A 121,896-nucleotide genomic window follows, 5' to 3' on the forward strand; every position below is an offset into this window, starting at 1 on the left:
CAAAAAGGTTGACTATCCCTGACTTGCTTCATTGGGTAAGGATCTGACAGAATCAGCTACAGTATCTTTAATCAGTTGCTTGGCAAAATGCTAAACAGTTGGTACCTTGTTCACCAGAAGGCTAAAAACATTTGCCTTAACAAATAGCTTTGCTCTCTCTGTACTTGAGAATTTGCCACCTTTCTTTATTGTCAGAAGAAGAGCTCTGTGCAGCTTGGAAGTCTGCATTAGCCCTACATCAATAGACGTTGCACTAGCGTAAGATATCCCCTTTAGTGCGGCTCTGATGCATCTTGTTCATTCAAAGTTCTTCTCACCACTTGCCGCCACAACTCCCACCGTGTGTGTGTGTGTGTGTGTGTGTGTGTGAGAGAGAGAGAGAGAGAGAGAGAGAGAGAGAGAGAGAGAGAGAGAGAGCCCTAGCTGAAGAGAGAGGCTCCAGCCCTATCACACACCCCTACCTTTGTTAGCCTGGATGGTTCTCCTGCCTGATTGTGAACATGCTGGTTGTGGGTGTGTGGAAACCCAGGGTCAGAGATTGAAAAGGGGACTCATGCTGATACTGCAGACATTTCCCCAGCCTGGAGAACAAAGCCTCTCTCACACAGTCTCCCTCCCCCTCCACACTGCTCAGCAATTCACCTGGAGCTGCTGACAAAATAGCAGGCACAGGCTTTAACCCAGGGACAAAAGCTGACCCAGGTCTCCCTCCACCCCACGTGTTTAGACTTTTTCGGATGACACATGGGGAGATGAGGGTTAGGTTTGCACTTGATTCTCCTGCTCCCAGCCTCTGCCACAAATATTTGACCATCTGTACAGGGCCTGTACAGGGCAAAGACAAACCTTGACAGCATCTTAAAAAGCAGAGACATCACCTTGCCGTACAGTTAAAGCTATATTTTCCCCAGTTGTGATGTATGGAAGTGAAAGCTGGACCATTAAGAAGGCTGATCGCCAAAGAATTGATGCTTTTGAATTATGGTGCTGAGGGAGACTCTTGAGAGTCCCATGGACTGCAAGAAGATCCAACCTCTCCATTCTGAAGGAAATCAGCCCTGAGTGCTCACTGGAAGGACAGATAGTGAAACTGAGGCTCCAATACATTGGCCACCTCATGAGAAGAGAAGACTCCCTGGAAAAGACCCTGATGTTGGGAAAGATGGAGGGCACAAGGAGAAGGGGACGACAGAGGACGAGATGGTGGGACAGTGTTCTCGAAGCTACCAGCTTGAGTTTGACCAAACTGCGGGAGGCAGTGGAAGACAGGAGTGCTTGGCGTGCTCTGGTCCATGGGGCCACAAAGAGTCAGACACGACTAAACGACTGAACAACAACAATAGGGCCTGTGACACCTGCCCTACATATGGTTATGATTTGGAGGGGGGGGGCTAGGGTGTGTGCTGAGATCCTTCCAACCCCTGGATCCAGCAGGTGTTAAAAGAGAAGCCAGGCTAGCTTCCTGGTGAGTTGATAGTTAGGTAATGTGTGAGAAGTCTCTGTGAAGAGGAAAGTGTGCCTGGCTTGGAGGAAAGCAACTTTGGGGAGGCATGAGGGAGAACAAAATAACAACTGTGTGCATGGGGGGGGGGACAACTGCAGGTTAGGGACAGAGGGTTTGTTTCCTCTTACCTGCACGACCCTCTTACATTTAAATGACAACCATTACCCCTGGCTTTACACGCGATTTGGATAGGTGCGATTTTTGATTATATGAGTTTTTGATCCACGGTTTATGTCTAATCTTGGACTAATACAACATTGCCTCTTTAGTACAAGCTTATTTTAATATTGTTTCTTTTTACCTTCTGAGTCTGCTCCACTGCCTGCCTCTTGAGCTGCAGCCACGCACTGAGTCAGAGGCGTACCCAGCAGGAGGCAGGCAGAGACTGGGCACCAGTAAGGACAGCAGAAGGGGAGACCGACCAAGCTGATCCACTGAGAAGTTCTCCTGCACAAGTCCCATCGTCACTGTGCAGCAACATGTCTAGGAATTTTGTCAACCTCTGGTGGATTCTGCCCCACCAGTTAATTAAGCAGAAGTGATGGTGCAATTTGGATTTTTCACCTAAATGTCTTGGAGCAGTAAGCTACACCAAGTGTCAGCTTTAAATGCACATTTTTATTTGCTTTGTTTGTATGCCGCATTTTGTCCAAAGAAACCCCCCAGGAAGGCAGCTCACAAAGGTTAACACCAAAAGAAATGGTAGAAAGCAGCTTGCAACAACAATATCTCCATATTAACATATTTAAAACCACAAACCAAAAAGCAATCATATATTTGCTCCTGTCTGTCTCAAAGCAAAAATGAAATCCCTAAATCCAAAAAGAAAAAGAGAAAGGAAGGAACCCCCAAAGAAATCAGACAAAATGGAGGATAAAGCTATCCATGGCTACTTGTTACGACTGCTACATAGAAACTGCAGGATCAGCTGCAGTGTGCCTATGAAGACCACTGGCCAGGGCACCTGAGGCAAACCACAAAATGGCTCCTCCCCACCTTGCTCTATATCAGGAACCGGTGGGAATAAAGATCTACAGATGATGCATTCCTTGGAGGCTGGATCTGCTGCTGCTGTGGATCCTGCTACCCAAAGTGGTCGCCTCACCTTCCCTCATGAGTGGGCCGGCCCTGCCACTTGCTGGGAATCACAAGTCAGGGGAAAGACACTCATGGGCTTCCAAGAAGCACCTGGTTGGTCACTGAGAGAAGAGAATGATGCCCTAGGTGGGCGTTTGCAGTGCTTTTTTTCTTTAAAAAAATGTTTAGGGGTACTCATTTTGACTCAATAAAATCACCATTTTATAGTTCAAATCAGGAAAAATAAACACAGTAAATGGACAAAAGTACGATGATTCAGAAAATGTTTAGGGATATGTGTCCCCCTGTGTCCCCCCAGAAACAAAGCACTGGGCCTTTGAATTGGTCCTTTTTCTTATGTAAAGTCCCACATCATTGATGTTATTAATTAATAATGCTGGAATAGCCCAACAGTCCATGATCAATGGGTTTGATAGTTACTTTTTAAATGACAGCTGAAGCCCATTAACTTAAGGTTCAAGCTCCTTGGCCTTTGTCTCAGAGCCAGTCTCTACAGTTGCAAGTTCCATATTTGTGAACAGATTTTTACACTAGCATTATCCAGTTGTTTCTTCTAATATATAGAAGCAACTCCTGCAGCCAAGCTGCTGCCAAACGTCTTGCTCTGCTTTCCTTTGGACCACCTCCATAAGGCCAAGAGGGGGTCTTGTCTTCTGAGCAGCCCAGGGAGGGCCTCCAGGGAGGGCCTCCTGTCCAGGCTTGTGCCCCAGAGAGTCACTTTGGTGCTGCTAACACAGCAGTTTGACTTCCCCCACAGAGGAGCACTCCAGTGTCTCTTGAGACAGATGGATAACAACAACAAATATATAGATGTACCCTACATAAAGGGACACGGGTTGCACTACGGGTTAAACCACAGAGCCTAGGGTTTGCCAATCAGAAGGTTGGTGGTTTGAATCCCCATGACGGGGTGAGCTCCCATTGTTCAGTCCCTGCTCCTGCCAACCTAGCAGTTTGAAAGCACATCAAAGTGCAAGTAGATAAATAGGTACTGCTCTGGCGGGAAAGTAAACAGTGTTTTCGTGCGCTGTTCTGGTTCGCCAGAAGCAGCTTAGTCATGCTGGCCACATGACCCGGAAGCTGTACGCCGGCTCCCTCGGCCTATAGAGCAAGATGAGCACACAACTCCAGAGTCGGCCACGACTGGACATAATGGTCAGGGGTCCCTTTACCCTTTACCTTTTTTACCCTACATATTTGACCAATGGCACTGCTGGTTTTTAAAAACCTAACAGGAAGAGCCAAGTGAAGCCAAAACACATCTGTTTTTACAGAATGCATATACAACTCTTGTTAACAGTGATGATTTCTTCTTAATCTCCTTTATTTTCTTTTTAAAATAAGTTTATTCAACATTACTACTTTCTACTTTTATTATGCCTGCCTTGATTGGGGATTTGATTTTCACACTGTTTAATTCATTTGGCATATGTATTAAAAAGCATACTGTAAGAAAATGTGTACATAAATTGGGTGCAGTAATCTTCTTAATGCATTCATCCAATGATTCACTCAGAATCAATGAGAAAATGTTTTCCACTCCTCCAATATATTATTCCCAATAAAGAACAAGTGATGTCAGATGAACTTCAGATGAAAATTATCCATCAATTGATTTTCCTGTCTTGTGTGAATGTATTATATTAAGCTAATCATTTTAGAAACTTTCCACACATATTTTGCAGTTATTCATTAACTGAGTGATCTGTTTAAAGCTATTGCCACTTTTTCCAGCTGTGAGGGCACTTGTGGCGTTAATTCTTTTGACATTTGATATTTAAAGCATTGTATCTAAACCACAGAGCCTAGGGTTTGCCGTTCAGAAGGTCAGCAGTTCAAATCCCCACAATGGTGTGAGCTCCCGTTGTTTGGTCCCAGCTCCTGCCCACCTAGCAGTTCGAAAGCATGTCAAAGTGCAAGTAGATAAATAGGTACCGCTCTGGCGGGAAGGTAAACAGCATTTCCATGCGCTGCTCTGGTTCACCAGAAACGGCTTAGTCATGCTGGCCACATGACCCGGAAGCTGTCTGCAGACAAACGCCGGCTCCCTCGGCCTATAGAGCAAGATGAGCGTCGCAACCCCAGAGTTGTCCACAACTGGACCTAATGGTCAGGGGTACATCTACCTTTATAAGGATCATTTGCCATCAGTGTAGATATGTTGATTACACCTTCATGGGGTCTTTGTCTTGAAAATGGCCACCACAGGTGGAGGAAGGTGCCATTCTTTCTTCAACAAATGGAACACAAACCGCCCTATATCCTAGGGAGTTTTACTGGCATGGGATACCATCCACAAATCAACACCCAAAGTTCTTCCTTAAAAGCTATACAAGTAACACTTTCCAGATGTTTTTCAAACTTTCCTCTCTAAGTCCCAAGTTTCCTAATGATATTATGTTCATCCAATGCCATAAATATTTATAGATGATAAGATATTGTTCCTTTAGTTGCAGCTTTTATTGATCACACGTAGCACTTGCACTTCTGATTTCCAACAAGAAGATTAATGTTGGTATTAAGGAAAATAATTATTTTATAGCATCTGCTGTGTGTCTTTTTCATGGTGGGTACAGGGACTGAGAAGCCAACTATATGTGTACTATGTGTCAAAATGATACTTGTGACTCCACACAAATATCACAAACTGTAAAGTAACAGAGCAATCCTAGGCTTGTCTAATCAAAAGATTAACCACACTGAATTCAATAGGACAACCAGCAAAGTGAGTACAGGGCTGCAGCTGTGAATCCTGATTCTGTACATGTTTACTAGGAACTTAGGACTCAGCTATACAGCTGCAAATAAAACGTTTTAAGTGTGTTGTAAAGTGCAATATACAAATGTGATACTAGATGGCAATGGTGAGCTATGGCAAATTCAATATAGTTTTCAAAACTTTTTTTAAAAAAGCATTTTCACAGCGTTTTTTATATGTGTGTAGATTCTACCTAAGTCCCACCTGATTTCAATGGAGATTAATCCTGAATAAGTATGCAAAGAATTGCAGTCTTAAACCTGGTTTGCACATCACACTAACAAAGCCAAACTATGGCTTAGCAGCAGTGTGTTCAAGCATTCAGAGTCACAGATGAGCTCACAGCTGCTTTGCTCCTCTTTGGTTTAGCATAGTGTGTGATCTGAACCAGGGGTAGTGATTCTGCTTACTCCTCAGTAACTACAAGCTGTAACTAAGAACAAACCTTGGTCACATAATCTGGCTTAGTGTGATGTGTGAACCAGGCTATGGCTGCATACACGTGACATTTGATTTTAGAATCAGTGGAGGCTGAGTACTACCCCCCCCATCTGTTCCACTCACATTCTAGAGCTACTGCGTATTTTTTGTTCCTGGAAAGCACTTCTTGAGAAGCTGGTTCCAAATGAAAATGGATGTGGGAAGTCCTGGCATTGGAGGGGTGTATCCATACCTGCTCAATGAAATTGTGGGTGGGTGCATACCAAGAACGCAATCACTACTTCATTCACCTGGGATATGGGCATGGAGGCAAAGGTGGGAATAACCTCATCAAGGGGAAGGTTTTCAAATGTGTATCAAGTAGCCAGGTCTAGAATCAATCTAGGCTGAAAGCAACACACTGAGGATGAGCATGAATGATTCCAAACTGAGAAAACTAAATTTTGGCTTTACCAACTGGTTGGTGCGTATGCATCCAATGTCTCTTAATTTCCATTTCAGAGAAAGAAAACAGAAAAAGAAACAGGTGTCAGTACCCTCAGAGTAAGGGCCAAATGAGATAAGATTCAGGAGGACAGAGTTGTGCTTTTTTAAAACTTCAAAGCAGCATTGGAGTGTTGCAAGATTTTTGGAGGGAGGAGGGTTAAACCTTCCACAATTGCACCATTTTCCCCTCCTCCCCAAAGCTACTATAATCTCTACTGGGGAGAAAGAAAATGCAGGCAAGACCCAAGGACATGTCTGACTCCACTCAACTGGAAGTTAAGAGCACAGGGGTTCAATCTAGCTTAAAGCTCTGCAGTTCCTTTTATTGGGAGATGTTGTGCAGGCACAGAACTATCAGGGGAAGCCGTGGTTCCTGCACTGCTAAGGGTTTGAATCCTAATATCACATAACACCATCTCCCCCTGGTTTTTTTTACAGCTTTTGAAGCTGAAAAATATGCTGTTGGAAGCGGATCCTGGCTAACGACGCTCCAGCTGCTGAGACAGCAGTTTGGGCATCTCTGGGGTGTCAACTGTTTACTGTGCTGCTGCTGTTTAGCCCAGGGAGCTGTGATCTATGGGACTTGATGGTGTTTGCCTTTTTAATTCATTCTCTCTGTGAGTAGGAGGGATGTTAATGGAATTTCTAGCTATGGCTGCCTCTGCAGTTGATCCCTTCCCTGCCACATGCCCTGCTGACCCTGTTGAGAGTTTGGATTTCTTTGCATGGCAACTGATATTATATCGGCTGGACCCAAGCATTTCCCCTTTCCCAGACAGCTATGGCCCTGAACTTTTAGCAGTTCTTAACCAACTTTCCAGCATCAGCAGCACACACTGCATGCACTAGCAGAAGGAAGGAGTCTATGATTCTATGAACCATCTTTGCAATTGTGGTTGGAAGATTCCAGGACAATCAGAGAAACATTTAAGCATTTCAGTGTAAACACCCTTCCATTTGAAGGGTGTTTTTGAATGTCAAATGTGCACCTGTAACATCTTCGTCAGCACCTTTGGTGGGGTGTGTTTTTTGGGGGGTGGCATTGTTTTAAATTGTTCTTAAGTGTTATATGTTAATTTGTAATTTGTACTAGTACTTGTATTTTTTTTGTTTTATACGGCGGATTAATATTCTATAGCCATTCATATAATAAATAATAAAAATAATATATTTAGTATTTATACCCCGCCCATCTGGCTGGGTTTCCCCAGCCACTCTGGGCAGCTTCCAACACAATATTAAAATACAACGTATTTGTGGGAGAGGGTTATTGTTTTGTTGTTTTTGTTTTAAGTATTTACTGGTGTTTTTGCCTTGCATTTTAATCCTGTAAGCTGCCCTGAGATCTTGTGATGAAGGGCAGTACATAAATCTAATAAAATAAATAAATAAATACATTGCTACAGTATACAGTGGTACCTCTGGATACGAACGGGATCCGTTCCGAAGCCGCTTTCACATCCTGAAGCAAACGCACCCCGTGTCTGCATGTGCGTGGGTTGCGATTCGCCACTTCTGCGCATGCACGTGACGTCATTTTGACTGTCTGCGCGTGCGTGAGCAGTGAAACCCAGAAGTAACACGTTCCGTTACTTCTGGGTCACCACAAAGCGCAACTCAAAAGCACTCAACCTGAAGCAACTTCAACCCAAGGTATGATTGTAGTATCAACATTTTACACACACACAACCAGAATTAGTATCCACACCTCTCTTCAAGAGCACTGGCTATTCTTCTACAGTTCTCCATGACATATTGCTGCAGACAGGGATTTTCAATGAATGATCAGAAAAGAGCAGAGCTTCTTTGTGTTGATGAGGAGATGAGAATTCGTTTGTCTCAAATTAGACCTAATATAAATGAGATTATCTGGCAAAAGCAAGCTCATATCTCTCACTGATTCTTAAGAGGTTTGTTTATGATTATATTTTGGGAATGATTCATGTTGTTGTTATTAAATTTATATGCCACCCTTCACGCAAGGATCATCAAAGCAATCAGTCTACTTGTCCCACCCCGGCTCAAAAGAGAGACAAATAAACTACTGGTAGGCAGAAAATGTCCATTAGTTTTAAAAGCTGTTGAATGGGAAGCTCACTGAGGAAGCAAGAGAAGTACAGAAGGGGCAGTTCCCAGACTGACAGCCCTTGTACCAAACAGTTATTAATTCCCAGTGCTGTTTGGGAGACTGGAGCAAGCCTTAAAATGCTGCATTGTTTTATATTTTCTGGATGTCCCATGATCATATTATAAAGCAGTTGTGTTCTGTGTTACAAATCAAGCACTGCCAGGAGTTATTTCATTTTCTTTTCCAAAGTATTTCTTATCAATTACAATTTTTTATTGGGAAAGTGTGGCCCAGAGAAGATGTTTGAGAACCACTGGTTTAAGGGCACATTCAGGGGAAAACACCCAGGGAAGGTGCAAAGCAGGGCTTGTAGGCGTTGTGACTGGAGAGAGCCCTGAGGGCTAGAGAGGCTTGGAAGGCCACATTCTGCCCCCTGACCTGAGGTTCTCCACCCCTGATATCAAGGACAGATAATTTACAGAGTTCCATGCGGAGGTAATGTTACAGTTAATGTGGAATTGATGGTTTCATGTTGCATTTGTGTGGAATTCTTTTGGTGAAAGCATTATGGGTACCTGCTGGCTGAGGATTCTGGTTCTTCAGTCTGCTTGACACCTTTGCATCTTTCTTGGCACTGCAAGAGATGCTGGTACAGTGGTACCTCAGGTTAAGAACGTTGCTTCAGGATGAGAACAGAAATCGCGCAGCGGTAGCAGGAGGCCCCATTAGCTAAAGTGGTGCTTCAGGTTAAGAACAGTTTCAGGTTAAGAACGGACCTCCGGGATGAATTAAGTACTTAACCTGAGGTACCACTGTATATTCACCTCTTGGGCAGCATACTATTGCTCAGTGGTGCCTTTGAAAATACTTCCCAGAGGCTTTGCCATTTTCATTTTTTGCAACATTAACAACAAAGAGGTTTGTGGCACCTCAAGCACTGCATAAAGGTAAAGGGTAAAGGGACCCCTGATCATTAGGTCCAGTCGTGGACGACTCTGGGGTTGCGGCACTCATCTCGCTTTATTGGCTGAGGGAGCTGGTGTACAGCTTCCAGGTCATGTGGCCAGCATGACTAAGCTGCTTCTGGCAAACCAGAGCAGCGCATGGAAATGCCGTTTACCTTCCCACCGGAGCGGTACCTATTTATCTACTTGCACTTTGATGTGCTTTCGAACTGCTAGGTTAGCAGGAGCTGGGACCGAGGTTGGCAGGAGCTGGGACTGTATAGAAAGGAGAATTTGCATAGAAAGGAGAATTTCACTAGCTGCAGCCTTTGCAATGGTGTATGGCTAGGTATGCAGTAGCAGCTGAAAACACAGAGGTAATTTCCGCCCCTGCTGCATTTCAAGTCGCATTTGCATGGTGCTGTATGCATCAGAGAGGGGGCAGGCATGCCTTCACCCACGTTTGGTCTTCCTGCCCCTGCAGCCCCTGGCACTCCTGTTAATGAAGTTATCATCTCTGCACGCGTAATGGCAGACGCAAACCACTCTGAGGTAGGAAGTGAACGCAGCTTAGGTTTTCTAGTTTGATTGAAGCTGGCTTGAGAAGAAGAAGAAGAAGAAGAAGAAGAAGAAGAAGAAGAAGAAGAAGAAGAAGAAGAAGAAGACAACACATCAAACTGGAGTGTCTCTCAAGAAGCTGCAGGATTGATATGGACTGTGGCTAACATTGTGGGGAGGCTTCAAACATCAGCAGAAAGATAGCAGTGGATGCAGAGAAAGCGGGAATGTGCAGACAGCCAAAGAAGAAGAAAAATCTTTTGCAGGTACTGAATGAGGTCAGTCAAGTTCCTGCATGGGTTGGTCAGCTGCATGATATTCCTTGTAGACGAAACTGGTTCTGTTAATTACCAGCTGAAGAAAGTTGTGCACAGGGCTGGTTAGCTGGTCTTTCCACTATCATGAAGTCATTTCCACACCCCACCCTCCCTGTCTTCCCCCTGTGCCTGGATTTTCAAAATACTGTAGACAAATCAATCCCTTGGACATAGCTCAGTATGGTGCTGATAACACCAAGGTTGCAGGTTCATTCCCCGTGTGGAACAGCTGCACATTCCTGTCTTGCAGGGGCTTGGACTAGATGATCCTCAGGGTCTTTTCCAACTCTACAATTCTATTATAAGGTGCCAAATTAACTTGCCAAACACTTGAAAACTCTGAATGAGAAAGCATGGGCATGGCAGGAGTACTGGATTTGGAGGCAAGTACATGTACCTAAGGGATGCAGGTGGCGCTGTGGGTTAAAGCCTCAGCGCCTAGGACTTGCCAATCGAAAGGTCGGCGGTTCGAATCCCTGCGGCGGGGTGCGCTCCCGCTGCTCAGTCCCAGCGCCTGCCAACCTAGCAGTTCGAAAGCACCTCCGGGTGCAAGTAGATAAATAGGGACCGCTTACCAGCGGGAAGGTAAACGGCGTTTCCGTGTGCGGCTCTGGCTGGCCAGAGCAGCGATGTCACGCTGGCCACGTGACCCAGAAGTGTCTCCGGACAGCGCTGGCCCCTGGCCTCTTAAGTGAGATGGGCGCACAACCCCAGAGTCTGTCAAGACTGGCCCGTACGGGCAGGGGTACCTTTACCTTTACCTTTACCTTTACCTTTACCTTTACCTTTACCTTTACCTTTACCTTTACCTTTACCTTTACCTTTACCTTTACCTTTACCTTTACATGTACCTAAGTGCAAGTAGATAAATAGGTACCGCTTTATAGTGGGAAGGTAAACGGCATTCCGTGTGCGGCACTGGTGCTGGCTCGCCAATGCAGCTTCGTCACGCTGGCCACGTGACCCGGAAGTGTCTTTGGACGGTGCTGGCTCCCGGCCTCTTGAGTGAGATGAGCGCACAACCCTAGAGTCGGTCACGACTGGCCCATACGGGCAGGGGTACCTTTACCTTTAGCTTTTTACATGTACCATTTGAGAAGGAAATGGAGGGGGAGCCAAGCAGGGTGGGGGAATGTGGCCCTTATTCTTTCTCCTTCAAGCAAAGGTCGAAGTGGGAGTGGTGAAGTAATCAATGATAGTTCATATGTATTTTTGTTTGTATAATAGTAACGCCTCTGAGCATGTAAAGGGACCCCTGACCATTAGGTCCAGTTGTGGCCGACTCTGGGTTTGTGGCGCTCATCTCACTTTATTGGCTGAGGGAGCCGGCATACAGCTTCCGGGTCATGTGGCCAGCATGACTAAGCCGCTTCTGGCGAACCAGAGCAGCGCATGGAAACGCCATTTACCTTCCTGCTGGAGCAGTACCTATTTATCTACTTGCACTTTGACGTGCTTTCGAACTGCTAGGTTGGCAGGAGCAGGGACCGAGCAATGGGAGCTCACCTTGTCACAGGGATTCGAACCGCTGACCTTCTGATCAGCAAGTCCTAGGCTCTGTGGTTTAACCCACAGCGCCACCCGCATCCTTTTCCTCTGAGCATGTATAGGCTACCTATTTCTTCACCAGTGGGCAAGAAATCCTGCTCCCGCATATCTAGCACTAAGCAGCAGGGCACCCACACAGGCCTGCCCCCCCCCAGTTCCTGTTTTAGGAAATAAGCAATGCCTGCTTCCCCCACAACAATAGCCTTCTGAGATCAGTCCTAGTTTACAGTGGTCTTTAGCTCCACCAAACCTCGTGCAGTTTCCACTACTCTCTCATTGACTGCACCTCCATCCTTTCCCCACTGGGTGCCAGTGCCAGCGTTTGAGGGAGTTGTACGCTGTACCTGGTATGATTCTCCATCCCATGAACCTCTTAAAATTCCAGGGGCTCTCATGGTGCATAGTGCTGCAAACAAGAGACTTCAGCAGAAAAGCAGTCAGCACAATAGCACAGAGGGAAATAAATAAAGGACCCCAGTGCCACCTGCAGGCCACTAGTACTACTGCATTTTGCTACCCGTTCTGATTATCTTTTGTCTTTCTTTTAGGGCCTGAGGCTGGGCGGGGGGGGGGGGGGGATGCCACTTGAGCCCTTGCATCTGTCAGTGCAAGGTGCAGTATTATTCCTCGGGACATTGGGACAATATATGTTGGAAAGCTTAAGAAAGTGGGTTGTGTCCTTTTTGTTTGCTTAGGTCTGAGCCACAACGTTAAGGCTGCCACAAGATGATGCACCACATAAGTCTGCTTGAGAATTGTGCCCCAGGATGTCTCTCAGAGGATGCTGAGGTGCAACTCTTTGATCATCTGTAGCATGCACAACCTGGGAATTGTATGCCAACATCCTCTGTAACACTGCAACAGACCTGGGGGTGGAGTGTTGCAACATATCACTGATACAATAGAGCGCATCATTTATACTGGGCTGTCCACAGGTGATTCTGATTTATTAGTTGTTCTGTGATGCTTGCTTCAATGTTACTGCATTATTTCTGTCTGGAGGGACCCTCTTGCGCAACAAATGTGATATATGCAGCCCTTCACCAAAAAGTTATGGGACAGCACTGACTGAAAATGAAGTGGAAGGTGCAAATGGTATTGAAAGCAGGGACTACAGCAAAGCACCCTGATACCACCACGAGCACAAATCACCATGAATGCACAATAAAAAGGAAGGCTGGAGTCTCTACTCTTGAGAGCCAGTGTGGTGTAGTGGTGAAGAGCGGTAGTCTCGTAATCTGGGGATCCGGGTTCGCGTCTCCGCTCCTCCACCTGCAGCTGCTGGGTGACCTTGGGCCAGTCACACTTCTCTGAAGTCTCTCAGCCCCACTCACCTCACAGAGTGTTTGTTGTGGGGGAGGAAGGGAAAGGAGAATGTTAGCCGCTTTGAGACTCCTGAAGGGGAGTGAAAGGCGGGATATCAAATCCAAACTCCTCCTCCTCCTCCACTGCCAAGAGAACCAGTTTAGATTGGCTATTGAGCTGGCCCTCTCAGAAAATACTCCACCTCCGCTACTTGGGTTACATGTCCCTGTTTATAAGGGGAATACAGTGGTACCTCGGGTTACATACACTTCAGGTTACAGACTCCGCTAACCCAGAAATATTACCTCGGGTTAAGAACTTTGCTTCAGGATGAGAACAGAAATTGTGCTCCGGTGGTGCAGCGGCAGCAGGAGGCCCCATAAGCTAAAGTGGTGCTTCAGTTTAAGAACAGTTTCAGGTTAAAAACAGACCTCCGGAACGAATTAAGTACTTAACCTGAGGTGCCACTGTATCTGAGCCTTAAATCGATTGTTCTTTGGGAGGAAGAAATTCACAATACCCATGTTCAGGGGTGACCTGTCCCACTTCACCACCCGAGGCCGAAAGGGAAGGGGCACCTCATTTACTGGGGATGCTCAGGGCTTCTGGCAAGATCTCACAATAAGCTCCTGCCATTGCTTCTTGTCACTGCCTCCGCCTTGTGGGATTCCGCCACCCGAGGCAGCTGCTTCCATTTGACTCATAGGTGGGCTGGCCCTGGCCCTGGTGAAAATGTGATTTCTCTGGTGCAGCAGTTGTCAGGCTTTCCCATTATTTCATAGGTCATAGGAGCCAACTCCTAGGGGCCCTGAGGTCTTCGGCCCCCACAATAAAATATTTGCCATTCAGATAGCGTGTGTGCACAGTTATGTGATCAGTTATGTGGGGCGGGGCTTACCTGGTGGCTGTGAGTTTAAAATGGCAGGCTGTGACCTGCAAACTAGAGTACAGTGGTACCTTGGGTTAAGTACTTAATTCATTCCGGAGGTCCGTTCTTAACCTGAAACTGTTCTTAACCTGAAGCACCTCCTGCTGCCGCCGTGCTGCCAGAGCACGATTTCTGTTCTCATCCTGAAGCAAAGTTCTTAACCTGAGGTACTATTTCTGGGTTAGCGGAGTCTGTAACCTGAAGCGTATGTAACCTGAAGCGTATGTAACCCAAGGTACCACTGTATAGCAAAGTAAATGTCAGGAAAGCTAAGCATTATTTTATTTTATTATTACCAGTGTGAAAAAACAAAACCCAGAGACTGCACATGAAAATTATGGGATTAGATTCATATATCTGAAACCCACTAATGACTCTGGTCCCTTGCTCATGTTGTGGCTCCTTTGTTAAAACAACAACTTTATGTGGTTTAAGCTCTCGGGTGTAAAGAGATGGTGGCCTGGTGTGACAGGACTGTTGGGAGGCAGGAGAGCGGTGCAGCTGGAGGAGGAATTTAGTCATTCTCCAAGACCTCCAAGTGACTGATGCCATCTTCTGTCATCTGAGTGGAACTGGAAGTTGACCCATCCTGGCATTCCTGCACTAGGAAAGGTGCAAGGAGCCCAATGCAGTGTATTCATATAACTGGGTTGGAGCCATCATTCCTTTGCCTCACACAACAACTTGGTTGGCTAACATCTGATATGGCCTGAGTTAATGATATTTTGTAGGAAAATAGGCTTTGCATTTTGTCTGCTTTCCTAGAAATCCTTATGAGGGGAGTCTCCCACCAGAAACCTCCTCTTGTCAAGCCGCAGAGGCTGCTATTCTATTCCTCTTCAAACCTGTGAAGTTTCTCCTCCTGCCACTCCTTTCCACGCACCTGCCCTGCAATTGCCAGGGTGGAGTGAGGGGTCTGGATCATGTAGCACCACCTTCAGATGCCACAGGGTGGTTCAAAATCTTGAGCAGGGTCTTAGGCATGTTTACCCAGAAGCAGGACCCACTGCGTTTGATAGGATTGCAATGTCCTCCTTCTGTTCTCTGCTTAGAAAGGATACATGAGGTCTGATAAGTGGTAGAAGCAGATATGAGTGATCACTGGCTTTTATTGTTTTGGTGGCCCATGTGAAATGGCTGAGCCGGATGGCAAATTGGATCCTCTTCAATCGGTGCTGAACAGCCATCATGTTTTTCTTTCACACCACACTTGATCAAACACCTGTCATTTCAGTAATTATGTGTATTTAATCCAAATACTTTCTTCCCAAACTTCAGTGTAGGGACCTTTCCCCCTAAATACACAGGTGAAACTAGTGTGTCTCTTAGATGGGATAGAACTGTCAAATGCTATTATTTACTGTGAGAAAAGTTTCAGGGGGTTGGATGTAGACTTTAGTCATGCTTAGGGGAGACACGCTGAAATCAATAGGACTTAAGTTAGTGATTTAAATGGACCGCCCCTGAGCATGATTGACTCTAGATCCAGCCCTAAGCATTTGCTTCAGGAATATGGAATACAGAATATTCCCAATTAAGTTAACACACCGAAGTCAAAATAGCTCCCCCATACAAACTAGGCCAAATTCCACAGCATGGGTTTCAGCAGTGTGCCATCAGCCTCAGCTGCCCACAGCTCTTCTTGCTTTAGCCATTTCCTCAAAGGAAGGCTTATTGGCTGCTACTGCACGCAAATCACAAGGAAAACCCACTTTTAAAAGTTTGGCTTTCATCAAAACTAGTACGAGGAGGAGGAGGGAGCCATTGCGGCTGTGTGGCTCTAGACACACAGCTGTGTGCCCTTCAATCTCAGATCCGCCAGTTAATCAAGGGCAAGCTTTAATCACAGATTACTCTGCCAATTAAACTGATTAAAGTTTGCCGCCCAAGTCCTCGTGTCCTTAATGTACAAAGCAGTCATCAGAGCGGCAGGCTGGCCTTCCTAAGGAGGCATAAGCAGCTGTTAGGAGAGGCAACAGCAACGCCCTGCCAGCTTTGAGGCGCATCTTGATTGATCCAGCAGGCAGAGTGGCAGTGTGCTTGACCCAATCTGTGTTTTACAATACTGGCTGACTGAGGGTTGATAACAGAGAAACAGCTAAGGGCTCTCGGAGGTCTACGAAGGTCCTTGATCGCAGGGAGGGTTCTACTGACTGAACCTTTCCCAGGTTTTGTTCCTCTATTATCAGGGTCAAACTAGATGTTACGGCCAGTGTCTGGCTACATCGAGTTCTAGGCTTATCTCCTCCCTGACAAGCTTGCTTTCCATGTGCAGGGAAGGTTACTGGTATAGAGAAGCAATCAGGTAATGAGAAGCCCCCACTTGCAGCATGAAGAGGTATGACTCAGATATGGGTTCACCCCTTCCGTGAGAACCGGGCCGGAAGCTGCTGGAACTGGCCAACTGGAAAAACCAACAGGGGCATCTTCCCAAACTCCCTGCTGATGATGTCAAACGCTGCATTTGCACTTTATCTGGCTCGAGATGTCCACCGATTGGGGAAGTTGATTTACACCTGGGGTCAAATGTGGTCCCACAGGCTTCTCTGTGTGGCCCTTGGGACTCTCTCTTTTCAGCCGCACACCCGCTCACCACAGGCCACACCAGCTCTACTTCCTCCCTTCGCGAGTGTGTAGGCTTCCTTGAACTCAAATAATGCCTCATTGACCAGCCTGGAGGAGAGAGAGGGCTGGTGTGTGAGAGTGCATAGAAAATAGCCTCATGGACCAAGGTAAAATTTGCAGTAGTTAGTTGTGCCCACTTTTGCCTCTAATTCTGCCCCCTGTGGGCACATGCCTCCAATTCCCCATCCCTGGTCTACACTGGCTGGCAGCAGCTCCCAGATTCTCGGGGGAAAGTCCTTCCCCATCACCTGCTCCCAGGCCCCTTTTTAATTGGCAATGCCAGAGGGTGAACCTGGGATCTTAGGCATGAAAGGCATGTGGCCCACCACTCAGCTATGGCCCCTCCCACAGCACGATGCCACCTCAGTTCTGGGCAACTGTCACTGAGAGAGGTGAAGAGTGTGCTTCGGACTGGCAAGAGGAAAACCGGTTTGGCTTTAGGGACCCCAAGAGAACACGCCTGCCGTGAGCCACGTTTCCCCATCATCACTCCAAGCAAGCTCCAATTCCAGCATTTATTTACCATTTTATAATTCTGTTTATATATACATATATATATATATATTAAAAAAGCCATTGAGAGAGAAAGGTAGATAGCAACAGACCTGACAAAAGAGAAGGATACACAGGGCAGGGAGGCTTGGAGCTGGGCGGGGGAAGGAATCACAGAGTAGGAGGAAGGGGACTTTTCAAATGTTTTTTCCTTTTTTGTTTTTTAAATTCCAAGCCACCTAAATAGACCAACTAGAAGACTTCAAAACACCAGTCCTAAGATACCTAAAACAAACTCGAGCACAAGGGTTTGAAATATTTACAGACCAGGGAAAAGATGGGGTTTATTTTGCGTAGGGTTGCTCAAAACATCAGAGTACTTTTGTTATTATTTTTTATTATTATTTTAAAAAACGTTTTATGCAAAAAAGCAAGGGTTTGCTTCATCCCCAACAAGCAAGAGGGAAAAAAATTACATCAGACAGAGGCTGGAGATGGGGGTGGGGGTTGATTCGGTGAAGAGGCCACTTTCAAAGGACAGAACGTGTCGCAAGGCAGCTGCGTGAGATGCATTCAAGAAGCACAGAGGTTCTTGGGGTTTTTTCTTTCCTCTATTGTTTGTGGGGAGGCTGGGAGTGGGGGACAGAGAAAGAGGAGGGGGGTGTCTGTGAAATGGTAAGATATTTGGCCCAGTGGAAGAAACCATGGGTTTTGGTCATCAGAAAAAAGAGGGACATGAATTAATGTGGCACCCAAAGAGGAAGAAAAAGGAACAAGAGAGATGCACGCACACACACACACCCTAAGTGGGAAATTCAGCACCAGAAGGGGACTAAGTTCTGGCAATGGGTTTCAAACTTTGTTCCCAGGGGTGTAAGCTGGGGCCTCTTGGAAACTAATATGGGGATTCCTCAGTGAGTCATGGCAGCTAAGTTTCTCCTGAAGAACCCCTTGTTTATGACCACCAATCTTCCACTGCGATGCTTAGTGTGGACCCTGGACCATGTCCCAGAATGCTTGGCAACGCAGACCTCCACGGCAGATGTGCAAGAATGCCTCAGCAGACCAGCCTCGAGACAGAAAGTTTGAAAGCCACTGGTCAAAGGGAACTGCCCCCTGAACAAGGCATGGGTTGGGAAATCAAGCAAGCAAGGAGGGAAGGACTGACAGATCTATGCAGTGGGGTTTGGGGGTGCAGCTGGGGCACACCTCCCCTTGCTAGGTGCAAATTTAGGAAACTTCAGTTGGCTTAATCCATGAAAAGAAGGGGGTGCATAGCAGAATCAAGAGACCCACAGCTTTTGAACTTTCCAGCCCACTGATACTCATTCCTTTCCCACAGCCATCTTTTCAGCTATCCCACAAGCCTTCCTTCCTTCCTTCCACAGGGGCAGGCAGAAGATCCCCATGGACTCCCGGCCCCTATTATTCCACCAGCTGTTCTGTTTGCTTCCCATGTCTTGGGGGGCGGAGTGGAGATGGGACTTTGCAGTACCAGTTAGCACCTGCTTCCTAAACACCTATGAAGAACGAACATTTCTGAGGCTTGGGAAGGGGGTCATCCGTTCTTTTGGCAATTTTGAACCTTTGAGCCCCACTAAGCCCCTCTGAGCTTGTCACTGCCTGGCCCTCCCCACCACAAACACACACACACACACCCAATTTGGCTGAAGGATAACTGGGTTTTGGGAGAGGGGTGCAGAAAAGAGAGATATGACTTTGCTCAGGGCTGGTGAATAATTATGGGAATCCACTGATTTTCTAACCCTCCCTGATGGGGTGGGGGGGTCAGCTAGTAAACAAAGGGGTGAATTCCCCCAATTACCACTTCTGCTTGAGCAATTATTATTTCTTTGTTTCTTTCCCTTGGTGAGGAGGGGGTTATCCCTGTGTCCTCAACCCAATAATCCACAGGGAAATCCTCTTCCCCCGGGGTTGGGGGGTATCCTTTGGGAAAGTGCCCCCTCTTTTATTCCAGGGCAGTGACCACATTGGTGGGGCTCGTAGCCCCTGAGCTGTCGTTTCCCCCTCCTTCTTTGCCCTTTTGACCGCTGTACTGGCCGATGAAGGAGCCGTCCTCATTGAACTGGACATCCACGCTGCCCCCATAGTCAGCCAAGCTGTCGTCGCTTCCCAGGGCCTTAATTTCTCCGTTCAGGGAGGGCTGGCTGCTTGTGAAGGGTTTCTCCTCATTATCACTGCAGGGAGGAAAGGAGAGGGATGAGAAAGGGCAAGAGCAGCAACTGGTGTGCTCTACATTCTGCTAGGCAAGGCAGGCCTCAAAGGGAAGCATACAAATCATGGGTGCAGGAACCTGTGGCCCTCGAGGTGCCATTGAACTCCAACTCCCATCATCCCCGACCATTTCTTACGTTGGCTGGGGCTGATGGGAGTTGGAGTCCCAACACCTGAAGGGCCACAGGTTCCCCACTCCACTATAAGGCAGCATGCAAAACTGCAAGACTTGAATATTTGGGGGTGGGGAGAAGTGAAGTGCATGCCAGAGGACCAGTCCACACATTACAAATATGGCTTGACACACTGTGGGAACGGCTGTGAGAGAAACTGCATCTGCAGCGTGCTTGTAGCCCTGCCCCCATCATTCAGCCCAGACACTGAGGTCCAGCTCCAAGGTTCCCTCATTGCAAGAAGGGAAGTTACAGGGAACCTTTCTTAGAAGTGGTGTCCTCCCTGTGGAACGCCCTCCAAGGGAATAAACAACTACCTGACTTTTAGAAGACATCCAAAGGCAGCCCTGTTTAGGGAAGTTTTTAATGTTTGATGTTTTCTGTGGTTTTATAATGTGTTGGAAGCCACCCAGAGTGGCTGGGCAACCCAGACAGATGGGCGGGGTATAACAACAACAACAACAACAACAACAACAACAACAACAACAACGAGGAGGAGGAGGAGGAGGAGGAATAAGTCATCTTAGGGCTTGTCCACACTTAACCTTTCCTCTGGAGAGTTCCCCACAAAAACCCGCTCTTTACCACTGAATTGGAGCATTGCTCTTCGTTGTGCTTCAACTTTAAAGAGTGGGTTTTCACGGGGAAAGCTCTGGGGCAAAAGATGGAGCTTTAAAGCATGGGAAGAGCAGGGCAAAAGGTAAGCATGGAGAAGCCCTCAGGCAACAGGTTTGGGCTGTCATTTAAGTGCAGCAGAGTGGAAGACAGACAGACAGACCTGTCCCCTGGGGCTTAAGTCACTGAGAAGTAGTCCTGTTTGTTTCGATGGGTCTTGTGCAAGAGAAGCTCTTGGTGGATGGTGCCCCATCTCAGTGGGTAGAAGGAGAATGCACTTTTGATTATGCACTTCAGGCACTAACATGCTCAGCCACAGTAATCCACAGGATCACTCTCTGGCTCTGTACACACTATACCCTTCCCCCAAAGAATCCTGGGAATTATAGCTCTGCAAAGGGTAAACTACAGTTCCCAGTATTCTTCAGGGAAAGCAATGTGTTTTAAATGTGAAGTGTGTACAAAGCCCTCACAAACATGTCCCTCAGAGCCTCTTTGGAATGTGTGAAGTGCCATAAGGTGGATGAGAATGCCCAAAATAAAGGACTATTTAAAGCACCAGAGCTCAGTGAGGTAAGGTGGGGAGGGAGTTAGTTTCACACACACCCTGCTTTGTATGCAAACAGGCAAACATGTGCTTAAGATGCCTGTAAGTGTCTAGGTTGGCCCTTACAAATGTCATCATAAAAGTCCTGTGCTCCTAAGAGCATCGAATGCTGGTTGTGAGCTTGCAACAAAGGAAAGTGCAAAAGAAAATGCAAATTGGGAAGCCCAAGGTAGAGTGCTCTCCTGTGGGACAGGGAGAGGACCTGCTGAAGTCTGTGCTTCCAGGATTACACCCTTGAGGATCGCTGCACGTAAGAGAAAGTGAATGTTTGAAACTGGCCCAAAGGGACACATTTTAACATTTGAAGAGGAGACTGTGGGCAGGCGGTCAACATATGCCTGAGAGATGCAATTGGCTTAGGATCTCAGGGATATGTTTGCAGACATCATCATCATCATCATCATTTATTAGTTATACCCCGCCCATCTGGCTGGGTTTCCCCAGCCACTCTGGGCAGCTTCCAACAGGAGATTAAAAATACATTAAAACACCAGTCATCAAAAAACTTCCCTAAACATGCACAATCTCTCCCCTGCCTCCCCCCCCCCCATGTCCCACATCTTCAGGTAGATCAACACCACACACCTAAAATACATCCAATGTACATTTAGAGCAAACACCTTCCACCAAAGAATTCTGGGAGCTGCAGTTTAGGGGAAGTCATGAGCTTTAAATGTATGGTGTGGGTCTGTCTTTCCTCTTATTGTGAGAAGTGATCCCAATTTGCAATACAAAGCATGGCGAGAGAGAGACAGATACAGACAGACAGACAGACAGACAGACAGTGTCGGCAATAAACACACCAAAAAGGGGCAGGCCAAGGATATGCCCCAAAGGGCAATGTGTAAGCGTGCAAAGATAAAACAGGAAACACTTTTCAGGAATGCATGCATGACTAAAACCCAAGCAGAGGAGTGGATGTGGAAAGTGGCAGGAGCAAAAATGCACATAAAGGACATGTAAGAAGTTTGTTTTATGGCTGTGAAACATGGGCTGTAAGTGAGCCAGAGATGGCAATGTTAAGACTCCTGCTCCGTGATTGAAGTCATGGGATTGTTGTCTTTCACATGACGGTGTATGTTTTGACTCCACAGAGTGGGAAGTGACGGAGACAGGATGTTTGTGTTACTGTGTTCTGCGAAGTGGGACTATTGTCCTTTGTTTTTTCTCTTTGCTGTCTGATGAGAAACAGGAAGGAGCTAAGTCAAAATGCTGCGAGTGTATTATATGTAAATAAAGTAGATTAGCCAAAATGCCGAGCTACTGAGTTCTGTTACACAAGCTGCGAAAACTCTGTGGATCCATAAGTGTGCTGATGTCTGTTGGCATCAGTCGCTGTGATGTTTGGGTAGAAGAAAGCTTTTGAAGCTCCCAAACGATTGACCAGGAGGGAGAGAACATGCCAGTAGGACAGCTCCTGAGAGGCATGACTGGGAAGAAAGTGTGGGTGTGTAATGGAGATAAGGCTATGTGTGCTTTAATAATGCAGCAAGGAACCCCAAACGTCATATCAGGAAATGCCAGATCCTGCAACCTGTATGCATCATGCAAACTAAGCAAATCTGCATCTATTTCCTTAGCTCATATTATTTATTCTGACTTTGTTTGCTGTAGGAAGGGGCAATGAGCACCATGGATCACTGAAGGCCTCACTTTCTGGTCTCATTAAATCCTGTCAATACTCCTTTGGGGTTTGACAATTTCACTAAATGGCTGCTCTATCTTCACAACCATAAGGCCCAGAAACAAGCTCCCCAACCCCATTTAAATAGAAGCTGAGATTCTCAAGACACTATGTAGCTAGTACCAAGTTCTGCAGTTTTTCTGAACTTGTACAGAATTGCAGATTGCTGCCCAGAGAGGGAAATCAGGTTCAAAGGGAAGTCCAATTGTACTACAGGGGTGACATCTGTTAGAAAGAAGCAGGCGTACTCAGTCAAGTGAACCCTAGAGGGGCTGAGCAAAGCCCTGGCTATAGAAGTGTGCAAACATGCCCATGAACTAATGAGGCAGGGACCAAAGTGAATCTCTGTTGTCATCAGTTCTGACAAAGCTACGAAGGCCCATGCCCACCGCAAAGAGGAAAGCATGCAGGCTGCAGCACTAGGAAAAAGCATCTATTCAGTATCTCTCAAAGGGAGGAAGCAGGGAACCCCAGGGCGCCTTCTGCAAGGCTTAGATGGCAGGTAGCTGAGACGATGCTGCTTTGGTGCTCCAGGAAAGCAGATCAGGACAAAAGTGCAAGGGCTGGAGGGCAAGGGCGAGATCGTTACCTAATTCTAAGCATTGATGAACTTCAAGGAAGGAAGACAATAAGAGAGAAAGAGGTCAAATCATGCACAATTAGCTCTTGGGTCACTTTTATCCTGATGGCATTATATATACGCACACACTTCCTCTCTCCCCTGTACAACTGTGTCAGTTCCTGTTCATTAAAACCAAGTTTTGCCATTGGTTTCAATAAGAGATGGACTGCATTTGTCCACAGGTAACTGTTTCCTTTAGGACACTGGTCTTCAACTTGTGGGTCGCAACTGGAGCACTACCACCATGCAAATATATGGTAAAAGATTAAAAAATGGGTCTCCAAAATTCATGTTTTGGTTACAAGTGGGTTCTGAGTATGAAAAGACTGAAGGTTCTTGCTTTTGGACACAGTGGTACCTCCAGATACGAATGGGATCTGTTCCGGAGCCCTCTTTGCATCTAGAAGTAAACGTCAGTAGCGATGGCACGTCTGTGCGCGCGTTGCTTTTCGCCGCTTCTGTGACGTCATTTTGAGCATCTGCACATGCACAAGTGGCGAAACCCGGAAGTAACGCGCTCCGTTACTTCCGGGTTGCCAAGGAGCGCAACTCGAAGCGTATTCAACCCGAGGTATGACTGTATAGCTAAATTCTATGATCCACTTTTTCCATGTGCACAGTATCTGGAATCCCAACATTGTTCAAAAATTATTTTAAAGAAAAGGGCTTTGGAAGAAGGGACTGCCAAACACTCTAAAATCAATTCTCCAAATTCATAAAAACACCATCAGTAAAATAATAATTAAAGCAAAGCACCCTTTGTAAAATGGGAGTTCAAAGTTGCATTGTTTATAATTAGCTAAATATGGGTAACAAATTGTCCAAACTTTGCCTTTTACAACAAGCTTTAAATTGTACTTCTAACGGGACCTCTTGGAATGCTTGGTTTTATTCATTCATACAGTTTCTCTTATGAGCAGTTTTGTAGTACTGAGGCAGCAGTAGCAAAAGTCAAAATTAACAAATGCAATGAAGAATGTTTTTATACAATCTGAGATGTTAATGTTGAATTGTGTGAACGTTGCACTGCTCCAGTAGCACACACCTGCTCTTTCCTAAATATATACCGGTAATTAGGAGAGCTGTATCTTTAGTAGTTTCACTGACTGCCCATTGCAGTTCATTATGGAAGAGTACTGCACGCTTCAACTGATTGACTGAATTTATTTATAAGCTGTGCCCAAAGAGGCTAACAATAAATATTCACTTATTGTCAAAACAGAAAACATTGGAGGGTGGGGGAGTTTTGAGACGGGCATATGGGCTCGTTGAACATCTGCTGCATTTCCTATGTTCAAGGCTCTAGGAACTTCAGTGGCTTGTTAGCTGAAAAGGATTATTGGCTGAATTTGGAAAATGTTGAATTGCTGCTTGGCAACAAAGAAAAAAAATGAATGAAAAATGTGCAGCTGAAAATATATGGGATTTTGTGCTCCACCCCCGCACATGTGGTCATCAGTTTTGATGATTACTGAATAGTGATTTTATATTCTTGAGTGTTTTCTTTTTTTGGTGATCAAAACCCTATCTGTCTGTCTAAAAACAATCGGAATTCCAGACATTTATCGCATAATCTGCATATATATATCCTCAGGGTGGAAAGATCAGGCATGTAGCATTTCAGGGGAGATCTACCAAGAAATTAAAAGCCATTTTCATAAGCTAACATTAATAAGACTGCCTGTTAGTCTGGAACTCATCACTGGAATGCTAATACAAGGCAGACAGTAGAAGAGAACAGCATTTAAAATGTAATCTGTCTTGACACCTATTTTTCATTTGGATTTGCAAAAGATAAGGAAAGCACAAAGCTATTTAAGGGTCATTTGTGGATAAAGACAGTGAAAAAGGGAGGCAGGAAGCAAGGGGGTGAGTGTCCTTGTCCAGCCCCACCTTCCTCAGGCAATATGCAGTCCCCGGATATCCCTCTTACCTCTCCAGGGACCTCCATTAATGAAGCAAGAGATGGGGGAGAAAAGAGAGAAAACCAGCGTCATATTTCGAGAGTTTCCTGCAGGGGACTAAGGGCAGAAATGCATATACTAAGGCTGTGTTGTACTGTGTAATTTGGGTCTATGGACTGCAATAAAGTGTAAATATACTAAGGGCTTATCCACACTTCCTCTTGTTCCGTTGTCACCCCACCCCACCCCACCCCAAGGGGAAACTGCTCTTCAGAGCTCAATTGAAGCAAATGGCAATCTGCTTTTCCATAGATTGCTCTTCGTTCCAATTAAGAACTAAAGTTGAGGTGGATTTAGGGCAGCACGGCCAGTTCCTCAGCACTGAGTGCTGAACTCGGGGGAGGGGGGGAAGACCACAGGGTGTTGCAACTATGGCATAGAGCATGCGCAGAACGGAAGGTGAAGGTGGGGGGGGGTGCTAAATTTTGGGCTTGCACAGGGTGCTGCGGAAAGTTGAAAGCCCAAAGTCCTCCCCTGGCTAAAGAGCAGGTTTTCCCTGGGAAAAGTGGGGCAAGGGGATAACTGCTCAGATCTGTGCCCACAAAGTGTGGGTCAAGGGGAAACTGCTTGGACCCACGCTTTCTAGGCATGGGATAAGCGGAAGTGTGGGCAAGCCCTAAGAGGAGTGAGAGCATGCTAAACATCAGGAATCCTATTTATGAACCCTCACTTCTGCTGACCTCTCACTCCCTAACTTACCCAGGGACTCCCTTCTTCAGTCATGCCTTTCAAGAAGCCTCACCAACCTTTTATTGCATCCTTCCCCAACCTAGTGCCCTCCAGATGCTGTTGAGCCCCCATCATCTCTGATTATTGGCTGAGGATGATGATGGTTACAGTCCAACAACCTCTGGGGACACAAGGCTGGGAAAGGCTGCTCAACTGATTCCTCCGTTGACCTCCCCCTCCCTCTCCTCACTGCTCCCTGTCAGTCCTTGACTGCTTCCCTATCTTGTCTATTGTAGATTACCAACCCTATGCAGAAACAGCACAACTTTGTCAGTCTGTAAAAACCCCCAGCATCCCACTAACGCTATATCAATGGAAATACTTGGTGTAGTAACTCAGGTGCCAACTCACAAGATCTCCTGGCTGCCCTGATGTGTAGCACTATCAGAATCTCAATCTCACACTTACTAAACTGGATTATTGCAGCAACCATCATTTGGCAGATGATGGTGTTTTGTACAAGACTCTGCAGAAGATCACTCATCGGCCACCACCGTCACCCTTACTCTCTCCTCCTGCTTGGTCACTCCCTGAACCTACCACCAAGGAAGAGGGACTCATACTCAAGACTGGGTGTCCAAATAAAAATCCCAGCAATTGATTTACATGAAGGTAATCCAAATCCTCTGCCAAGATAAGTGGGATTTCTACAACCTGCATACATTATGCAAATTTGCATGACATCTTACTTAGTTTATTTTTCTTTTGATAGTCATGGAGAGGGAGAAGGAGCTATTCAGGGCACTGAAGTGAGGCACAACCCACAGAAGTATATACCATATTTTTCGCCCTATAAGATGCACCTAGTTTTCAGAGGAGGAAAACAAGAAACAAGAAAGCAATGCAAAGCCTCTTGAGCGAAGAGGCAGGAGCGCTCCCGCTGTGCTCAAGAGGCTTTGCGTGGCTATCCCCGAAGCCGGAAGAGCAAGAGGGATCAGTGCGCACCGATCCCTCTCGCTGTTCTGGCTTCTGGGATAGCTGCGCACCCTGCATTCGCTCCGTAAGAAGCACACACATTTCCCCTTACTTTTTAGGAGGGAAAAAGTGTGTCTTATAGAGCGAAAAATACGGTGTTTGCAACAATAAGGGCTAGAAACTTGCTTCCTTTAAAAAAAGGAAAAAAGAAAGCTTGAGATTCTTAAGGAAGCTGAGTTCTGTGGCCAATATCACATTCTACTGCTTTTCCACATCTCTGCAAAACTACACAGCTAATATCTCATAAGGTTTGGTCACTGGGATTCCAAGCACAGGCTGGATTGGTCATCGTGTGGTGGTGTAGACTAGGTGCGTGGCAGCATCAGAAGCAGGCTCACTTCAGTAAATATCTTGAAGTGTTGAGAATGGGCAATACCTATCCAAACACCCAGGCTTGTTTACATCTCAGATGGGAGGATAAAGGAAGAGCATAAGAAGAGGAGCCCTCCTGGATCAGGCCAAGGGGGACCATCTAGTTCAACCAGATGCCCACGGGAAACCTGCAAGCAGGCCATGGGAGCAACATCTCTCCCTCCTCTCCTGCAGTTTCCAGCAACTGGCATTCAGAAGCATCACTGCCTCCAACAGCGAAGGCACAACACAACCATCAGGACTGGTGGCCATGGATGGCCTTATCCTGCATAAATTTGTTCCGTCTTTAATGCCATCACTGCTCTTGGATGCAAAATAAACCCCAGAGTCTGTTTCTCTGGCCACAAGCAAGTGCAGCCCATTAAACCCCACACTTTCCCAAGCACGGGCATCCAGGCACATGAGGCCACTTAAGTTCCTGGGGTTCAGACCTATAGAAACCACATGGATAAACCTTGTGGTCATGGAGAGTGGCTGCCTTGGCCCTGCATGTCTTTACCACCCCACCCTCCCTCCTGAGCCCAGGGCATCTCCACTCCCCTGCCTTGTACCTGTACTCCCCAAAGGTCTCGTCCTTCATAGGCCTGGCCTCGGAATCCACCTGAGTATCTTCTTTGTCTTTCACTAGAGAAGAAGAGAAAACATGTCAAGTGAGGTGAAAGCCTTGATGGGCAGGGGACCAACCAACCAACCAGAGCAGAGCAGAGGTTTGGAATTAGGGTCTGGGGTGGGTGAGGTTAGTGCAGAAGGTGGCCAAGCAGGCAGGGAGATGTTATTAAGAAAGAGGAGAGGAGCAGCCCTGCCTCTCATTCTGAAAGACTATGCCTCTCCTCTGCCTCACTGAGGTGTTGGGATGGGAACTATGGGAAAACTGCAGGTTGGGGGGGGAACCTGTGACAGACGGTTGTTAGAGAGCTGCCCCACAGCTCTTGGGGCTGAGTGGTTATCTGAATGAGGGTTTAGCTATGTGGGCTGGAGATGGAAAACATGCCTGCCCCCCCCCACCAGAGCATTGAGATGTGCACTATGGAAATATTATTGTCCAGGGGTCTCTATAAATTCATTTCTTTTGTCCCACAGTCATTTCAAGGCAAATAAGCTTTGAAGCATTATGAAAGCTGCCAAAGCTCTTGGATCAGAGATGAGTGGAAGCATCTCTGGATAACAACATGCTATTTTTAATTTTTTTTAGGGGGTGGGGAAGTTATTTGGCGCAGTTATCCAATGTAGTGCTCTTACAAATGTTCCACCGGCCCAAGCATTTCAGTTTGCCAGATGAAAGCATCTCCCCTCTCCCTCCCCCAAGCACTGTTCTCAGGGTTCTCCGAACCACGCCCCCATGCTCTCTGGGAGGGGGAATCCCATTGCACTAGCAGGAATCGTTGTGTTGGCTCCTGCCAGAGTAACTGTTTAGTTTCCCCCCGCCTGGGGCTTCCAAAGCCCAAGGGGAGGCGAGAGAACCCACTTCAGGCAGAGGGCCAGAGGAAACCATGGGCAGAGCAACAATGAAAAATTTACCTTTCTACAGCAGTGCCTAGTTTGTGCACACACTCACACACCCCTCTCTAGCCTCCATCCAGGCATGTAAGTGGCATTATGAGACTTCAAGAGCACAGTCCGGCCAGAGCACACAAGGAGAGAGTGCAAAGCAGGGTCAGTGAGGGGTGCAAGAGGGTGGCTGGGGAGAATTCCAAGGGGCAGGTAGAGAAGCCCGGAGAGCTGCATTCGGCCCCTGAGCCTATGGCCCCCCCACACCTGCTCAGGGGACAGCAAAGTAGTAATAAGAGCATATGAACAACACAAAGGTAACACCAGCTTTCAAAAGCCTCAACTGTTTTGGCTTCTCTGCAAGGAGCCCTGGGAGCTGCAGATAGGAGAGCATGCTGAGAAGCTGGAAGAGGCATTCTCACAAAGTGCAATTCCCAGGCTACCTTAGGGAAGCAGTTACCATGAAAACAGCTTATGCCGGTAACACATCCGTGTCCTAACCTAAAATCTGTCTCTCCAGTACGTAATGCAAAGATGGGGAACCTCTGGCTTTCAAGATGTTACTGGTCTGCAACACCCGCAATCTCTGACCATTGGCAACGCTGGCTGGGGCCGATGGAGTCCAGCAACATCTGGAGGGTGTTATGTTTTCTCTCCCTGTTTTGGACTTACCCAGCCCAGTGGGTCAAATAGGGGACTTGATCGCATGAGTTCAACTCCTAGCTCAACTATGGACTTCACTCCGTGAACTCCATCAACTCCCCCATCTCTCAAGCTCAGCATCCTTGTCTGTAAAATGGGAACGATAACAACCTACCTCACAGGAGTGTTGTGAGGACGAACGCCACCAGGCACACTAAAAGTGCTATGTAACTGAAAAGTGATAATAGCCTGGGGGGTGGCCCACGGGGGTCTGCTGCGAGGTGCTAGGGTGGGGCTGGGGGCACCTCACCCGAGTACTTGCCGCCCTTGCTGCGCTTGATGAAGCAGAGAAGCACCAGAACCAGGATAAGGAGAACGATGGCGCTGACAAAGCCGATGAACCAACCTTCCGCAGCAAAGCTCTTCTGGAAATCCTCAGGAACTGCAAAGAGCACAGAGAGGAAATTAATGTTAAAACTTTTGAAGCAGGTGAACTCTGAAGTGCTTTCGCCTGTTGCACAGCTTAGCAGAGTATAGCAGAGTACTGCAGCATTTCTTAGGCAACACTTGAGATTACCCAGGCAGGAAGACGATCAGGAACAAAGACTGACGACTACTAGTAACTTGATTCTTGTAGTTTATTATACACAGCAGTAAACATACAAGTCTATCTACAAGTTACTATTTTACAACACAAAGTGCTGGGCTGGGGCCCACCTGTTATATTCAATGCTTGGATGCTTTGCCCATCTCTAAATTCTGACTCCTGAGAGACGTTCCTCCCAAAAACATCTGACTGGAATGTGGAATTTCCCTGTGATGGTGGAAATCCACCAAGTAAGTATGTCAAAATCAGGCTGCAGAGAGAACAACTTACTGTTATCTTGGCAGGGCCACACTAACTCCTAGAGAACACCTAGGTTCTTACCATATACCCCTGCACAACCTGGGTTCAAATAGCACCTGCATATATATATATATACACACATACACCAGCTGATTGTGTGTATGTGTGTGTGTGTGTGTGTGTGTGTGTTTTGAGATCGGGGGATTAGACCCATCTTCATGCAGCAGCGCATAGGAAAGTACATTCCGTTCATACATGGAGCAGGTCATTCTAGGAAACGCCACCCATATTATGCTGGTTCTTAAATGGAGGAGCTTGTCTTATTAAACACACACAAACACATCCCCTCTACATCCAAAAATGTACAAAATCTGCTCCACGCGTCTGGGGTTAAGGGTTCATTGGCTCCTGCTGGAATACTTCCTCAGAAATGCTGGAGCCATTTGCACCTATCAGTGGGCTGGGTCACTAGTTTCTCTCCAAAGAGAAACATTACTTTTCTGCAATGTTCTCAGCAGTATCATGAGTGGACCAGCTGGTTGGAAGGGCTCTCCGCCCATGTATGGCAGCTAGGGGCATTTACTCACGAATTCAGGAAAGAGCAGCATGGTTAGAACAGCAGCCTGGAGTCCTCCCTAACCAAGCGCCATCTCTATAGGAGCAGAAGGGCCTTTGCAGCCCCATATTGAGAAAAATCAGCTGGCTGCTAATGGCTCAAGAGGCTGCCTGCAACCCTCCACATACAGGCAATTAAAAGATACGCAGGAAGCTGCCTTTTATGGAGTAAGGGGATTAGTCCATTCAGTGCTGTCTACACCAGGGTTGGGGAACTTGTAGACCTTGGCTGGAGCCCACTCCAGTGACTGTTGGGCATGGTGGGTGGGGCTGATGTGACCTGGAGTTCAACAACATAGAGTCATAGAATCCTTGCCACTACTCTAAAGCTGACTGACTAGCTCTGCAGAGGGGTCTTTATCCAGACCCCTCTGGACTTACGAGGAATTGAAACTAGAACCCTCCATGTGCGAAGTGCGTGTCTACCATTGAGCTACAGCCATTTCCTGCATCCATGGGTCTACTCAGACACCCCAAACATGGGGTGCTTACATATTAGCTAACAGCTTGAGAGAACAGAATGGTTTTCATGAACACACATACCAAGATGTTTAAGCAAGCACCAGACAAATGCATCTGTGCTATCCCATTCCCACAGCTTGGGGAAAAGGCAGCGGAAAGCAAGCAATATAATAACAAATAATGAAGATTTCTCTTATAAAATCTCCTACTCCCCCTCCAAAAAGCTCTCCTGATCTAAGTCAGTACAAATCTAAATATAGCCATTGCTCTCAGAAGTAGGATTGTCTTCCTAAAATTCACTCTCCTGCCATATAAACCAGCCGCCTCTTGTCCCTTTGTCTACATGGCAAGAGGGAACAATGACTCTCTTATCTTCTTTGCTGTGGCTTTAAAAATATTTCAAGACAGCAATCAAATCTCCACCTTCCCCATCTTTTCCCAAGCCTAGAGACACAACCAGCTCCTTTCAGCATCACTTCCCAAGTCTCCACGAGTATGAATCTGACATTTTTGTCAGATCACAGAAGGCCCTTCCTCCACTTAAAAGATGTCACATTTAATAGTGACAACCATAAATAATACATTACAACGCCTAATAAAAAGCCTGAGAAACCAGGAGGGAGGCAATGCTCAAAAGATAAATGCAAGAGGGCAATACAATCAAAGTCTTTGAAAATATAATTGATAGATTGTGAAGCACTAGCTGTGAATTGACTCCACACACACACACACACACACACGCTCCTGTAACATCATCTTCAGGAACAGTTTAATGAAGACTGGAGAAGAGCCCTTCAGTTTGAAAGTAACAGGTCTGATCCTAATATGGTTTTTTCTCCATTAAAAAATAGCCAGTGGAGGAAGACCCTTCGCTTTCAAAAGGCAGGCTAAAGTTGCTCTCTCCTCCAAGGCAGCTACTTCATAGAATCATAGAACTGTAAAGTTGAAAGGGACCGTGAAACCCCCTGCAAACTGAAGCATCCCTGACAGATGGCCACCCACCTTCTGCTTAAAAACCTCCAATGAGCAGGGCTGGCCCACCCATGAGGCAAGGTGGCCACCGGGGGGGGGGGGGCAGAATCTGCAGGGCAGCAGACCCAGCCTCCATGGAACGCATTGCTCACTGCTGCAGCAGCAGCAATATCTGCAGCAATGCTCCTTGAAGGCCAGATTTGCCTCCTCCTCAGTAGCTCCCCACCATGCTGCCTCTGCAGTGGCCTCTCAGAAAACAGCTGGCAAGGCTGGTCTTCTCCTCCCACCCCTAGGGAGGAAATGGATGGGGCCACCCTCCGAGATCTTCTGAGTTCTGCGCCCACCTGGCATGATTCAGAGCAGGCCCCTTCCCGTGACAGCCTTCGACTCTCACTTCACCCATCAAGGAGGGTTCCTGGTGACTCAAGGGGCACAGGATCCCTCACTCTGCCTTAATCCATCTTTTTCTATTATTCTACTGTTCTAATAATGGTGGCAAGAAATTGGAAGAATGAAATCTTACCAACGATTAGCAAATCCTTATGATAGAATACCTGCAACTAGCAAAATTAACTGGAAAAATTAGAGGAATGTCAAACCAGAAGGTATTTAGGGAATGGAAAGTATTTAAAGAATACTTAAAAATGAACTGTACTAACGATAAGATACTTGCAGAAATACAGTGATATTAGTAACCAAGAATTACTTGAAATACAATAGTGAATTATATGTCTATATACAAAACAAAGTAATATGAATCTGTCCAAAGAATACAGATAATATAAGTAGTATAATGAGAATTATTGGAAGTTATATATTTTAATTTGTCATGTAAGTGTAATATATTGTATTTGTTTATGTTTGTTTTTCTATCTTTTCTTATTTCATTGTTTTTATTCATTTGTATTGTTTTCTGTATTTTATGTTATGTCATGTATGTTATGTATCTCATGTATATTTGTCTATATGAAAATTAATAAAGATTTTCTTTAAAAAAAAAATTTTTTTAAATCCATCTTTTTCTTTGTAGTAACCAAGCTGCAATAAATCTCTTTGTTATCCTTCCTCACCTTTTGGTCTTGTTATTGCTCACTGATCCAGCAAAAGAACCACTCTCCTTAGCAATGCAACCCCTTGGTCCAAAATACCACTTACCTACACCACTAGTTTCAACCTCTGTCTCCCAGATGGTCTGATCCTCCCCAGTGCGGTGCGCTTTCACAAGCCGGACCCGATACTGCTTGCCTGGCTGCAAGTCTGGGATGCTGAAGGATCCCTGGCTGGAGCTGGCATCCCCTACGGTTCGCCACGATTCTTTATCTGCTTAGAAAACAGGGAGAGACAGGGGGAAACCAGACTGTGCATTCAGTCCCCTTGGCAGCCACACCCTCTCACCTGAATCTGGGTTAGAAGAAGTCAGCGCGAGCAAACCTGACCTTTTCAGCCTTTCATTTTTCCAAGCTTAAGTTCAGTTCTCCATGTTTACACATACCGGTAATTGTTTGTTTTATTTTTTAAAATTCTTGTAAGATTCACCAGTGTGAACATTTTATAAGCAATATTGCTGAATATACACATTTTTTGCAAAGCATGTTTTCCCTAATATTAACACTTTCCCTAATGGAATGCATTTTTGTATGTTATTTTCACTAATATATGCATTGCATGCACCTCGATAATAAGCCTCTTATAATAAACCTCTTATACACATTACTTCCTGCCAACCTAGCAGTTCGAAAGCACATCAAAGTGCAAGTAGATAAATAGGTACCGCTCTGGCGGGAAGGTAAACAGTGTTTCCGTGCACTGCTCTGGTTCACCAGAAGTGGCTTAGTCATGCTGGCCACATGACCCGGAAGCTGTACGCCGGCTCCCTCGCCCAGTAAAACGATATGAGCACCGCAACCCCAGAATTGTTCAGGACTGAACCTAACAGTCAGGGATCCCTGCACCTTTACACATTACTTGGCTGGAGTACTTCCTTGCAATTTTCAGTGAATGTGAATTTCAAAGGGTGGTTGTGTTTTGGCTTGTGCAGTGTTTTGGGGACAGGGTGAATTCAGTAGACTTTCCTTTAAATACAAACTTAATTGTACTTCTCCCCCATCTCTAGCTAGAACAGGCATGGGCAAACTCAGCCCTCCAGATGTTTTGGGACTACAACTCCCATCATCCCTAGCTGACAGGACCAGTGGTCAGGGATGATGGGAGTTGTAGTCCCAAAACATCTGGAGGGCTGAGTTTGCCTATGCCTGAGCTACAAACTGGCCTGCTGATGCTGCCCAGCAGACACTAAGAGCACAGGCTGATTTGTATACTGCCTTTCCTCTCCTTAAAAAAATGTATATAACTATGTTATTTCAGAATTTAAGGACCAACCTCCACTCTCCAAGTTGTTGACTAAGAAACTGTCAGTATTGTTACTAAATGCCATCAATATTGTTCTCTTCTCAGATGCTCAGACAAGCTCATGACATCTGCTGCTAGCTTTGGAGGATTTTTGTGAGAAGAATTTGTTCATGCCAAGAGCAAAATTATTGGGAAATATCCATCATCACACTAGCAGAAGAGGAATGGAGGATAGTCTTCTGCTCCATCCCATCCCTGCCTGCAGAAAGGGCATTGTGTGTCAGAGCAGCAATTAATTAGCTCCCACTCACCCAAGCAGATTTGTCTTCAAAATCCTCCTTTGCAAATATTGCTGTTTATCAATACTCGGTAATGCGAATATTTCACTTCACTGTATAAATGTCTAACATTTATGCCATTTGCCTAACTTGATGAAGAAGGATGAATAGTATGTCCAAAATCTATTCACTAAACTATTCACCTTTTAGAGGTTGAACACTGAATTCTAATCATAAAGAATGCCGAGATGGGAAGATCTGTGCTGTACCTGTGGTCCTCCAGATGTTGTTGTCTACAAACACCCTTCGTCCCCAACCCACTGGCCAAGCTGCCTGGAGCTCATGGGAGTTGGAGTCCAAAAACATATGGAAGGTCACCAAGGTTCTCCAGCCCTGCCCTATGCTCTTTTTGTTTCAATAGCAAAGAGAATCCCCATTTTCCAAGTGTCCATGCCTGCCACTTTTTCCAGCTTCTAGCAACACAGTCCATTTTCTGTTGGCAGGGGAGATTAAAACCAGTGCACACTGCTAAATGTGCAGGATATTTATGGACTTGGTTGACCGATGGAGTCATCTGGTGGCTATGAGAAAGCCTCTATCCTTCCTTCTCAATTACCACACCTGTAAAACTACAGTAAGTAGCATCTCAGTTTCTCTGGTGGCACGAAGACCATGAGAGAAGGGAAAGTTGCTGTGGTTTCCCCTCCCACCCACCACCCACCTCCGTATCCAAAGGGCCACAACCCACCTTTGCTTGCTCTTACCAGTCTTGCTCATAAGATGGACTTTGATTTCCACATCTCGCTGGTTGGGTCGTGGGGTCCAGACGATGGTGGTGTAGTTCTTCCCTGTTTCACCCAAACTGATATTCATAAAGCTCAGGTTCACTGGGCATGGAGGCAGAAAGAAAAACAAGGTTGCAGAGGAATTTATTAACATTTCAATGCCTTCCTTAAGAAGACAACAGAAAGTAATGCCTGATTCACTCCATGGAGCAGGGACGAGGAATCTATGGCTCTCTAGACATTGTTGGATGGCAGCTCCCAACACCCCAGACGATTAGCCTTACTGGCTGGGGACCAGTGGGAGTTGAAGCCCAAGGGCATCTGTAGGGCCACAGGGCCCCTCCCCCAGCCTTGCTATAGAGCCCTCCAGAGAGAAAAACAACATAATCAAGGCAGAAAAAGCATCTGGAAGTGATACCCTATGATCCCATGCATGGATTGATCTTCTCTGCCCATCATCCTGAAATTCTGCATAAAAAAAACCACAGATAAATCTGGAACATGGCATAGATTTTTCTTTTCTGAGAATCATTGATTCTGAAGGGAGTGGGGAAGGTAACCAAGATAAAGTGTTGCTTTCCTTTCTTTCTGCTACCAAGAGTGATAGATATGTCTGGCTGTGGAAGTCTGAAACTGGGGCTCCTCCAAGAAGTGAGGTGGAGCCTTTTAAGCTCACATGGTAGAAAGGGGACCTGCCACCCTCACTGGAGCAAGCTGTGAGTCAGATGTGGAGAATGTGGCAGACTGTTGCTTTTGCAGCAAGCACTCACTTGGTTGTGAGCAGGTTGCGGCACAAGTGATGGCACCAGTAGCCTCTGTTGGCATCGCTGGCTCTCTAAACCACCACCCAGAACCCATGTTGCAATGCAGCCACATGAAATGAAAGCAGCACTTCTTCCTGCACCTCCAAAAGCACCGTTTAGCAAGGGCCCTCTCCCCTTAGGCAATCCCACTCCATGGTAGACAGCTTGCCACCCAGCAGAGAACTTGCTGCATGAGTCACCACTGCTTGCTCTCGTGTTCCAAGCACTCCAGCCCCAATGATGACAAGCAATCAGAAATTTAGTTCTCTATTGGCAAAGCACTTGATTGCATCAGTTTCTAAGGTGCAACAAATATACACACTACTCCTGCTACTTAGCTAGCTAGGAAGCTACTTCTTCAGAATTATACTCTAATTTGCAGCAACAATGCAACCACACCCCATTCAGCTCACCTAAACCCCCTCATCTGATATAGTGAGTACAAGCAAGTGGCAACCTATAAGTGGTGGCGGCTCCAGCTGCTCCTGTCGCTTTAAGCCCCTCCTTGTCCTCCACACCTGGAGACAGTGTGGGAGAGGATGGAGATGCTAATGGGCCTGACTCTCTCTGGGACTGTCTCTTCGGCCTCTGCCTTGCTACAACTCTGCCCCTGCCTCCTTCTCCCAGACTCTTCCCTCTTCCTCTTCCTCTACCCCCACCCCCAGCTCCTGTCAGGCAGCTGTCAGTGACTCCCAGCCAGTTGCCAGAAACATGCAAAGACAAGGGAATGTTTCTTACCATCCTCTTTTTATTCAGTACTTACAGAGAGAGGCTACAGAACCCAGCCTCTGGATAATGGTGTTGTCCCTAGTGAATCTCCATCCCTCATCTCTCCCAGCTCCCCATTCATCACTTCTATGGATGCTGCTCCATGCCCTCTGCTTTTGAGCCCTTTGCTCTCCTACTTTCAAGGTTCGCTGGGTTCTGGGAGGCTTCCTCCTTCTCCTCCTCTCCCATTATTTCCCAACTTTTCCCTCGTCTGCCTCTGAGCTGCGACCTCCCTCAAACTCCTGTTGTAAATCTAAGCTGTCTTCCTCTCCCTCCTCCCTGGAAGGGTCAGGCTGGGGAGGCGGTCTCCACCATTCCTCCTCTGCCCAGTCCCTGACAGATCCTGCCTCACGAGTGGCACAGAACCCCATAAGTCACTGGCTCCTTCCCCTGGATCATCCTCCTACCCCATGGCTCTTCTGCCCACCCCGCAGATGCCTGCCCATTCCTAACATCTTGGAACCATTGCTCTTCCTTTGGAATCCACAGATCTCTGGATCCAAACAATTTTGCCCAGTCTTCTGTCTTGCTCCCTGTCTCCCCTCTCTTACTGACCACTGCTACTAAGCCAGTGGTAAATTCTGAACTGCAGGAACTTGTCATGACAACCCCCATAACTGAACCACCAAGGTGAGTCCAAAATGCACATTGCTGTGCTGATGCATTACACACACACACACACACACACACACACACACACACACCCCGCACAAGAACAGCACCAGATAGCACAATACCCCCTTTTTAGAATGAACTGACCATCATAGAATTACTGAGCTGGCCTCATTCTCTGACTTCCTCTAGACTAATAGTACAAACAATAGTTCAACTTGAAAGCTTTGTCATCACCTCATTCACATGAATTGTCTGTCAAAGAAAGGTCTGCCAATTGTGGAGAAAGGCAGAGGCAATCTTCACACAACAGGAGAAGATCTCCTAGTTCCCCAGACAAGAAATCAAGAAAGAAAGCCTGGTCTTGAAGTATCACCTGACCAATTATGTTCTATTGGTGCAAGAAGGCTTCCTTGGTTGGCATGGAGGGTTCCTGCAGTTTGAGGGGGTGGGCATGCAGAGTGAGTCTTTGTCTGACATCCCTCAGGACACCAGTTCAAGACCCAGGGTGGACTCAAGTCTTAATACTTGTTGTTGATCATAGAGGCAGCCTTGTTGCAAAGCAATGGATCATGGATGCCATGAAACATATCATTCTGACTAGCAGAGTGCAAACCTGCTAGAAAATTCTCCATTGGAATGCTGAAGCAATGGAAGAATATTTCCTATATTCATCAGTGAGAAAGCAATGTTACACCTTGGATCTTCTGCCTCAAGTACTCAGCTTATTCACACATGAACGAGGCTCAGGCTTGCATGTTTACCCCCATGCGGCCCCTTTATTTAGTTACTTCTTTCATGGGGTCAAACCATAGTTTACCACTATGTCAGAAACAGGAAACTATGGCTTGCACTTCCCCTTCCAAATTGAAATTGCAAATCAGCTTCAAATCATGGTTTATCATGCACAAACCAAAGCATGTTGGTTAGGATGAAATGACAAAGCACTCTGTTGTTGAAGAGGGAGAAACTAACTGATACAGGGCACATGAAGGGATGAGAGAGCATGCAGGACTTGTTCACATAGTGCTTTATCACTTGATGTCACTTCTGAAACAAGCCATAATTATCTATTGGCCTTTGATCCTGCAAGTCCCTGATCTACATGTTGAGATCAACACAGGAATCACTCTCTTTGCATGTGGCGTATGGACATCAGGTATGCCTACTGGGGACACCAGAGTCCCCCACAAAAGCCTTTGTCTGGGAACCTTCGTCTAAAAGCTGTGCCAGGGACTTTGAACCTCATTACCAACAACATAAAAGAAGGTCAGTGAGAAACCTTGAGTACATTTAGTAAAACCTGGAGGGCCAAAGGTTCCCCATCTCTGACCCAGAACATACAGCTGTATCCTATAATCTCTGAGTGTGAATACAATTTCTATTTTAATTTCAAGAGTATTTTTTTTTTTATAAAAAAGGAGCACACACACTATTACTAATCCAGCAAACAAATACATCAAGGATTATTCAAAAGTCCTCCTCACAACCTGTTCTTATTTTTTTCAAAGGCACCTACTTTAACTTACAAAAAACAAAACCGGCAAACTATGGGTGGCCATGGGAGCAGTGCCCAAGGGCCAGGCTATGGCAGGGGGGTAGGGGTGGCCTTGTTCCAGTTTTGTGCTCCTTGTCCTAAGCAGGGAGTTTGTGCAACCTCCACAGGAAACATCTTCTCTTTTTCTCCCTGGGTTTGACAGGGATGTGTGGCCCTCTGGATGCTCTTGAACTCCAACTCCCATCAGCACCAGAAAACATAGCCAGTGATCCGGGATGACAGGAGTTGTTCAACAATATCTGGAGGGCCACAAGTTCTCCCTGGAGGGCGTATCCATAAGGCTTCACTTACCTGACTCGCGCATTGCATGCTCTTCCAGAACAAATGGCTCCCCTGGCCCCACACTGGTTTCTGCCCATAAGTACAACTTGTAGGGAGTATGGGGGGCAAGGTCAGTGAGATTAAAGTCATTGTGTTCAGCACTGATGCTGTAGGAGGTGGATTCCAGCGCTGTCTGGTTGGCTGTCTGGTTGGCTAGGCGCAAGAAGGCAGAGAGGGTTGGAGCATTAACAATTAGGGTTGTCACTATTAGTTGTCACTACTGGCAGTATTACAAGTAACAGTAGCAACAGTATGCTTAGAAACACCATCTATACCCCCACATCCAAAGTACAGTATGCTTTATTTTTTACTAAGAATAGTTTTGGGCTGTTTTTCTGGACAAATGCCCAACCAAATGCCTCTCAAGTCCCCTAGTATTCCACAGACCAACCTGGCAAGCGGCCAGACAAACCCTTCCATGGACTCACCTTGCTGGAAGGCCAACTTGTATCTCAGCAATTTCCCATTGGGGAATTTGGGGGGTGTCCACTCCAGTTTCAGTGCCGTATCGGAGATGCAGTCCAAGTGGAAGGATGCTGGGGGACTGGGCACTGTGTGTGGAGGCAGAGAGAGAAAAGGAGAGTGAAGATAGTGAGAGGAAGCATTTGGGAAGAAGTGGGCCACATGTGGTGAAAAGAAACACTCCCATTCCAGAAGTTTCTTGGGGCTAAAAAGCTGAAAGTGAGCAGGCCAGGCTCCAAGCGCACCAAGAGACCAGACTGCTACCCCTGGATGTGGGAAGGCCAGGTTCATATCCCAGCTCAGGCTCAAAGTTCACTGGATTACCTTGAACAAGTTATTATATCTCAGCACAACCTTTTCCAGAGGATTAACAAGCTCCATCTTAGTTAAACAATGAGATAATGTTTCAGCTTCCTTTCTAAAGTATCATTAGATTATCTCATACACAATTACATAAACATGGTCTATCAACAACATGCTCGTGCAGACGCAATAAGGAAACTGCTTCCTTGAAACGTATGTTTATACACTGTTCAGTTTTGGAAAAGTTTTGGGAGGGAAAGTATTAGGATGAATAAATAACATTGTGGGGAAAGAATTAAAAATTTCAGAAGATAACATCATCTTAAACTATAGTTTTGACAATCAGTCAATAAATGGATTTTCTGTGCCCTTGAATCTGCAAATACATTGGAAGGACCAACATCCAGCCCTCTTCAGTCAGTGGATAGATGAGATGACAACTTGCAACTCATGAACCGATTGCTTTGAGACGAAGATTATTGCATGGGGAAATTTAATAATATTTGGAAAGTATTTGTCAAAACCATAGTGACACATGAATACAGTAACTTAAGGGAAACAATTAGTCTATGCAACTACACATATACAATATAGTTCTGTAACCTTAATTATATTTTATGGTTATTTTATTATTGCAGTTTTCCTCAGTTTTTAAAAATGTTGCAATGTATCCTTCTTTTTCCCTATAAACAACAACAACCTACTACAGAGGACTGTCATAGGATAAAATGAGGTTACCCAACGTTACGCTGAGGTTTGCTGGAATTTTTGTTGTTGTTATTACTGTTATAATTTCTGTATGCTTTGGTACTTGCATCTAACAAAACAAGGACACAGAATGGGGTGGGAGGGCTCAGCCCCTAGAGGTAAGAGGAGCATAAAGTTAGCAGCAGGTTAGCCATATGCGTTGAGGGGAGATAAAATGTGGACGGTTTGAGGGCGATGGGCTTAGGGCACTTACCTCCCTCTGGGGTGTTGAACTCCAGGGCCTCATTGCGGGGTCCCTCGGCCTGCCCATTCAGCACACTCATCTGAAGTCGGTACCGGCTCCAGGGCCTGAAGCCCCCCAGGGTGACTTGAGACACATCCCCTTCAATCTCCAGGTCCCCATGGGGGTGGGGGTGAAGGTAGACCTGACGATGGCTGTGCTCTGCCATGGTCCCAAAGTTTGAATAATAAATCTGGGGAAGGGGGAGAGAGAGGAACAGAGATTTTACCCCCCAGTTTGGTTCTGGCACCCTTTGTGCAAAGCGCCTCTTGCCATGTGCAGATTGCCTCCATGCTCCAAGAAGAAGGTTTTTAAAAAACCTGATGGGAATGTACTTTTGATCATGTAAAGAGTGACTTTGCCCTTTTAATGGTACATAATTAAAAAAAAAATATTATTATTATTATTCCCCACCTTTTCCCCTGACAGGGACTCAAGGCAGCTTATAGATAAAATAAGAACAGTTTAATCTATATGGGTCCAGAATATTTCTGAGCACATCTTCACTCTTTCTCAAAGGGCCTTTTTAAAAAAAAGCAAGGAAGCAACATTAAATACAACATTTTATCCTGGCGTTCAGTGCAGTCAATATGGCAGCTGGGCAGAAGGATGAAATTCTGGCTGGGACAGTAAAATTATTGTGAGTTGGCAGAGCTGTTTTGCATTGTACTGAAATCCTTTAGGCCAGTTGGGTATGTGTATACTCAACTATTTTTTTCAAAAAAAAAACACAATAATAATTCTGCAGCAGAGTACTGTATTCTAAATTCTGCACCACAATTTGCTTCCATAAATTTCTCTTATTTTGCTCTGATTTAATCTGCAACAGCTTACTATTCTGAATAATTTAGGCTGCAATCCTATACCACCTGACCAGGGACCAGGTCTTATTGATGTCACTGGGACTTCTTTTATGGTAGATATGTCCAGGACTGTGCTGTGCTACTATTTTGGTTTTGCCGGTGACAGAGCAGCATTGTAATGGGTCCGGGGAAATTTATTTGAAGAGTGGGATGTAAGTTCTGAAAACACACAAGTAAAAATGAACAGACCCCTGCAGATGCTGCCCCCTCCCTGCTACTGACGTGAGGTTTTGCCTTTACCTTAAATCCCCTGAGGTGGCCAAAAATTTTCTGTCTGTGAAGCAGGGTCCAGGAAATCTTGATGGTTGTGCTGTTGATCACCATAATTCCCATATTCTCCGGGACGGCTTCGGGTACTGTCGGGAGAGCAATTAATCCCATTCAGATGTGACCAGGCAAGAAGAAGAGAGGGCCTGAGAGCTTGAGCAGGCCCAAAACGTTTCTCTACCTGAGACCAAACTGGCTGGACTGGCAGGTGGCTTTTACATCAAGGCTGGCACAGGGACATGGCCTTCGGCTGCGCCTGAGGGGTGTCAACTAGGCTGAGGAGACTGCCTTGGGCAGACACCTCACCAACTGCAGCAGTGGCTCACCTGTGGCCCAAAGGTCCCAGAAGGCACCCAAAAAATCACATTAAGGGCTCATCTGATTGTCCCATGATTTCTAGTCAAGGGTGCAAGGGGGGGGGGTTGTTTCTCCCTCCGCTTTCCCTGGGGAAACCTACTGTTCACCATTGAATCGTAACAAACAGCAATCTGCAGAGAACCCAACTGATGTTTGTCCCAATTCAGCAGTAAACAGCAGGTTTTCCCGGGGAAAGAAGTGGGAGAAAAGATAAATCTCTCAAACCCATGCCCATGCCCATACACACACACACACACACACACACACACACACACAGACATTTTTCTTGTGACCCCAAGGTCCCTCAAATTTGTAATTAAAAATAATTTAATTTTTTATAAAACTACTGACTGTTCTCAAAGGTTCCATGTTATGAATTTATGATGTCAAAAGGGGGTTTTGTCCCTCATCCAACCCATGCATCCTTTTCCTCCCCCCTTTTTTTACCATGCCCACTTTTACATTTACACTGGGCAATTGAGCATAGGTCAATTCAGTTCTTGGCCCCCAAAAGGTTAGCCACCCCACCCCTGATCTAATGTCAGGGCCAGGCCTGATACTTGGGTGTGGACCTAATTGTTCTGGAAAGCAATATGACAAGTGAGGAGGCTTTTTTAAAAAAGTCCTCAAAAATGTGCCAGCATTTTAGTGCAAATTTCTCCTAATACATATATTTTGCATTGCAATTTTGTCTAATATACAAAGGTTTGCAAGTGATTGTGCCTAATACAATGCATGTTATTTTCACTAATATATGATGTTTTATGCACACTTCCTCCTTGGAGAACTGTAGCACAAAATACAGAGACATGAAGAATGCAAATGACAGCTGCCTTTCAATTTGCATATTGTTTCGGAAAGTACACTGCTGCTTCCATGCATTAAAATCTGAATGGAAGTGAGCTTCTCCCCCAAACCTAGCAACAGCAGAGCCACACTTTTTCTGATCCTAGTAAGACACCCATGATGAAATATGCCTTTTTTAAAAGGTGTTATGCTGGCATTAACCTGGCTTTGTTTGAGGTGTTCCTACCTGAGGTGGCCTCGATGGGTAAAAATCCAAACGGACACGCTTGTCACTACATCTCCCCCTTCCCCAATAGCAGCTCCCCCACTCCCTACTCACCTCCCTCCCCAGAGTAGCCAAGAGTGGTGTGCGGTTCAGGTCCTTTGCCAAAGCCATTCTGCGCCTGCACTTTAATCTCGTAGGGCGAGAAGACAGGGGTGTCCGTCACCACCACAGGGGGGCGCTCCACCTCCACTGTGTTCCATTGCTCGTGGTTCCTTGGTCGCCACTGCACAAGGTATTTCAGCATCGGGGCGTTCCACTCCCTGCGAGGCAAGGGCTGAAAGGGAAGGGGTGAGAGTGGGGTCAGAGGAGGTAAAGGAATGGGGAACAGCAATGCTGAGCATTAGAGCACCTGCGCTGGATCAGGCCAGAGGCCCGTCTACTCCAAAAGCAACCAGCCAGGTGTCTCTTAGTGCTCAGAAGCAGAGCAATAAATGCATGGAGCTTCCCTTGCAGCTCCTCCTCTTTTCGCCTCTGTTCATGCAGCTGCCACTTTAAACCATCATGGCTAAGCTCTTTGGCTAAGACATATCCTGCGTGAGATCGTGTGATCCTTGGGGGAGGGATCAGGGGGAAGCCACCAAACCTTACGGGCTGTTTTCATTTCATTTATTTATTTAATAAAATTTATACACTGTTTGATTGTAAAGAAAACTTCAAATAGTCTACAAAAAAAAGACAAAACAATAAAATGGTTGGAAATTCACAACCATACTTTAAAACATACAAAAACAAAATTAAAATACTAAAACAGATTAAAATTCTGATGATAGTGAGTTCTGTGCTAGTTATGGTTAAGTGATGAAGTACTTTTCTTTCCTTTATTTTGGCAAACCTGGTGTTGGGAGAAAATGGAAAAGCAGGCCCCTTTCACTCTGGACTTATCCACCCTTACCTGTAACCCCCTTCCGCCCAGGCGCAGGTCCAACACTCCGTGTCCAAGCGCTTTCCCAGGAAAACCCACTCTTTAAAGCTGAATCACAACAAATGGCAATTTGGGTTTTCTGTGGATTGCCTTTTGCTCCAATTCAGTTTAAAGAGCGGGTTTTTGCAGGGAAAGCTTCAGTGACCTACTCAAGGAGCACCCAATGAGATTTGAATTCAGATTGCCTTGGTCTAGGTCTGCCATTTTAGCCGCTGTCTCTTCTTCAGCCCTGAGGCCACAGTACGACAGGCCCCAATCCTGCAGAGGGGATGCTTGAAATATATAAGGGAATTCCTTGTAGGCCTGCCAGGACAGCAGCTAGAGAACCAGCGGTTAACTTTCAAATGCACAGAACAAGGAGCTCCTGAACATGCCCACCCCAGACCTTTTCTCCACCTTCTTCCTCTGTTTGCAGTAGTAAACACTTGCCCTGTGCATATGAAAGAGAAGCCAGCAGAAGGATCACAGGAGGAGCTGAGTTAAATGGATGTCTGGATATGGGCTTGGCTGCCCCACCCAGAAAAGAAGGGAAACTGCTGCATCCTCTTCCCACGCCCGCCCACCCCTCCTGGTCAAAAGGATGCCTGAGCATTGGGGTCTCAGGAGAAAGGGCTTGTCCAGCAGCCCAGACACTGGAAGCATATCTTTCTAACTCCTGATGTGTGGTCTTAGCTCCAAAAGTTGGACACGGCCCCAGAGAAACATTGCGTCAGAAGTGTCACACTTTTCCAAGGGTCCAGCAGGGGGAGGCAGTGGCTTAGAAGACCAAGGGGGCCCCACCTGAGGAAAGGCTCTATCTATTGATGGTGTTTCCTGCTTGGCAGGGGGTTGGACTCGATGGCCCTTGTGGTCTCTTCCAACTCTATGATTCCCACTCCATGCTAGGCTCCAGTGTCAGACTTACATGTAAGCTAAACAGGCTATAGCTTAGGGTCCCACTCTCTTGGGAGCCCCCCAAAAAATTAATGGAAAAAAACTGGATGTACATTTCCAAAATATAAGATGAAAAACAAATAAAATAAAACCTACATACAGCAACAATGGTAAATGGCTTTAGATACCTAAAAGGTAAAGGTAAAGGTACCCCTGCCTGTATGGGCCAGTCTTGACAGACTCTAGGGTTGTGCGCTCATCTCACTCTAGAGGCCGGGAGCCAGTGCTGTCCGCAGACACTTCCGGGTCACGTGGCCAGCGTGACAAAGCTGCTCCAGCGAACCGGCACCAGAGCAGCACACGGAACGCCGTTTACCTTCCCGCTATAAAGCGGTACCAATTTATCTACTTGCACTTAAGGGTGCTTTCGAACTGCTAGGTGGGCAGGAGCTGGGACCGAATGACAGGAGCTCACCCCGCCGCGGGGATTCGAACTGCCGACCATGCGATCGGCAAGTCCTAGGCGCTGAGGTTTTACCCACAGTATTAGGTCCATAAATTACAATAGCATATATTCAACACAAAAAACAACAACAATTTGTTGTTGACAAAGGACAGCTGGATAAAGGGCCCCATGACCTTCAGTAGCTAAGGGCCTCATCAAACCTAAATCCGGCCCTGCTAGGCTCTGACACCTTTCTTCACTGACCTTTGGCTCTTGCGACTTTAATCACTGCCTAAAGCAGAAATTGAAAAGGCAATGCTTTGTTCCTCCAAGACTTCCCGCACAAGGAGGCAAACCTCACAAGGTGAAGGAAACAGTAAGGTTTGTTTTCAAGAGCACTCCATTTTTGCTGGTGTTATGCCTTGGTGGGTGTCAAGTGTAAGAACTCTTCATCTGAAGCAATATGAACTTTTTGCCTCCTGAATAACAGATTTCCTTGGGCCGGATTCAAGAACGTGGTTCATTTAGCAGAAGTAGCGCAAGGACTCCCACTAGCACAGCGGGGCTTTCCCTGCTCTCCTCCCCATGTGCCCCCACTTCCCCAGTTTCATTCTGGAGGGTCAGGAGAACCCACAGAAGGAAGGAACACGGAGACTGTTTTCCTGTGGAGGTCGAAATGCTTGTGCTGATGGAACAATCTCTGTAGCAGAACACTGAATTCTACCCTTTGTCTTTCTGTGCGATAAAATGGGCTTTATGTACCCAGTTCTACCCTGTGTGAAAAATCCCACACAGGCTGAAATTTAAGCTACGAGATGCCAATGAGTAGAACTCCCCATCACTTCTTTTTACTCTGTGCTACTCCCTCACTACTAACAAGAGACTGGTCCACTTGCTATCACCTGCTGAGCAAAGCAAAGGAGAACTTTCCCGTTAAATGCTTCTGTTCACAAAAACTTCTTACGAGGCTATGGAACTTTCAACGCTTCTGGGCTTCTTTCCCAGTTTTACCCTGGGTTAAAGATCTCACTCTGGGAAGTCCCTCTAAGCTGAAACAAATACAACAGAGTTGGCTTTTTTCTTTACCCATTACAAAATAAGACAATGTCTCGTGTGAGATGCAAAAAGTAATTTACTGCCCTGCATAAAGCATTCTTACACCTGAAACATGGAACAGCAGAAAACTGGAATGCTTTGGAAAATAAACCATACAAAGCCCTTTAGCACCTTGCAACCTTCTTTGTTCCTGTTGGGGTCTGGAACAGGTGCTGTCCTTCCTTTTTCATCTCCCCACTTCACCACTTAAAATTAAAATTTCTATGCTAGGAAATGCTTCACCTGTAAATTTCAATCTACTGTGCCTTTTAGGCTGCTGTTGAAGCAGGGCAACCCAGAACTGAGGCTATGTAAAAATTAGTCACTTAAAACATTGCAAGGTTGTTATCCGCCTCACCTCCACTCCCTGCTGTGTTTCAAGCTCATTTCTTACACTTCTGTACACACCAAGTTGGGGGTGGGGATATTTTCACCCCATGCCCATTAGCTGATTTGCTTCCCCACGCTGAACTCCAATCACTGGAGCTCTCAGCTGTGCATGTGCTGTCATCTGCGCATGCACAACAGCTGTCTCCAGCGTACACACCTCAACTTAACCACTCCTTTCTTTTTATAATTGAATGGAACCTGGTTTGAGGGAATGTGAATTCAATAGTATTCCTCAAAAAGCTGCAGAATACAATGGAATGTGGCTAATGTCAGGGGTACTTCGCTTCAAACAACAGTGGGGGGCACACTGGAGCTGGAGTAAATACTGATGTACACACGGCCTGAATGGAAAGTAAATTCCTGTTCTTTTATAGGGACATTTGCCAGGTACCATCCTCGTTGTCTTTTCATAGCCAAGTGAAGCCCAGGCTTTTTACTGCAACACGTTATACTGCTGAAAATGGTTCAGAAACTTTGGCTGGTGCAGAATTTGGTGTCCAGGTTGCTCACTGGGGCAAGATGGTTTGAGCATATTACGCTGATCCTGGCCCAACTGCCCATTGCTTTCTGGGCACAATTCAAAATGCTGGCTTTGACCAATAAAGCCTTAAATGGCTCAGGACTGCAATACCTCAAAGACCATATGAACCAACCCAGACCCTGCAATCATCAGCTGAGGCCCTTCTTCACGTGCCTCTTCCATGAGAGGCCCAGAGGGTGGCAACAGGAGAATGGATATTTTCTGTGGTGGCTTCCCATCTGTGGAAGGCTCTCCCTGAGAGGCTCATCTGGCATCCTCACTACACATCTTTAGGCACCAGGCAAAAATGTTTCTCTAGAACCAGGCCTTTGGCTGATTGAAAGTCCTATGGCCTTTTAAATGTGTTTGTGGAGGAGGAGTTATTGGTCTGTGTCAGGGAACTGCCATCGGAAAGGCAGGAGGTGGAGGGTCTCTCAGAAGTCAGGAGAGACTCAGCAGCGGAGGAAGGCACCAGCAGGGGGAGAGTGGGAGATCAGAGAGAGAGAGAGAAACGAAGGAATGGCTCAGGGAGTCTTCCAGCGATAACAGCGGAGAAGTCTCAGGTCCTCCCATAGGTACACCCACTCCTCGCCGGAAACTGTCGCACCGAGAATCCAGACGACGCATTTCCGTCAAGGAGCTTTTATGCTGGAGTAGATTCCGTAAACGCCCACTGTCGGATTCTGCCAGCGATTGAGGGAGCCACGCTTAAGGGCTCCGCTAAAGACAGAGTCTTGCTAAGCTGAGCAAACTCTGAGGGACTAAGCTTTTACGCACAAGCAGCTCATCATCCCATCACAGTCTGCTTTTGCTCTCGTTTTATTATGTATATTATGTTCTCATTTTGTATTTTTATGTTGTGAATCATCCTGTGATTTTCAGATGAAGGGCAGTATATAAATTTAATAATAATAATAATAATAATAATAATAATAATAATAATAGAATAATAAAAATAAGAAGCTGCTTCCCACTCCTTCACTAGATGGGTAGTTGCCATAGTTTTCAGGTAGATGTGGGTGCAGGATGTCACCAACCTTTTGAGAGTCATACAGCAGGCAGAAGCTCAACAGATGCTGCTTCTCCCTCTAGATGCTGGTGTGAACAGGTGTGTGAATTTGAACTTATTTCTATGGTTCATTTCATATCATAAGTATAAATATTGACATAACTTATATATGATATGAGCTTCTCCATCATGAACTTAGCTTGACCGTGGTTCAAACCTGATACCAGCCATCATACCTGTATCCAGAGGTGGGTGCATGTGGCAAACTGTGGGGTTGGAGTCCTGGACTGCACCCACTTCAGACTACAGGGATGATGACACACATGCATTTTTCTGTTCTTTCCACTTAAAAAGAAGAGAGAGAGAAAAACTCTCCCTAGAACATCAGGGAGAAGTTTATGCTGAAAACATTTCTAAACTTACAAGCTTATTTGCTTCATGCAGCAATTTCTTTATTTGACTCGAGGGAGCATTCAGGCACATTAAGTTCCCCTAAAGAGGCTGAAGTGATGCCCCACAGGTTGCAACCTTGCCCTCTGATGGGGAGGGAATGCTAATCCATACCCTCTGGTGTCCCAAACAAAAGTCATCATCAGGAAGATAATTCCTCTTGACAGCAGCCACCATCCTGGGTTAAACAGGAAATGGGAGCCACATGGCAACCCTCCCTCAGGGCCAAGACTGAACTGCGAGGGGCAACCAATGCCAGGCCAGCTGTGGTTAACACAGAGTGTCCCCTCCACCGCCTGTATTGTGATAACATTTGTCTAGCTGAACTTGGTATTTGCCTCCCCGAACGGAAGCGTCTGGCACCAGCTCCCTCCTGGGAACGCAGCCCACAGTCCTCATCATTATGGCAAGCGCAAGCATTTGGGGACAATGCCGGCAGCAAACACAGTGCAGTGCGAACATGCCGCCCCTTTGCACGGGAATGCAAACAACACAGCAAACCCAAACAGAGCGAAGATAATAAAAGGCCCAAGTGGCGTGTGCGCACTGTGTTGCCTCAATAGAAACACCCCACTCTGGCACCCTGTGTCAGCACACTCCACGTGCCACCTCAGTGAAGAGGCCACTCTCTCACTCTCTCTCTCTTTCTCACACACTTGCTCTGCAGGGCTGGAATAGCAGACACAAAAGAGAGACGTGAATGCAGGTCCTCCCTCATGTGATTTGGGCTGCAGAGGACACAGGAAGTGAGAAAGAAGCAGCAGCGCCATTAGTCAAAATGTGTGCCAAGAAAGGAGAAGAGGGTGGCGGGAATCCCCCAGAACCAAGAGGGTCATTGGCCCGTCTCACTCAGGGGAAGATTATTCCTAGAATCCTAAATATAGTGACTGAAAGTGAAATGAGTGTGAGCTGCACAGAGCCGGTTCAAATACCACCTCCATTACTTTACAGGGTTGTTGTAAGGAATACTGAGATCATGTATGTGAAATGCTCTGAATGTTAAAAAAAATGTTTGTTTTGTATCAGCTGGGATAAATTTAATCGGGATGGCTGTGGTTGATTCGTTATGTTAGATTGCTTTGGGATTGACTTTGTTTAAAAGGGCTTTTATATGTAGTATTATGAAGCCCTGACTTTTTTGTTTGTACACTGAGTTTTGGGGAAAGTGGCATAAAGCTGCATGCAAACAAAACAAACAAACAAACAAATCCTTGAGTGACTTTCGTTCAGACCTTAACGTCTGCCTGATTTCGTTCCACTGGTGGCTTCTGCTAGGGACACGCTATGCATTGTGTTAGGTCCGCCCCATGCTGTGAGCGGCTCTTTGTGTTCTGAATTGTTTAGCAGGCACATTGACAAATGCTGCAGCAGAGGTGCAAGAGCAAAGTGCTGAATATGTGATGTGAGGCATGGAGATAACAATACTGACCAACCTTACAAGGTTATTTGTTAAGATTACAAGAAGACAATATGTGTGGCTCAGTTGGACCACACAAAGCAACACACATACAAAGCAACTGGCCTCCAGCAGCATATTGCTTGTGTGCCTTGCAGAAATACCCAAATTCACCTCAGAATTTAGGTTTAGGCAAAATCCAACAGCAACTCTTGCATCTGCTCAACACATAGCTGTCAACGTTTTCCCTTTTTTAAGGGAAATTCCCTTATTCCAAATAGGATTCCTCGCAAGAAAATGGAAAAGTTGACAGCTATGGCTCAACATGCTGCTGTCAGCCATGCCACTAACACTGTGGAGGAGGAGGAGGAGGAGGAGATCCAGGGATACCAAGACTGGGGCTGCAAGAGTATTTATATTTTACCGTCCAAGTGATGATCATATTAGTAGTCTCGTTCCCCTTTCCTTTGACATCAGATGGATTCCGCTTAGGGGCTAGAAAGCAATGGAGCACAGTTAGGTTTGCTTATATATCAGCTCAGACAAAGCACCCACCATGACTGAGAGGCAGGTAGTGGCATTTTCTTATGCCAAGCCAGTTGTTCCCTCTCTTTCTCACGTTTGGGCTGTGAGTAGCCAAAACAGTATCACTCATGAGGGAGGAAACAGCAGGCTTGGGGGGAAATCCCAAGGTTTTCAGAAAAACAAAAAAAAATTAGGAGACAGGAGACCTAACAGAGGAAAAACCTTAAAACAGTCCAATTAAGATCTGTGCATGCTCAATCGCTATGAAATTCTGCCTGTTGCAGGCCGGTGGGGGGGGGGCGGGGGGGGGGGAGAGGAAAGCCTGGTGTGGGGAGGAATGGAATAGTGGGGCTGGAGCCCTGAACAGAAGCACTCTGAGCTGTAACATTTTCTTGCAGGGCCCCATTTGTCTGTGTATCACAAGCAATGTTGATTCTTACAGGGCAGGGCTGGCTCAATAAACTTTGGCAACTGAGGCGAAACACAAAATGCCAGCCCCACGCCCCACTGCCACTGCCAGGGAAGAAGGGCCAAATGAAGATCTACATCAGGAGCAAGGAATAATTATTTTATTTTATTTTTTTATTTATACCCCGCCCATCTGGCTGGGCAGCTTCCAACAAAAATATTAAAATACAGTAATGCATCAAACATTAAAAGCTTCCCTAAACAGGGCTGCCTTCAGATGTCTTCTAAAAGTCTGGTGGCTGCTTTTCTCTTTGACATCTGATGGGAGGGTGTTCCACAGGGTGGGTGCCACTACCAAGAAGGCCCTCTGCCTGGCTCCCTGTAACCTCACTTCTCGCAGGGAGGGAACCGCCAGAAGGCCCTCGGCGCTGGACCTCAGTGTCCGGGCAGAAAGATGGGGGTGGAGATGCTCCTTCAGATATACTGGACCGAGGCCATTTAGGCCTTTAAAGGCCTACATTGAGAACAAGGGTGGGAGGAGAGTAGCAGCCCCTCCTATTCACCAAGAGGCCACTGTAGAGGTGGCATGGGGTGGCCCACCAAGGAAGCAGCAGATTCAGCTTCCAAAGATCATGCAGTACCTGCTGCTGCCACCATGGCAGCAGTTGGCAATGCATTCCTTGGAGCCTGGATCTGCTATCCCTGTGGATCCTGCCGCTCGAGGCAATCGCCTCACCTTGCCTCATGGGTGGGCTGGCCCTGCTACAGGGAACGATGACACTTAAGCCCCAAACATGCTTCTCCTTGGCATTGTCAGCCTCCTTACCTGCAGGATTTGTGACATAGCTGACAGGGTGGGAATTCAGCGGACTGTCCCCATGGTCATTTCTGGCCTTCACATAAAAGTTGTATTTCCTGAATGGAGAAAGATGAAGCGTGGCCCACGGCTGGTTTCCTGGTACAGTGGTTAACTTTTCCATTTTTCCTTGCCCAAAGTTGCTTTCGTCACAAAATACAGTATACTCTGTGGGGAGAGTAAAGGCCATGTCAATAATTAGACTAAGCTCCTCCCAGAAAAAAATCAAGGTCATCACAGCCTTTGACCACCACAACCAACTGGGAAAGAGATGCATTCTCTGCACATGCTCAGAAGCGTTCATTTTCCTGCAGCCAGTCTGAACACACCAACGAAAATAACACTGGAGCAAATGTGTGACTTAAACAGAGCTTCCAGTTCCAAGTATATCTCAAATGAAGCACTGCATTGCTTCACACATAATACAGCAAAAAACCTAGCAAGGAGTCAGAACCAACCCCTTATGGCTTTCTGACGAGAATACCTTCAGGAGACAAGCACTTTCTAACAGTTGTTTGCCCCACTTGAAATGTTTAGTTCTATACTTACAAAAATGAGCTGTGAGTCTAAAGCGCATACTAATGAGATTCTTTACAAACAGACCCAGGTACAAAAAGCACCTCAGTTTAAATGCCAAAATACATTGGTATTGTCAGGGAAGTGCTATGATGCATTTACAGCCATGGTCCTTAAGGCCCACCTGGCTTCAAGAAGAACTCGTTTTCTACCCTGCCTTCTATTGCAAATAATAATAGGGCCTTCGCCACAAGGAAACCACAGAGAGATGCCATTCTGCATCCACAGAGAATCGTGGCCAAAGATGCCTTTCAATTTGTAAAACAAGTTCAGGTTGCAGATAACTCTAGTATTTATCCTGTCTTTGTTTTAAATGCAGCTAGGACCTGTGTGGAGGACCTGTGGAGGAATATGGTTGTTCTGCTGAGGTGATTTCAGTAGCTGCTGAGAAAGGAAGAAATAGGGGTACAGGAGGAAGATAAAGTTTATGGGCAGGAATTGGGGGAGGGCAAAGTAAAACACTGAAAAGGGTATCAGGCTAGTTTTGCAAAACAAAGAGATAATAGTGTGTGCACATTTTGCATCATATCAGGTTCTACAGGTTTGTTAAAAAATGAAATCAGGAAATCTGAGGGTTATGATTTATTTGGTGGGAGGAATAGCTGCCCCCCCCCATGTTTCCCCATCCTGCCATTGCCCATGCTATGACTGGATCCTGCCCTCCCACCCAAACACATCCCACGTGAGAGAGTTCTGAAGAAAAGCCAAGAATTCAGAGGCTTTGAGTGAGGATTCCAAACTGGTAACATGGCAATGCTGGCTCTAAGCACCACGGTGCACTCCGCCCTGTTTCTTACCCTTGATAGGCCTGTTGTGATCATCTCCTGGTGTCCATGTCAGCTTCACCTGCCAGTCCTGCTGCTCCGACAGTTCCAGATTTGACACAGGGCCAGGACTGCCTGAAAGAGAGACCATCATGTGAGCCACAATGAGGGAGCGACCGCAGGATGAAAGCTCCCAATCTTCTTTGTATCTCCTTTAGCAGTTTTCCCAGAGCTGACCCAAAACATTTTGGATCCTGAGATTAAAATTCCAAATGGCAGCTCTGTCTCTCCCCACCCCACCCCATGGTATAATTAATGTTGTTATTATTTCACTAACTGATAGGGCTATCTAGAAATGAAAGTAGTTTCAGTTAATAAATATTTGTCTTTTAAACATGTCTCTCTCTCCCATGCACACATATATCAATTTCCTCACAACTCAGACTCAAATAAAACTTGCTTCACAGATGCCTTTGGAGGCATGTTGAAGGATGTGTAATGTTTATGTACATCTCCTGGTCAGAAAAAGGCATCACTTCTCTCTCTCACTCTTTCTGTCTCTCCCTCCCCCCACCTTGAGTTCCCTTTTATAGTAACACCAGATTCACCTCAAAACATCAAAAACCAAAAACATGTGCCCCAAATCTACCAGCTACAGCCACTACCTCACGTACCATCACTTTGCTCTCTCAGTAAGTTTGGAGTCTAAAGAACCCAAGACAACCATTTTACAAGAGGTAAAAGAACCCATATTTGATTTCTCCTTTTTTGGTACTTGCCATATACCCAAAGCTTGGCACTTTTCTCCACAGAGTCAAGAGCTGTCCAAGCCCGGCAGGTGTATATTCCTTGGTCAGAATAGTCCAGGTCAGTGATGGTCAAGGATGTGTCATTGATGAAATACCTAGCAGGTGGATAAAATAAGAGTGCTTTGTGGTTTCCCTCAGTCCACAGGCCCCCACACAACCCTGCCCTGCCCACACCACTCACTTGTCATTGTCAGCGGACTCCTTAATCAGCTGCCCTTTTCGGTGCCACTCAAGACCAGGGCCTGGGATGGTGTCATCGAACACCACTTTGCAATGGAATGTCACATGGCCACCCTTCTCCCCTTCTGTGTTTGTAGGCTCCACTTCAAACTGTGTGGCTCCTGGAACAGGGACAGAATGTGGAGTCGTGGCCTCTCTCCCCACCATGCCTTGCTATGGTTGGAGGGATGAGATCTCAATAGCCCTCATGGCTTCTCTTCCCCTATCATTCCACAGTGTGACTTGAGCACCTCCCATTGCAGACAGGGCCAGGCAACAAATTCTCAGGCAATGAAACCTCTTAAGAAGTTCTCCTGCACACACCTCACTGAAATGAACCAGGTGACCACTTTTGACCTGTTTTCCACACTTTTACCTTGAATGGCACCCCAAACCGAGTATTCCTAAAGCTGCTCTGATTTAAATTACCTTGGCAGTGGCCTGAATATGTTAATTTTAGGCAGACCTCAACATACAAGACAAAAGGCAAATCTAAAATGTGAGCATGAGGGAAAAAAACAAGATTTGCTGCCACCCCAGGAGAGCTATCATTCTTACTGTGAGGTTACCAAGACAGGATCCTCTTTCCACTTCTCAGAAGAGGGCAGGAGACTCAGGAGAACCTGAATCATCTCCTAATTTCATTGGGGAAGCATCCAAAACTTCAGTATTATCTATAAAATCCATCTGTGGAGCTGGCTGTACAGGAGGATGGAGATGTTCAACTAAGGGCCTTAGAAACTGTGGCTGACAGTTCAGAGTGGGCAGAAAGTAGTCCATGAGGTGCCCTCCATATGTTGTTGGCAGGGGCATCCTCTCCCATTTTGACACCTGAGGCAAAGCAGGAAGGGTGCTGCTCCTGTCAAATCTTTGCTTACGAGGGTCGCACAGCGCAGCTTCCGGCAGCATCTCATGGAACTCTCACAAGAACTTGTCAGAAGCCACTGCCACTACTTCTCCCCATTTTTCTGATGGTCACTGGGCTCCATCCTGCAGGATTCAGCTGCCCAAGGCAGTTGTCTCAGTCTGCCTCATGGGCGGGCTGGGCCTGGTTGCTGGGCAATGCGAGCTGAAGCCAATGTGGTCTGTGGTCAGGGGGAGGATGGAAATTGTAGTCCAACATCTGACACCAAACTGTCTACCTCATGAAGTAAGATCTGATCCCTTTGGCCTTTCTCTCTGTTTACCTTTAGTGTGACTGCTCAGGCTGGAGAAAGCAGGAAAGTGGAACACCTATTTTTCAATTTCATCATACCGCAATGACCTATGACTGCTATCTTCCCATCAAGCCTCATTGTGCCTTACTATTATGCCTTACTGACTATTTCCTATCCAACTTCTCTTCAGATTCATAACCCGTCTGAGAGGTGTGGTGCATTCTGGGAAATCTGCTCCCACCTTTGACAAAAAGGTGGGCAACGATGGAGACATTGTTCTGATCATTCTCAGCAAAGCATGTGAAGTTCCCTGCATCCTCACGCTGGACTTTCTCAAGCTGCAGGGTTCCGTTTGTGAATAGAAAGCTCCGGTAATCTTCCATGATGGAGTACATGCCTTCTGTAAGCCTGGAAGTAAGAGCAAGAGGGGGCACATCAAGCGCATGAAAGAGAAAATGCTCTGTTGTCAATATGGTTAGTGTTACTGTCACTTAAAAACAAAAAAATTCCAGAGGGATTCCTATGATTTTAAGATCTACACCATAAGCAGAGGGTGCCTCCAGAGTGTCAGCGTTTTGCAGGAGAGATTTCAGTGCATACTGGAACTTCAGTTTTGAACAATTAAAGTTTGATATGACAGATTGATGCTAATAATAAAGATCTCACAGCATATATTCACTGTCTCCACACAAATAAGGCATCATTTTCCATTTACAAATAAAAGTTACTATACTTACTCAGTGGCACTCAACCCCAAGCGCCAGAACTTGGCACAGAGAAGATGAGATATATACAAATGGTGCCATAGCTGCTTAGGACAAAGTTAGCAAGAAAATGGATTCGATAGATCCAAAAGATTCAAGTTACAAGAAAAGAAATTCCAACTAAACATCAGGAAGGGGAAGAGCTGTTCAACAGTGGAAAGGACTTCCTCAGAAGGTGGTGGACTCCCCTTCCTTGGAGGTTTTTAAGCAGTGGCTGGATGGCCATCTGCCCATGGATGCTTTTGTTGAGATTCCTGCATTGCGGGGGGTTGGACTAAATGTCCCTCTGGTCCCTTCCAACTCTATGATTCTATGAAATACATCAGCCATAGCAGAGAACTCACCAGTTCACAGTGGGCCGAGGTGCCCCAAAAGTCTCACAGTGCAGGGTGGCTGTCTGGTTCTCCACCACATTGTATACTAACCCATCCGGGGTCAGGATCTCTGTTGGCAGACCTGAATTAAATGAAGTAGATAGATACGTTTGGGGCATGGCACCCTCTGAACAAACAACCAGTTCTGTCTCCTCAACGAAACCCATCTAGGATTTTGCAAGTATATTGGACCAGCCTCATAATCAAGGTTTTTTTAAGTGAGGGCCGGGGGGGGAGGGTGTTGAGGACATGGGCTTTTTTACAATTAGTTTGTATTAAATATTTTATTGTGTCACAAAACAAACAAATAAACAGGGGAAAGTACATATAGTGTCTCCACTTTCAATTCATAGAGTATTTTTCACATTTCGTTTACAGTCGTTTAAAAACATTTTGTTTACAGTCAGACTTAATTGTTAAAGATATTGTGTGGTTGGGTTAAAAGAGAGGAGGGAGATAGAGATAGATCTTTTGCTCTATTGCATAGTGTTTGTGTGGTGTTTTTGTGTCAGCATCACGTGGGCTGGACCTTTATTTATATATTTTTGTTGGCACTGCAAGAGCTTAGAGAGTCCAGAGCTTGGTTGGTTGCCGTGTGGTTGGTTTGTCTGTGTGAGCAGGGGCAGGGGGGTTGGGGTTGGGTCAAGTTAGCCATACAAAAAATTATGGGAAGCCGCCCTTTGAGAAAAGTTAACCAACAAGCTTAAACTAGCACAGGGAGGGTTGCCATATTTTGAAGAGCAAAAAAGAGGACACATTTGCCGACTTCTACTTTTAAAAAGTAGGATGTGTCCTGGAAAAAGAGGATGTGTCCTGGAAAAAGAGGACATATGGCAACCCTAACTGGTCACCCTCACCCCGGTGTTGCTCCCCTTCATCACATTTACAGCACAACAAAACAATGACCTATCCCCCTCCCACAGGATACAAACTGGGGAAATTGTAAGTCAAACAGCAAAAAAACCCCAACAACAATTAAACACATTTAGTCATTTAGCATATTAGATCTTTTTGGTAAAGGCTTTTAATGTGTATGTGTATATATATGTGTGTGTATGTGTGTGTTTTGTTTTTTTACTATTTGGCCAGATGCTAGCCAAGGCTTAACACTCGTTGACCAGAATGTCTGGAGGTAGGAATAAGTGAACTTTTCTTACTGACAAATGGGGTCAAGTAAGCCTTCATGTTTTCCTTGTATCTCCATAAGTAAAAGGGTTTGACTAGGCTCAAGAGCTAGAGGCCCCTGAACCTAATTCCCTCTTCCTGGAGAAACCTCTCTGGGCCTTTCCTCCTCAAGAGGCAAAGCCAGATGTGAAGCAGTGACATCTGTGGCAACAAAACGCATAGTGGGCTGGGGCTGATGTGCTAGCTAGCCCAACACACATCACTAAATGACCCTCCAGGAAAAGGTAGCTACTAGAGACTTGGTAAAGGTAAAGGGACCCCTGACCATTAGGTCCAGTCGTGGCTGACTCTGGGGTTGCGGCACTCATCTCGCTTAATTCACCGAGGGAGCAGGTGTACAGCTTCCAGGTCATGTGGCCAGCAGGACTAAGCCGCTTCTGGCAAACCAGAGCAGCGCACGGAAACGCCATTTACCTTCCCGCCGGAACGGTACCTATTTATCTACTTGCACTTTGACATGCTTTCGAACTGCTAGGTTGGCAGGAGCAGGGACCAAGCAAAAGGAGCTCACCCTGTTGCGGGAATTCAAACTGCCAACCTTCTGATCAGCAAGTCCTAGGCTCTGTGGTTTAACCCACAGCACCACCCGCAGCTAAAGACTTTACCTTCTTTTTAAAAACAAAAAACCCTGAAAACTGAAATTCAGAGGAGCCTGGAACACCTTCAGGCATTATTTGCAATGTGAGAATGGTGACACTTGTGTGTGTGCTCTCTGTTGGCTCCCCCCACCTTGCCGCCCTGTGGAGCTGGTCTAGCCCCACGCACATCCAAGAGGAGCAGATAAACTCACGGACAATGAGGATGTACGCATTGGCCAGGAGACTGCCATGCTTATTATGGGCTTCACACTGGATCACAGCTGTGTCATTGGGCTGCACTTGGTTGAGGATCAAAGCTCCCGGGACCACCTTCCTTCTCGGGTCTGGCATCACCTCTGAAACCCAGCAAAAGAGTTTAGGCCCACGAGAGGAAGCATGGCAGCGTGGCATCCCTTTCCCTCACCCACATTCCATACCTGCCCATTCACTCACCTTCTAGCGGGATCCCATTTATTCTCCACGACACCTCTGGTTTGGGTTCCCCATCAACATCACAGTTCAAGCGCACATTTTCTCCTGGTGCAAAGATCTCGCTCTCGGGCTCTTTTATCCAGTATGGAGCAGCTGAGAAAAGAGGGCAGAGTGAAAGGGCCGCCTCCCCACCCACAAGCCCCATCTGCAGCCTCCCTGCTAACTCCACAGACTCTAATCTCGCCCTCCAGTTCCCACATATCAACTTCTGAAGACCAAAAAGAAATTCAGGATTCTCCCACTCCTGACCTTGAAGCTCTCTCCCCCCCCCACCCCAATTACTGCAGCCACAATGAATGGAAAGCCAAAGTTCCAGCTACTGTCATGCCTGCTTAGGGTTCCTGCTTAGGGTGGCTATTGCAAAGAGCAATATATTTGTGTAATATATTTACTGTCAGGTTTAGCACTTCTCTCACACAAGACGCGGAATGCTGGCAGTTTTACTAGTTGAGGTTTATTAGCAATAACAGGCTTTCAGCAATCTGACCTTCCCACAACTCACTTCAGGTAGGTAGCCGTATTGGTCTGACACAGTTGAAATATATTAAAAAATTGTCCAGTAGCACCTTAGAGACCAACTAAGTTTGTTCTTGATATAAGCTTTCGTGTGCATGCATGGTATCTGAAGAAGTGTGCATGCACACAAAAGCTTATACTGTACCAAGAACAAACTTAGTTGGTATCTAAGGTGCTACTGGACAATTTTTTAATATATTTCATTCCTCACTGTCAGAGTCAGTTGACTCGACTGGCTTCTGGCCCTTCCCAAGGCCAGATATATACCAAGTCCGCTTCCTGCCAGTCTTCCTTTGTTCTAATCGCTTGCTCCGTCTCCTACTTCTTGGAGACTCAGGTGCAGCCAATTCCTCCTCCTCTGGAGTTGAACCCAACTCCCTCCTACCACCTGCCTCCTGCTCCTTCATCTCTGTGCTGCTGCGAAAACTTATAGGCAGCATTCCAGAGCGAGAAGGGCTTTTCTCACTTTCGTTGTGTGAAAGAATCAAGTTCCTATTTTCCTCTGCCTCTTCCTCTCTGCCGGCCATGTCTCTGACATTTACAGTTACTGGTCAAGCTGAAGTTCTAACTTCTTACAAATGGTCAGAATTTCACTGGTTGTTGGCTTTCCACTCGACATATGCACAGAATATTGAGCTGCCTCCCACCCCACCATCCCACACAAAACTGGCTGTCAGTGGCAGGGCAGACCACAGCATGGCAATGACACACTGCACAGCACACTATGAAAGCTCATTGCCAGGAAGGAGAAGGAAGGAAGGGACACAATGCAGCAGCAGGTGGCTCTGTGTTCCTTGCAATATCTAGACCCAGCCTTGCCTTTCTGGAAAAGAATCCTATCCAGGAAACCTTGGCTGGCATGAAGGAGAGACCTCTCAGGGCAGTGCAGGATGCCCTTGGAGGGTGAGAAGTTTGATGGGGCCACAGTGAAGGAGTTGTCGCCCTTTCTTTTTTTACCCTTTTTGTTGTCTTTATTAAAGGATTTTCATAGCTAGCAAGGATGCATACAATGCCTCAGTCCTTTCTCACATTGGGTGTGAGACGCTGCTGTCATAGAGGTGGGAGGGAGAATCAGGGAGCGTGGGGAGAAAGAAGTAGGGTAGTGATTTTTCATTCTTTTCATTAGTGTACATATGTGCAGAGTTTTTGGTCAGTGTTGCAAGGATAGGTTCTTTATTTATCTGTTTGTTCTTGTTGGCAGTGTGAGATGCTGGAGAGACCAGAGCGTGGTTGGTTGCATTTAGCTGATTGCCGTGAGGTTTTTTTTTGGGGGGGGGTTACCCTCCTTTTCTCACAGTCCTGACAACAACAACAACAAAATCTTCTTCCCACTATTCACTTAAAACAAACAAAATAGACTGCAAGTTTAGCACCATGTCTAGTTTGGTCCCCAATTCAATGGGACCTAAAACCTAAGTAATGTGGAGGGCGGGCCCTCGTCCTTTGCTGAATGTCTCCCCCCTACTGAAATCTGAAATGAATGGCTTCTCCTAGGAGAGACCCCCTCACACACACCCCACTAGAGTCCTAGTGCCCCGGCTTAGCTGGTGCCCCCTCTTATCCCACCAGCTATGCTTGTGTAGTTATGCCTGTGGCTGTGGACATACCCTCGACCGTCACATAGTAGCTGTGGCGGATCGTGCCGTGGTCATTGTGAGCAATGCACTGGTATTCCCCATCGTCATCCTCCTCCACACTTGGGATGCGCAGGGTTTTATTTGAGTTCTCAAAGACTACCCGGTCTGAAAGCTTCAGTCTGTTCATGTGGATCCATTCCACGGTTGGTGTAGGGCTGCCAGAGACAGGAGAGAAAGGGTGAGGGTAAAAAATGGCTAATGACTCTGGGTGGGGGTTCAACTAGTTTAATGCCTAAGACCAAGAACCCTCCAGGTGTTGCTGGGGTTCAACTACCATCGTCTCAATTGGCCCACACTGACTGGGGCTGATGAGAGAGAGCTAGAGCCCTATAGCATCCGCAGGACCAACAGGAAAGCTGGAAAGAGCCCTGCTATATTGTCCTATCCCAGATCCTCTCCTCCTCCCTGCCCCATACCGTGTCACTGGCAGGAGTGATGCAATGGCTGAAAGCCAGTGTGGCGTAGTGGCCTGAGTGCTGGACTATGACCTGGGAGAGCAGGGTTCCAATCCCCGCTCAGCCCCATGATGCTCAGTGAGTGACTTTGGACCAGTCACTTTCTCTTAGTCTAACCTCCCTCATAGGGCTGTTGAGAGTTAAAACAGAGAGTGGGAGAACTAAGTATGTCACCTTGAACTTTTTGGAGAAAAGATGGGATCTAATGGTAATAAAAAACAAACATTTAATTGATTAATTTGTTAGATTAATGGCTTTAAAACTTATTGATTGGCTAAATGTATTCTTTTAATTAAAAAAATATTTTATTTTAAAAACAAGAACTCATAAAAACTGCCATCTTAGTAGTGAAATCGCCTCTTGTGTAAGAGAGAAGAGGGGAGGTTTCATCTTTTACGATATGGCTGCTATGAAATATTATCTATTTATTTTATAAATATTTTTATACAACTATATAATTAAAATAAAGCAGGAAATGTCTATATACAATAAAAACCACAGGAAAAAATTAAAACCAGAGACCATCTACTAACTATTACGGAAATATGTTTTCTCAGTTGCCTTCACAAGCTTCAGGAAGTGCTCTATTTCACTCTGCAGCAGTTTTGGATTGCATCAAGATTCAGTTAGTTCAATTTTGCTTCCAACACAATCAGCAAGACATAACTGTGAAATCCTAGCAATGTCACATATTTTCCTTTCATCTCATTTCATCTTCACAACAAGGAAGTAGCTTAGACTGAGGGGTTGTGACTGGCTTCACAGTCATGCAGTAAGATTGACTTGAACCTGAACCGCTTTGCCCATAGGTCAACATGCCACCACCGTAACGCCCTGGCTCCCCTTCTGACTATGCGCACCAAGCAAGTCTTGCTCTTAGTCTTCCTCTCGAAGGTACTCTCTACTCTTTCTGTCATCATCCAGACAATAAATGAAACCATGACTAAGAACGCTGCCAAAGTGCTTCCTGGATCTCCTTGGCTGGCACTTTCCCCTTCTTTATCCTCATCAGCCAGCCTGTGGCTGAAGGGCCGGCTGAGCTGAGAGTCTCCAGAGAAGCCAACTAGGAAGACGTTTCCTTAATCACACAAGAAACACTTTGGATTATAAGCCAGCCTTTAAGTGCCTTTCCTGCTTCCAAGCCCCAGGATGCAGCCAGGGGGAGGCTGCCCACACCTGAGGATGGAGCTGGAGGTCTCTGTTTGCTTGCCAAATCACCAAGGAGGGAAGACTAAAATCCCAAGAGGGTCCCCTCCTCTTCTCCACTTGCAATGTAGGGACTCTGGAGACACATTAAAAAGGAGCTTACCTGCCCGCCCACCTGCAGGTACGTCTCCCCTACTGAAGCTGCACTAAGGAGAATGGAACCTCAATCTCTTGCCTTCTCTCAACTTCCATATGTACACACACACAGTCTTAGACCCATCCATACCTCCCTCTCTCAAACATCAAATGTTTCTCTCTTTCTCTCTCTCATAGACACACACACACACACACAGAGAGAGAGAGAGAGAGAGAGAGAGAGAGAGAGAGAGAGAGTCAGATATCTGCTTTAGGCAACCAGAAGGGGAAAGATCTGTGAGTGCCCCTAAACCGTGAGTGGTTAAGCTGTCCCTCCAGGTGTTGATGGCTGGGGCTGACCATCAGCCCCAGCCAGCATGACCAATGGTCAGATTAACCACCCTGGCCCTCAACTAACAGAGTAATGGACGAACACCAGGGAAACACTTGAAGAAGATAATAAGGGGTAGGTTTAATGTAGGGATGGGTAACTTGTGGCTCTCCACATAGACACTGCTGGATTATAGTTCCTGTCATCCCTGACCACTGGGCATACTGGCTGTGGCTGAGGAGAGCTGGAATCCAGTAATATCTGGAGGGCCACAGGTTCTGTATCCCTGGGTTGAGAAAGCCAAGAAGTTACACTTCCATGTGATTCATAGTTGCCCCGTCAAACTCACTGCCACAGGAATACTGTGAAGGTACTTAATTTCAGGTAAAATTAATGTGAATTTAGAGAAATTTATGAAGTATCCTAAGGTACATTCATGGATATTTTTTTTAAAAAAGCCAAGATATCCAGAGGCTGCAGAATCATGCGACAGCTGATCCACTGGGTGACTGTCTCTGATGGAACTCTTCCCCTTCAAGGATCTTCAAACCTTCCTCTCCCCAACTCTCTCCATGGGCGTTTTGGAGTCCTTTTCAGGTAGAGTTTGAGCCCTTTGACAACAGGTATCTCCAAGGCACTTACAGTCCTGCCACAATGCACTCCAGCACCAAGGGCTCCCCCTGCTTCGCCTCGTATGTGTTGGGCATCTTATCCGGTACAATTAGCATTGGCTTCTGGTTCGAGAAACTGTTGGCTGTGGAAGAGAAAGAAGGGAAGGCAACTGGGCAGCAATGGAACCAACAGGGTGCTGAGCCCACTCTGAGCTAATCTGACCTGCTCTGACCCTGTCCCATAGAGCAGTGGCAGCTCCTGCAGAGGCCTAGTTGATGCAAACTGTGGAAGAGGCAGGAGCAGCACTGCTCTTCAGCATCACCACCTTAAGAGTGCAGAATAGGGACCATCTCATTTGTCCCTCTGATCTATCAAGGCAGGCATGCTTGCTGCACCCTTTTAACAGAGCTACTCAGCCACAGACCTTCCATTTCTATCTACATTTGCACATCACACTCAGCCAAACCATGGCTTAGTGCCATCACATAAGCATGCAGGCTCCCAGAGAGGAGATTGTGGCTACCGTGCTCCTCCCCAGTTGTTCTGCCGCAGCAGTAACCAAGGCGTTTGGCTTGACTCTCTCCAGAGTAACCATGAACTATAACCAAGATCTGCCCTGTGGTTTACAGCTTGCAGTTTGTCTGGGAGAGCTAAATCATGAGTCAGGTTCAGATATGTGTGAAGTCAAACCATGGCTTAGTGCAGTGCAGCACTAAGTGCTCTTTTCTTCTGGAGCTCATATGCTTGTGCGTTCACACAAAGCCATGGTTTGGCTTAAATTGACCCTTCTCTCAGTCCCGCCACACTCACAGGCATGCTTGGTAGGGACGTGGGAGAGGGCCTTCTTGATGGTTTCTCCCAGACTTCAGAACTCCTTCCCTAAAGAAGGTAGACTGGCCCCCTCCTTGTTGTCCGGCAAGTGAAGACCTTCTTGCTCCAACAGGCTTTTGGGAGGTGACTGCTGGCGCCATGCGCTTTTATTGTAATTATAAAAACAACATCATCAAACTGGGCCAAAGACCAGCCAGAATTAAACTGGAGCTTCACACAGCTGTTGAAGTTGACAAGTGAGGGATTGAAGGCAGGTCAGGGAACCTGTTGCCTTCCTGACATTATTGAACTACAACTCCCATCATTCATGACCATTGGTCAAACTGGCTGGGGCCAATTGGAATTGGAGTCCAATGACATCGAGAGGGCTACAGATTGCCATCTCTGCTGTACTTGCCATAGCCTACTGTTCACCCTGTTATACTTCTCCCTTCCTTAGCCTCAAAACTAATTACCAAGAAACTAACACTTTCTCAGTGTATCTTAGACTGGGTGGACAGAAGATCAGGTGACTGATGGATCCCTGTACCTTTCCACCCCAGAAGGTAGCTGCACTTCAGAAATGCAGGGTATCTGAAAACTTACTGGGGAAAACCTTTAGTTCAATGGGCTCCTTCTGGATGATGATTCGAGGACCTTGGAAATGGGCGTTGCAAATATAGTCAGGGCGGCTGTCCTTCATCTGGACGTTAGCAAAATAGAGATTCCCGTCCTGGCCCATGGTGACTCGGTCATCTTTTGTGATATGCTCGATCTCTGGAGGGGAAGGAGAGAGTGGAAATAGCAAAGTGGGGTGAGAAGCCACAGCACAGTAGACTGATTCTTCCACCCCACCTTATCTCTTGACCCAGCCAACATCATAGGAGAGAGAGGAATCACACCCCATTTCATTCATTCATTCATTCATTCATTCATTCATTCATTCATGGATCAGACCAAAGGTCTCCCTTCCAACAGTAGCCTGCCATATGCCTCAGTGAAAGTGGATACTGACAGTCCTGTGCTCTGCTTTCCCCCCACAAGACCTCAGATCTCCTTCAGGTAGCAGGCCATGGGATCTGAATCCCAGTAATCAGTTCCAAGCAAAACCACCTTGATTAATGCATTGAGCTACACTTTCCTGGACAAAAGTCCATCTCCTAGGGTACTTAGAATGGACTTACATAGAATCAGACCATCTACCCGAATACTGCTTATTCCATGGGTAGGGAACTTGTGGCCTCCAAAAGTTGTGGGACTACAAATCCCATTTTATCCCTGGCCATTGGCAATTCAGGGCTGGGATTGATGGGAGTTGGAGTCCAACATCTAGAGGGCCACAGACTCCCCAGCTCTGATCCGTTCTGACTGGCTGAATCACAGATTGATCTAGGGACTTGCATACATAAAAGACAGGTATAATGTGATCCCCACCCCCCATTTTTGTTTTCAATTTACCTCTTGTATGTTGCATAGAGGTATTTGTTAAGAAGCCACTAATTAATATGTAATATTTATTTGTAATAAATAGACATAGAAAAATACATAAATATAAAGGCATGTGTCCCAACATTATACTATCCGACAATGAGCCTAGAACCCAAGCCTCTTCCCTCCTGAGTTGAGTAGCCTAACTGCTCACCCTAAGCAGCAGGCCAACTGCTGGCAGACAGTAGTCCCCACCTTGGTCATAGAATCATAGAATCATAGAGTTGGAAGAAACCACAAGGGCCATCGAGTCCAACCCCCTGCCAAGCAGGAAACACCATCAGAGCACTCCTGACATATGGTTGTCAAGCCTCTGCTTAAAGACCTCCAAAGAAGGAGACTCCACCACACTCCTTGGCAGCAAATTCCACTGTCAAACAGCTCTTACTGTCAGGAAGTTCTTCCTAATGGAAGTTCAGGAAGTTCATCTTTGCCACATGATCACACCTGGAAGGGCAACCAGGGATACTCACTGTTGTTCAGCCAGTAGATTTTGGGTGGGACAGCACTTTCAGGTGGGTTGCAGGGTAAGACCGTATGCGTCCCTTCCTCCACTGCAATAGGTGCCACCTTCTCCTTTGGCCACTGTGGAGCACCTGGACAAAGACAGGAAGCAAAGGAGGAAACTGGGTGAGCAAGAGACAGCAAGTGGGGAAGACTCCAAAGAGATCAACCAGGAAGCATCGCTTGCAAAGTCCTCTGGGTTCACTTCTTCACACATCCAGTTCCTCTTTCCCTCTTACAGAAGATGTACATCCCACAGGTCTTTGGGAGGAATTCAGCATCACACTATTCCATTTGTTCCGTCAGAACAAGCATTTCAGCTTGTGCAGTGGAGCCATCTCCCTTCTACTCCCCTCCAGTGCTGCTCTGGGGGGTTCTGCTTGGAGGAGTGTGGTGTGAATGGGGGTAGGAGGCAGGGAGAGTTTCACTGTACTAGTGGGACTTGTCCTGGTTCCTGCTGGCACACCTGCTTAGATGAACCTGGCCCTTTGAATATTATTCAGTGACTGGAAATGCCTCTCAGGGCCAAGAGTTCTGGGAATGGGAAGGAGATATGCAGCCCAGAGCACATAGCACTAAAAGGGGGTCGGTCCTGGGTTCCTGCTCTGTATCCTCAAAATATCCATGTGGAAACAAGGATGGGGAAATGCAGAGATACCTTGAGAAATGTAATTCAATAAGAGCAACAGAAGAGATTAAAAAGAAAGAGGGTCTTGAGGGGAAAATTTCTAGGATTGGAGGAAAAGTGCTGTCCTAGAAGTGATTTGTGCTGCAAAAGAGGCAGAGGTGCTTTTATTAAAAAGGACCTTGGACTGAGGGCAAAATGGGCTCGGGTTGCTTTATCCATAATGCACCACCCCCTCCCAAAAAAACCCCATCCTTCTTTCCTAGGGAGAGGGAATAAGATTGCCACCTACTATACTGCCTTGATCAGTGATGTGTGCAGATCCTCTTATTGCACTGGCTGCTGAAGTTCAGCATTAGGTGGGCAGAGATTCATTCATCAAGTCCTGAATATCTGCAGTCTCTCACTTGTGCTATTGGGGAGGGGAGGGATTTTCCAATCCGCCCAACATACACATACATTGATGCACAGAACAGCTCCAGCATGTGTTTTATGAAAGCAGATGCATGACAAGGCATGATGGTGTTTAGCCTTGCCTACTCACAAGTAGCAGCTAATGAAGTAGAGCTAAAGGAGGGAAACACTGCTGCAATGCCCCAGAAGAGGGCAGGGATGGCAGAATCTTCCAGAAGAGGAGGAGGAGGGTCCTCGGAGAGGAGGAGGAGAGAGTTCAGGCAGTGATGGGGAAGAGGGTCGCTGTGCACTTGCAAGCGCAGGCTTCTCACTTGGGACAAGTACCGTGCAACTTTAAAGGTAGAATGGGAGGGGGGTGTCAAGGGCTGGGACAACATCTTTGGTTATGCCCAGCCATGGATCCTGGAACTCTGCTTATGAACCCATGAACTGTGCCTCCTATACTGCACATCAGTTGAGGCTGAGGCTGTGTGCTGATTTTATCAATAAAGCTATTGGGATTTCCCAAGCCAAGAATCTGAGGGGCTTTCATATGAGGGCGGAAGCCAGGGCACACTGAAGAATGTAGGGGAGCATGGATTTAGCTGGCCTCTGAGGTTGTGGCTTGTGTAAGGCCTGTGATTTGACCTTCCTGGCTCATAGTTCACTCTCAAAAACCACTGAATTGACAACAAAATAATAATAATAATAATAATAATAATAATAATAATAATAATTTATTATTTGTACCCCGCCCATCTGGCTGGGCCTCCCCAGCCACTCTGGGCGGCTTCCATAGAAAGCAAAAATACAATAAAATATCACACGTTAAAAACTTCCCTGAACAGGGCTGCCTTAAGATGTCTTCTGAATGTCAGGTAGTTGTTTATCGCTTTGACAACTGCTGGAAGGGCGTTCCACAGGGCGGGCACCACTACTGAGAAGGCCCTCTGCCTGGTTCCCTGTAGCTTTACTTCTCGCAATGAGGGAACCGCCAACTCGGCGCTGGACCTCAGCGTCCGGGCAGAATGATGGGGGTGGAGACGCTCCTTCAGGTATACTGGACCGAGGCCGTTTAGGGCTTTAAAGGTCAGCACCAACACTTTGAATTGTGCTCGGAAACGTACTGGGAGCCAATGTAGGTCTTTCAAGACCGGTGTTATATGGTCTCGGCGGCCGCTCCCAGTCACCAGTCTAGCTGCCGCATTCTGGATTAGTTGTAGTTTCCGAGTCACCTTCAAAGGTAGCCCCACGTAGAGTGCATTGCAGTAGTCCAAGCGGGAGATAACCAGAGCATGCACCACTCTGGCGAGACAGGCCGCAGGCAGATAGGGCCTCAGCCTACGTATCAGATGGAGCTGGTAAACAGCTGCCCTGGATACAGATTTGACCTGTGCCTCCATGGACAGCTGTGAGTCCAAAATGACTCCCAGGCTACGCACCTGGTCCTTCAGGGGCACAGTTACCCCATTCAGGACCAGGGAATCCTCCACACCTGCCCGCCTCCTGTCCCCCCAAAACAGCACTTCTGTCTTGTCAGGATTCAACCTCAATCTGTTAGCCGCCATCCATCCTCCAACCGCCTCCAGACACTCACACAGGACCTTCACCGCCTTCACTGGTTCTGATTTAAAAGAGAGGTAGAGCTGGGTATCATCCGCATACTGATGAACACCCAGCCCAAACCTCCTGATGATCTCTCCCAGCGGCTGCATGTAAATGTTGAAAAGCATGGGGGAGAGGACAGAACCCTGAGGCACCCCACAAATGAGAGCCCAGGGGTCTGAACACTCATCCCCCACCACCACTCTCTGAACACAGCCCAGGATGAAGGAGCGGAACCACTGTATGACAGTGCCCCCAGCTCCCAGCCCCTCAAGACGGTCCAGAAGGATGTTATGGTCGATGGTATCAAACGCCGCTGAGAGATCCAGCAGAACTAGGAAACAGTTCTCACCTTTGTCCCTAGCCCGCCGAAGATCATCAACCATTGCGACCAAGGCAGTTTCAGTCCCATGATGAGGCCTGAATCCCGACTGGAAGGGATCCAAATGGTCCGCTTCTTCCAGGCATGCCTGGAGTTGTTCGGCAACCGCTTGCTCAATCACCTTGCCCAAGAATGGAAGATTTGAAACTGGGCGATAGTTGGCCATCGTGGCCGCATCTAAAGATGGTTTTTTAAGAAGCGGTTTAATAACCGCCTCTTTCAGCGGGTCTGGGAAGGCTCCCTCACGGAGGGAAGCATTCACCACCCCACGAAGCCCATCGCCCAGTCCTTCCCGGCTAGCTTTTATAAGCCAGGATGGGCAAGGATCCAGGAGACAGGTGGTTGGCTTCACTCGTCCAAGCAGCCTGTCCACATCCTCGGAGGTAACAGATTGGAACTGATCCCACTCAACTTGACTAGACAGAACTCTAGCACTCTCCCGCCCCGGCCCTGCTCCCACGGTGGAGTCTACTTCTTCCCGAATCTGAGCGATTTTATCTGCAAAAAAACTTTGCAAAATCATTGCAGGAGAACATGTGGCCCGTACTGGGCCCCAATGTTGCAGGTGGCTCCACTAAATTGTGAACCACCTGAAAAAGTCTCCTGCTGCTGTTTTCTGCAGATGCAATAGAGGCGGTGAAGAAATTCTTCTTCGCCATCGCTATCGCCACTTGGTAGGCTCGACATTGAGCTCTAACCTGTGTCCGGTCAGATTCGGAATGAGTTATCCGCCACCGGCCCTCTCGCCGTCTCAACGATTGTTTCATTGCCCTCAGATCCGTGGAAAACCATGGGGCTGTCCGGGCTCCATGCAATCGGAGAGGGCGCTTCGGAGCCAAACAGTCAATAGCCCTGGTTAACTCCACATTCCAGTGGGCCACCAGGGAATTGGCTGAAAGGCCATCAACATGGGATAAAGCATCCCCTACCACTCTCTGGAAACCATTTGGATCCATTAAGTGGCGGGGGCGGACCATCCGAATTGGTCTCACCTCCCTGCAGAGGGGATGGGTCGCAGAGAAGTCCAGTTGCACCAGGAAGTGATCTGACCATGGCACTTCTTTCGTTTTGCTTTTACTTAGTGTCAGATCACCAACATCCATAGAGGTAAACACCAGGTCCAAGGCATGTCCGCGACTATGGGTTGGGCCAGACTTATTCAGGGACAGCCCCATGGAGGCCATGCTTTCCACGAAGTCCCGAGCGGCCCCTTGTAAGGTCGTGTCGGCATGGATGTTAAAATCCCCTAGGATGTCTCCAGGAGAACATCCGCCACGACCTGAAGCAGCTCGGACAGGGAATCCTTGGTGCAGCGGGGAGGTCGGTACACCAAAAGGAATCCTGTACTGCCCCTATTGCCCAACTTCCAGAACATGCACTCGGAAAACTGGGTCTTCCCAATAGGACGCCTGGTGCAAACTAATGACTTCCTAAAAATCACTGCAACCCCCCCTCCCCGCCCACATGACCTGGGTTGCTGTGCGTACGAGAAACCCAGTGGACAAGCAGCCACAAGGACAGGCCCATCTGCTTCATCCAACCAAGTCTCTGTTACACATGCCAGGTCAAGCCCTCCATCCATGATCAAGTCATGGATGGCAGTGGTCTTATGAATCATTGACCTGGCATTGCACAGCAGCACCTTCAGGTCATGTGGGTATCCCTTGCTGATTCTAGTATCCATCCGGTCAGGACCAGACCCGGAGGCAGGGATAGTCCTCAGACAATGACTAAACCTGCCCCCTCTGTAATGACATGGTCTAGTCTTAGCGTAACTCCTCCTCCTACCCGTGATCACCGAGATCGGTTGTCCCAGTGCATCCCCCCCTGTGGAACATGCCCCAGCCATTTTGTGGGCTGGGGCCCACTCCCCGGCAGCCCTGACCCCTCCCCCTAAGAACAAAATAACACCTTAAACAAACAAAACCAATAAAACAATACAAACAAAAAATGTAAAAATTACAAAACATCAAAATAATAATTAAAAAATAATAATCCCCAAGCCCAACCAAACATCCATCCCACCCCCACCCCCCACATATAATTTTTTTTTTTAAAAAAAAACATTTTAGAAACACTCTGCCCCTCCGGCAGTAACAACAACTGTCCTAGTGAGGCCTGTCAGGCCCCGCCCCAGGCCAGATGGTAAGTGGCAAGAGCAGGGCCCTCAAGCACTCACTCAGGGGAGTCCTCCTGGGCCAAAAGCAGCAATAATAATATGCAGTAAAGGGCAAGTGGATTTTCTTTTGGGATTTTTAGTAAAGGTAAAGGAAAAACAATCAGAAGGTTCCAGTTCTGGAATACAGAAGAGAATGTTAACAGACTGTAAAATTTCCTTTCCTCTTAAAAATTTGTCACCGCCACCATTAAAAAGAAAAAAGGCCCATTTTTGGTGTCAGTTCTCTTTTGTGGTTACAGTCAGGATCAATAATGTGTCTCCTCTCTTCCCCCCCCCGCACCCCCCCGCTTCCCCCCCACTTTTGTTTTAACTCCTTCCCTGGCAGGCATGGGGAGGGCGAGGCCAAGCCAGAGGGTGGGGGAGGGGCCCACAGAGGTGCTGATGGAGAGGACTGGCAATTACATCACCCCGACACCATGAATCCATGGCAACGGTTTCCATGGAAACAAGAGCAACTGGCTGCACTCCAGGGAGTCCAGGCAGGTAAAAGGGGAGGTGGGAGGGGGAAGAAGCAAGGGATATACATTTATTGTGAGGGGGAGGGGAGAAATTTATTACTCAGATAACTGTCGGGGGGGTGTGCGCGTGTATGGCAGCATACATGAGTGTGTGCGTATGCGCAGAGCTGCAGTCGCAGTCATTGTGTGGCAGAAATGAGCAACATCAGCCAAGCCTGGGCCAGGCATAGGGTGGGTGTGCATGGTGTGCAGCTGAAGGTGTGATGTGGGGCAGGACTGGCGGACGTCCCCATGCAAGGGGGTAGGGTGGGGCTGAAGCAGGGACACCATGCTGGGTGAGACTGAGGGGCACCGAGCGAGGGTGGGTGGGTGGGCGGGCACTCACTCTCAGCTATAATTTGGCTTTCGGAGCTCATGGCAGTGCCCAGAATGTTGTCGGCATAACACCGATATCTCCCGTGGAACTTGGTAGCCGTATTCCCATTGTTTGTCGTGATGTTCAGGGTCCCTCTGCCGTTCCATTGCGTCATCCCCGGCACCTGCTCAGGATCAAATTCGCGCCCATCCCTGGTCCACCGGAACCTGCCAAGTAGAGAAGGTGCATCAGGAGACCATGCTGGACACAAGAGGCTGCTGCACAGATCAGGAATGCAGCGGGCATCTCTTTAGGCAGGAATTTGGGAGATACACATGGGAGGGAGCTGGAATCATTTTCACAGAAAGATCACTTCTAAGGCTTGCGGCTGGCAGGAAAGCCTTCTAAAGAGGGAGATATATGCAGAAAATTTGGGGTGCAATGCAACAGGGCTGGAGGGAGGGTGTTTCTTTTAGGAGATGGTCAGGGATGAGCCCATGTAAAACCAGTATGCACCAGTAGGGGGAGGTGAGACTGGGGAAGCAATGGTGGGAATGGATGGTTATGGGAATGGAAGGCAGGGGGACAATAATTTCTCTCATATTCACAAGAGCTGAGCTGAAGGCAAGGAAGCAGATTAGGAGCTGAGCAAAGGTCAGAGGAAGGTGAGGTACATTACTGGAGCAGCATAAGAGGGAATAAAAGAGATATTAGGAACAGAGTGGAGCTGCGCTTGGAGCACTATGCAATATCCAGTCTCATAAGCACTGGAGAGACCAGATCCTATGGTGGGAGGTGGAAACCCAGGGCTGAATGCGTTCTGGCTTAGAAATAGCCAAGTATGGTGCTCAAAAATGCAATTCCTAGGAACAGAATTTCTACAAATATACACTCTTATGCATACATCATTTCTATTTTAATTCTTTATTAGGAATTTGAGTCTTGGCAAAATTTGGAATTTTGTTTTTTTATTCAGAACACTGTAGCTCAGAGCGTTGAGGGGATATGTCAATTACACTTTCTCTCATTTTCTCATTTTTTCTAAACCTAAGTTTAGCTTGCCAAATTTACACATAAATGAGCAGGGTGGTATTCTTTTAAAAAAAACATTCTTATGAATATTTGACAGCATTGTAGTACTCCTTTTCCTAAAATACACATTTCTGCAAGCAATTTCCACTGATATGTTGCATGTCTGTATGTTATTTTATATATCCATTTTTATGCACACCTTTTCCCCAATATGCACACTTTTTTGTTGGAGAACTGCAACTCAAAATTCAGATACATATGAATTTTGAAGGAATTTCAGTTCATTTGTTGTTTCAGGAAATGTAAATTTGGCAAATTTGCAAACATGCAAACTAAACTGAATTCCCCACCCCCATCCCTAGCGAGTATAGAAGATCTGATACCTGCAAGCGTGTGACCAAAAAGTATCATTATTTATATGGCTAGCAATTCAGTAGTCAAGATCAAATATTGTACCTTTTGAAGAACACTGAGAAACACAGAGCAAAATGCATACATACTGTATCTACTCAGACATAAGTACTGTTGAGTTCACTAGGTGACTAGGGCTTAAAGGTAAAGGTAAAGGTACCCCTGCCCATACGGGCCAGTCTTGACAGACTCTGGGGTTGTGCGCCCATCTCACTTAAGAGGCCAGGGGCCAGCGCTGTCCGGAGACACTTCCGGGTCACGTGGCCAGCGTGACATCGCTGCTCTGGCCAGAGCCAGAGCCAGAGCCGCACACGGAAACGCCGTTTACCTTCCCGCTGGTAAGCGGTCCCTATTTATCTACTTGCACCCGGAGGTGCTTTCGAACTGCTAGGTTGGCAGGCGCTGGGACCGAGCAGCGGGAGCGCACCCCGCCGCAGGGATTCGAACCGCCGACCTTTCGATCGGCAAGCCCTAGGCGCTGAGGCTTTAACCCACAGCGCCACCTGCGTCCCCTAGGGGCTTACTCCCTAGTAAATGCATATGGGACTGCAGCCTTAGACTGCTGCAAAATACAATGGTTAGATTTGCTGGTTAGCACTAGCCACTGAGACCACATCTTGCTAGTATTCAGGCAGCTGCAATGGTTCCCTATCAATTTCTGGGACAACCAAAAGTGTTCGTTTTAAACCTTTAAGGCCCTTCTTAGCTTAGTTAGAATTGAGGTATACAAAAGCCTGCCTATTTCTGAGTATTAAAAACATTCTCTGAGGTTCCTTTCTGGCTGCATCCCCCCCACCCCAAGAAAACACACACAGTGTGCGTGAATAATAGAGAGGAAGGTAGGTGAGCTCTTAATGAAATCCCCCACCCCCTGACTGCTCCCTAATTTTAGCCAAAAAAAAAAATTCCCCTGATAGCTTTCTGGAAACAGTAGCTAAGTGGCTTGCCTCAAACCACCTAGTGACTTCTTAGTGCAGAGTGGAGAGAGACCTGAATCAGGGACTCTGGTTCACAGCCCAATCTTGAAGTCTCTACACAAAAGGTGCAAATTAAAAACACAAAATTGCAAAGCAATCCAAACATCTAGCTTGCAGGCTTCCCAAATTATTCCCTACTTTGCCTCCTGCCTCCTTATAATCAATCAATGCAGGGGGCGGGGGGGGGGGCAGCAGTTCATCCATATCTCTGTATCCTGGGCGACTGGAGGCAGAGATGACTTGGGGCCAGCTCCTCTGCAGGTGGGTGCTCCTTACACTTAGCACGCCCCCCCACTGTGTTTTCTTCCCAGTGTAAGATGCAGCAGGCATCAAGCAAAGGAGGAAAATGTGCCTCAGAGCTAAACTCAGAGTGACTCGGAAGATCTGAAATCAGATCTCCTGACATCTTTGACTTGGTTTAAAACGAGCGCTGGTAGTGATAGGGGCGGGGGGGGGCAAAATGAGAATGAAGACGCAGCGCTGGGACCTAACCCTTTCTTCCCGTGCTGAATCCTCAGCCCTGAACCTATGATTATCACAGCAACACAAGTGCCCGTCTTGTCTCTAAGAGCTGCCTGAGAAGGGGGAGCAATTTCAACCAGGGAAACATCCTGGATGGAAAAGGTTCGCTCTCCCTCCCCCTCCCCCATCAACACAACACAGCAGCAGTCCAATCTGACCCCTGACCCCTCTCCCCACCATGACTGCTTTTCAAAAACAGAAAGAGAAATGATTAGATCCCGTGACAGATCTTCCACATCCTATCTGGTAAGGTCACATTCACACCCTAAATTTAAAGCACATTAAATTCGCATGGCTTCCCCCCAAGAATCCTGGGAACTACAGTGTGTTAAGAGTGCTGGGAACTGTAGCTCTGTGATGAAGTAAACTACAATTCCCTTTAAGTGTATGGTGCAGATATCAGCGCACCAACCTAAAGACAAAGCATTTTGGAGGCTATTTTTGTCATACTTACTTCACTGGGGGATTCCCAGTGGCCTCACATTTCAGGATGGCCTCGTCATTTGGGAAAATAACAATCTTCTTATCTGGCTGCTCCGTGAATTCAGGTGGCTGTAGTACTGGAAAACCAAGGTGGGAGCAAGAATCAGCAACCAGGACCCCTAAGATGGAGAGGGCCACCCTTTGAAGCCCCCCGCCTCCCCCCACCCTGGACAGATTGCAATAAAACGGTTATACCTTGCACAAAGATACAACAGGACAGTGTCGGTCAGATTCAGACCATGGTAGGAGACCCCTCCCCAACAATGCAATCACACGGACTGGCCCTTCACCTTGTCCTGCTCCCGCCCTGCAGCCAGACACACACTCACACAACATTTCATGAAGACTCACAGTTTGTCCGGTCAACTGCGCCAGCCAGGAAGCATCAGAAGGGAGAAATAAGTGTTTGTTAGTGGCCATTTCACAGAATCACTGCACAGCATAGAAATAAAACATGCAAGATGGGGAAAGCGGGGGGAGCACAATCAGAGCATAGGTATGCAAAAGGAGTGTGTTTGAGGCAGGAAGCATACAAGGTGAAATTGGAGTATACAAGACAGGGGAGTGTACAAGATGAAATTCTTCAGGACAGGACAGGCACACATGGGACAATCAGGGACAATCAGGTGCCTGTCTGCAGTTTGAGTGACGGGGTGGACAATGGTCATCGGTCTGCACATTAGGGGGCGCCACTGTGTGCGTTGACTGGATTTGTGTGTGTCCTAGAGAGTGAGGTAGTTTGTGGCTAGAGAGCGTGAGAGGAGCTGCTGTGCAGAGCAGCAGGTACGCAACTATGTGACACAAGTCATGAATGAGTGAGGCGCTCCATGGGGAGCAGGAGAGCTGCAGGCAATTCATGGGGCAAAAGAACTCCTCCTGATGGCCTATTTGTTCGGCATTCATCCTGATCTGCTTGCACAAAGTTTAGGCAGCAGTTAGATTATAGCCAGTCTTTACTGGGCATTTGTTCTGATCTGCAGGGATACGGCCTGCATTCATCCTGATTTGCTTTCAGATGGTGTTCTCATTAGTCATGCATTCATCTCATGCTTTCCAAAGCATTTACCTGTCACTTTCCAACTTGCAAAAAGTCAGGTTCTTTTTTTTATGTGGATTTCTTGCACTTGGGTGCTTCAGGTTTAAAACATGCAAATCTAAATTTGCAGTATGTGCCTGAATTCCTCCCATCAAAATAGTGCGAGTTTGGAGGCACCCAAAATGTACAGGCTGGATCATGGGTAGGCAAACTAAGGCCCAAGGGCCGGATCCGGCCCAATCGCCTAAATCTGGCCCGCGGACAGTCCAGGAAACAGCATGTTTTTACCTGGGTAGAATGTGTGCTTTTATTTAAAATGCATCTGTGGGTTATTTGTGGGGCATAGGAATTCGTTCATTTCCCCCCCCCCTAAATATAGTCCAGCCGCCCACAAGGTCTGAGGGACAGTGGACCGGCCACCTGCTGAAAAGGTTTGCTGACCCCAGGCTGGATTAATAAGGTCCAGTGTGAAGAAAACATCCTCTCTGTCTTGCTGATGGTGAACAAACATCATCAAGTCATACCCACCAACCAGAATGAAAGCAGTACAGTGGTACCTTGGTTTTAGAACAGCTCAGTTTATGAGCAACTTGGAGATAAAATGGTGCAAACCCGGAAGTAGGTGCTCTGGTTTGTAAACTTTGCCTTGGAGGCAGATCATGTTCCACTTCCTGTTGAGTGTGCTCCGTTTGTAAATTGAGTCCCCCGCTGCTAATCAGAGGCTTCCTGTTGAGTCTGTCTGCTGTTGAGTCCCGAGCACCATGCAACACAGAGGTGATATTTGGAGCTTCTGTTTTTGCTATTTTTTGTGTTTTTGATTGTGTGGCTTTTTCACTTTTTGACTGTGACTTGTTCTTCGTTTTATGGGACTGACTTGTGACTGTGGCTTGTGACTTCGTTTTTGTGACTGTGTGGAACCCAGTTCAGCTACTGATTGATTGATTGATTGATTGATTGATTGATTGATTGACTGATTGATTGTGCGACTGAAGAAATAGATAAAAGTCCCCCATCCAAACAATGACAATCATCAGTTCATGTAAGAAACATTAATTTTTATTTTTATAATCTACAATACTGTCTTATATATTTTATAGTACTGTACATTATTGCTTTCATTTTATGGATCAATGGTCTCGTTAGATAGTAAATTTCATGTTAAATTGCTGTTTTAGGGGTTGTTTTTTAAAGTCTGGAACGGATTAATCCATTTTGCATTACTTTCTATGGGAAAGCACACCTTGGTTTTAGAACACTTTGGTTTTGGAACACACTTCTGGAACAGATTACGTTTGGGAACAAAGGTACCACTGTATTTTGTTTTGCATCTTGATCTGGCACAGTCAGAGATCTGTAAAGAGTTGGAATTTCAGGATGCGGGAGCTGGACTAGACTAGGTTATTAAGTGGAGGTTGGATGCTTTAGTTCAGATTTCTGCATTGCAGAGGGTTGGACTAGATGACCCTGGGGTCTCTTCTATTCTTCTTCTGTGAGCAGGCTGCTGGGCTCTCCCAGTTCACTTCTCGAGTTCTTTGTTCTGAGGACACAGTGGTGGTCGGCTTCTGTTCTCCATTTGGGGCACAACACAGTGTGACTCATAGGAGGGGCTATGTGGGGTGGGGGTGGCAGGAGCAGTTGTATAAAGGATCCTGCTTTGGGGCATCTGGGTAGATTGAATGCCATTCTGGAACCATTTTGGAGAGCCAAATAGGAAATGGAGAGTGAACCAGGAGGTATCATGTTTGAAGAAGACTGGGGGATGGTATGTGTGGAGGTGCACATGCAGAAGAGCAAAAGCATGCGTAGGTGTTGCCTGTTGTGGGATTGGATATAGCGCATCCACTCTTGCAGGCATTTAAAATACATTTAAAACACTTTCCCCAAAGAATATTAGGAACTGTAGCTTGTTAAAGATGCTGGAAACTGTAGCTCTGTGAAGGTTAAACTACAATTCCCAGGGGAAGTTACGTACTTAAAATGTATGGTGTGTACGCAGCCTGCATATATCTATATAGCTATTAGATGGCTGATGGGACATAAATGTCCCTTAAAACTTTGCAATTCTAAGATTATATGAAGACGGAAATCTGCCTTTTACCAAATCAGAGCACCTCGTCCCGTATTCTCTCTACACTGACTGGCAACAACTCCCCAGGGTTTCAGGCAGGGACCTTTGTCCGCCTTACCTGGAGACGCTGGGTACTGAAACCAGGACCTTCTGCATACAAACCAGGGGCTCCACCATTGAGCAATGACTCCTCCCTTTCCTTCCCCAGTGGTCAACCAGCACTGACTGGCTGCTCTGTCTCCCTGCATAGTTGGCTTCCCACTTTTGGAGGGGGCGGTAGCTGCCTCTTCTCCCCTGGCTACAGAACCCAGCTGTGTGGCTAGCCTGCTGTAGCACTGACTGCAGACCCTCCAAGTGCCCCTATTTTCCAGGGACAGTCCCTGAATTACAGAAGCTGTCCCTGTTTGCGATTTGATCCTGGAATATCCTGATTTTCCTTAAAGGTAAAGGTACCCCTGCCCGTACGGGCTAGTCTTGACAGACTCTGGGGTTGTGCGCCCATCTCACTTAAGAGGCCAGGGGCCAGCGCTGTCCGGAGACACTTCCGGGTCACGTGGCCAGCATGACATCACTGCTCTGGCGAGCCAGAGCCGCACACGGAAACGCCGTTTACCTTCCCGCCGGTAAGCGGTCCCTATTTATCTACTTGCACCCGGAGGTGCTTTCGAACTGCTAGGTTGGCAGGCGCTGGGACCGAGCAGCGGGAGCGCACCCCGCCGCAGGGATTTGAACCGCCGGCCTTTCGATCGGCAAGTCCTAGGCGCTGAGGCTTTAACCTTTAGCGCCACCTGCTTTTCCTTAGAACATCCCTATTTTCGCTGGAGAAATATTAGAGGGTATGAAGGCAGCACAGTGCAGAGAAGTTTTTTTCCATGTTTAATGTTTTATTATGTTGTATATATGTTGGAAGCCGCCCAGAGTGGCTGGGGGAACCCAGTCAGATGGGTGGGGTATAAATAATAAAATTATTATTATTATAGAATGGAACATCCCTATTTTCATCAGAGAAATGTTGGAGGGCATGTGACTAGGATTGGCAACTGACCAAGAAGAAGAAGAAGAGTTTGGATTTGATATCCCGCCTTTCATTCCCTTTAAGGAGTCTCAAAGCGGCTAACATTCTCCTTTCCCTTCCTGCCCCACAACAAACACTCTGTGAGGTGAGTGGGGCTGAGAGACTTCAGAGAAGTGTGACTGGCCCAAGGTCACCCAGCAGCTGCATGTGGAGGAGCGGAGACACGAACCTGGTTCCCCAGATTACGAGACTACTGCTCTTAACCACTACACCACACTTGCTCTCCAGTGTGGTTGGCTTCACCATATGACCTTCTCATATCTAATGGCAACTATATGCACAGAAAACATCAGGGGAAGCTTTTCATAGAATCACCTGCCAGTGGCTACAGATCAAGCTGTTGTTAAAAAGCACAGCTACCATGGATGGTTGGAAGAGTTGGCAATTTTACTCTGAGTGGGTGTTGTGTAGTTTTAAAAAAGTTTTTTGCAGATAAAATCGCTCAGATTCAGGAAGAAGTAGACTCCACCGTGGGAGCAGGGCCAGGGCGGGAGAGTGCTAGAGTCCTGTCTAGTCAAGTTGTGTGGGATCAATTCCAATCTGTTACCTCCGAGGATGTGGACAGGCTGCTTGGACGAGTGAAGCCAACCACCTGTCTCCTGGATCCTTGCCCATCCTGGCTTATAAAAGCTAGCCAGGAAGAACTGGGCGATAGGCTTCGTGGGGTGGTGAATGCTTCCCTCTGTGAGGCAGCGTTCCCAGACCCGCTGAAAGAGGCGGTTATTAAACCACTTCTTAAAAAAGCATCTTTGATGCGGCCACGATGGCCAATTATCGCCCAGTCTCAAATCTTCCATTCTTGGGCAAGGTGATTGAGCGAGTGGCTGCTGAACAATTCCAGGCACGCCTGGAAGAAGCGGACCATTTGGATCCCTTCCAGTCGGGATTCAGGCCTCATCATGGGACTGAAACTGCCTTGGTCGCACTGGTTGATGATCAGAACCAGTGAAGGCGGTGAAGGTCCTGTGTGAGTGTCTGGAGGCGGTTGGAGGATGGATGGCGGCTAACAGATTGAGGTTGAATCCTGACAAGACAGAAGTACTGTTTTTGGGGGACAGGAGGTGGGCAGGTGTGGAGGATTCCCTGGTCCTGAATGGGGTAACTGTGCCTCTGAAGGACCAGGTGCACAGCCTGGGAGTCATTTTGGACTCACAGCTGTCCATGGAGGCACAGGTCAAATCTGTATCCAGGGCAGCTGTTTACCAGCTCCATCTGGTACGTAGGCTGAGACCCTATCTGCCTGCAGACTGTCTCGCCAAAGTGGTGCATGCTCTGGTTATCTCCTGCTTGGACTACTGCAATGCGCTCTACGTGGGGCTACCTTTGAAGGTGACTCGGAAACTACAACTAATCCAGAATGCGGCAGCTAGACTGGTGACTGGGAGCGGCTGCCGAGACCATATAACACCGGTCTTGAAAGACCTACATTGGCTCCCAGTATGTTTCCGAGCACAATTCAAAGTGTTGGTGCTGACCTTTAAAGCCCTAAACGGCCTCGGTCCAGTATATCTGAAGGAGCGTCTCCACCCCCATCGTTCTGCCCGGACACTGAGGTCCAGCTCCGAGGGCCTTCTGGTGGTTCCCTCACTGCGAGAGGCCAAGTTACAGGGAACCAGGCAGAGGGCCTTCTCGGTAGTGGCACCCGCCCTGTGGAACGCCCTCCCATCAGATGTCAAAGCGATAAACAACTACCTGACATTCAGAAGACATCTGAAGGCAGCCCTGTTCAGGGAAGTTTTTAATATGTGACATTTTAGTGTATTTTTCATCTTTGTTGGAAGCCGCCCAGAGTGGCTGGGGAAACCCAGCCAGATGGGCGGGGTACAAATAAATTATTATTATTATTATTATTATTATTATTATTAAAAAACCACAACTAGTTCTGTAAATATCCATTCAAGGTTTAGACCAGGGCTGTGGGAATCCTCCCAATATGCCATGGATCAGACAAAAAATCCAGCTAGCCTTCTGACTAGCTGGCTGCCCCCTTGCCCCCCACCCCCACCCCCACCCCCACCCCGCTGCCAATTCCCTCAGTACAAGCTGAATTGATTCTTGGAGGAAGCACGTTGCCTCTGGTTGAGTCAGCGACAGGTTGGGAAGGGGCTCCAATCCAATTAGAGGAGGAATGGAGTCTCTTGGGATCCACTTGCCTGCTCATCCAGACATAAGGGGAGGTGGGCGAAGAGAGACACAAACATGGGAGGGGGAGGGGAGAGGGCAGGAAGGAGCCAGGGTGGGAGGGAGAGAGCCTGAGGCCTCATGGTGAGACTGGGCAGCTGCAGGAGAGCTCATAGCCTATGGACGAGCGCTCCAAATTAAATCATGCAAACCGTAACTTCTTTTCAAAATGTTAGGCTCCAAAAGGCAGTACATGTTCCCTCTACAAAGGGAAAAAAGTGGGAAGGAAATGTTCAATATTATTAGAAAAACATGAGGCATTATTCCCTTCTTAGATGCCTGGGTTCCTAAAGGGATTGGGAAATGGATCCCAAGAGGAATTCTACTGTATCTATTACAAACAGCTAAAATTTTCACAGCAAGAGGTTAGCTTCAGAAAGAATCACCATATATAAAGTGTTAAAGTTTGCTAAATTCACTTAGTGCAAAATAGTTTAAGCCTGCAATCCTAAAAGCATTGAAAAGAAAGCAAGTCCCACTGAAATGAGTAAACACTCTTAGGATTGTATTACATGTGCAATGGATTATTGATCAGTGCAGTCTGAATTTGTAAGCAAATGCTGAGAGTGTTGGTTAAGAAAATGAGGAACATCCATTCAGCTCAGATGGCTGATGCTTGGTTATTTAAAATGAATTGTTGTTATTTCTATACTGCCCTAAATCCAAAATTCACAGGGCAGTTTCCAATATAAAAGCACAAAATACATGCCATAATAACAAACAAAAACAATACCCCCATATACAGATTGATCACATATAGCTCTGAACCTGATGACCCTCAGTTCCAAAGAGAGACAGGAGACTTTTCTAGAAACCAAGCCCATGATTTGCAACTCATTTGCAAAACATCATTGCAAAACATACTGGCCTGGTATCATCGGGCTGCGGCCCAGCAGGAGTCTTGGACTGGGTCTCCCGTTGCTGGGGAAAGGATTCCACTTGGGAAGAACTGGAGAGACAGGTGCCCTGCTTTGCTGGTGCCCCGCCATTCTGGCTGCCCCCGCCCCCTCACCACACCCCCAATGATCCATCAATGCTATGGGTCCCACTAGCTCTGCTTGGGGCCCCAATGAAGCCCCCAATTGTAGCCATGATGCCCTGTGGATGGCTCAGGCTGAGGGTGAGGCAGCAGAAACTTGGGGGCAGCCGAGCCGTCCTCTCGACAACACACAGCAAGTGCACAACAAGGCGCTGATTGTTCAAACTGAAGCTTTCTTATGCACTCTGAAAACTTGATTAAATATCATGGAAATAAATAGCATTTTGGCACATTTGCCCCCTTTTTTTTCCAAGCATGCTCTACTTGAACGTTTCTGTTCTGTTCTGAATGAAATATATTAGACGTTTAGGCTTTTAGGCTCTCCTAGCACAGAGCAATGCCATAAAACACCAGGAACTGCCTTAAACTGACACAGGCTGCTGGTTCATTTCGCTCAGACAAAAGGCTTCCAGGATCCAACTAGATGCACTACGAAGGACACTGGCCACGGTGCTAGAGCCCCAGCCCCGCATGCCTGAGGTCCCGGGTTCAACCCCCAGCATCTCCAGGGGGCTGAGAGAAGACTCCCTGATGGAAACTCTGGAGACTCAGGAAAGGGCAGCTGCTCATGACAAGATTTGGCTTGCTGTGCTTCTTCTGGGTCAGAAGTACAGGGTGGGCTAGAAAGTGGGGGAGGAGCTTTAAGCCCTTGAGGTGGTCCTGCTGCGGACTCTGCCCCCTCATGTCAGCAACAACGGCAAAGAGCAGACATTGGGGAAAGGGGGCTGATCCAAATGGGACCTGTGCAAGGGCAAAGGTTAAAACCCTCTTCCTTCCACATAACATACCCCAGTGCAGATCAGCCCCTCCCCACTCAGACATGCCTGATACAGTGGTACCTCGGGTTACATATATTTCAGGTTACAGACTCCGCTAACCCAGAAATAGTGCTTCAGGTTAAGAACTTTGCTTCAGGATGAGAACAGAAATCGTGCTCCGGCGGCACAGCAGCAGCAGGAGGCCCCATTAGCTAAAGTGGTGCTTCAGGTTAAGAACAGTTTCAGGTTAAGAATGGACCTCCGGAATGAATTAAGTACTTAACCTGAGGTACCACTGTATTTGTAAAGGAAAATCAAGCCTGCAAGGGTCAGCTCTGGTGATAAATGCTGCATCTAATGTCCCCCTTAGGCAAAGAAATTTCCCAGCTTTGCTATCCACAATCATTTTAACCTGCAGGTGCCAGGAGTTGAAGGGGGGCATCTGCATTCAAAATCCTATTGAATGTGAGTTCTGTTGGTTCAGAGTCTGCAGGGATGACTCAGGGGCTTCTCCCCCCTATAGGCCAGCCTTCCACAACCTGGTGTCCTCTAGATGTTGCTGGCATGACCAATGGTGAGGGGTGTTGGGAGTTGTAGACCAGGGGCATCCTCACCTGCACTAAAGGGACATCAAGCTGGCTACACCTTGGGCTTTTCATCGCTTGGCCAAGAGCTTTTTATTCCACAGGGCCTCTGAGGAAGACCAGATTAGTTCTGCTGGGGCCACGTGGGGCTTTTAGTTCTGCTTCTCTGTTGTCGTTTTATTGTTTGGATTCTAATTGAATTCTGGATTGTTTTAATTTGTATTCAATAGCAGTGAGCTTCCTTGAGGGCAGAAAATTAATTAAGGAAGAGCAAGGTTGTCAGAGTCTCATCTCCACACAAGTAGCGCCAAACATTCTCGCACATTAGACCTGCAAGAAGCAAGTTGCAGGTAGCCTAGAGTTCATACTAGTCAACCTCCTAGACCAGTGCAAGGTGTTTTTCTTCTGCATATGTGTTGTACCAGTGGACTTAGAATGGACTGTCCACATGCCATTCTGCTTTATTAGTTGCTCTGCAGTGCTTCCACAATGTCTTGAGTCCCATCAGGGAAAAAGGCAGGGTGTAAATTAATAATGATGATGTTACTGCATTATAGAGCAACAAAAGCAGGACAGAAGAGAAAATGGATCATTTCTGATATTAAAAGTTCCAGGATTTCAAAAAGAAGTCACAGGACATGGAAATGGAGTGGTATCTGCACCGAAAAACATTTGCAGGCACAAAGGGCATTGAAAGCAGGATCACATGTAATTACATTGGAGGCAAGCATGACCACAAATCATCATCATGACAGCACGATAAAAAGTACATATATTTTTTCAATGTAAGAAGGAAAGCACTGGGAAGCTTGAAGTAATTTTGAGCAGAAAAGCAGTAGGAATGGAAAGGATTAAGCATATTCTTCCCCCTCAACCCCCACTCCCCAATTTCTGTTGTCCGCAATTGCAGCCTTTTCAGTTGGAAAAAAAAGTTGAGAGAGATATTGTTCTCCTCTGTCCCATTCAGAAGGGGCACTGAGTTCATCAAACTCAGGCCCACATCCACCCTGCGGGGACAGCTCTGCTTTATTCTTGAAACAGAGATGAGGGGACTTGTGTGCTCTCCAGAAAGCATAGCCAGTGGTCATCATCATCATCATCATCATCTGGAGGGCCAAAGACCCCCAACATCTGTCTTACAACTTCTGCCTTAACCACACTCGCTTCTCATACCCTTCAACTGTCCTTTTTTTAAAATAATAATAATAATTTTTATTAACCGACCAATCAAATCAAATCAAATCAAATCACATCATATAAATTCTGAATTACAAAGCCGAATTTTAAATTTTTGTTGAGGGGACCCATATTTCAAGTTCCGAAGGGGGATTCTGATCATCTTCTTGCTGCTGTGTTAATATCCACAAATCAATCCAAATAATGTTCATAATTCTATCCAGTCTTATCTTGCTGTTTCCATATCTCATCTTATTAGTATATTTTTCCTTCTTTTCTTTACGATCTCTTCTGATAATCTTCTTAAGCTGACAAACACCAATTATAATCCTGTGTGAATTTTCCGTTCGACCAGTCCTCATATCAGATGGTTTCCATATATCATCACTTTCATAAATAACATCACTCTTTCCATCATTAACACGTAGATCTGTCACTCCTAAGTCCCTCTGAGGAGAATCACCCACAATATAACAACAGCTCTGTTCCTCCTCCCAGATTTACGGTAAGTCCTCCGACAGAACTAGCCAACATGGCGACGGTATTTTTTACGGCGTCATTCCAAAGCTCTTATAATTTTCACGGTCTTCTTGAAACATGCTTTGGTTAGTGAATTATCTCCACACAGTCTTAAATCCACAGCTTAAGTCATTAAAACAACATTTCTGACTTGTGGGGGGGGATTCTTGTTTAATCACATAGAGGAAAGAAAGGAAAGTTTTTTTCCCCCTCCCCCATCAGTCCCTTTGCCATACCGAGTCTTGGCGTATCTTCTCATGATTTACTCTTGTTCCTCCAACTCGTCTTGTTTTATCAGAGATCTCTTCTTTTAGCAGTCTTTACTCCCCCTCCTTCCTTGAAATATGTGCATTCGCTTCATCCTAATTGTTTCTTTTGAAGTTCTTGCAGCTAGCGGCGCGGATCAGAGACGGCGTCCAGGAGTGCCGAAATCCCACAGGAGGGCATTGTGCCTAGTGCCCCCATCCCCACAAATTTGGGGGTGGTATAGGGCACAGCAGGCAAGGGCAGCCCCCCCCCACAACCTTGGGGGGTTAGGGAGGCTATTTTACTCCCATCACAGCCTCCTAATTACCTCGTGTGGGTCAGAGAGATGTTATTGTCAGCCATCTTCCGATGCGCCCCTAGTGCCCCCCCATACCCCTCAACTGTCCTGGTTAAATTGGGACATCCCATTTTTTGGTTCCTTGCTGTCACGCGAGACCATGGCACCCAAAAACATGTGAGAGCACAGTGTCTAAAAACGTATGAGAGCACTGTAGCCAATAATCCACAAGAGTACTGTCATGGCACCCATGAAGTGCATTTTGAAGCTCCGTACTCTCACGCGGGTCACATGACTTGCTTAGGAGCATGGCCCAGAAGACACACATCCCGGTTTGGGGCTGCGACATGTTAGAGAGTATGCTAACTAAGGAAGAAGATACCACTCTTCCCTTAATAGCAGGTATTGAGCTATTGCAATAAGTATGGAATGATTGTCCCCTCCCAACACCTTGTATATCAAAAAACAGTAAGTACTCAGGTGCAGCCGACAAGAGTGGCTGGGGAAACCCACCCAGATGGGTGGGGTATAAATAATAAAATAATAATAAAACAAAAAAGCTTTTCATACATTACATTTTGTTTTTAAGGTGTGCATCCAAAAATGTAAAGTGTGGGTCAATTGATCAGAAAGCCAGGAGTGGCTGCACTGCATGGCGAAGAGGAAGTGTGGAGCTGGCCCAGAAAAGCACGGCGGGTCATTGCAACAATGAAAATAATGGGCAGCCCACGTAAAACAATTCAGTACATTTTTGCAAGGTCACCTTTGGGATTCAAAAAGAAAAGGTCACAAAAATGGTGAGAGAAAACCAGCACCTGGGGCGGATCTGTGCAATCCTTTAAAGTATGACTTCCAGCAGATTCCCAGGAAATGTAGTTTTCTTGTCACAGAACTACAATACTCAGCATTCTTAACAAACTACAGTTCCCAGGTTTCGGTGGGGTGGGTGGGTGTCACATATTTAAATGTGCTTTGCATAGATGGTGGGGATTTGGCCAGCTCCAATTTTTTCCCACCACACCTGCTATGGTGAATATGTGTCACTGCTATCTCTGGCAAGGCATGTTGAGCCTGGGCCTTCCTCACAACCCCTGAAGATGGCAGGCACAGATGGGTGCGGATCACCAAGACCGTTGCAGCATAACCCCATCCCCAAGGTCGTTTGCCTGAGGCATTGCCAAGATGCCCAGTGGACTTCGAGACCATACTCACAAGCCCCCTCCTCTGGAGCAGGAAAGGATGGCAGAGGCTGCTTAGGAGCCAGACCAGGAAGCTCCAAGCCTCCACTTCCCACCGCAAAGGCAGGCGGGTGGGGAGGTGTCTGTGGCTGCCCCTCAGCAGAGGTGTCCTGAGGACTTGGGCAGAGCTGGAGTCAGACAAGCAAAGGAAGGACAGGGACCAGCGATCACAATGTTTGGCTTAGTTAACATGGACAGCCAACCATTGTGGGGCCCTGATTGAGATTTTTAAATTACATCCCACGGGAGTAACATTATACTAGCGTTGGTTGCATGTGACCTGTTTACTGAGTAGCCACCCTGATTTGCTTGCACAGTGTTTGTGGGGAGGTTATATGCTGTTTATTAAGCACTCGCTTCAATTTGTTTGAGGAGAATATATGATGCCATGTGAAATCCTCACTTTCCATAATGGAAAAAAATGCTATTCTTTTTGGAAGTAGGTTTATTGTGAAGGAGCCCAAACCCACCTTAATTGCATAACCTGAATTTGCCCCAATCTACTAATGAAGAACCGCATCTTTATAATATATTGGAAATCTCCACTGACATGGCATCATTTCAGGGATGCATTTCTTAACCTTCTCCAGCTGCTTCCAGTGGCTGAAAGCAGGGCCCTTTTTGGTGGTGACACCCTGTCTCTGGAATGCTGCCCCCAAGAATGCTCACCTGATAGTTATTCTTATCTTTTTTCAGACCTTCTCATCCTCCCAGCCCTTTTCAGGGATTACCTGGATCTGCTCCTGTGATGCTCCTGTGTTTTTATTACATCTGCTGTTTTAGTGGGACTTATTTTGGGTCCTAGAACTGGACTGTGAAAGTGATGTCAACAGACTTTCCATACACTGGGGTTTACTGCTTAAGGGCTATGCAGTCCTTGCTGAATCACCTAGAGATTACAAGGGTCCAGCAAGTGCTTCTGATGCAGTGAAATAATAAGCAATCAAATCTTTTATCCAAGTCACTGTTCAGTTTCCCCCAGCAATCACAGCTGTTGCATACTAGTAGGCAGGGAAATAATGATCCACAATAATACAAAAATGCCATATACTTACAGGTTGGACTATTCAAAGCAGTTCCCAAACATTATCTTTACAGCCCTGTAAAGTAGGCCACTGTAGCTTTCTCCTCTTTACAGATGGGGCTGAGGCTTAGAGGGAACAGCTTGCCTAGGGCTACCTTGTAAGTTTATGACTGAGATGAAACTCAGAATTTCTTGGCTCATAACTTACATAGAATCGTATACTGTTTCCCAGTTTGCACATAATGGTAAGCCAGAATGAAACAAACTTGGTCTTACTGATATGAGCAAGCAAGCTGGTGCCCACTGCTCACATTTGTGCCCACTCCTCCTTCCTTTGCCAGACCAAGAGGAAATAGACCAGAGCCCTGGAATAGCATTATGTGCAAACCAGAGCTCGTGGTTAGTTTCTCTCGAGGCAAGCGGCAGGAACCAGTTTCTTCTTGGCTTGATCTCATGATTTGTTTGGAGAGAAATTAACCACAAGTGCCAGTTTGCACACAATGCCAAGAAAGTCAGTGCTCTGCTCTGCTTCCTCCTGGCACAGAAAAAGGGAGCAGGAGCGAACTGAATGGCAGACCAGCAGACTTGCTCATTCCCAGCAAGCTGGATGTGGAAAAACTATGGCCCTCCAGTTTTTGCTAAACTATAACTCCCATCAGCCCCAGCTAGCTTAGCCAGGGATGATGGGAGTTGTAGTTCAGCGACATCTAGAGGGCTACAGGTTCCCCACACTTGTGGTAAACCACAGATTGTTGAACTCTGGTTATGTATGAATCAGGCCGTGAACATCATTGAGAGGGCATCATGAGTCCCCACCTATCTACACCAACACAGTCTTTCTTTTCTTTTCTTTCTTTCCTCCCTCTCCATCTCCAGCACTTGCGTGATTTCAACCTACAGTGTTGGTTTGTTTAAAAATTGCTGTCTCACACTACTTGCAGCATCATCACATTTTATTATATGGGAAAAGGGATAGCCGATAAAGAACTAAGAAAAAGCACAACGTTCCTCCTTGCCCTGAAAAGGTCCCTAGAGCAGAGGTTTCTTTCTAAAGCTGCTATCTGGCTGTACAGTAATGTAGCTTTTCAACTGTGAATGAAAGCAAGTCAGTGGATCCCAAGGAACTACACCCTTGGGTGTAGAAGGAATTAGTTACAGGAATCCCAGGAACACTTGCAACTACCTTTGAGGAGGCTCAACAGCTCTGGCAGGAGAGAGGAGGGCAAAGCGGCCAGGGAAACAAATTATAAATCCTGTTAGCTTAACGCCGCTCCCTCTGAAGTTGTCAGAGGAAAATCAGGAAACAATTGATTTGTAAAGCATGCAAGAATCCAATGTGGATTTGCAAAGAACAAATTATGCGGAGCCAAAAATAATTTCCTGCCTTTGACAAAACAGCTCATTTCATAGACAATGAGTAACACAGTGGAGATATCATTTGAACTCAGCAACACGCTTGGCATTAGTTGAGCCTGACTTTCCTGCAAGTAAATATCTGGACTGAAAAAGCAGTCGCCTGACACAACTGGCAGGAAAGGAATGTCCAAAGACAGGGTGTTGATAGGACTGAGATCAGTTTTGTGTGAATTCCTTGGAGGAGGGAAGAGAACAGCTCCAGTCATAGCACATGAAGCAAAAGGCTTTGAAAATGCTGTGAAGGTTGGAATTTAAACCCTGCCTATTCTTAGTAAACTAGAATGTGAAACCCTGAAAGTGAATTCAGCCATGTCTGGAGTGGAGGGTGAGCAAGTAATTCTGACTTCTGCCTCAAAAGAGCTTGTGAAAACGCTCCTGTTCTCTCACCCAAATATGGCCCAATAAGAAATGCCAGCAAGTGGGCAGCTCACCACCCCACCCCCACCACTTCTAACAGTCCACATTGTTATTGCAGATTCTATAGGAACAGCAGCCCACAATGGACACACAATGGATGTCCTGGCATTTGTCCTCAGTGACAAATTCAGCCCCAGCTCTGTAGCCTCCTTCCCAATGGGTGATTGTGCTGGTCACAGATACTGCCAACCAAACCCATGCAGAGCTTGTCTGAGGCCCGGAGCAGGAGTCTTATTCATGAGACTTGCCACCATGGCAGCAACACCTAATCTGAACTGACGCTACGTGCTAGTATGCAGTAACGCTAGTCCAGATTTTACTATCAGAGCCTTGCAGTGCATAAGGACAGACATGGGCATTTCACCTTTTGCCATTTTGCCCATTAAGTCCTCAGTCTGCTGGGAGGCACGGGGCATTCTTGGCATAACAGCATAAGTCTGGCTAAGCCCTCTGTGGCCTGGGGCAAGCATACCCGGCTGCCTTCCCCCCTCTGTGTGGGCCTGTGACTCTCCCCATTCCTAAACCCATCTCTCAGGCTGGGCTGTCTTCTGCAGAGTGTTTCTGCTGCTGGATTGATTCTTCACCTCACTCACACTTGGAGCCATCCTCTCCTTTTCCCACAGAAACCCCATTGGCCACAGAACCAAGCCTACAGGAGAAAGGATGGCAGAGGGAGCATCACACTGGGGAGCAATTCACCACATAGCTCAGGACACACAGAGGAACCCGCCCCCCCTTCCACACACTCAACCCTCGTGACCTTCACTCAAATGGCAATGCTTTTCCCAAGGCTTTTGAAAAGGGTGGCTATGCATCCAGCGCACATCTGAGAGCCCCAGCAACAAAGACATAGAAACCGTTTCCCACGCAGGTTCCTCATCTGTCCCTATCTACCCATAACACAAGACCAGGGCAGCTGAGGCCCAGTCGCCATCAAAGAGGTACACCTTTGTCTGAGATCCACAACTTCATATTGCAGGTGCTGAAGTCACATTCCTCCATACACAAAAATATATTCCACATAGTGAATGAACTACCACGTGAGGGAGAATTTTTCATTTCTTTGTATGAAGGAAGATTCAGTCATGATAAATTTAAACTACAGACCAGGGCTTCTTGGACTAAATGCTTCTCCATGCAAAAATAAATAAACCTCTCACACAGAAACCTAGTAGGTAGGTCAGGGAGAATGCTAACCTTGAACTCATGCTTGTGCCTGTGTGGAATGAGGTCTGCTCATACCATAGGACTTCCCCCCTCTCCTTCCTTCCATGCACCCTCTAAATTTGTTCTAGGTTTTCCCCCAACCCTCCAGAGCAGATTTAGAGGGTGGGGGCAGAGAGGGAGTTGCATGAGTGGACCTTGTTCCATGCATACAACAACTTGGTTGAATTCTGCCTCATCTCCCTGACATGCTAGTTTTCCACGTGCAACTGGGTTTTTTGGTGGGGTGCGGAGATTTCATTGTGAGTCCCCACCTGCATTCTACAGCCCAAACCAAGGTTTTCCTCCCCGGTAAAAATTAGGCTTGAGAGAACAGCATGAGCCACACAATCATCTCTGTAGAAAAGAAAAATGCCATTCATCCCTTTTGACTCACAAAAGCACTTAAGCCAAGGGACAAAGTAAATGGGACAGCAGGAGAGCCATTAGTTTAGATCTAGGTCTCCCCTAATCAAATACAAAATTGAAGGGTCCTGTATTTTTTGTATTTTTTAAAAGCAGCAAAAAGAGAACACTTGTCCATAGTTGTTTCCTTAAAGGCTCTTTTCTTGTCCAATTCATTCCAGTTACCCGAAAGCAGCTGAGTGGGAGAAAGAGAGGCTGACACTACTTTCAAGCCTCATTGCCATGTAGGGACAATTTCTGGTGCTGGTAATGGGGCATCCCAGTGCAAAGGGAGGGAAGGGTTAACCCTAGCCCTTCCCCAGACATGATCCTCTCCCCAAAATGCATGGAAATCAGGCTTGAAATCAGGTTTCCATTGTCCTCAATTGGAAGCTGGTTTTATTATTAATCACTGTGCAGTGGGGAGGGGAGGCTGTGGGCTGAATGAGGAGACCACCATGGGCCACACTCGGCCTGCAGGCCAGTAGCTCCCCACCCGAGGGCTGCAGGGAGATAAGTGAGGGGCACTGAGAAGGTTTGCCCATCCTCTTACCGGCACCCCCCTTTTGCACTAAAAGAAAAGCTCCCCAGCCCTCTTAGCATGTATGTATATGATTGGAACAGACCCTGACCCCAACAAATGGGGCTGCCACCATCGGGTCTAGTTTGGCTCCAAGAATATGAAGAGCTTCCACCATGCACCTGGCCAGGATGGAAGGAGCTGCTTCCATTCTACACTTGGAGGGGGGGGGGTTGGGGGGAGGATGTTTTAAAATATTGTAATTTTTTCTTGATTTGTTTTATGTGTTTGTAAACCACTTTGAGGTTTCTTTTACAATCAAGTGGTGTATAAATTTCATGAAATAAATAAAATAAATTCTGCGGACCTTCTGACTTCCACCTCTTAGGGTGGGGAAGGGGCTGGGACGCTGGATTGGAAACACAGGTCCTTTTTCTTTTGCCCTCTTCCTAATAATCTAACCCAGAGGCTCCCAAACCTATTTGGCCTACCACCCCCTTTTCAGAAAGAAAAAAAATTACCCAGTGCCCCCCTGACGGCTTAGGGCACCACAGCTTGCCTGCCAGTGGCCAAATAGGCAGACAAGTTGCAATCAACTTCCTAAGCCTGGGTGAAGCCAAAAAGGGTTCACCCATGACTGGGAAAACCCCTCACCTCCAGCATGACCTCCAGACCCAAGGAAGGCATTGTTGCCATCCCACAACAGTGACTGAACTGGCAGTAAGCGTCATTACACAACAGATGAAACATGTACGAACGGTTTTTCAAAATTTTCTTGTCCTCTCTTCTTTCTTTATGCTTCCATCACCCCCTATTTTTTATTCAATGCCCCCCAATTGCGCCTGGGGCTACTACCGCCCCCCTGGATCGTTCCATCACCCCCCGGGGGGGAGGGTATCGCCCACTTTGGGCATCACTGATTGAACGCCTGCTTCCTTTGCACAACAGTGCTGAAAGGACAGCTCTTCTATGCCTGCCTCCCAGGCCTCAAGAGCTGTCCTTGGTGCTGAAATTGCCTGTAAGCACACTTCCATGCAATCTGTTTTGCAACAAGCAAGCAAGCCAGTGTCAAAAGAATCATTGGCCTCAGCAGGGAAGGGACAAGGAGGAGGGGCTGATAACTCCTAAACTCATCAAACTGTAGTCAAAGCACAAAGATGTCTGAAGAAACTGTGTCAGTAATGGCAATGTGATCTAGTAGAAGGATTTGTGGATTTGGGTCTAGAAGGCCAGGGGTCAACTTCCATCACAGCCACAGACACCTGGATGGTTGCGCTAAAGTTGCTATCTTAGGCCTACATTTCTGTCCAAATCATGGAATTGTATGTACAGTCCATCTCAACAGGGAGGTTGTGAGGCTGGCAGAAGGAAGCGCTGTGAAGTTGTCTGCACACTGAAAGCACTATAGAAATTAGATGATATATTCAATGACTAACAAAATATATTTAACGACTCACAAATGTATAATTTGTACAGAAATGTGGTCATAAAGGCAAGGTGTAGGTGAGTGCCAGAATCAACAGCTGGGTATAGCTCCACCTTTCTTTTCGCTGGCCCATCCTTCCTTCCCTTTCTGTCTCCATTTCCGCAAGCTCTGCACATCCACACCTTAAGTGATGCACATCTCTGTAGACTTACATTCATTCTCAAACCTTTGCTTCCTGACCTGTTACGATTGGCAAAATTTGCCGCTTTCATTAGTGTGAAGCACGTTGGGTGCTAACCATCCAAATAGGTCTGAGATGAGGGTGAGGATTGGATTAATGACTGCTGGTGTCACAAGGCACTAGTACTTTCCTCAAACAGGCAGGAGTAGCACTATTTCTCTATGCAGTTTCTAGGGGGCAGGGCATTTAGGGAGCTCCCCCCTGGCAGCACGATGCAGGTCCCCCATTTATTTTACCTACCTACCCCTCCCTCCCAGTTTCCAGATGGAATTGCTCCCTGCTGCACCAAAGGTTTAGGGAAAGGAAGGCAGGCAGACTGAGCTGGGAGGCACTGTTACCCAAGGTTATGTGATAATATAAAATCAGAGATAAATGCCTGCAACAGGGCTCTGAGAAACCAACAAGAATTGTAAAAGAAATACAAATGCAAACTGTCTGAAAAGAACCAACCACATGTTCTGACACAACAAAACATGGCCAGAATGCATCACCATCACCACAAGCTCTCACATTCGGGAAACATGCCACAAGCGGCAGTAGTAAACCCCACCCTACCGCTTTCCAAAACCACACGTAGGGGGAAAGATACTGATGCCATCACTACTCACATCCTTTGGGGAACTCGATGGACGCTGCTGGATCACAGAGGAGCAGAACCAACGGCCAGAGCATCAGCAAACCAGCCAGCATTGAAGCCATTTCACCTGGCACCCCTGGCCAGGGCCTCTCTCCAACTCTGGGCAGTGGCGCAGCAAAAGGGGAGCAAGCAGCATGCACCCCCCACTGTGGCTTGTGGCTGTGGGAGGAAAGAGGGAGGGAGAGAGAAAGAGACCGTTAGTGTAAAGAAAAAAGGGAAGAAACCCTGTGTAATAATCATTGTCCCCCTCCCCCACAAAACATCCTTTCCCCCAAGGATGACAGCACAGGCAGCAAAAAGGAGCTGGAGAGGAGAGGGAGTTAATGATGCCTTCTGTGTTTATTTATTTCCATCAGCCTTCACTCCAACTTGTTGGAGGAGCATGCTGTGTGTACAAGTGGGTGAACCACCAGCCCAGTATCCCCAGTCCCAGACCGCCCCCATCAACAAAGCAGGATTACTAAAGAGAGAAGGAAAGAAGGGAGATCCCGAAATCGAAGTCAAGGCAAGATGTAGCAGGTCTTGGCCTAGGGTGCCGTGTATTTTCAAGGCAGAAAGGAAAGGGGAGGGGCCCTTTTGTTCAGGAAGGGAGGGTGGGTCACGAGAAGGCAGAGCGGGTGGGGGGCGGGTGAGTGAGGAAAGGTTTATGGGGGCTGGGGGCTGAAAGAGAAAGAGAGAGGCGATGGTGGATGAGGAAGAATAGTGGGTTGATGGATGGAGATAGCAAAGTAGGGAGGGTGGGAGAGACAGAGGGAGAGGGAGAGGGAGAGAGAGTGCAGAGGATGGAAAGAAAGCAGAGAGATAAGAATATATTATTATAAATGGAAAGATAAACAGATACATGGAAAGGCAGAATTCTAATAGTTCACACTGATGCTGTGCTCTTTATCCACTGATTGTCAATTTCCATACATCTCCTGCCCTTCTCCCCTAACAGATATTTCTGATGAATGGAAGAATTTTTTTTAAGCAAGCAAACTGTGCAATGCAGTACAACCTCATGTTCAGTAGCTCCAGAGGTTCTACTGATGTCAAGATATGGATGTGCTAGAGATATAGATTTTCCTGGTTTTTAGCTGCATCACTTGCATTGTACATTGGGCAAAGTCCAGACAAATACCACCAGGAGAACCAAAGGAATCCCAAGAAACGGAACTCTCCATGGAGCAAGGTGGGTGTGCAGGTGGGTGTAGCTTACAGAATCTGTTTTTTTATAACAAGCCTATTAAAATCTTCCAGATGAAGGAGTTTGCCTAAGAGAAGCCTGTAGAACTTCTGATCTTCCGAGTCAAACACAGAGCTTATCAGCCACACATGGTCCCTCCCTGGTAGGCTCAACAAACCTGGCTTTGCTGCCTGCCTGGAGTTGCATAAACATGAACATTTTCTAAACAGCCCGCCAGGCCATAAGACATGGCTTGCATCTGGTTTGGTCGGACGTAAGTTGTGCAGGCCCAGCCTAACATTATCTAATGGATTCACAGGAGATGGAAACATTTGAGACAGAGACTTCCCAGCTCATGCTCTTAATCAGCATGACGCCAGGAGTGCATTCAGATGTGGAGAATATTCAATCAGTTTTCCTAATTATAATGCCAGTACTTCCGTCTCATTTTGTAATGCTCCTTCACATCACTAACTGACTGGACAGTCCTATGTGTCAGGTCCACATCTGATTGTTCTGATATTACTAGCTAAAATCCTGTAATTCTGACAGGTGATACATGTGAAAGCAGGTTCTGCCAATCAAGGGGTGAAGGGCAGGCTTTGCCTTCTTCACAGCTGCGTCCCCATGACCCAGATGAATGAATGGCAGCCACTTGTGTACAGTATATGGAAGGAAGTAAAAAGGTTTGTTTAGAGACAGCACTGAGATTGCGTCTAAATTTGCTCCCTGCCCAGGTAACAAATATTAGGCTTATGCCTCTCTATTTAGCGCTATCCAGAGCTAGCCTTCCTAGTCACTTTAAAGCATGGATGAGGAGCCTATGGCCCTGCCACCAGCCCCAGTTTAGCATGCCTAGTGGTCATGGGTGATAGGTGCTGGAAGTGTGACAGAAAGCTCAGAACTTCTTGACATTTTGCAGAAGACATGTGCTTGTGGCTATTTTTTTCACCACTTCCTTCAATTTTAAATCCCCCCCCCCATGAAGGCTGGACTTTGCCCATGCACACAGGGCATGGTTCCACTGAAGATAAAATCTATACAACAGAAGCACTCTGTAGGCTGCCAGCACCCTTACAACCAGCCTTCCATACAGGAGGGTGCTTCTAGGCCAGCACCAACAGCTACACCCAAAAACCAGAGGATCAGCCACAGTGAATCTAATGCATACATTCCAGCATGTACCCCACTGACTCACAAATACTTTTTTGGGGTGGTATTTCCACACTGCCATAACACATGAGTAGAATAGCTGTTCATTTCTCTGTTGGCCATAAAGAGCTGCTTCACAATGAGTCAGAGCTTGGGCCCACAAAGCCCAGTCTGGTGTACTTACAGAAGCTCTTCAAGATTTGAAGCAGTGGCTTTTTCCAGCCCAGAACATCTCCAACCCTTTAGCTGGTGATGACAAGGACAGAACCTGGGACCTTAGGCATGCCTAAATATGTGATCTAGCACTAATTTCTGCGAATCTCGATGACAGAATATGAGGATGGAGACAGATTTCCTGGCAAATGGAATTTGGGCCAAAAGCTAGAGCACTGGCTAGGGTAGGATGACATCTGAACCTGCCCTGGAACCAGTTTGCAGAATGGCCTATTTGGGCTTCAGGGACAGCCCTGGGTTGTGCTTGGTTTTATTTTACTTCTAAATGAAATAAATTTAGGAGAAAAACAAAATTGTGTTAGATGCTGCATTGTGTGACCAGAGCCCTCCAACATGGCGGGCAGGACAATGTTATCATCTGTCTTGCACTATGCCATGCCAGAAGCCTCAGATCACATAAGATGTGTGTGTTGAATGCTCAGAGACCTCCAGCACAGCAAGCTAGAAATGAAACATCAACTTCTCCCTGTTCCAGGGGTGACCTCAGAGTGCGCAGATTGTCACAGTATGGTCTGGCGACATCAGCTGGGCATGTTTAGCTTCCCTGTATATGCCTGGAGTGCACTGTGGGACCCATTTCAGATTCTACAATCCAATCCTTTGTTTGAGTGGCAAATAGTTTTTCCATTCCAGGCACTGCTAAAACTACCCAAGGTGAAACCAAGACAAATGACCATTTGCTGACTTCCCTGCAACCTTCTGATGAGTGATGTGACCTGGTACACTTCCTTGGCTTCTCTCTGAATATACATCAAGTGCAAGAGGATAGTAGAATTGCCCTCCTGACCAGCAGAACAATGCAGACAACAAAGCAAAGACACATGCACATGCACATGCCGGTGGCGAATGATTTGTTTGTAAATGGGTGCTGGCATTTCTTAAGAATGTAAGAGATTCCTGCTAGATCAGGTCAAAGACCCATCAGGCCCACCATCCTGCCATTGCAGTGACCACCTAGATGCCTGGTGGCATGTGCTCCAAGTCATTTTCCAGGGACAGTCCCAGAATTTTGAAAGCCATCCTGAGCCAGTGTGGTGTAGTGGTTCAGAGCAGTGGACTCGTAATCTGGAGAACCGGGTTTGCGTCTCCGCTCCTCCACATGCAGCTGCTGGGTGACCTTGGGCTAGTCACACTTCTCTGAAGTCTCTCAGCCCCACTCACCTCACAGAGTGTTTGTTGTGGGGCAGGAAGGGAAAGGAGATTGTTAACCACTTTGAGACTCCTTAGGGTAGTGATAAAGTGGAATATCAAATCCAAACTCTTCTTCTTCTTCTTCTTCTTCTTCTTCTTCTTCTTCTTCTTCTTCTTCTTCTTCTCTTCTTTGTGAGCCTGCATCTACTCTTGCCCCTTTCTAAAATTTATTTAATGATGTGTGTTTTTCTTTTTGTAAATCTACCACATAAAATCTGGATGGTTTTCTCAGGATGGTACAGGCTTTGTGTGCTATGTTCCATTGGTGGAAATGCTCTGTGGGGGGGACAACAAAAAATGTGGGGTTGAGGAGGGTCAGTTGGGCAGGAGAGAGTGAGAAACGTCCCCATTTTCATCTGAGGAATGTTGGTAGGTATGTGATGGGAAGCCTGCATGTGTATGGGCCCCTACATTCCCTGACTGCAACTCCCCATTTCCCTCCCATGTCTCCTGCCTTCCTCTATTCATCTGGCAATTACCAAGCGAGGGGCTTATATTGTTAGCACGGCGGGGGCTCAGTGAACAGCAGCCGGGATGCAGATGGAGCCAAGGGGGCAGCTATGGGGAGCTGAATAATTTAAGGGGGAGGGGGCAACCTGTCAGCTGTGGCTGCGGGGGGGGGGGTGAGCTCACAGGGGACAGGCCATGATTCTGATTATGCTACCCAGGAAGGTCAAGGCAATGCAAATAAAGGAGGGGACGAAAGAGGAGGAATCACAGGGTGTGAAAAAGAGAGATGTTTCTGATCATCCGTCCTTTTAAATCATAGGAGAATAGGCAGAATGCATGTGGTATGCTTGCTTAGCCTAAAGAAGTGGAGATTATTAGGCACGGGGGGGGGGGGGAGAGAGAGAAAGCTACAGAGTCTCAAAGGCTTTTTTCTGAAAATGTCAGACGGGGGGGGGGGGAAATAAGACATGATGGCTAAGGAAGCAAGGATTCCCCTACTGGATCAGGCCAAGGGGCATCATAGACCAACCTTCTGTCTGCAACATCAGCCAGCAAAATGCTTCAGGGGAGACCCCAAGCAGGCTACACCCATTGTTTATGCCCAGTATCTAGGAAGCACGGGGTTAGGCTGCCTCTGATCCTGGAGTTTCTATTTTTAAAATGTTGATTTGTCGTGCTAATCGCCATTTGATAGACCTGGCCATTATCATATTTAATCATATATATATATATATCAATTTAAACTAGGATCCATCAGTGTATTGTCAATTAGCAGGCTATGTGTCAGGTGAAGAAGAACTTCCCACAGTCAGTCCTGAACCTTTTGCCACTTAATTTAATTAGGTGACCCTAAATTGTAGTATTATGGGAATAAGAGAGAGAGAATAATCTTTATCTGGAATAAGAGACATAAGTCATAAGACCTAAGAGACATAAGCTGTGAGACGTAAGTGAAGCCCCCTCCCCCACACTTCCGCAGTGGGGTTGGGAAATGGAGAAAGGGGTTGGACCATAGAGCTAAAACAGTATAGAATAGCATGCCACTCTGAACTTTTGTCACTGAACTTGAAAGCTTCTGTTTCCTGTCAATAATAATTTGTCTCTATGATGCCGCTCCAATTTACCCTGTATCAGTCTTCACCCAACAGTGTGAATATTCAAGTTGTTACACAAAATGCTGTTCAAATGGCACTGGGACTGGGAGTCCTTAGGGTGAAAAGGATAACCCAACTTTCAATTACTGTAACTTTATATCCTTCAGACTTTTTTTGGGGGGCGTGGGACAATGTCTTTAGAAGTCCATTAATGTAAAACTGCAGCCCCATCCTACCTAATACTTGGAGAGTGTACATTGTCTCCATAATTATTGCAACAAGCCCTCTGAAACAGGCCAGTATCCCCTGTAGTCAACGTCATCTGCCCAGTATATAATAGCCAACTAACTTTCAACACCAACTTTCCACAACTAAAAAAACCAGATCAACAGCCAGGGAAGCTACGGAGCCATAAATATGCTGCTCAACCTCAGTGTTCACTGGTTTGAACCAACGATGTTTCTAGCACTCATAATTGCTAAGACAAGAAACAATCTATGCCTAGTGGGTCAAAACTTGGAGGTGGGGAGATCTGTGGCCTGAACTCATGCCACAGGCTGCATCCAGTCTGATCTCTCGCCCCCACCCCCCCACCCCCCCAGCCATTCACAGCAGGATCATGGGGAAGCAGCCGGCTATAGACAGACACTCTGGTGGCAGGAATCCTGCCAAAGCAAACAGGAAACTGTGCTTGGCACAATTCTGGACATCAACAGTGGTCACTGCCCCCCTGAGCCCATCACAGTGTTCTGTGGCAGATGGTTCCAGAGAGCAAGGAAGAGCTCCCTTCACACAAAGGACTGCTAATATACACAAACGCATGCTCATACACAGAGCAACCTGGCCTGAGCACCTCAACCTAAATTGCTGCAGATTCATTAACACTCCTACCCTCCGGGTATTTGGATTGCAATGTGAAGTCTGCTCAAAACATATAGGGGACTATAACAGACAGAGCCCTATCGTAGTGAGATGGGCAACTTGGAGTGGCGGATTTTGGGTGCTGTTGACGGTGATACGGAAGGGGGGGGCATGTCTTCTTCACCTTCTCCTTCGCTACAATATATCAATTTATTACCAATTGTCAATGTCAAAAGGGACTAAAATCTATAAACTTCATAGAAAATCAACGTGCCAGTTTGCTCAATTTCTCTAGGACTCCATCACACCTCCCCTGTCCAGCATAATCCCTCAAGCAAGGTGTTAAGACCCTAATCCTGTCAAATCGCTCTGATCAGCCTTTCCTCCAGGCAATGTCAGGTGGCAGACTATGCATATTTGGGACCATTGTTTTCTCATCCCCAGGAAGTGTTTATCTGTGCATATCTCCAGCTCTGCATATTCCCCCCTCCCTCCTCCATATGTTAATCTGTGTAACCCAACCTCCCTTTAATATATTCATGATGTAATCTGTGTAACCAAACCTCTCTTTAATGTATTCATGATGTGTTTTGCACTGTATTCTGGGACATGGAGGGAGTTTCAAAAACTCATGTCACCCCTTTCTCACTGTTCAATCTCTCCTTGAACCTGTTGCGCAATAAACTTGGATCTTCTGCAGTTTGCTCCTGTCTACGGCTGAGCTCATTTTCCTCCGCAGGGACCCACGGACTTAGTCCGATGAGCTGGGTGGCAGAGCAGCCTCGCACCCAGATTTTGCCATAACAACGGGCAGCAGAGTAGACAATATACAAATCTGACTCACAAAGCACAGCCCATTGGGAAGTTCTCCTGCACAGCTCTTGCTGAAATGCATGGGAGCTGTGCAAGGGCTGTTACTATACACATTATCATCGCCCACTCATTGCAGTGGGGCTTATGGAGGAGAACTTCCAGTAGGATTGGTCCTGTGTCAGTTAAACTATGTACACACCATAAATTAAAAACATGACTTCCACCAAGGAATCCTTGTTGCTGTAGTTTACCCCTCACACAGCTACAATTCCAGGACTCCTGAGCAAACTAAAGTTTGCAGAATTATTTGTGGTGGAGGCCTGCCTTGTGCTTTAAGTGTTTGTCAAGGGGGTGGTGTGTACACAGCCTTAATCAGAAGGGGCTCCGATTGGCTTTTCTGCCTCAGAAGCCAAATTGTCTCTGGCTGGCACACAGACACACAATGCAACACACACACAAATGCCTTTCAGTCTTAATCCTCCCATCTACCCAGGCTAGGTCTCCTATCCAAAAAGCCCTTAGTGACCTTCTCGCTCATCTCTCCCGTTGCTGGTTCTGCTTGACCCAGCCCTGTCCCCCTGCTTGCTACCCGACCCCCCCCCCCACCTCTTTTAACCTTTTCATATTTCATCTCCCTTGGTAAAACAAACATCCACAGAAGCAGGAGAATTAATGAAGTAGGTGACAGGCCTTGTCAAAAGCCCTCTTAACAGGGGCTGGGAGTGGAGTTGGGGGGGGGAGATGGGGGGGGAAATGACTGGAGAGGAGAATCTGATGACAGGCCCTAATCAAAAGGAACTGGAAATGTTTGCATGAGAAAAGGCAGCTCCCCATCTCCTCTGCCACTGGTGTGCCATGAGACACAACAGCCTCTCCCCATATAAGGGCAGGAGATTTTTTATTTCCTCAAGATAGTACTAGAGCTAAAATGTCCCATGGTGGCGTGGGGGGGTTAGAATCCTTTTAACAAGGACTATTGAACCGATTAAAGAATTTTAAATGTATTGATTAGCCGTCTTTTTTTTAAGCTGTGCATGAATTAATGGAGCAACTAAATTCATTTTCCAGAATATTGCCAAGACCTCAGACTGAACAATGTATAAAATCAAATCAGGGGAGGAAAGCCCATAACTCACTGCTTGAGCATGTGATTTGGATGGGGAACTTCTGAGGTCCAGCCCCAACATCTCCGGTTAAAAGGGATCTCAGAGCTGCCACCAGCTGCAGCAGAAAGCAAAGGGGCTGGAGAGTTTTGTATTAAGCAGCATGAAAAATAAAGAAGCAGCCTGTCCGCCATCTGACCTGACGCCCTCTACAGGACAAACTGAGCATTGCAACAGAGCCCCTCCAATCCTCTGGAATTAACTGGATCTCTTGCACTTTCATTTGGAGATTTATCTGAGGCTTCAGTGTTTAATGAGAAAGTGAAAGGCTAGGAGGGATTAGAAGCTGCCCAGCTCACAGAGATCACGTCCTGCTCCACTAGGATCCCTCAGTTGTTGTTGTTTTTAAAAAATGCTTGTTTGCAGCTAATATTCTGTTTTTCCACAGATCTCATTGCCTCTGAGACGCAACGGCTGACCACTACCCTCTGCTGATGGAGAGCATCATGAAGCACATGCATGGCCTCTTCCTCTCACAGAAGTGGGTGTTGGGTGGAGAAGGGGGTCCTAGGAGAGCTGCATCCCTCATGGCTTAAAAGCTGCTCTGCCTTCTAACTTTTGGCAGCTGTGAGCTGCATTGAGCCTAGTGTATTAGGAGAAGTCAGCACACAAAAGAGGATGGTGTGTGCCTCTACAATCCCACCCTGGGCTTGCATTAGCACCCTGTGGAGCTGTGCCTGTAAGGACTGGGTGCTGCTCAGAAGCCAACTTTCATCTCAGCAAACAAGGACAGCAAACAGAAGACAGAACTGGGGTTCAAGATGGACTTAACAGATTGGGGAACTGGGTCATAACTAACAAAATGAATTTCAATACGGCCAAATGTCACATTCTACACTTAGGCAGGAAGAACCAGCTGCATAAATATGGGGGGGGGGGGGCTCACCTGGATAACCAGTAGTACATGTGAAAAGGCTCTAGGGGTCTTAGTGAACCACAAGCTGAAGATGAGTCAACAGTGTGGTGCAGCAGCAAAAAAACAAAAACAAAACAAAACAAAGCACCATACCTGGAGAGCACCAGGTTGGGGAAGGTTGATATAGTACTTTGAGTGTTCAAAGATCGTACATTTTTTTTCTAAATTTACTGTTATATCTTTTGTAAACCTTTTTCAGTGTTTTTTTTAAAAATATAATAAAATCAAGAGGCCTATACATTTTATGAAATAAAAAAATGAAGTGCTTCATGGGCACTAGCCTCTTGTGCTCCTTACAACAACTCTGTAAGGTAAGTTGCCATTCTCATTACATCTTCCATATTGCGGAAGCAGCTGGATGGGGCTGAGGCTGAGAGGGAGAAGCTTGCCTAAGGCCACCTTGGGTGGGGAGGCAAAGGCAAGAATCAAGACCAGGTGGGGGGGGCTGCTTCTTGATTTGCGGCTCAGAACAACCCTAAACTGGTTTTCTAATTCCTATTGCATTCAGTGGGGCTTATCCCATTGAAAGTGTGTCTAGGTTTGTAGTCTTCAATACTTTGCTTCAACAAATACATCTGCATAAGAATCTAAGGCACCCTGAGAAACAGAACTAGCCTCAAATCTTTCTCCACTGAGCTTCAGGGCTGGGAGACATCTCACCCATGAAAAGGACTCCCGCTTCTAAACCTTACTGGTCCACAACCTTTTCTTGCCTATCTCACTCCAACCTTCAGAGGCAGGTCACACACAGTTATTCCTGTTGTTCTGGCAGGGAAAACCGAGTCCATATAATAGTGATGCCACTGAGCAGGCCCCATGTGCCCGCAAACATACACAGACACATACAAACACAAACACACAACCCTAGTCTGGTATTATGAAACATCTAAATAGCCCTTTTCACTCCACTTAAATATATATATATATATTTGCCCTCACAACAACCCCCTGAAGCAGGTTACTATTATTCCCAGAAGAGTGTGCAACAGCATTTCTGCTTGCCCAAGAGAATTATCTCCATTCTATAGGTCCTTTGGTCCTCCAGATGTTGCTGAACTATAGCTCCCATCAGCCCCGGCATGGGTGGGCAGCGGCCAGGGACAATGGGAGTCGTAGTTCAGCAACTTCAGATGGGCCAAAGGTTCCCCACACCTGACAGTGCTACACTGAATACAACCTATGATAAAGTAATAAGAACCACAACAGCAAATTTGTATCTCTTCCTGAATGAATAAATGACGAGCTATTTATATGCTAGGGATATATACACTAGAAACACCAACACTGAACATACTGTGGATTGACATTTTCTGCTAGAAATTGCTCCTTGGCACTCCACAGCTAATGAATTGAAATACAGTTGTTAATGGAGGTCACCATTCTCACTACCTCTCCTCCATGTAGTTCAGCGGTGCCCAAACTTTTTTCAAAGAGGGCCAGATTTGATGACGTGATCATGCGTGAGGGCCAACTAAAGTTTTTGAGCTTTTTTTACAATTTTAAATGGATTAAATAGACCGGATTAGGCCCCCGAAACGGATTTTGGACATGCCTGATGTAGTTAAAAGATAGCAACAGGAAAGAACAGATCTTCCCTTTTTATTATTCTGATTTTGGGGGCAGGGAGCACTGCCATTGAATGAAACTGATCTACACTGGCAACAATAGTGTCTTGCGGCTCCTTAATCTGTTTTAAAGGGGCTAGTGGAACATCATGCCTGTGGGGCAGTTACAGATTTAAGGGGTCCAAGTAATAAACTGTAAGTGTTGGGGGGAGAAATAGAATCACAGAATTGTACAGTTGGAAGGGAGACGTCTAGGCCAAACCTCTGCAGTGCTGCCTGGGAAAGATCTCAACTTAAAAGGCCTGGTGGCAGAGGAAGCAACCACGAAAAAAGGGATCTGTCAAATATATATCCCAATAGCAGCTGCACAATGTTCTTGCACAGGCGAAAAATTTTGGCAGGCTGGACCCACATTTACCCAATTCCTGCTGTCAGAGGGGACCACCTTATCTTGCTTCATGGCACAGCCATCACCTGTACTGCTCTTAGGCTACACACACACCAAACATTTAAGACATATTTCTCCTCCCTCCCCCACCCCCTGAAAAAGAATTCTAGAAACTGTAGTTTGTTAAGGGTTCTGAGGAATGGCAGCCCTCTGATGGGTAAGCTACAGCACTTGGGTGCTTTCAATGCACGGCCGTGCGCAGCCTTAGAAACGGGCATTGTGGGTGTGCTTAGTGCTGACCTGGGTCTCTTGTCAAATCACGCCCTCTGTGGTTTGCATATTGTGCGCAGTTCAGTCACCATGAAGCCTTGGAGTTTGGGGTGACAGTTGGCGTAGTTTGTCTCATGAGCACCTGCTCTTTATTTTTTGGCAGGTGTTGATTTGCAGGCACTGCCCAAGTGAGGCGCATGCCACGCATCCTGTGCGCAAAGAGCAGCCTCTTCCACTCCCTCGCTGCTGCCCTACAGGACAGTGCCACTCTGTGGTCTCCATAGCAACCATGGGCAAAGATAAGCTAATGAGCCTTAAGGACTCTGCCTACTAAACACACACAAAGGAGGGGGAGGCAGGGGAGGAGGAGGCAGGATCCATAACTGTCCGCAGGGAATTCAACCCAGGGGAATTGGCTTCTGCTCTAACCACTAAGCCCCAATCCTTTCCCAGAATCAGAAAACAGAGTCCCAGTTTCGTTTTTCTTCTCCCTGCCTCTCTCAGCAAAACACAGCAGATCTGGCCATGGCAGGGGTCCCTGCGCAGGGAGATAAGGAAGGTCTGGTCGGCTGAGGGGTGAACAACCTCCATTTCTGCTCCTCCCTTGTCCTCATTTGCAAAAGAAAACATGCAAATCCCAACAAGGGAGAGGGATGAGGGGAAACATATTTATCAGGGAAAGGAGCAGTTCCAAGGTTGGGGGGGCGAGCCCCTTAAATCCTCTCACTCTCTCTCTCTCCTTATATTTCCACCCTGAGAATTGCCCTTCTTCAGTTCTATCAGCAACCCTCCAGGCTCATCAGGAAGCCTAAAAAAATTAAAAGCCCACCCCTGAAACCCACAGATTATGATGGTGATGATTACATTTGCATAATTACATAATTACATTTGAGGCCAGAGGAACATGGCCTGGCTGTGAGGCATGGAGGCTGCTCCCTGCAAGGTCCTTTCCACCTGGCCTAGGGGGCTGGACCCACACTCACCAGCCCCACTGAAGAGGCTCCTCATGAGGCCAGAGGAACATGCGTTGTCCGGCATCATGAACAGGGCATAAAGGAGGAGGGCCATTTAACAGAGAGCTGCAATAATATTATTAATCATTTATATACCATACTTAACATACAAGTGCAAGAAAGCAAACCTTGAGGCTGCCTGAGGGGGCTTTAGGAAGAAGTGGAGGAGGAGGAGGAGGAGGTGCCCCTCCATCAGAGAAGGACTCTCAGCAGGGCCATACGTGGGTGGAAAACTCTGCCATTGTACATGTTCTGGTGATTTTCCAGCAATGGAGAAAGGGGGAAACAGTGTGTGTCAGGGACGGGTGTGGATATGCCCCATCCAAAGTCCTCTTGTTTCCTCAATACACCCTTTGGAATGATGCCATTCTATGGGTGGCTCTGTAGATAATTCCCTCCCATTGGAGCAAAGAAGGAATAGATGACCCCTTTGCCTCTCCTCTGGCTGCAGGGACCTCTCCCTCCTTCCTCCATTAGTGACCTTTAGGACTGTGCTGTTGTTTAATTTTAAACTTGGAGGAATTTGTGGCTTCATTTTGCAGATGGAGAAGTGATGCTGGTAGATCCCTCTTGGTTTGTGGCGCCCCCTGCCTTGCCTATGCCCACCAGGTACTCTCGGTACAAGACAACAACATGTCGACATAAGGCTGCCTTGGGTCGATTTTCCATTCTGTGGGTTTTGGTATTATTTCAGCATTTGGGGGTCATAGAGAATCCATCCTATCCATATGACATGCATTGTGGGATCCTGGGAGGCATAGATCCAATGATGATAGATAGATAGATGATAGATAGATAGATAGTCTTCTTTACATCTGGTTATGGTTTAGAACTTATCCACAGACACATTTAACAACTGTGATGCGGCTGTATGAGAGCAGAAGATGCTGAAAGGGTTTCATAGGGTTACTAAGCTGCTTTGAATACTCAAGGCCATTCAGACTAGCTTTCAGGGCACCTGGAGTCTATTCTTAGCCCCAGAAAGAGAATGGAGTGAAGGGAGCTGGAGAGAGGCTGGAAGGCCAAACGCTCATAATTTCTGAGAAGTGTCTTGACAGCAATCCAGTAATTCTGGGGATGGTGGGAAGGGAAGTGGCCTTTGCGGGGGAAAGGGTGGCTTTCCCCCTTTTGTTTATAAGATGAGATTGCAAGATTCTAAATTAGCATTCAGTCTGGACTTAGGGGTGGAGCATTTGCACTTGCAGGCCTGTTTTGCAGCCTCTGTGCGGCTCGGTGGGTCTGAGAACCTGCCTGCCCTTATTATCCCAACAGGTTCCTTGGACCCCTCCAAGCTGCAGAGGAAGCTGCGTGCACATTATTTTAAAGAAACACAGCAAACTGCAAAAAAATATCTTCTCCAGATCTTTATGCAAAGTATAGATGTTTCCCCCAATAACAACAACAACTGGCTAGAATCAGTGTATTTATGCGCAGCGACCCAAAAGAAGTGGCTGCCATGGGGGTTCCTGCTCAGTCATGGATAAGAGGGTGGGTGAGCAGACGCAAAGAATGGTGGCAGGACTTAATCTCTTGCCTTAATAGTTGTGCAGAAGAGTTCTGTGAGTCTTTCCCTGCACAGCTCTGAGTGAGAAACTGCAGCTGCCAAAATCCTTTCTTCTACATAAGGATTAAAGGTACATGATCTTGCCATCCTAAAGGAAAGGTGGGGAACCTCAGGCTCAGGGCTCCCAGGGGCCCCTCCAGGTGCTTTTGACCCAGCCTGGATGGAGGCTGTGGGGTGTGCATGTGTGCACATGCGTGTGCACACTAACCTCTGACTTTTGCAGGGCTGCAGTGTAGTCTACTGTACAAAGGCAAGAGTCACATTTGTTGCTCTGATCACTTTTTCGCCAATGGCCGTGGTCCAAATGCACATTGACAGGTAGGGAACTGGGTCACATACAGGGTGGGAATAAACTAAAACTTTTAAGTGTGGTGTGTGTGCACGGGTGTACATGGGTGAACATGTACACACCAGTTACACGCACAAGAGCAACAGTTTGGCTTGGATTACTGAGGGCAGATTCACATGTCCAAATGATCACACATTACTCTGGCCCTGAAGACCCAAAGAGAGACATGAGACTTTTCTAGAAATCATGCCTGTGCTTTTGCAACTCATTTGCAAAACATTCTGGCTTGGTGTCATTGGGCTGCAGCCCAGCAGGAGTCTTGGACTGGGTCATTCCCATTGCTGGGAAAAGGATTTCATGTGAGCCTCCTCCTTCTTGGAACAGGCTGATTCATGCAGCTGGAAGAACTGGAGAGGCAGAGGCAGGGTTCTTCCCTGCGCCACCTCCCCGTTGCCCTGCTTTGCTGGTGCCCCACCATTCCTGCTGCCCCTGCCCAGCTCACCACACCCCCAATGATCCATCAATGCTATGGGTCCCGCTAGCTCTGCTTGGGGCCTCAATCAAGTCCCCGATTGTAGCCATGATGCCCTGCGGATGGGTCAGGCTGAGGGCGAGGCAGCGGAAACTTGGGGGCAGCTGAGCCGTCCTCTCGACAACACACAGCAAGTGCACAACAAGGCGCTGATTGTTTGGGACCCAGATTCCAGAGGAGTGATGGCAGCTCAGGCTGCAGGATGACTGCAAGAGCCCCCAGATCAAGTCTGTTTCACAGAGCATAAAGCCAAAGAGAGGGAAGTGCAAAGGCCTTCCTCTCTTGCCAGTCCAGCCGCATCTTGGCTCTGGGCCCACCGAGGTAGGAGGGGCTGCTCAGAGTGGCAAGGAAGAAACATGTGACACGGTAGAGGCTGTGTACACACTTTGCCTTTTAAAGCATGTTTCAAGCACACAATTTCCCCACAAAGAATCCTGGGAAAGAATCCTTAGGCAAGAACCAGCTGCACAAATATAAGACGGGGGACACCTGGCTTGCCAGTAGTGAATGTGAAAAAGACCTAGGGGTCTTAGTAGACCACAAGCTGAACATGAGTCAACAGTGTGATGCAGCAATAAAAAAAGCCAATGCTATTCTAGGCTGCATCAACCCAAGTCTAGTATCCAGATCAAAGGAAATAATAGCCCTGCTCTATTCTGCCCTTGTCAGACCACACTTGGGGTACTGTGTCCAGTTCTGGGCATCACAATTTAAGAAGGATATTGACAAGCTGGAACATTTGCAGAGGAGAGAGACCGAAATGATAAAGTAAATGAAGCCTTATAAAGAACAGCTGAAGGAGCTGGGTATGTTTAGCCTGTAAAAGAGGAGAATGAGCGGAAATATGATAGCCATCTTCAGATATCAAAAGGGCTGTCACATGAAGGATGGAGCAAGCTTGTTGTTGCTGTTGTTATTGTTATTTCTCCTGCCGTGGAGGGTAGGACCCAAATCAATGGCTTCAAGTTACAAGAAAATAGATTCTGACTAAACATCAGGAAGAGCTATTTGACAGCGAAACGGACTCCAACAACAAGAGTTGGACTCTTCTTCCTTGGAGGTTTTAATGCAGAGGTTGGGTGGCCATCTGTCATGTATGATCTAGTTGAGATTCCTGCATGGCAAGGATTGGACTAGATGACCCTCGGGATCAAAGCTGTCAACTTTTCCCTTTTCCTCCGAGGAATCCCATTCGGAATAAGGGAATTTCTCTTTAAAAAAGGAAAATGTTGATAGCTATGCTCGGGATCCCTTCCAGCTCTATAATTCTACAATTCTATGAGTCTAAGTCTAGTTTAAGGGTGCTGGGAATTGCAGTTCTGTGACGGGTAAACCACAGTTCACAGGATTCTGCTTGGGAGAGGGGGAGCTGTGTGTTTTAACATGTGTGGTATGTACCCAGCCAGAAAACCTTTCAGGTTAAGCACTTGCTCCTCTCAGCCTACTTGCATTCAATCTCACTCATTACACTCATTAACAACCCTAAATGGTTGTGACAGGTGATCTTCCCCCAGGTGAATTAACATCCAGTAGACAAGCAAAGGAGACCTCCTGCAAGGTGTCCTCTCCCCAGGACTCCGAAATAGCCTGTCTCCTTCAATGTAACAACCCCCACCCCAAAGAAGCAAGTGTGACATACTGCGTGGAATACCAGCAGCCCTGTTACCCATTGCAAGCTGAAAACAACGAACTTTTGCCCAATGAAGCCAAGAGATGAAACAAAAGCAAAAAGCAGGCAATAGCTTCTCAGACTGCAGCCTCCTTCCTTCGCTCCGTACAGATGCGTGGCTCAGAAAGTCTCCATTTGCCATGAACGAGAAGGGAAAGAAAGAAACCTGAAAAGTGGGAGTGTGATGTCTCTGCCAAACCCAGACCCTGTCACTCCTCAGAGCAAGGGAAGGTGTGTTGTCATCGTCATCACACACATCTGCAACTGCACTGCCTTCATTCACTTTGGTGGAACTTACGAGTCGGGAAGATGCTTCAAAAGGCAACACAACTGACACTCCTAGTTGTGGAGGCAGGAGAAGGTGACAGAGGTGCCAAGAGGTTGGAGGCAGCCCTCCTGTGCCGTGTTAGAAATCAGCCAGGCACCAGGCGCATTTTGTGATTGGCGCAGGTCCAACTGAGGCCACCTGGAGATCTCGGGATGCCAGGCTGATGACCGGGGAAAGCAAAATGTCACTTCGGGAAGGATCTGAAATACTTTCCTTGAAGCTTGAATTTGTTTTATTATGGATTGTTTTATTTGATGTTTTAATGTGTTGTGAACCGCTTTGAGATTTTTTCCATTTAAAATATAAAGCGGTATAGAAACAAAATTAATAATAAAAATAAATTCCACTGCAAAAAAGGCACCTAGACATTCCATTCTGGTGCCTGTAACCTACGCTTAAGGTGCCCTTTGACGATTAGATTATATATCTGAGTTTCTAACACTGGACCCAGAGTCCCATGCTCAGCTTCCCCCTCCCCAGCCCTGAATACTCCCTCCCTGCAGCTGCCATTGCTGTCCTATAAAACCCCCTTTAGAGGGCTGGGTCTCTGCCCCTGCCCACTTACTTTTTGTAACCCTTTGGGTGGTACATGCTGGAAAGCAAAGCCAGGCTCCAACCACTGACCATTTTTATTTGCCCAGAAACCTTGGAGCCCCACCAAGGTTCAGAGATATTTCTGGAGAAATTTTAGATGGTGGGCAATGCCCAGTGAGGCTTGCTAGCGCTCTCATCAAGGCACTTGGCTGTGAGGCCCCAGATTGTGCCCCCAAAGTCTGCACTTAACAGCTTTACTGGGGGCAAATTTGATATTTGAGTAGGATAGCAAGTAACCTGAGCTAACCCTGAGTCTCTGCCCCACCTCCTCTGGAGGACTGGGGATTGCCACAAGGAGAGGCAGGATGTGGAGAGTGGTGTGCAAATGTTACATTCAGTAAGAAATCTCAGGATAATTTGGTTGAATGGCTTTCGCTCAGGGTTAGAAGCAAGTTGAAAACATGTTGGTGTCTCAACAGTTATTAATTCCAGATGACACCAACACTAGACACCTCTGCTAATTAATATGGGGTGTAAAGTTCACTGGCATGAATGGAAGCTGCTAAGACTGTGGATCTTCTATATTTCAGTGTTACCTCAGCCAGAGACCTTCCCAGTGCATTGTAGCCTATGGGTTGGTTTTGTCCTGTAGGATGTGGAAACCTCGCTTTTTCTCAAGGCAGAGATCAGCCTTACAAATTAGACAAGAGCCTCACATACATTTTTACTAGCCCCTTGCCCCTACTGTGTGAGTCACCTGGAGCTGTTGAGTAGCCTAGCCAGCTCTCTTTCAGTGATCTAAGCTTCCTGACTTCATCACCTTTATTGCAGCACTTAATTGCCAGAGGTGACCAAGCAACTGGCTATTTACAATGGTGGCAGGGTTTTCAGCTCTGTGTTTCCAGCTATCTTCTCTGAAGCCCCTTTGGTCTGCTGGCAAGTCAGTGGTCCAGCCTTTGAGGAGAAAGGGCCCTTCCCACATCATCACACTACAGAGAGGACTGGGCACCCAGACACCTGGGGTCCGCCATCCCCTGGAACAAAAGTCCACACTCCTCTAGCAAGGCCTTGTGGTGGTAGGTCAGAAGAAATTGGCTTGTTTGGAAACATCTCTTTTATATACAATATGAGCGAGGGACTTTGAGGAACACCAGAGGGGGGAGAGACTGAGAATCCAGCTCTTTCTTTCCCCATCCCATCCTCTGAGTTTATTCCTGCAGGTGCTGAGTGGGGGCAGCAGGACACACAGAGAGAGACTCTAGGCAGGCAAATACAGCAAGATGAAAAAGAGATGCAGGAGATGAGTCACTCTGGGTCTGGTTACAGGGATGGATGGGCAGGTGCAGCCCTGGGTGGGGCAAGGGAACTGGGGGTACAGTGGCTGCACCAGGCAGCAGCAGCAGTTCTGGATGAAACCCCCAGGCCCTGAGGTAGCTGCAGGTGCCAAGAACCCCAGCCTCCTCCTTCCCTCTCCCTACCCCAAACAAAGCCCTAAAGTCTCCACTCTCAGTCTCCACTCCTGCTGCACTGAGAAGCAGAAGGCTGGGGACAAAGCAGGAGAGAGACAGAGAGAGAATCCCAGGAACAAAGAGCTTTTCATGAAAAAGGCAGGAAAGAGAGATCGTTGGGTTCTAATGTGGATGGAAGAGGTGAGAGAGCTGGGTGGCAAGAAGGAGAAGAGTGTGGGGCATTTGTCAAACCTGTGGGGAGGAGGGGGCAGATCAGACAGCAGGGAGGGTTTTGGGTCAGGGCCGAGGGCATCCGTGCAGCTGGGCAGAGCCGGCCTTGGTATTCCTCTCTATCCTGCCACCAGCTCTATTGACAAGGTGGATTGATGAGGAACATGCCAGACCATAATTCCTCGTTGCCTGGGCAACATGCCGCTATCCGTCCCTCTCCCCACCACGCAGCTCCTGCCTCAGACAGATTCCTCCCGTAAATCAATTGCCACCTGCTGCCCCTCTCCCCCCTCCCCCACCCATCACCTCCTTGTCAGGGCGGGGGGGGGGGGAGGCAGGCTGGGGGCATCCAGGGTTATCTTCCACAGCTCCGGGAAGGGGGATTTTTTAATCATTAAGGAAAGGTAGGGAATCAAGCTCCTGACCTAGGTAGGGTGCACACCCCCAGGGGATATTCTCCTGCAGAAGTCCCATGGAAGTGAATGGAAAGCGCTGCAGAAAACCATAGCCATGCTGTGAGGAGGACAGCGTTATTTATTAAACTGGACTTTGTTCATGGGCGGGGGGGTTGTTCTGTACATGTATCCTTGATGTGAGGGACTCCAGGGCTTCCCTTGGGTGGGCTGCTTTAGCATCAGGCTTTGGAGCCAGGAAAAGGAAAGGAAACTGGGGAAATAGATGACGTTTGGGGCCTTAACCTACATAGATGCCCAGGATATTGTAAATAAGGGTGTTTTTTCCTTAACAGAAATTCAAGAGCAATTACCCAGATACCGGAATTATGTGCTTCAATGTTAATACTCCCTCTTGTTATTAGGCTGGTGAAAGTGATAATTAAATAGCATCTCTCCCTAATAAGGAGCCAGCCAGACAGCAAAACAGTATTGCAATCTGCCAAAAAAGGGGCGGCGGGGGGGGGGGGGAATTGAATGGCAAAATGTTTTCCCTCCCCATCTTCTGACTGCCATAAAATCAAAATCAGATTTGTTCCAGCTGAGATTTGGGGTTATTTAACTTCCCAGGATACAATGCCTATTCATGCTGATCTGCCCAACATTTGGGGGATCTCAGGACCCTCATCTTTCAGGGCAGAAAATGCCATTGATTTTCATTCATTTTCCTAACTACTCACTTGATTGCAGGAGGATTTATGTCCAGTGTGTGTGTGTTTAATTGGCTGTGGTTGTGCTGTGTCTGGTAGAAATCCAAGGATTGGAGTGTTCACAAATGCTGTTTTCCAGCTCAGAGGATTTCTTGGTCAGCAGGTGTTCAGCCCAAAATATTAGACTTCTGCTGTGAATATTCTGGGTTGCATTTCCCAGTAAGAGATTTCTCCCTGGCAAGGGCATATCCCCATTTAAGCTCAGAAATTATTTCCCCCTTATTGGAATCGAAGGAGAATTCAAGGTGATTAAGAGGGAGAGGGGAGTCTTCCTGATCTCTGCTTTTTTGCTATATATAAAAGTTGATCGAATTTAGAGGAGAGAAACTTTAATGCCTTCCTCTCTCAGAAGCAGCCTTTGCAAACCTGGTGCCCCCCAGGTGGATGGGACTTGTAGTCCAAAGCAACTGGAAGATTTCAGCTTGGTGAAGGCTTCCTGGGATTTTGCTCCCCTAGATGGTGCAAGAGGAAGAGGATGTGTGCTTGGATTGGTCAGTGTAGTTTTGCCCCCCAAGATGATGGTGATGGTGAACTGGCAATACCCTGTTCTCTGAATGAGTGAGCAGTGCTTGCTTTCCTAAACAACAGCTTGCTTAGACAGTTGCACCTCCTAAATGCAACTTTTTTATTTACCTCTGTTAAATAAATGTAAATGATTCGGTGCACATGTTCAAAACAGTCAGTTTTTAAATTGTTGGTTTGTCATCAAATTAATGGGTTCTGAAAACAGATTCTGGGGCTGAGCCCTGGCAGCTCTGCTCTGATTCCCACACTGGGGGCAGGGGTGCCTCCTTGAATAAAGTATTGGGGGGGATGTAAGCCCCACCTCACATAACAGACCACAAGACAAGGCATGAGCACACCATTTGAATGGCAATGCCCATCAACTTGGGGGGAGGCTGGCCCCCTCAAATATTTTATTGGGGAGGGGAAAGGACCTTGGCCCCTAGGAGTTGGCTCGTATGGTTGGGGGGGGCAGAAGAAGGAGCCAGATACAAGCTGAGCCTTTGCTTTTGCCCATGCACACACAACCTGCCATCAAGTCCACAGACACTTCATCAATCTCAGCAAGCCTGTGGCATGAAAATGTGTGTGTGTGTGTGTGTGTGTGTGTGTGTGTGTGTACACATGCAAAACCGCTATGATCTAAGCATAGGAAAACAAGCCCCACCCAGCCCAGGAAATACAGCCTGAAGTTAGCAGCAAATCATCACACACGGGCACAGACCTGTGCAAACCACCAGCACCCGACTCTCTCTTGTGTGCAGCAGTTCACTTTTAAACAGAGAGGGGTCTGGGCTCATTTGAAGCCTCTGACCTGGCAGCCGGGGGGGGGGGCGGGGTAAGGCAGATGCAGGCAGTGATGTGTTCTCTTCATTTGATATTGCTCCAGGTGTCCTCACATCTGAAGGATGCCAGCCTCACCCTACAGCTTTTAGGGCTGAGCCTGGGAGAGCGGTTGATCCCACTCAAACACTCCATGCATGCAAAGCACAGCAGATTTTCACACACACACACACACCGATGTTTTGGGGCTGATGGGAGTTGCAGTTCAAAACATCTAGTAGGTGCCAGGTTGGCACAAGAACACATCCTGGAAATTCTTTACTTCTAGGAAACACCTCCACAAAGGCACCATGCAAGCACTGCAGGCCTGGGCTGTGCACATGCCACCACCCACCATATCTGCACAGCACAATAAGAGAGGCACATACAACCCTTTTCGCCTTTACACACAACCTGTCTCTCCTCCACACACAACTGACTGCACACTTAGGTCTGCATAACGCACTCATCACATGCACACCAGTATTATGTTTCAATAGCCATGAATCCATCAACGGACTTACACCAAACCCCTTGAGAAGACCTAGAAACCCACCAATCATTCACATTCACACACACACACACACACACACACACACACGTTGTTACTTTACCCTGTTGCACATGCCTGCAAAGCGGATTTTCATAGACATATAAACTGTCAAAAGATTGTGGACCTCTGGCTCATGTCCATCGCCAGCACTGCCCCCCCCCGAGAGAGACACAGCAGCAACACCATATGCACAAAACCCCAAGCCCTCCCCACTGCCCCTCCCTATTCTGCACAACACAACACAGCCCCCCCCCTCTCACACACATACCCCATGCGATCAACATTCCTTCTCACCTGCAAAATTCTGTTATTCACATATAGCCAACTCACACGCGCATTTCAAGCTCTGCATGTGCAACCCACAACCTGTACACACATGCACAACCAGTACCCATCTTCCAGTGCCATCTTCCAGTCCTTACTCACAATGATTTTATTCCTGCCTCCCAGTGCTATTTACAAATTCTTCCAGAATAGCACAACCTTGCACAACGCCTCCAAAACAGAGCGATGCTCCGAGTAACTACTTCCCACACACAACAGTCTGATACCTCCTCTCAGACACATGCAAACTGTAGTTTTAAAGAGCTCCCATCTTGCCTTCCATGGATGCAGAAATAATTGAAAAAGATGTGTTGCCTGAAGCAGCAGTCCAAATGGTACTCTGCCTCCCACCAACAATTTAAATATATATATGATACATTAAATAATTAACTACTTGCTGCTCTTTAATGGCTGCTGCCCAAAACCTGCCGCCTGAGGCAGACCATCTCACACTGCGTAATGGTCATGCTGGTCCTCCACCGAGGACAGGAACGGTAGAGCCTTCTGATTTAGGCCCAGATCCAGCTGCCACACCCTTTCGCTACTCTCCCTCCCTCTCCCCCTCCAACCATAATTCAACATCTTCGCCCACAAGCTGCCCGCGATTCCCACAGCATCCTTGCCAGCACACAATGCTTCCCCTTCTCACACACCGAGGTCCACAGCGTGCCCTTTCCCCCACATACAGGCACATGCTCCAGCCTCCTTAGCGCAGATGTACACAGGAGAGACTCATCATCAGACACCATTCTGCTATCCTTCCTCCCTACCCACACACCCAGCTCCCTCCCTCTCTCACACACACACCCGGTCTTGTCACAACCCTTCTAGCGCACACAACTCATTCTGAAGACAACCTTGCCTCAGCTTCCACTCCTGGAATACTCCCCTTCCTCATGCAAGCCCTCATCCTGGCATACAATGGTGCACACATCTGTTTCCCTGACACATCCCCATCCCTGGCACATATTCTCACACTCAAGGGGCCCTGCTGCCTCCCTCCTTCCCGCCTCTTCTCTCGCACACCCCTTATTACTGCCCCCCAAAAGACCCCCATACATCTTCCTCTGAGAGGAAAGAGCTAAAGATGGCTTGCACCTAGAGATTTTGCCCCCCCCCGGCCCCCGCCATCTTCTCCAGCACATCTCTTGGCCCTTACATTCCCATGCACCCTCCCCGCAAGAGGGGCCCCTTTCCCTGCACCCGGAGGGTCTCCCCTTCTCGGCCCCTTCTTCCCCGATTCCCTCCCCTGGAGCCTAGCCCCACGGACACACATTCAGTCCTCCTGACCCACAGCCACCACCACACGCCCCGCAACTTCTCCTAGAGACAGATGCGCATCGAGGGCGGGGAGGGGGCGGGCGGGCTGCACCAACCTATTTCTTCTAACCGGGCTGTGCGTGTTCCACTGAGGAACCCCTCAGGTCTCCTTTATACCCCAAATTTAGAAGAGCCCCCCACCTCCAGATCCTGACAAAGGCGGGAGCAGGGACAGCCCTCCCAGCGAGGGGACCCATCCTCTCCCCCAACCCCGAGGCTCCTGCTGAGGCCGGGGAGGGGGTCCCCGCGGCAGCCCCTCCGGCCTCCTACCTGAGCCGCGCCCGTCCCTCCGCTCGCCCCGCAGCCGCCGCCTCGCCGACTCCTGCTGCTCCTGCTGCAGAGCCCGATCGATGTGACATAATCGGCGGCGGCGGCGGCGGCGGCAGCGAGAATCCCCTCCCTCCCTCCCCGCCCCGCCCTGCCCCCTCCCTCCGCCCTCCTCCCCTCCTTCCCGGGCTCTGGTTGGGCCCCAAAGCTGGACGGGGAGGGGGGGAGAAGGTAGGCATCGGCTGGGGCGGGGGGGGGAGAAGGGAGTGCCCCCCTCCACTCCCGGCCCTGCGCTAAGGAGAGTTGGGGTGGGGCGGACTGGTGGGGGGAGAATGAGCGCAGCCTCTCCTTCTCCACTTTTCTTCCTCCGCTTGGACGGGAGGAGGGGGTGCCCCAGCGGGTGGGTTGCACCTCAAGGGTCTGACGCCGGACGCCTGGGTCCCTCCCCCGCCCGCGAGCCTGGGGGGGGAAGGAAAACGGGCCGCAGCAGGGATGCCAGCAACGGCGTCCAAAAATCTTTGGCTTTCTGCTCGCATCTTGGAGGAGGAGACGGTGCAGCAACGAAGTAGTAGGGTGGGATACGCACAGAGAGACATGTTTTTAATTGATATATAGATAAATGTAGCCAAGAGCTTCTCCTGAGCTGGGCTCGTGGGAGAGGGAAGGGATTTAGGAGCCTCAAAACGGGATTTGGAAGAGCTATTTGAAGGTCACAAGCCCCACATCTTCCAGTCCCTCTCCCCCCCCCCCGTCCTCCGCCCTCATACACACACTTTTAGAGGGTGCCCTTTTGGTGCCACCTTTGTGTACGTGTGAGAGTTGACAAAGGCAAAACGTTTCTTAATAAACGTCCAAAAGACTCAGAAATGAGGAGTTTCGAAAGGAGAGCTTTCGGCAAATCTTAAGAGCGGGGTGTCTTGATTAAGAAGGTGCCAAGGGAGATATGGTTAAGGGGGTACAAGTTGGCATAAAGGACCCCTGGCTTCCCTGGAGGGACCACAACCAACCCAGATTCGAGGGGTGCCGGGTGCTGCGATTTCAGAGCCAAAAAGGGTCTGGCCTTTCATGGCTGCCAAAGTGGCCGGCGGGCCGAATGGCTGTGGCGGAACGCAGCCAAAGGACGGAGCCGCGCCACCTTCCTGCCCTTCCTCATGCCAGCTTGGCTCCTCTGTATCTGATAGGCCAGGGAGCAGGCAGAGAAATGGATCCTGGCGCCTGTAGGCTTTCGATGTGCAAAGCAGCGTGGTGAAGGATGGAGAGGCATGAGAGGAGGAGGAAGACGAAGCAGAAAAAGCATGCGCCTGGAGCTCGCCAGCCATAGAGATGAGGAAAGCACAGGATGAGGAGGAGCAGCTACAGGTGGCGCCAGGCCACTCCAGCACCTGCCGCACCGGGGATCGGAAACGAAGAGAGATGAACAGGAGACGCAGGAGACTCCGGGGCTGGACACAGGCTTTAGGTGAGGCGACCTGATGAGCAGCGGGGCCGAAGGGCTTCTCCCCAGGGCAGGAGCTTTCGCAGGGCAAGCAAATGAACTGTGAAGATCCACAGCACCGCAGGAGGCTTGCAGGGCAGGTGGGCGCAGGACGGCTCATCATCCCAGAGGAATGTGGTGGTACCTTTGTTCTGTCCACACCTGAGGAATCTAGACCAAAACAGGGGTGGGGAAAGCTCTGGCCCTCCAGGAGTGGTTGGGCTACAGCACCCAGCCAGCATGGCCAATAGTCAGCGAGGGATGGGAGTGGCAGCCTGGCAACATCTGGAAGGGCCCCGGCTCCTCAGCACACACACATCCCCGCTGGTTGGTTGGTTCTTAAATCAAATTCCAGGCAGTTGTTTCAGAT

The 121,896-nt window shown here is 47.2% G+C and overlaps 1 protein-coding gene across 9 annotated transcripts; it reads right to left on the reverse strand.

The window, feature by feature from the left end:
• Positions 1-17,081: 17,081 nt before the first annotated feature.
• L1CAM (L1 cell adhesion molecule) lies at positions 17,082-120,154 on the reverse strand. 9 transcript variants are annotated; one of them, XM_079958652.1, is made up of 29 exons: positions 120,056-120,154; positions 96,202-96,389; positions 77,075-77,089; positions 76,695-76,800; positions 73,329-73,525; positions 67,271-67,393; positions 65,916-66,086; positions 64,530-64,641; positions 61,791-61,975; positions 59,629-59,760; positions 59,388-59,531; positions 57,383-57,494; positions 56,516-56,682; positions 55,080-55,239; positions 54,865-54,993; positions 54,123-54,220; positions 52,720-52,917; positions 51,385-51,455; positions 43,915-44,134; positions 42,405-42,520; positions 41,275-41,494; positions 39,977-40,099; positions 39,519-39,701; positions 35,466-35,588; positions 33,230-33,394; positions 29,489-29,620; positions 27,600-27,672; positions 24,942-24,953; positions 17,082-19,270 (listed from the first exon to the last, which is right to left on the reverse strand). In XM_079958652.1, the coding sequence occupies exons 1-29, from the start codon at positions 120,142-120,144 to the stop codon at positions 19,042-19,044; spliced, it is 3,993 nt and encodes a 1,330-aa protein (XP_079814778.1). In that variant the 5' UTR covers positions 120,145-120,154; the 3' UTR covers positions 17,082-19,041. The 9 variants fall into 9 exon arrangements, with proteins under 9 accessions (XP_079814778.1, XP_079814784.1, XP_079814780.1 ...); XM_079958658.1 differs by having other exon boundaries at positions 29,585-29,620; positions 33,230-33,397; XM_079958654.1 differs by having other exon boundaries at positions 29,501-29,620; positions 33,230-33,397.
• Between the last annotated feature and the right edge of the window lie 1,742 nt (positions 120,155-121,896).

The sequence above is a fragment of the Podarcis cretensis genome, assembly GCF_951804945.1.
Source record: "Podarcis cretensis genome assembly, chromosome: 17".
Taxonomy (NCBI): domain Eukaryota; kingdom Metazoa; phylum Chordata; class Lepidosauria; order Squamata; family Lacertidae; genus Podarcis; species Podarcis cretensis.

Coding starts and splice junctions, on each gene's coding strand:
- L1CAM (XM_079958651.1), bottom strand. CDS start 120,144: ATGTCACATCGATCGGGCTCTGCAGCAGGAGCAGCAGGAGTCGGCGAG. Junction 61,976..64,529: donor GAGTGCATTGTGGCAGGACT/GTAAGTGCCTTG, acceptor TGTCTCTGGCAG/CCCTACACCAACCGTGGAAT. Junction 55,240..56,515: donor TGCCCACCTTTTTGTCAAAG/GTGGGAGCAGAT, acceptor TCCCTGTTCCAG/GAGCCACACAGTTTGAAGTG.